The sequence below is a fragment of the Sciurus vulgaris genome, assembly GCF_902686455.1.
Source record: "Sciurus vulgaris genome assembly, chromosome: X".
NCBI classification, from domain to species: domain Eukaryota; kingdom Metazoa; phylum Chordata; class Mammalia; order Rodentia; family Sciuridae; genus Sciurus; species Sciurus vulgaris.
This window is the reverse complement of record NC_136471.1, coordinates 6,653,968-6,775,130: the sequence shown is the minus strand read 5'-3', so window position 1 is coordinate 6,775,130 and position 121,163 is coordinate 6,653,968. Positions and strand designations below refer to the sequence as shown.

Below are 121,163 nucleotides of genomic sequence, written 5' to 3'. Positions count from 1 at the left end.
GACCAATTTTAACTTAGAACCTTTTTTATTTTGTCCTCCCCAGGTTTTGTGAAGTTTTTCATATTTTCAGTTCAGGCTTATTTTTGGGGAGATAGGAAGGTCATTTTCATGTACACATAATAATCCTGTGAAGTACAGGTACTTTGTCTAAGAAACATTGGAAGCAGGTTAAATGTTTTGTAAACTCTGAGATATAAGGTCTGATGTCTAAGCAGAATTGAAAAGCAGACTAGGATTGGTTAGCAAATAATACATTTTTTTTTCCTTTTTTGGATGTGTTGGGTTTTGGTTTTGTTTTCGAGTCTTTCATTTTAAAATGAATGAAATTTACTGAGGAAAAATATGTGAAGGACCTTCACTCTAAGATGTTATATTTTTCTTAAAAAATAACTCCAAGTAGGGGTACCACTGAATCTGTACAGAGCCGTACAAACCGAAGTTCTGCCTCTGATGTATTTTGTGAGTTTGTTTCTTTGAATTTTCATTTTTGTTACTTTTCCTTGCATACAAATAAGCATATAAAAATGGCGACAAACTGCACATGATTTCACAAATATTAAAGTCTTTTAAAAAGTATTGCCAAACATTAATGTTGATTTCTAGTTATTTATTCTGGGAATGTATAGTATTTGCAAACAGAAATTGGTACCTTGCACACATCATCTGTAAGCTGTTTGGTTTAAAATACTGTAGATAATTAACCAAGGTAGAATGACCTTGTAATGTAACTGCTCTTGGGCAATATTCTCTGTACATATTAGCGACAACAGATTGGATTTTATGTTGACATTTGTTTGGTTATAGTGCAATATATTTTGTATGCAAGCAGTTTCAATAAAGTTTGATCTTCCTCTGCTAAATTGATGTTGATGCAATCCTTACAAATGATTGCTTTTAAAATTTTAAGATAGGAAAAGAACTATAGAAAGTGTTCTGTTACAAAATGTAACTGTTGCCATTGGAAATTTCACGTCATAGGAAGTTAGCCGTTATCTACCAACTTTCAAGAACTTAATATTGTTTAATAAAGTGAAAAAATCAACAAAATGGTACAAACACAATGTACCATTACAATATGCACTAAGTCTCTTTTTTACAAAGGCTGAATTCAGCAAGGCGCTAACTTGCTTAAATGTGAACTACTAACTTCTAAAACTGTAATTTGATTCACATGTTTTCAAATGGAGTTGGAGTTGATTCATAATACAATATTTGTGTGCTAAATGTGTATGTTTTTCAGTTCAAAGTCATGATGTTTTTAAAATCTTATTAAAGTTTCAAAAATCTGAAGATTGTTTATCTAGATGTAAATTTTTATTAAAAAGTTGCACTTATGAAAAAGCAAAAATATAGTCTGACAGATGTTTGCTCCTGGTTTTAAATTTCTATAAACCTAACAAAAATATTGATGGGGTGGGTATCTATCATGTAAAGCAAATGTGCGGTTGCAAACCATCTTTTAGGTGCCCTTAAAAGCTAGAAATGAAGATACTTGAATATTCTCCATGTTCTCAGTAACAGAATTTAAATACATCATTTGGATGCTACTAAACCATAAATATATACTCCTATCTGTGCACACATGATATCCTGCCTTTAGAAAATATTGTCAATATAGTTAAAAAAAATCTTTTGATATCAATGTCTTAGTAATAGAATTTAGGTAGAATGTGTCTAGGAGTAGCTATTGTGGTCACTTCAGGAAACTCCAGCAAGGCTCCAGCTTTAAAGAAGTACAAATGAGAGGTGACAGTGTCTTCCATCTGCTGTTGGAACCCAGAATGATGCTGGACAAATTTCCTATATTTATGTTTTGGGTTTTTTTTTTTTTTCTGGAAATAAAAATGCCCCTTTGTTTTCTGCTTTTCAGGTTTACCCCTCTGGTACTTTTCTGCTTCTCTGTTGTTGGTTTTGCTTAGCAGGGCACAGCCCATCGCTGGGGAGTAGGTAGAAACTCTTAAAGTAACTTTTTTGGATTCTCCCTGTTTCATAGTAGCTTTCTGTACTACACAGGAAAAGCCTATTGGCAGCAGCTGGCTTGACACTCAACTTGGCTTATTCAGAAGCATTTCTCTCATCTGGTCATGACCTTAGAGCTCTTGGTGGTTTGGAGTTTAGTGGCTTTTAGAGTCAATATACTGGTTCTGATCTATATTGAAGCAGTTCGTCACATAGCCATAAATGGCATCTTTCCCATATAGAACTCAGATGCTTCTGATAACCAGTTATTCTGAAATATTCATTACCAGATGCTAGTCTTGATTGCTCAGAATGCGTAACTGTTGCCAGGATTTAAATCTTGAGTATCTTTTTCTCAATGTGTTTTTCTGGAGCTATTTTCTCTCAGAACTTTTCACAAAGAAAGCAAGAAAATCCTTTTTTTAATGCTAAGGAGTTTTATGTTACTAGGAACGCATGAAAAGCCTTTGAAAATTGCTCTTGCTAAATGATTAGAGCCGAAGCTTCAAAATTGAGTCCTTAAAAGTCCTCCTGCCAGTTTCTGTATACTATACATTTGATTTCAGGAATAGATTGAGAATTGGAAGGCAGATGAACTGTCAACAAAAGATGGTTACAAGGAATCCTGGGAATTAGGGTTTATGACCATTATTCAGTATCATGCAAAACATGGATGGCTTACATTGAGAGGGTAAAAATGAACTAATTTGTTCAAATATAAAGTTATTTTTATAAATACTAATGCATCTTAGTCATATTTCCATGGAGATCAAATCTGTCACATATTGTATCACAGAACAGAGTACTAGTTCTCAAAGAATCTATCATTAAATCTTGCCAGTGTGGCATAGTTGCATGACAGGAAGGAGGGAAATGAGGAGGTGAATTCTAGATTTGTAGCATAGACTAACTGATCAGGATAAGTCGTTTCATCTCTCCAAATTTTAGTTTTTCCTTGAATTAAGGAAAATTATTGCCGTGGGCACTAACTCCAAAATTGTTTACACCTTAATGAAGTGTATGGCTAAAGCTACAACGGGTAAGTAGTGGCATAGCACCACCTACCTGATTTCATTTGGTTCTCTTATTAAGTATTTATTAAACTTACACTCTATATGCAGACATTACAGAAGCGTCTTAGAGATACAAGGATAACAGTGGAAGAACTTGGTGATTCAATGAGCAATTTCAGTATATGGTAAGTACCAAGATGCACAAGGTGAAATGAGATCACATAGGAGGGACATAACCCAAATTGGTGCCTGGCATGGAGTCAGTATATGTCTTCCCAGATAAAGTAAATCTTACCTGAGAGGTAGGACTTAGACAAAAGGAATGAGCATGGGGGCATTGATCTAGGCATGGAAAAAGACAGTGTATCCAGGAAGATCCAAAAGTTCAGTGTGAGTAAGAGTGGAGAGATAATGTCAAGGAGGGCATAAGGGGCCTTGTTAAAGATGTTAGACTTTAGTGAGACCCTGAAGAGCTTTAAACAATCATTTAATTAAAGAACAAAAGTAGAGAACACAATAGGAGCCCTTACCTTACTGCCCAATAACCAGCTAGCAGAAGGGGGTATACCCAAACCTAACTCTGGATTGGCTGGCTAGAGATTGCAGTGTCCTGGAGTACAAATCCTACTTCACACATGGTCACAGGTACTAGCAGTTAGGGTTCTCAAGAGAACTCGGCTAAAAGTTGGTATCTTAAACTCGGACTGTGAAGCATGTAAGCCCTTACTTGAGTCTCCATGTGCAGTGCTGTTCTTACGCTTGCTCTTTGGAAAACCAGATGCACAGGGAAGAAATATTGAGTATTGCTGCAAGGTGCAGCCAGCAAAGCCCAAGCATTGGCATGGGTGAATAGTATCCATGTGCCTCTTCTTACCCTTTGCTGATGTTACCCTCGTTGAAACCTTTTGATGTGCCTTACCTCAGCACTAAAGATGATGCCTACAACATGAGACAAACTCCGTTTATCCCTGGTCTTTTGTAAACTTCAAAAGGAATCAAAAGAACCATAGCTGGGATGAATAGCATCTCTTGGAACTGCTGACAATAAATTGGTCTGTCCAAAATGACCAGTAAACGTGCTATCACAGTGCTTATTTTTTGACCATGGGTTACAAGGACCCTAGAAAGTTGATCATATAAGGCACTTTAAGACAGTTTGATCTTTTGACATTGTACCCACCCTTGTGAGCCCTAAGGAAAAAAAGTTGGGATGAAAGAGCCCTTGGTCCCAAAGTGCTGTTGGAAAAGTTGATGCAACTTAACCTTTAGATTTGAGACTTGTCGTCCATGAACCTTTGGAGAAAATTGAGGCACAGCTTGTGGGGATTTTGTACACTAATGTATTTGGACTCCCAGCAATGATCATTGGAGTCCCTTGAGGCTTGAATTACTTATGTGATAAAACAGGCCACCCCATGAAATGAGTGCAGCAGAATGGCAAGCATTTGGGGTTTAGTGCAAGATTCTTTCTTGCCAAGTAATTAGCTAGGTTGACCACTAGGAGGGGAGCAAATAGGCAGCACTGTCTTGCATTGGATGTCCCAGGAAATCATATTCACATCTGATAACAGGAGACTGCCTGGGACACAATGCACAGTGGAACAGTGTTACTGAAGTCTGAACTGCTTTGTGACAGACATTTTAATGTGATTGTGTGAAAACCCTGGGTATCTGCAATAACTGCCACCAAGTGACCATAAATTAGAGAATGCTGGAAAAGTCAACGGGACATCCCTAACTTTTCTCCCTCTGCTAGACTGCAAGTTCTGAAACAATGCTTTGGAGCTGATTTATACCTCACCCAAAAGGGGTACAATGAGATATGCGGCCTTGGAAAAGTGGCTCACATCTCAGCAAAAATGAAAAGGTAGGGGAAGAGCACCATTTCAGTCTTCCTTCTGAGACTCCCTCAGGCAGCACATTATGGTTCTGGGTCTTGTAAAAACAGATTATTATGTAAGAAGATAGAAAAAGTAGAGAGATGCTAATAAGCAACCCAAATAACTCGGGAGATTCTAAGAAGAACACGTGGGTTCAGGAGACAAAAATGGCTGATTTTTTAGTGGAGGAATTAAGGAACCCCTGAATGATCAAGAGCTGTTACAAACAAGGAGATCCTGGATGTGAGAGTTTCTTTTGGAGGTGGATGCCATTAACTCTTCCCCACTGCTTTGCCATATAAACTTTACAATTATTTTTCTGTATGTAATGTTATTGTTATTTTGATAGGGATTGCATACTAGTCCAAAATAAGTTGGAGAAAAAAGGGAAAGGAGGATTGCCTCAAAATAGAAGATAGAAGCGTGTGCTAGATGAAGGGGATTGAGGGAGAGGGAAAGGGAATGGGATAAGGGAAGAGTGGGATGACTCTGACCTAACTTTACTATGTACATTTATGAATATGCCACAGTGAATCTCACCATCATGTATATGTACAAGGCAAAGACTAGAAGGGAAAAAAAACTAAGTAGATAACAAAGATCAGTAGAATAGAGGGAAGGGGACAGGAGGGAGGAGAGCAGAGAAAGGGAAAGTACTGGGGATGGAATTACAGCAAATTATGTTCCATGCTTTTATAATTTTGTCAAAGTGAACACTGATGTATAACTGAAAAGAATCAAAAAATGGGCAAAATACGTGAATAGATATATCTCAAAAGAAGGTATACAAATCAACAACAGTGATAAAAAATGCTTATCATCATGAAATATCAGAGAAATGCAAATCAGAACCACAAGGAGATTTCACAACACCCCAGTTAGAATGGCTGTTATCAAAAAGATAGCAAGTTTTGGCAAGTACTATGTGGAGAAAAGGGAGCCCTTAGAAACAGTGGAACTAAATGAGTATGGTCATTATGGAAAACATTATGGGGGTTCCTCAGAAAACTAAAAATAGAATCACCATATGATCCAGCAATCCCACAACCGGGTATATGTTTTAGTCAGCTTTTTTCACTGCTGTGAGTAAAAGACCTGACAAGAACAATTGGAGGAAAAGTTTATTTGGAGGCTCATGATTTCAGAGATCTCAGTGCATAACAGATAGCTGACTGAGTTTCTCAGGGCTCCAGGTAATAAAGAACATGGTGGAAAAGTGTGTTGGAAGAAAGCAGCTCAGGACATAATGACCAAGAATCAAAAGTACTAAGCTCAGTTCACAAAATATATACCCCAAGAGAACTCCCCCAATAACCCACCTCTTCTAATCACACCCTACCTTTCTTTGGTTACCACTCAGTTAATCCCCATTTTGGATTAATTCACTAATTGGGTTAAGGCTCTCATAACCTCGTCATTTCACCTATTAATCTTGCATTGTTTTACACATGAGCTTTTGGGGGACGCCTCATATCTAAACCACAACAATATGTATAGCCAAAGGAAATGAACATTTCCTTGTGGAAAACATTTCCATACTAATATGTTTCTTGTAGCATTATTCACAATAGCCAAGAAATGGAATCAACCAAAGTCTCCTGTGTCTTCGGAGAACGTTCTAGAGGAGGGAGGCTTTTTTTTTTTTTTTTTTTCCAAAATGGCAAAATAGAGAAGGTCGCTTTCCTGGCTGTGCCATGACATGAAACCAAGAAAGCAGGCAGCTTCTCAGCAAGTTGGGTGAAAGAAGCAGGACAGGGTGGACTTGACAGGGATTTAATACTGAACATTCAAAGCAGATCTGGTACTCAGGAAGTTGGATATGATAAAAGAAGGAAGAAAACCCCAATGCAAACACTGCTGGTGCCACCAGAGGCACCAGCCAGAGTGATCTCTCCATAAGAAAAATGGAGGGATAAAGGAATTGAAGGAACCTGCATTTTTAGGAGGCCTGAAGAATATCTGGGTACAGAGAGATCAGAATCAAAGACACTGCCTGACTAAACTGAAAGGTGTGCTGCAAAATATCTTTATGCAGGAATGAGGCCTCATCTCTTGAGGCTGCCTTCAGAGGATATAGGAAGGAAACATTTTGTAGCTGTGGTGCAGGGGCCAGCAGCTGGGGCAGCCAATTACTGGCAAACCTGAATTTGGCCCAAATTACAGGCCTGGCAAACCTACACTGCAGGATATAGAGTGTTCCTAAGTGACCAGGAGAATGAATCATGGAGATGGGTTTACACAGGGGACTACTGGTCATGGAAATCCACTTGGCTCCCCGCCTCCCCTTCCATTCTGGCCCCTTGCAGGACCTACTGGGAGACATGCACCTGGCCAGGAATTCAAAATGGCAGGGGTGGGAAAGGTAGAGTGTGGAGACTATATTCAAGGGAACAGGAAACAGGAGTCCTCAGGCAAAAGAGGGGACTAAGAATTGGCTCCCACCACACACAAACTGGAACCCAGTGGACATCACTGGGGTATAGTCTTCTAGCATGGACCACCAACCGCTGGGCCCTGGAGGTGTACTGATTTAAAATCTTCACAACAATCACCACTCAACAAAGAACCTGGAGCCTACCTAAGGCCCCACCTCCAAGAGCTCTGACTATGGGATTTACTCTTATACTCCAGCAACCCCACCCAGAGTGTGGAGAAGGCATCACACTACAACCCACCCCACATAGTATTCCTTAGAAGGGAAACCAATAATATTTGTTAAAATTTCTTTTTATTGTAAACAAATGGGATACATCTTGTTTCTCTGTACATGAACTAGAGGCATACCATTTGTGTAATCATACATTTACATAGGGTAATAGTTATTGATTCATTCTGTTATTTATTTTTCTTCCTCCCACGCCTCTTATCCTTCTATACAGTAGCTCCTTTCTCCATTCTTGCCCCTATCCCACCCCCCATTATATGTCATCATCCACTTATCAGTGAGATCATTCGTCCTTTGTTTTTTTTGAGATTGGCTTATCTCACTTAGCATGATATTCTCCAATTTCATCCATTTGCCTGCAAATGCCATCATTTTATTATTTTTTATGACTGAGTAATATTCCATTGTATATATATACCACAGTTTCTTTATCCATTCATCAACTGAAGGGCATCTAGGTTGGTTTCACAATCTGGTTATAGTGAATTGAGCAGCTATGAACATTGATGTGGCTGTATCTCTGTAGTATGCTGATTTTAAGTCCTTTGGGTATAGGCGAAGGAGTGGGATAGCTGGGTCAAATGGAGGGTCCATTCCAAGTTTTCTAAGGAATCTCCACACTGCTTTCCAGAGTGGCTGCACTAATTTGCAGCCCCACCAGCAATGTATGAATGTACCTTTCTCCCCACATCCTCGCCAACACCTGTTGTTGCTCATATTCTTGATAATCGCCATTCTAATTGGGGTGAGATGGAATCTTAGGGTGGTTTTGATTTGCATTTCTCTTATTACTAAAGATGGTGAACATTTTTTCATATATCTGTTGATTGCTTGTAGATCTTATTATGTGAAGTTACTGTTCATTTCCTTAGCCCATTTGTTGATTGGTTTATTTGTATTCTTGGTGTAGAGTTTTTTGAGTTCTTTATAGATTCTGGAGATTAGTGCTCTATCTGAAGTATGAGTGGCAAAGATTTTCTCCCACTCTGTAGGTTCTCTCTTCGCATTGCTGATAGTTTCCTTTGCTGAGAGAAAGCTTTTTAGTTTGAATCTATCCCACTTATTGATTCTTGTTTTTATTTCTTCTGCTATGGGAGTCCTGTTAAGGAAGTCTGATCCTAAGCCAGCAAGTTCAAGGTTTGGACCTACTTTTTCTTCTATAAGATGCAGGGTCTCTGGTCTGATTCTGAGGTCCTTGATCCATTTTGAGTTGAGTTTTGTGCAGGGTGAGAGATAGGGGTTTAATTTCATTCTGTTGCATATGGATTTCCAGTTTTCCCAGCACCATTTGTTGAAGAGGCTATCTTTTCTCCACTTCATATTTTTGGCACCTTTGTCTAGTATGAGAAAATTGTATTTATTTGGTTTGTGTCTGTGTCCTCTATTCTGTACCATTGATCTACCTGTCTATTTTGGTACCAATACCATGCTGTTTTTGTTACTACTGCTTTGTAGTATAGTTGAAGGTCTGGTATTGCAATACCCCCTGCTTAACTCTTCCTGCTAAGGATTGCTTTAGCTATTCTGGGTTTCTTATTCTTCCAAATGAATTTCAGGATGGCTTGCTCTATTTCTGTGAGATACATCATTGGGATTTTAGTTGGAATTGCATTGAATCTGTGTAGCACTTTTGGTAGTATGGCCATTTTCACAATGTTAATTCTGCCTATCCAAGAACATGGGAGATCTTTCCATCTTCTAAGGTTTTCTTTAATTTCTTTCTTTAATTTTTTTCTTTAGTGTTCTGTAGTTCTCATTGTAGAGGTCTTTCACCTCTTTTGTGAGATTGATTCCCAAGTATTTTATTTTTTTTCGAGGCTATTGTGAATGGGGTAGTTTTCCTAACTTCTCTTTCTGAAGATTCATCACTTATGTATAAAAATGCATTGGATTTATGAGCATTGATCTTGGAACCTGCTACTTTACTGAATTCACTTATGAGTTCTGAAAGTTTTCTGGTGGAATATCCCGTTTTCTCTAAATATATACCCATGTCATCAGCAAATATGGATAGTTTGAGTTCTTCTATTCCTATTCATATCCCTTTAAATTCCTTGGACTGTCTAATTGCTCTGGCTAGAGTTTCGAGGACAATGTTGAATAGAAGTGGTGAAAGAGGGCATCCCTGCCTTGTTTCAGTTTGTAGGGGGAATGCTTTCAGTTTTTCACCATTTAGAATGATATTAGCCGTGGGCTTAGCATAGATGGCCTTTACAATGTTGAGGTATATTCCCACTATCCCTATTTTTTCTAGTGTTTTGAGCATGAAGCGATGCTGTATTTTATCAAATGCTTTCTCTGCATGTATCAAAATAATCATGTGATTTTTGACTTTAAGTCTGTTGATATGGTGAATTACATTTATTGATTTCTGAATGTTGAACCAACCTTGCATCCCTGGGATAAAACCCACTTGATCGTGGTGCACTCTCTTTTTAATATATTTTTGTATGCAATTTACTAAGATTTTGTTGAGAATTTTTGCATCAATGTTCATTAAGGATATTGGTCTGAAATTTTCTTTCCTCAATGTGTCTCTGTTTGTTTTAGGTATCAGGGTAATATTGGCTTCATAGACTGAGTTTGGGAAGGTTACCTCCTCTTCTATTTCATGGAATACTTGGAGAAATATTGGAATGATCTCTTCTTTAAAGGTTCTGTAGAACTTGGCTGAGAACCCATCTGGTCCTGGAGTATTCTTTGTTGGTAGGCTTTTGATGATCTCTTCTATTTCATTGCTTGAAATTGATCTATTTAAATTGTGTATGTCCTCCTCATTCAGTTTAGGTAATTCATATGTCTCTAGAAACCTGTTGATGTCTTCCTATTTTGTTGGAATATAGATTTTCAAAATAGCTTCTAATTATGTTTTGTATTTCACTCGTGTCTATTGTGATATTTCCTTGTTCATTCCGAATTTTGGTTATTTGGGTTTTCTCTCTCCTTCTCTTTGTTAGTGTGCTAATGGTTTATCAATTTTGTTTATTTTTTCAAAGAACCAACTATTTATTTTGTCAATTTTTTCAATTGTTTCAACTTTGTTGATTTCATCTCTGGTTTTAACTATTTCCTGTCTTCTACTACTTTTGGTGTTGCTCTGTTATTCTTTTTCTAGGACCTTGAGCTGTAGTGTTAAGTCGTTATTTGTTGATTTTTTCTTCTTTAATTGAATTCAGTCCATGAAATAAATTTTTCTCTAAGAACTGCTTTCATAGTGTCCCAGAGATTTTGGTATGATGCTTCTTTGTTCTCATTTACCTCTAAGAATTTTTTAATTTCCTTCCTGATATCTTCTGTTATCCATTCATCATACAATAGCGTATTATTTAATCTCCAGTTGTCGGAGTAGTTTCTGGTTTTTACTCTGTCATTTATTTCTAATTTCAATCCATTATGATGTGATAGAATACAAGGTAGTATCTCTATCTTCTTGTATTTGCTAACAGTAGCTTTGTGGCATATAGTATGTTCTATTTTAGAGAAGGATCCATGTGATGCTGAGAAGAAAGTTTGCCCGCTCTTTGTTGGGTGGTACAGTCTATAAATGTACATTAAGACTAAATTAATGATTGTGTTATTGAGATGTATGGTTTCTTTGTTCAATTTTTGTTTGCAGGATCTGTCCAGTGTTGAGAGAAGTGTGTTAAAATCACCTAGCATTATTGTGTTGTGATCTATTTGATTTCTGGAATTGAGAAGGATTTGTTTGATGTACATGGATGAGCCAATGTTCAGGGCATAGATATTTATGATTGTAATGTCTTGCTGATTTATGCTTCCCTTAAGCAATATGAAATGTCCTCCTTTATCCCTTCTGACTAACTTTGGCTTGAACGAGGATGGATACTCTGGCTTTTTTGCTGAGTCCATGTGCATGGTATGTTTTTCCCCATCATTTCACCTTTAGTCTGTGGGTATCTCTTTTTATGAGATGAGTCTCTTGCAGGCAGCATATTGTTGGATCTTTCTTTTTAATCCAATCTGCCAGTCTATGTCTTTTGATTGATGAGTTCAGGCCATTAACATTCAGGGTTATTATTGAGATATGATTTGTATTTCCAGTCATTTGACTCATTTTTTTTTTTTGACACGACTTGGTTTCTCCTTTATTTGGCTGTTACTTTAGGGTAGTTCCTCCCATTGCTGATTTGCATCATTGTTTTTCATCTCTTCCTCATGGAATATTTTGTTGAGAATGTTCTGTAATGCTGGCTTTCTTTTTGTAAATTCTTTTATCTTTTGTTTATCATGGAAGGATTTTATTTTATCATCAAATCTGAAGGTAAGTTTTGCTGGGTATAAGATTCTTGGTTGGCATCCATTTTCTTTCAGGGCTTGAAAAATGTTGTTCCAGGCCCTTCTAGCTTTTAGGGTCTGGATTGAAAAAACTGCTGATATTCTTATTGGTTTTCCCCTGAATGTAATTTGAGTTTTTTTCTCTTGCCACCTTTAAAATTGTCTTTATTTTGTATGTTAGGTATTTTCATCATAATGTGCCTTGGTGTGGGTCTGTTGTAATTTTGTGTATTTGGAGTCCTATAAGCCTCTTGTACTTGGTTTTCCATTTCATTCTTCAGATTTGGGAAATTTTCTGATATTATTTCATTGAATAGATTGTTCATTCCTGTGGTTTGTTTCTGTAAGCCTTCCTCACTCCCAATAATTTTTAAATTTGGCCTTTTCATGATATCCCATAATTCTTGCAGATTCTGTTCATGATTTCTTACCATCTTCTCTGTTTGGTCAACTTTGTTTTCAAGAATAAATATTTTGTTTCCAATATCTGAGGTTCTGTCTTCCAGGTGTTCTATCCTATTGGTTATGCTTTCTATGGAGTTTTTAATTTGGTTTATTGTTTCCTTCATTTTAAGGATTTCTGTTTTGTTTTTTTTTTCAATATCTCTAACTCTCTATTGAAATGATTTTTGCTTCCTGTGTTTGCTCTTTTAACTGTCGATTGGGGTGATCATTCAATGCCTGCATTTGCTCTTTCATCTCATCATTCAATGCCTGCATTTGCTCTTTTATCTCCTTGTTTGCTTCTCTGATCATTTTAATTATGTACATTCTGAACTCCCTTTCTGACATTTCTCCTGCCATGCTGTCATTGGATCTTATTGCTATACCATCTAGGTTTATTTGGGACATTTTCTTCCCTTGTTTTCTCATATTTCTCAGGTATCTACCCCTCTAGTAGTGAAACTCTGGGATATTGCATATTTCCTCTATTGACTAATATTGTTTTTGTAGATTTCCAATAACTCACCTCTTAGCCTTCAGTAGCCTGAAATCTTGGAGGAACTTGATAATGCGGTGGTCCCCTAGGAGGCTGCCCCTTTAGGGGTGGTGGCCTTCAGGTGGGGTATATTCCCTGTCATTGGGCAAAGGCACCTCCACTTGTTGACTGATGGTCAGCCAAAGGGGGACTAGACTGCAGACGGGCACGTCTGATGTGCGTCTGTGTCTCTGGTTCTACTGCCCTGGTGGGAAAGCCTCATCTAGTGGGGAAGTCTCACCCAGTGGGGAAATTTCACTGGACAGCTCTTCTCTGAGAAGTTCCCTTCAGTCCAGAACTACCACCTGGACTGGGAAGTCCTCCTCTTGATGTTCCCAGGGGTCTTGATCTACCGCCTGGCCTAGGGAGCCTGTCCCTGTGAGGGACTCCCTCTCTGAGCAGCCCTCCTCTGCTACATTCCCTGGGGACTGGAGCTATCGCCTAGGCCTCGGACCCTCACTCTGCGTGGAAGCCTCTTGCTGTGCGGCCCTCCTCTGCAATGGTCCCGGTTGACTGGTTTCTCATCTCCAGCAGGGGAGTTTCACTGGGCCACTCTACTCCACGAAGTTCCCTGCATTCTGAGACTACTGCCCTGTCCGGGGAGCCCAACCAGTGGGAGAGACTCACCCAGTGGCTCTGAGTTGGTCCCGAGTCTCTCAATACCTCCTCTTCTTGACTCCTGGGTCTTGTCAAAGGTCCTCTAGCCTCCTGTAGGTGTCTTAGGAAGGGAGCTGCCCTTCCAGTGATGATGGCCACACCCTCAGGAGTAATTCAAAATGCCAAGATGTAGGCGACCTGACTCACCCGCCAGCTCACTCTGCGACTGGTCCATTTCTGGCATTTTTTAAGCCAGTCATTTTTCATGGATCAGTGTTTTGAAGACAAGGATGTTTGATTATTATATATTCAGTTTTGTATTATTTTATTTTACTTTGTACACATTTTCTCTCATGTTTCCCTTGATTCTTCTTTTCTTCTAATAACAGCCAATCTCTGTTGTTCTTTCACCCTTCCTTTAATATTTTATTTCTTTGTTCCTTCCTCCTCCCCCAAATCATCACATCTTACATCACTTCTGTTCTCTCCCTGTCCATCATTCAAAATTACAAACCCTTTTATAAACTTACTGTTATTACTGTGAGAAGTGACTGATAATTTTATTTTTGTTTATTGTGACAATTAACATTATAGAAGTCATGGCAGGAACTATTTGTTTTAATGATGTATATGGTTTGCATTGGTTGTTATTATTTGTCTGCCCCTAAATGGTAAGGTACTGGAAACCTTCAGGGATACTATAAATCCACAATGTAGAAATTCTACTGCCTCGGATCCATACTGCTGGATGGGTAGACACACACAAACATGAAAAAGCAATGGAACAAATTGACCCAAAGAAAGATAATTCAATAACAGAATCCATGTGGAAGAAATGTCAGAGAAGAAGTTTAGAATCTTCACAGTTAAAATGACTTGTAAGGTAAAGGATGATGTAAGGAGCAAAATCAGAGAGAAAAAATAGGAAGTGAAAGATCAATAAAGAGATAGAGATTCTAAAAAAATATCAAGCAGAAATCCTCAAAAAGATGGAATCAATAATCCAAATTAAAAGTTCAATAGAAAGCATCATCAGCAGAATAGACAACTTGGAAGACAGTTTTAGGCAATGAAGACAAAACATATAATCTTGAAAATAAAGTTGACCATGGAGAAAAGATATTAAGAGACCATGAAGAGAACTTCCAAGAAATATGGGATAACATTAAAAAAAAATATATATATATATATATGAAAATTTATTTGGATAGATGAAGGCTTGGAGATAGAAACCAAAGGAATGCATAATCTTTTTAATGAAATATTATCAGAATATTTCCCATACCTTAAGAATGAATGGAAAATCAAATACAGCATCTCAATTTTAAGATATTACAACAAATTCACACCAAGGCACATTATTATGAAAATGCCTAATATACAGAAAAAGGATAGAATTTTAAAGACTGCCAGAAAAAAATGACACGTCACATTTAGAGCTAAACCAATCCATATCTCAGCTGATTTCTCAACCAGACCTTAAAAGCTAGGAGGTCTTGGAATGATACATACCAAGCTCTCAAAGAAAATGGATACTAGCCAAGAATAATATACTCAGAAAAATTAAGATTCAGAATTGATGATGAAGTAAAAATCTTCCTTGATAAACAAAAGTTAAAGGAATTCACAACTAGAATGTCTGTACTACAAAACATAATAAAATATTTCAAGAAGAAATGGAAATAAAATTGAAAACCAGCAAACGGAAGAACTACACTGGAAGAATATTTAATAAAAGGAGAAACTAATTTAAATACCAGAAATTAATAAAAATCACAGAGAATAAAAATAATTTCTCAATAATAACATTGATTGTAAATGGCCTAAACACATCAGTCAAAAGAAATAGACTGGAAAATTGGATTAAAAAAAGACCCAACAATATGCTGTCTCCAAGAGACTCATCTCAAAGGCAGACATCCACAGACTGAAGGTAAAAGCATGGGGTTAAAAAAAAAATATCACTCACATGGATCTTGGGAACAAGCAAGAGTTTCTAACTTCATATTACATAAAGTGAACCTCAAGGCAAAGTTAATCCAAAGGGACCAAGAAAGTAATTTCATCCTGCTTAAGGGAATTTTATATCAACAAGATATAACAATCATAAATATTTATGCCTCAAATAATGGAGCATCTACATATATCAAACAAACCCATCTCAAAGTCAAGAATCAAATAGAGAAGAATGCAATAATACTGGGTGACTTTAACACACCTCTCTCACCACTGGATAGACCTTCCAAACAAAAACTAAATAAAGAAGCTATAGAAGTAAAAAATGCAATAATAATTTAAACTTAACACATATAGAATATTTAATCCATCAATGACTGAATACACTTCCTTCTCAGCAGCACATATAATCTCTCTAAAATAGACTATATCTTAGGCCACAAAAAACTCTTTGCAAATACAAAATATAAGGAGATAATACCTTGTATTCTATCAGATTATAATGGAATGAAATTAGGAACCAATGATGAAATTAAAAATTGAAGTTACTCTAATACCTAGAGACTAAATAATATGCCATTGAAAGACCAATGGATATAAGAAGAAATCTTTGATGAATTTTAAAAATACTTAGAAATGAATGAGAATAGTGATACAACATAACAAAATCTCTGGGACACTATGAAGGCAGTTCTAAGAGGAAAGTTCACTGCATCCAGCTCATTCAATTAAAGAAGAGATTCACCAAATAAATAACCTAACATTGCATCTTAAAGTCCTAGAAAAAGAAGAACAAATCAATACAAAAGAAGAAGACAGAAATAATTAGAGTTCAAATCAATGAAATTGAAATACACAAAACCAATTTAAAAAATCAAAGGAAGAAAAACTTGGTTCTTTGAAAAATAGAAACACAGAAAGAGGAAGAAAATTTAAAATTAATAGAATTCATGATGAAAAAGTAAATATCATGATGGATGCTACCGAAATATAGATGAAAATCAGAAACTATTTTGAAAATGTATACACCAATAAAATAGAAAATCTTGAAGACATCAACAAATTTCTAAAAACATGACCTACTGAAATTTAATGAGGAGGACACAGAAAATTTCAACAGAATAATTGCAAACAATGAAATTGAAGACACCATCAAAAGCCTACCAACAACGAAAAGCCCAGGATCAGATGGATTCTCAGTGAAGTTCTACTAGACCTTTAAAGAAAAACTAACACCAATTCTCCTCAAATTATTCCATGAAATAGAAAAGGAGGGAACCCTTCCACACCCATTCACAACAGGCTCAAAAAAAAAAAATACATGGAATCAATCTAACAAAAGAGGTGAAAGACCGCTGCAATGAAAAATACAGAATACTAAAGAAGGAAATTGAAGACAATTTTACAATGGAAAGATTTCCCTTGATCTTTTATAGGCCAAATTAATATTGCCAAAGTGGTCATACTACCAAAAGTGCTATACAGAATTAATGCAGTTCCTGTTAAAATTCTACTGATGTTCTTCATAGAAACAGAAAAATCAATCATGAAATTCATTTGGAAAAATAAGAGGCCCTGAATATCCAAAGCAATCCTCAGTGAGAAAAGTGAAACAGGAGGCATCACAATACCAGACCTTAAGTTAAACTACAGAGCCATAGTAAACAAAAACAGCATGGTATTAGGACTAAAACAGACATGAAGACTAATAGAACAGAATAGAAGAAACAGAGACAAACCTGCATGAATACAGTTCTCTCATATTAGACAAAGGCACCATAAACATACCTTGTAGAAAAGATAGCCTCCTCAACAAATGCTGCTGGGAAAACTAGAAATCCATATGTAGCAGAATGAAATTGAAACCCTATCTCTCAAGCTGCAAAAAACAACTCAAAGTGGATCAAGGACCTAGGCATTTGACCAGAGATCCTGTGTCCACTAGAAGAAAATGTAGGCCCAACTCTCCATTATGTCAGCTTAGGAACTGACTTCCTCAATAAGACTCCTCAAGCACAAGAAGTAAAATCAAGAACCAATAAATAGGATATAAAAGCCTCACAGCAAAGAAGACAATCAAGAACATGAAGAGAGAGCCTGCAGAATTGGAGAAAATCTTTGCCACCTGCACCTCAGATAGAGCATTAATCTCCAGGATATATAAAGAACTCAAAAAACTTACACCACAAAAGTAAATAACCCGATCAATAAATGAATAAAGGAACTGAACAGGCACTTCACAGAAGAAGAAACATGAATGGTCAACAAATATATGCAAAAATGTTCATCTTCTCTAACTAGAGAAATGCAAACTAAAACTACACTGAGATTCCAGACAGAAAGCCAATGATCAAAAATACAACTCACAATAAATGTTGGCAAGAATGTGGGGGAAAAGGGACACTCATAATTGCTGGTGGGACTGCAAATTTGTGCAGCTGCTCTGGAAAACAGTATGGAGATTCCTCAGAAAACTTGGAATAGAGCCACCATTTGACCCAGCTATCATACTCCTCAGTTTATACTCAAAGGACTTAAAATCAGCATACTACAGTGTCACAGCCACACATCATTGTTTACAGCAGCTCAGTTCACAATAGCTAAGCTTTGGAAACAACTTGGGTACCCTTCAACAGATGAATGGATAAAAAAATGAGGTATATATTCACAATGGAATATTACTCAGTCATAAAAAGAATGATTTTATAACATTTTCCAGTAAATAGATGGAAATGGAGACTATCATGCTAAGTGAAATAAACCAGTTCCCCCAAAACTCAAAGGCCAAATGTTCTCTCTGATATGTGGAAGCTAACACACAATTAGCAAGGGGAGGGAAAGAATAGAAAGATTATACGAAGGATGAAGGAAAGGGAGGGGAATCAGAAAAGAAAAAACAATGGCATGAATGTGACACAACTATTGTATGTACATATATGAATAAAGCACAGTGAATCTCTCCATGGACAACCACAATACTGAAATCCTAGTTAGAATAAGTTATTCTCCATGTATGTATACTATGTCAAAATATACTGTACTCTCATGAATAGCTCTAAAGAACAAAAGGAAAAAAGATTGAGAGGAAAATAGAGGTCACTTGTTCTTAGGAGTTATAATTAACCCCCTTTTTTAAATGTTGATGATTGTGAAATATCTGATTCTCTGCAGTAATAACCCATTCTCGTGAAAAAATGGAAGTTCTAGAGGAGGAAACTAGGCCATAGCTAGCATGTTAACACTGCTGACACAAGACTCTCAGAGACATTCCTTAATATTTAATAAACTATCGGTAAGGAGTTGTACAAGCACATTCTATTACATTGAAGACATTCAGATAACTTTCACACTGTAATGCATACTAAGCACAAGTGTTCATATGTGGTTGGGCCCTGAATGAGGGTGGAGACCAGAACTGGTCACCAAAATGCGTATTTGAGGGCTGGATGAGCAGCTTCCTAAAGAGAGATTCCAGAACCTAATAATGAAAAACTGCTAGCTTCACAGACACTACCTATGAAAAGGAGGCTTATGACCTGTTTGCTCTCTTTGGATATTATAGATAAGAATCCCAAACCAAAGCATGTTATTTAGCATGTATGCCAAGTCACCACACTGGTAGCCAAATTTGGAGACCCCTGTAGTAAGAAGCTTCATAAGCTATAAAATAAAAGTTATCTGTTCCTCCCTCAACCATTCTAATCCCATGGAGTTGTATGTATCTGTGAGTAATCTCACATCTGATGCATCTGGCAAGAAGATTCTGACAATACTTTTGGAGGAGTCATTTGTCCATAGCTGAATGATGTATGCCTTTTGAATGATGAATATTGGCACGTTTTAAAATCTTGGTGGGGACTGATTATGTCAGTGAAGGAAAAAGTGTGGCTCTCTGGTCTAACGTTCCCAACCTGCAATAGTTTTACTGAACCAAATTCCCTAATACAAGTATATTAGTGAGGGTACATTTGAGGCAATAGAAATCACAACAGTAAAAATTACAACAGTAATTTTTAAATTTTTTTCAAACTGATGATTTTATCATGTATAACATAATGTCTTGAAGTAAATATACAGATTGTTAAATGGTTAAATCTAGCTAATTAACAAATACATTACCTCACATAGTTAGAATTTTTGTGCTGAGAGTATGTAACATCCACTCAACATTTTTCAAGAGCAAAATATAGTCACCTTGCCTGTACAATAGATCTCTTGAAATGCATTTCTCTTATCCGAATATAAATATGTACTCTCTGATCAACCTTTTCCCATTTGCTTCTCTCTCTCCTCTCCCCAACCTCTGGTCATCACTATTCTATATTTCAGTGAGATCAACTTTTTTTAAATGCCACATATGTGAGATCATGGGGTACTTGTCTTTTGGTGTCTGACCTTTTTTGCTTAATGTAATGTCCTGGAGATTCACCAATTTTGTCACAAATAACAGGACTTCATTCCATTTTATGGCTGAATAGTATTCTACTGTGTATATGTGTCACATTTTCTTTATTCATTCATCACTTGATATGCATTTAGGTTTATATGGAAACACACACACACACACACACAACCTAAGCAGTGTTGGTCCAAAAGAACAATTCTAGAAACTTCATGCTATCTGACTTCAAAATATATTACAAAGTTGTAGTAACCACAAAAAAATGGTGCTATCATAAAAACAGACACACAGACAAACAGAAAATAATAGAGTCCATGATTAAATTCATCATTTACAGTCAACTGATTTTTGACAAAGCACTGAGAATACACATTGGGTAAAGGAGAGTCTCTTCAATATATGATTTGGGAAAATCTTAGAAGACTGATATTAGATTCATCCCTCCACATGTACAAAAAATAAGTAAAAATGGATTAACCTCTTAAATGTAAGAACCCAAACTATGAAACTACTAGAAAAAAAGGGGGAAATGCTTCATGACATTGGTATGTATAAGGATTTGGGGGGAAAGGAAAATTATAGGCAACAAGAGCTAAAATGGGATTACATCAAACTATTTTAACTTCTGCACAGTAAAAGAAGCAATCAACAGTATCATGAGACAACTATAAGTATGGGAGAAAATATTTGAAAACCATACATGTGACAAGTGGTTAATATCCAAAGTGTGTAAGAAACTCAAAACAACTCAGTAAGAAAGAAAAACACACATTAATTTTAACAGTTGAATAAAGAGATTGGATGTGAGATATTAAAGGACGGAAACTACAGAACAGGAATATTTAGGTAACACTGAAGTAGGATCTCAGGATGTATCTCCCATCTTGAGGCCTAAAGGAGTGATGAAGCTGGAATAATGAGGACCCAAAAGCTCAAAAAGTGGGGGGCACAGAATTAAAGCCCAGATTTTTAGGAAAGGGGAATATTATGGTTTGTATACATGTAAAAGCTTATGTGGAAATGCAGAAATGCTCAGAGGTCAAATTATTAGATTATGAGAGCTGTAACATAATGAGCAGATTAATCTATTTGGTTAATGAATAAATTAGATTACTGGGTGATAACTGTAGGCAGGTGGGGTATGGCTGGAGAAAGTAGGGCACTATGGGCATGACCTTAGGTATTATAATGTTGTCCTTGTGCTCCTTCACTCCCTCTCTCCTTGCTTCCTGGCTGCCATGATCTGATAGCTCTCCTCTGCCATGCCCTTTAGCTTGATGTTCTGCCCCACCTTGGGCCTAGAGCAATAGATTGGCCAAGTGTGGAGTGAACCTCTGAGCCAAAATACAGTTTTTCTCTTCTAAGTTGTTCTTGTCAGGATTTTTGGTCACAGTGAGGAAAAGCTGATGGTCTCACTCTTTGGTCGGGTCATTAGGCCACCCAGGATGAGACTATTAAAATCATATGCATATGGTGCTCCCTAAGGAAACATAAAACTCATCCATAAGCTAAATTAATAAGACACTGTGATGGTTTGACATATTTGGCTCCATGGAAGAATTATAGGCCAGGCTTTATGGGCAATGACTAAACAGACTCAATTTTGCTCTGAGACTCCATGTTACATAGGAAATTCTTCTCCCATGGGAACACCCTGCCTCTGTACCCATCAACAGTTGCTTAGCATGACATGGTTGGCAATACAAAATGACAAAATGGCAATTCTTGTATAATGAAATATTATTCTCCTTTTGATCCCTATTTTCCTAAACAGTGTACCATGTCAACAGTGATGTCAACAGTGCTTGTCTAGATGTTAGTAAACATTCTTTAAATTGTACCTAAGTAAGGTCATTTTGATCCACTTCCCGCTCTGCTAATGATTTCAGATCTCATGATGTTAGCTTGTAATTTTGAATCATAGCAACAGACATTTATGATTGATGTACTAACTTACGGTGTAAGAATCCCTACAACCCTGTGGTCGGGGCTGTTCTCTCAATAGCCATTTTTTGGAGCATTGTGTGAGACAGTCAGCTGGCTGGTTTAATAAAGACTCTCAAATGTGAACTTCTCAGTAGTGATTGGTCTGTTCTTAAGTTGTGTCCCACAACAACACATGTGTATTTATCTTCTAGAAAGGACTACATCCTGAGAAAACCAAACCAAAGCATCTGGAATGAGAAAGTCAGTTGATCCTGCAAGCTATCCTATCCATGGTGACCTAGTGAATCCATGTTCAGATCCACCAAAGTGACAAAAGCACCATTAGTTGTCATTTGACATACAAAGAAACTACTGGCACCCCCAGAGCCTGCACTCTGGTAATTCTACAAGCATGTAATTCCACAGGAACACAAATCAGGAGTGGTTCATGCTGGCAGATTCATTTATAGGACCTCTTCTACATAGGAGCATATAGTAGGTCTTGACTGCTTTGAACTCTCAGGTCACTATCCACTTCCCCTAATCAAATGGTACACAGGAATATAAAACTTTATCATTTCCAGGTATAGTGGCTCATACCTGTAGTCCCAGAGACTTAGGAAGCTGAGGCAGGAGAATTGCAAGTTCAAAGCCAGCCTCAGCAGCTTAGTGAGGTCCTAAGCAAATTAGCAAGACCCTGTCTCAAAATTAAAAAGGGCTGGGGAGGTGGTTCAGTGATTAAGTGCCCTGGGGTTCAAACCCCACTACCGAAGGAAGAAAAGATCTTTGTCATATGTTGCAATTCCCTTACGCGATAGCATATGAAAACTGAACCTATTTATGGCTAGTGTCAAGCAGCAACTGGTAGTGGGTGTATCAGCATGGAATTCACTGGCCCTCCGAAGCTCCTTTCCGCTCTCATTCAGCAAGTGCAACTAAGTACTAGAATGACCAGCTCAAGGAACAACTATTCTGGCCATTTCAACAGCAGGCACTGTAAGGGTGACTATCACAACTCTCCTTAGCTTTGTATACTGATATCTTCTATGCATTAATTCAGGGCTTCTGAGAATCAGAAGCCAAAACGGGATTATATGTGCAAGAAATTTTGGAGGGGAGAAACACCTGTGAAGAGTAAAGGGGAGGAAACCAGAATCTCAAGAGAGACTTCAGATCATGATGAAGATCTGACATCTTATTTTTCTTCCCCCATCCCTCCCACCCCTCTATACAAAACATCATTACCCTATGTACATGTATGATTACACAAATGGTATGACTTTACTTCATGTACAACCAGAGAAACAAGTTCTACCCCATTTGTTTACAATGAATCAAAAGAAATGTTATTAAAAATTTTTAAAAAAGATCTGACATCTATGAAGGAAAATGAAGAAAGGGTTATGAAGGAAGAGCCTCAAATATAGTTTAGTTACAATTGAGTTTCACTGAGGTTTGTGGAGCATTCCTGAGACAAAGTCACCTGTTAAAGGAGTTCTGTTCATAAAAAATGGATCAAAAATATTAGTATCTACACTGTGCTCAAATATTGACTGGGAATAGCCTGTAGGAAATAGGACCTTGGTGCAAATACCTTGGTGAATGTAGAAGGGTAGCAGCTGGGGCTATCAGTAAGCATGTGCTCTTCAACAGGAAATCAGAGTGGCACACTTTCATGGGCATCATAATATGTAATAATAACTTCCTTCCTTTCTTGAATGCACACTGGCTATGATAAGTAGTTTTCTGCATAGATCATAGAAATGCGGAAGATCACAAATTTGGGAGGCTTTCTTCTTTTTGATCCTGGGATGGCAAGTTTTCCTCCCTACGGCAGACAGCTCTGATGCTAGGTTCGCCACAACCTCTGGAGATGCTTCTGTGGTGCCTGTGCTCATTTAAGAAGTCACCACTGCATGGTAGCTGTATTCCTTTATTTCAAGCAGGTGCTTTTGGTAAAGAATTGTTATACTTTGAGGGGAGTTAACAGACCCCAACTGGGTGATCATGAACAACCCTGAGAAGCAAGCAGAGGATCACAGAGCAAATAACCTCTCTGTTTTCCTGCTCCAGATTGGACAGAAGTGTCAACTATCACAAAGGTAGATATGTAGATAGGTCAACCTCAACTTGGTTTGGCTATGGGGAATGTCTTAGTCCATTCCATTATAACAGAATATTATACAGTCTCAGGAGAAGAGGTTTATTTTGTTCACAGCTCTGGTGAGGGTCCTGTGTCTATTTCACAATGTGCCAGATGGCATCACATAGTGGGGATTTATGTGGAGTGTTGAGCAGTCTGTACAGAAAAGAACAAACACATGGGGTGGCCTTGCTTTATAACAACACACTCTCAAGGTAACTAATCTCAGTCCCAAGAGGCCTAATTCACTTCCACAAGAGAGGCATTAATCCCCTCAAAGGGTGTTACCACTATAACCTAATTATCTCCCTCTAGGCCCCACTTCTTAAAAGTTTCCACCATTTTCCAACACCATTACATTGGGGACCAAATTTCCAACACATGGATATTTGGGGATAAACCACAGAAAATGATCTTATCTGCATCCTGCTATCTTAAAAAAATATTTCAAATGTTGTTCCCATAGGCAGAGGCCTAACATCTGTTGGCTTTGGCCTTGGCCTTCTCTGTTCATGCATCTATTCCTTGAAATGCCCATGTCAAATGGATGCAAAGGACTCAAATCAAGCAGCATTTATTCTTCCCCTAAACATTTCCAGGACTAGTTTTTCTGTGCACTTAAGACAAACTCTCTTGTGTTCCCTCCCTCCCCCTTCATAGGGTTACCCGCCTGCTGAGGGTAACCATAAAACTAACTCTTTGATAATCAGAGAATCAGCGGGCACGCACTGTATTGCCAGACTCTGGCACCATCAGTCAGACCTCATGGAGTGTTAGGGACACAATTTATCTTTATTTTACATGTATTTTTCTACCATCAAGAGGTGTTCCTAAGGCTTACCTGAGGAGATTAACAATGAGGTAGATAGGGGTCTCATTATCAAAGATATTATTGATGCCCTACCTCAGATTGTGTTGGATATCTGTATAACTGTGGTTCATAGTAGTCTGCTCTTCCAAGAACTTCTTCTAGGATGCCTAAAGCAACAGATAGTGCCAAACTTTGTATAAATATGTATATGTATATATATATAATTATATATATATAATGGTATTTTCCCTATAAATGCATATCTTTGAGGAAGTTTATCTTATAAATTATGTATATATAAGATTAACAACAATAACTACTAAAAAGAACAATATATAATAGGCTATAATAAAAGTTTCTCTCTCTCTAAAAATACATTAATTCCTCATTGCACTATAATATTTTCAGACATGTTGGTCATGGGCATCTAGAACCATAGAAAGTGAAACAGTGAATAAATGGGGAGAGCTCCTCTATTTTCTGACAGACAATGTGTACTATGGCCAATCTGCTTCTGGATGAATACCTCAGACAAGCAGAGCTATCCATCAGCAACTGTTGGAGTTAGACATAGAGCTCCAAACCACCCACAACCTAAACTTTGGAATATATTTTCTCTGTGACTTTGCCTGGGCTCCATGACTAGAAATTTCAGTGAGCTCTATAGGTTTTTATGATGAATTTTGTTCTATTATTTAGAACCTTCCTTGTTGTACAACATCATCTTTGGCACAGTCATGAACTCTGGAAACACCATTGAAAAATCCAATCAATTTCTTATCTCAATGATCAGATGCACCTCTCTGCAAGATAAACAAAGAATAGGAAAGCATATGCCTTATCTTACACTTTGAATTGGAAATAGACCTAATTAAATAATACAGTTTTATCCCCTTTCTACATGAGAGTATTGTTTTCTTTCACTTGCCTTCCATAGATAGATTGAAGAGAGGAAGACTAGAGGAAGGGAGGTCAGGCTTTTGGAATCATAAAATACAAAGGTAGTGAGAATGGAGAAGGGTGGGATTCTATGATATTTGGCAGATATGATTAGTAGGACTTAGTAGTTATTACATGCAAGGTAGAGGGAAGAAGCTAGGATTCTGGTTTAAAGATTTTGGGTGTAATTGTTTTGTTTTGGAAGAATGGAGATATATTAACTTATGTTCATTGAACCTATACAATAGCCAGGCAGTATTTGATGGTGTGGAAAAAGGAGAAAAACACTAGTAGACAAAAATTAATATAAATTATAGATCATTACAAAGACAAAATAGATATCATGTGTCTCTTCATATGGTTCACTAAGAAAGGCAGAGCATCACATCTGTGGTTTTCCTTCTTAAAAGTGAATCAGCTGAATCAAATCACGTAGAAACATCAGAGTAGCCAAAATTGATGAACGTTTTACAAAATAAATTGCTTGGACCCTTCATAATTGTCAAGGTCATAAAGTACAAAGAAATACTGAGGAACTATTTTAGACATAAGAATACTAAAAAGACATGGCAATTAAATGCAACATGATTCTGGATCAGATCTTGAAGCAGAAAATGTGGCATTTTGTACAATGGACATTGTTGGAACAGTTGTCTAAATATGAGGACTATAGATTATATAGCATGACAATGCTAATTTCCTGATTTTGACAATTGTACTGTGGTTATTTAAGAGAATGATTTTGTTCTTAGGAACTACACACTGAAGTACAAATGATCGTTTACTTAAGATGATTTCACTTATGATTTTTCCACATTTCCCTGATGCAAAAGTGATATACATTCAGTAGAAACTGTACTTTGAACTTTGCTTTTGTTGTGTTCTAAAAATTTGTAGTACAAACTTCTCCCATTATCCTTTACAGGACTCTGAGCCTCAGCACCCAACCTTTCAGACAATCATTAGGACAAACAACTTGTACTCTACAATGTACTGAATTTCTAAGTTAGGATCTTTCACAGGTTAGGTGTATTAAATACACATTTGACTTTTGATAACTTCAATATACAGTGGCTTTATTGGGTAATAAAGTTAAGGAGCATTTATATTTAGGAACAAATGACTGAGATATAGCTTGAAGAAGGTGCAAGAAGTAGCACAGCAGTTAAGCATGCTTCGACTCAGCGGTTACATTGCCTAGATTCTAATTCCAGCACAGCCACTTACTACCTATGATATGTCAGCAAATTGTTTGGACATTCTATAAATTAAATTTGTTCATCAGAAGAGTGGATGATGCTAATAGTAGTACCCACCTCATAGAGATGGCATGAAGGTAAAATTAGTGAGTGTATGTGAAGCACTTGGTCCTGGGCATGGCATGTATGTATAACTAATGTTGGCTGTATTTAAGCTACTCTGTATGTGTCCTGTGAATACAGGGAAATGGGACACAGCTTCCTTCTTTAAGGAAGCAGTATAGTGGAAAAAACAACAAAGGTGACAGAAAATAATAAAACCATGTGATGAGTGTGCTGCTATGGTTTTGAACCAAGTTCAACTGTAGGCTAGAATAATGAATTCTTCAGGGTAATGTCAAGAGTGGTTTCATGGAGGACTGTGGTATGAATCCAGTCACAAGGGGTTAAGAGAACTTTGCCACAAAATACATTTTTCCCAAATCCATCAGGCCAAAGGCCTCATAGGTACAAAAGCACCAGAGATGTGTGTGGGCATTGAGTACTGTAGTGTACTAAGTACTGTAGTAAGGAAGGAAAGAGAAAAAAGGTCTAGAGGAGGATCCTTAGCAACTACAACACTTAGTTGCTGAGTAGAAGAGGAGGAATCAACAGTAGTAGGCTCTGCAGTAGTGGTTGGCAGAAAGGTCAGATTTACAGCTGTGGGTGTGTGTGTGTGTATGTGTGTATGTGTGTTGACTGCCAGTGGACACAGGTTCAGATTCCCGCTTAAATATCAATTGTAGCCTTGTGCAAGCCATGCAACCTCCCTGGACCTCAGCTTCCAGCCAAAATTGAGATATTAACACTTATCTCCGGGACATTCGGAGGAGTAATGTAAAGTGCTTAGCACAGAGCCCACTGCATGACATGTGCTCAATAAAAGAGCTATTAGTAGTAATGCTGGTAATAGACATTTCTAGAGCTCATCACTTTTCCTGGTTCTCCTTTCTTTCCAGGCACATGTTTCCCTTGAGAGAACAGTCCTGTTCTTTACTTTGGCTAATGAAGTGGAAGCAGAAAAGATAACATTTCTTTTCTGAACTGCAGCATTGAAGAGTTAGTATGATTTGATTCTTCACTCTCTTCCCCTAATGTAATGATTGGAAATCTCAGGACAGCAGTGTAATAAAATGGTGGTAAAGTTCTGTCAGTCCAAATCTCAGAGACAATGATGAACAGAGGATCCCTCCCAACTGGTGTTGACATGTGGCATGAGAAAGCAAGAAACCTTTGCTGTTTTAAGGCAAAGCTTTGGCATTTCACCAAGAGTTTTTAAAATAATCTTTAGCCACCCTCATAATTCTTCATACATGCTGAGGAATTTGGGACTTTTCTAGACAACTTGGCATCTCATGCCAATCTCCAAATAGGACCAAATAGGCATTATTCAACTCTCTCACCTTGTTCATGTGGTGATAAAGTTGGGTGCAAGGTTTGGAAATATATTCATTTAACAGAGGAATCTCAAGTCAATGGAAACAAAAGCCACCAGGCAAATGTATGACTAATTCAGGACATCCTGTATTGAAAAAGCTCCCAAACAGTGAGTAGATATTGGTAAGCATTGAATATATCTTTCTCTTTCTCTAAATTAACCCCAAATTCTATTTTTCATATTCAAGCACAATAAGATTAATGACATTAAAATCAAATCTTATGGGAAAGTAGAAGAGGTGAGGTCAGGGATGATTCCCTGAAGACATGATACTTGAGTCTTGAAGTAAGAGAAAGAATTATCTGGGGGCAAAGAAGTAGGAAGAGTGTGCAAAGGCAGAAGACAGCAGCACATGTCTGGGGAAGTTTCGCAAAACACTAACATCTATGTGACAAAGAGGGCAACAAAAATTGAGGTGCAGAACAGGTGAACTCTCAAAAATCAGGAAAAGGAATGTGGATTGTCAGGGAACTCAGCAACTGCGGAAGGTCATTAAGCAAGAGAGTGACATGATCACATTTACCTCTTTATGAGTACATAATAGTTACAGCATGCTGAATGTGTTGGAGTGGGCAAGATCACAGGTAAAGATGAGTTAAGAGACTACATCAAAGGGCTAGAGATAATGAAGCAGGAGGCAGTGAAATCAGAGTGGTGGATAGATTAGAGACATCATGCATAAGTCAGGGTTCTCCAGAGGAACAAATGTAGTGATTAGTACCCAATAGATACAGATTTATTTTAAGGAATTGTCTTATTTGATTGAATGGGCTGGAAAGTTCAAAATTCATAGGGCAGGCTGGACACTTAGGTAGGAGTTGATGTTGTAGTTTTGAGGTAGACTTTCTCCTCAGTTCTGCCCTCAGCTATTTCAACAAATTATATAAGTGTGACCCAGAGTTTGGAGGAAATATCCTTTACTTAATATCAATTGATTGTGGCTGTTAGCCCTATGTACAAAATATCTTCAAGCAACACCTGGACTACTGTTTGATTGAATAGCTAGGCTCTATGCCTGGTCAAATTGATACATAAAACTAAACATCACAGGTAATTTCAGAGGTAGAATAGAGAGATTTTGTTGATTGAATAATGGGAATTTTAGAATACAGAGGAAATAAGGAAGATTCAGATTTCTCACTTGAGCAGCTGGATAAAATATAGTGTCAATGATTGAGATAGAGAACAGTGCAGAAAGTGCAAGTTTCTGGTGGGTAATCAGTCAACTTTGGATGGGAGAAATTTTAAGGGCTTGCAATTTATATCAGTGGAGATGCTTAAGTGGAAGTCAGAAGAGAGTTTTAAACTGTCAGGAAATCTTAAGGATATAATGGCAAGGAAGCCATTTGGGGAGATAGTGTACAGTAAGGAAGGAAAGAGAAAAAGGTCTAGAGGAGGATCCTTAGCAACTACAACACTTAGTTGCTGAGTAGAAGAGGAGGAATCAACACAGTCAATGAAAAACCACAACCAGACATGTAGAAAAGCTGGAAGGCAGAGATCTCAAAACCTCAAAAACAGTGATACTGCTTCATGAAGGAGGGAGCAGATTTTTGAATCATTATTTATCCAGCAGACTTCAGGAAGCAAGTAGTTCTTTAAGTAGGAAGAATCTTATTAGAATGATGACCCAATTGGTTAGGAGAGAATTTAGGAAACATTTTTTAGCCAAGGAAATTAATGAAGGTCTGATCTAGGGCTGTCAATGTAGGAAGAGAAGAATGGGCCTGGGGAGAATTTTGAGGCAAAATCAATAAGCATTTAGTAGGATATGAGTGTTAAGAATCCAAGATGACCCAGAGGTCTTGAATTGAAGGCATCTGAGAAAGGTTTAGGATATCCATAGGGAAAAAGAAATCAGGAAGATAGAATGGTTTAGAAAGAAAAGATTGAAGATCAGGTTTCAACATAGTTTTAGGTGTGGCAGAATATCTATATCTGTTTTCCAAACATACCATACCTATCTTACCCTTTCATTAGTCCTGATCTCTCTTTAGCCTCCTCCATGAAAATATTCTTTTCCTATGTTGGTTGCCTGGTCATTTTCTACTCCATCTTCAACTCCAAAATTAAATTGGACTTCTCAGTAGCTTTTCTTAATAACCCCAGTCTAAATCAATCCCCTTAACCCATGTTCTTGCAGCAATGTGTTCATACTGTTTTTAAGAGTATTCATCACATTACATTATGATTTTATTTTAGTGTCTATCACCCCCACTGGGCAGAAGTTCACAGATTCCAAGGCCTGTAACTTATTTCATTGGATTCTTCTAGATGCAAGAACACTGAATTTGCTCAGTTGGTTGGTTGTAACTTGTAGCTCAGGAAAAGGGCAAGGCTGTATAAATGAGGAGTAAATTTTCATTGACAATAGGTGATGTCTGGAGAAATGGAAGTAAATACATAGCCCAATGGTGGGATTATTATTATTATTTTTTGATTGACCTAGAGAGCACAATGAATAGGAGGAAATAGGTTAACTCTTAGGGAAAGTATATAATTAGAAAATGGATCAAGGATTAAGAGGGCAAAATAACTGTATTTTGTCCAGTTATTATCTCTTAAAATGTATTAATTGAAGGAATGCCTTAGGCCACTCATGCTTATGAACTTAAAATACCGCTGTACATGAGACAGATGAGATCTGTAATCTCACAAATCTTCTAGGCTAGTAGGCACACAAAGATTCATTCAGCTAAAGAACCAAGCTATGGGTTGAGAATATAGCTCAATGACAGAATACTTGCCTAACATATGCAAGGCCTGGGTTCAATCCTCAGAACAACATCATAAAAACGACTAAAAAATTAAATAACTAGGGAAGTTAAATATTTCAAATGCAATAAAGAGTTTGAGAAGGACAAATACTTTAGTGGCCTTGAGATTTGAAAATTGGAAGGCAATTGAAATGCATGTAGCCAGTTTGATCTACGAGTAATGGCCAGGACTTGTGATGGAAAAGAAGTTGAATTCAGGTGCTAAAGTGTGGAAGAAGGTAATAGAGGTTTTGGAATTAAGTAGACCCTTAGGATGAAAAAAAGGAGCAGAACGAGGAGCAGAAAGTATAATCAGATAACGTAAGCTCCAAAAGAGAGGAGATTACCACTGCACTGACCCTGTGAACACTATGGTCTGGAGTTTCTAGTGCAGTGATTAACCCAAGAGTGTTCATCTGTATGAAGTTAAACTTCAGCTAATTCCAGGGGAAGGGAAGTAGGAGACATGGAAAAGTGTGAGGATTTAGGTTAGTTTCTTCACATTAGGATGAAGATTTTGAAAGGCAGGGTGGAAGGAGCTAATAATGAGTGATAGTCAGAAGTGTAATATGCTGAAGTGATAGTTGCCCTTAACTGAGTGGGTGTGACCTTATTGAAGGTGATAGTGGTTGTGACAGTTTGGATGTGAGGTGTTCCCTAAAAGCTCATGTGTGAGACTGTACAAGGAGGTTCAGAGGAGAAATGATTGGGTTGTGAGAGTCTTAACACAATCAGTGAATTAATCCCCTGATAGGGATTAACTGAGTGGTAACTGAAGACAGGTGGGATGTGGTTGGAGGAGGTGGGAATGGGGCGTGGCTTTGGGGTATATATTTGTAATTGACAAGTAGAGTCTCTCTTTCTGCTTTCCGATCATCCTGTGAGCTGCTTCCCTCCGCCATACTCTTCCTCCATGATGTTGGCCTCCTCTCTGGTCTACAGGAATGGAGCCTGCTGTCTATGGACTGAGACCTCTGAAACTGTGAGCCCCCAAATAAACTTTTCCTCCTCTACAGTTGTTCTGGTGGATCTTCTAGTCACAGCAGCGATACAGTTGACTAAAACAGTGACTTTCCCAACTTCTTCCCTAATTTATTCAGATATGCCTTCCTATCCTGCACAAAGTAGACAGCACACAGAGTTTTGGATGTGATTTACATACAACCAATCAGATGAAATTTCAATATATTTGAGTGGAATGTAATTCCACATAGGAATTAGTATCAGTTTTGCTGATGAGGGTCTGTAGTCAATAGTTCTGGCAGCAGGTTACTAATCTCCACGTTCCAGCTAAAGTACTCTTTTCCTAGGACTAATAGTTCTAGAATTGACTTCCTGATTCCCAGCTTCCTAATCCCTAACTTCTCAACAATAGCAAATGTAGCAGTTTCTTTCACTGGATCCCAAGCATACCCCATATCAGATATGCTGGAGTGGATGTTTTTTAAATTCTTCTTTCCTCTAAATTACAAAATTCTTTTTCAGTAATAATAATTAAATCATAGCAATAAAATAATGGGCCAGAAAAGAAATGCAGGAAATGTAAATTTTCTTTTTTATTGAACTATACATGTAAAATCAAACTAGGAAAATTAATGGCACAATAAATGTTAGAGTGCAAAGGTAAGGGGGGAACAAGAGGTTAATACGGTAATAAATTTTCATGAAAAAGGAACAGACATCTATATGGTGGTCACTTTCAGGCATGAATAATAACATTATATTTTAATTACTATTGAATAAAAGTTAAATAAGAGGAATAGCAGTATACCAAGAAGAACCTATTTTGATTTTAAAGATATTCAAATTCAGTAAAAAAGTTCATGTGTGAAATATTAGTTCGTCTATGAGCTATTGATTGCACTAACTAAACTATGTTATACTTCACTGTTTATACTCTGCTTCACTATTGTAAATATTCGTTTGCATTTTTTTAAAAAATTAGAGCATTATAGTTTTGTGTAGTAGTAGGGTTCATTTTGATGGTCATACTTGCATGGAATTTTATTTACTCCATTTCACTCCCTGCCCCATTGTCCTGCCCTCCTCTCTCCCCTTATTCTCCTTCCTCTAATGTTCCTCTTTTTGATTTTTTTATCCTTTATTTACATTTAATTGGTGCTTTCTGCATATATAGGGGAATTCCCTTAGGTGTATTTACATATGCACATAGAATGATTTTGTTTAATTTATTCTGCATTTCCCCCTTTTTCCTATCCCTCATTCCCTCTGGATCTGCTTCTTCTACTCCACTGATCTTCCTTATATATTTACAATATTCAATCCCCCTCTCCTTTTTTCCCTTAACCCAGACTCAGAAAATCAAGGGTCAAATATTTTCTCTCACTGTTGCAAATTTTGAACACAAATAAAAACTCCAAGTGATATCAAAGGCTATTAGACTAGAAGAAACTCAAATTCTATGTCTCCATCTTTATAGTCATTGTGGTATCACTGTTTAAACACACAAATATGCAGCATCAAAAATGTTTAAAGTCATGAACTGTACCTAAGGTGAGCTGAAATTATTTAAAATAGTGATGAACTTATTCTCAAAACAGAAATGTGTAGTTGGGTTCCTAGGTGTTCAGGATTACCTGTGTAATTGAATGGTCTCCCAATTAATTTCCATGTAAGTTCAGTGTTGATTAAAAGATATGTAATTCAAATGTGCCAGTATTTAGTTATCTATTACTATAAATCGACAGGAGTCACAGCAATTTGTTTAAATAGCCCATAAAATACATTTCATCAGAAAAGAGTATGTTACAACTGACATTGTTAAAATTGTTCACAAATAGTGATAATAGCAAAGCAGACCCACTTATAAATGGTTTTATTATTTTTACTTCTCTAGAGAATGTTTACTCCCTTATTGCCTACATGCAAGGTAGACTGCCTTCAGTGACCTGGCCTTGATTTGTCACTAGTTTGCTCAAAGTCAGTTTTACAGTTTTGTTCTAAAACTTTCCTGGAAGCCCAGTTGTGTCTGCTTCTCTAGTTTTCCCTACAATTTTATAATTATTGAATTCCCTTTATTAATTTTCTTTTATTCCTTTTTTCCAATGGAATGACATCTTTAATATGCTTAAAGTAATCATTAATAAACCAAAAATATATTTTAAGAATGAGAGAGAGTTAAAGATATTTTCAGATATCTAGTTCTCCCCCCAAATGACAAGAGTTTAGCTCTAGGAACCCACACTAAAAGATGCTCTATTGGATATATTTCACACAGAAAAAAGTGATTTTAGATGGAAGGACTGGGATATGATAACGAAGAAATAGCAAAGATAGTGGGATATGTAACATCAATTTAAGTAAATACTAAATAAAACAATATTTTGAAGTATTAAAAATGCTAACATACAAATAAAGTACAATAATTACCTGAGTCAGGGGAAGGAATAAGAAGTTAAAAGTTCTAAGAACCTTATATGAGTATGGAAGGTAAAGGCAATGATTAATTTTTAACTTTGACAAGTTAAAAATGCATGTCAAAACTTCCAAAATAAATATTGAGAGAAGTTAACTGATAAACCAATGGAATGAGAAAGACTCTGAATTATCCCAAAAGAAGGTAAGGGTGGAAAAAATTTAGAACAGTAAAGACATAACACAGATGGATGTAAGTCATCTGTGTTTTAACTGTAGATTTAAGTCAAAGTATATTACTAATAAATAACATGGGGCTGGGGATGTAGTTCAGTTGGTAGAATGCTTGCCTCACAAGCACAAGGCCCTGGGTTCAATCCCCAGTGTCACCAAAAAGTAAATAAATAAATAAATAAATAAATAACATTAAATATAAGAAACCTAAATGTTCCAGTTAAAGAAAAAAAAAAATCACTGGGCATAATCAAAATGAAGAAATGTGAGCTATGGTTCTACATAAAATTCTGCAACCCAAACTGGGGGAAACATATTCTCTTTTAGCATGTAATAATATGAACAAATATTGGACTTATCCTGGGTCCTTAAGAGAAACACCAAAAATTCAAATGATTGAAATAAAAAAGTATATAATCTTTAACCACAGTCCAGTGAAATCATAAATCAATAATGAAATAACCTTGTATTCTTTTACACTTGGAAATTAATAGGCATGCTTCTAAATAAGTCATAGATCAAAGAAGAAATCATGCTGTGAATTAGAATACATTTTGTAGTGAATAATAATTAAATTACTATCTATTCAAACATGTAAGATGTAACTATAGCAACATTAACAATAAAATTATAGCATTTGATTCATATACTGGACAAGAAAGCCTAAGTAAAAATAAGCTAATAATATCCTCAAGATATTGGGGAAAAAAAGGAGTACAAAAAAGAAGGAAGAAATAATGAAGATATAAGAATTGAGCACATTCAATAAAGATAACCATAAAAGGCAAAAACTGCCTCTTTTAAAAGATACCAAAAATTTCCAAATATATGGAAAGATTCTTTGAGAAAAGCTACAAATAACCCATATAAGAATTGAAAGTGGAATATACTAAGAAATGCAGAGATTAAAACATCAATATGATGCCATGCCTGGTGATATATGTCTTTAATCCCAGAAACTCTGGAGGCTGTGGCCAGAGCGTCATAGGTTTGAGGTCAGGTCTTTCAAAACTGATTCCAGAGATTCAGTCCATGGTTGACTTGGGAAGGCATCCATGACTAGCAAATAAAATTTGGCTTGATTGAGTCATTAGAAACGGAAATCTGGCTTTCAGGAACTGGAAGTCATGAGAGATTGTTTTAGATGGCCTGAAGTATGTGGTTTCCATGCAGAGTGGCTCACTGCTGAAATTCGCATGTAGTAGATGTGTCACATGACCCACTAGAGCAAAATGGCTTCCTTTGTTCCCCATTCTGTTTGTCACGTAAGAAGCTCCTATCAGTCCCCCTTTGATCTGTACCACTATAAATAAACCAAGCATGGGCTCCATTTCTTGTTAGAGCCAGATCTCAGCATGGCTAAATCCGTCATGCCCCCTGCTTCAAAGAGATAATTGTCTCCTGTGGTTTTTTCTATTAAATAAGTTTCTTAGCATTTAATTTACAACTGGCCTATCCCTCCAACAGAAACCCTTTCCCTTGCCCATGCTGGATGTGTGGCGAGAGTGGACCATCTCCATTGCTCTGGGCTGGAGGTGAGATAGAACATTATGGCAGAAGGGCATGGAGGAGGAAGCTTCTCAGCTCATGGCAGCCAGGAAATGGAAAACTCTATTGAATTTCTTTTGGCTTAAACTAATTAGTTCTGTGTTCTAACCAACCAACTAACTAGTGTAGTTATCTACAACTAAACCCTGACTGATACAAATATTAAGGGAGAGATATATGTACTTAGAGCAAGAGCTGTTGAAAACATTTATTTATTCTTATGTTTATTTATTCATTCAATAAGTACTTAAGGATTTCTCTCTATAAAGCTTATTCCTATGTAGTATATTTTCTATTGATGGTGTTGAATTTGGGCTATGTGAAGAAATGGTACATGTCATGATATCCTTCATAGTAAGATATGTTGCACAACTATATTGAGAATTTGGCTGTCATAAAAAGAAACACACACTTAAAGTGTTTCAAACTATTAGGAAATTAGTTATCTTACACAACTGGAAGTTACAAGATAAGTCACGTTTTGGGGTGATTATGATAGCCTTAGGGATCCAGCTCTTCCTATCCTTCTTTTCTGCCATTATGCATGTTGCCTTCATCTTTATACTGATAGTAAGATGGCTGGAATTCATCTAGATATAGAAATGCTCAGAGGAAGAAGGGAGAACTGTTCTCTCTTAGGAGTATGTAGATTGCTGTGGTATTTCAGCTCCACTTACAGGTGATCCACAGGAGAGTGGGGGAGGGAAGACTTCCTGGTATGCAGAAGTTTGAACAGTATATCTGGTTATACTTTTGCCTGGAAGTTGTCACATTTGTTTGGAAGAAGAGAAGAACTATGGTTTTGGAAGTTTCAATCCATGGTTACTTGGCCCTGTTGTGGCATAGTATATCATGATGGGAGTGTGTGGCAGAGGAGGCCTGTTTACTTCAAGGCAAGCAAGAAATCAAAAAGAAAGACAGGAAGGGGACAGGGTTCTGATATCTCATTGAGACCATGCTTACATTGAGACCTAACTTACATCCACTGGGCCCCATTTTTAAAGGTTCCACTGTCTTCCAACAGCCCTGTAGGCTGGTAACCAAACATTTAAAACATGGACTTTGGGAGGACAATTTTGAACAATACAATTATTTAAGAAAGGAGTTTTTCTTTCAGGGAACACAACCATTATTATACTGAATTAGAATTTGAGACTGCCAGCTCATGTCAGTAGGCAAATCTGCAAAAAATAGAATTACTTCTCTGGTTAGTGTGATTGATCTTGCTCATCATTTAGTGTTATATCATACATTTACCCACTGAGACATCTTTTACATTATTTTCCCTGTAAAAGTGAACGTCTTTGTACATCTCTCCTTGTATACATGGTGAAGGAATAGATACTTAAAAATGGAATTTGAGTAAGAGTATGTGAATATTTAACTTTACAAGGTTTTGTCACAAAAAAATCAAAGTGATTGTACCCATTTGTACCCCCACCAGCAATGATTGAATTCCGATTTCTGTAAATTCTTGTGAATTTTTATTAGTTTTCCCCAATCTGAAAAGAGTGAAATAATATCTTGTTGATTCAATTTGTATTCCCCTGATTATCTGAAGTTTAGCATCTTTTCATTTTTTGTCAATCATGATTTATTTATTTTTTATTTATTTATTTATTTTGGTCTGATTATTCAATGACACAGGAAAATAAAAGTTATTGAGCAAGCTAGTTACAAGTATTTGGTAGAGGATGACTTCACTTTTGTTAAAAAAATTCAGAAGAATAAACAGGCATACTGAAAACTGGAAAATTATATACCAAATTATCACCAGTATTAATCTGGTATAGTGATTAAATATTTTTTCTTTGCTTTTGTGTATTGGAAACAGAATTATTTCTGAAACAAACAAAAGGTGCTGAAGAGAGACCAAATTATTAAAACCAGAGTTAGAAATGTAAAAAGTCAAGCCCGGTGCTTAGTTGTCAAGGTCTGAAATCCAAAGCAAATCCATCCAGGGTGACAATATTCAAGCCTAGAGGTAGAACACTTTCCTTTTCTTACTGAAATGCTATTTACCCAATTGTTTCCTTTAATTGTGATGATCTCTGTATAATTACATTTAAAGGGATTTTATGAATGTTAACGGTCATAATAACAAAATGATGCTAGCAACTTTGGTTTTGAGTTGCTATAAAAGGCAATTATTTTGCAGTAATATATGTGGTAGTATTTTTAAAAATAGTGTCAACTCTGTTTTCCACACAATCAGTAGTTATATTCTGGGCAGTGATATGTACCACATCAAGTTGCACTTTTTTCTTTTTTTTTCTTGCGGTGCTGGGGATCGAACCCAGGGCCTGTGCTTGCAAGGCAAGCACTCTACCTACTGAGCTATCTCCCTAGCCCATGTTGCACTTTTTTCATGTTTTTGTTTTGTTTTTATGAAAGAGGAATGTCAGTGCAGGATTTTTAATCTACATCTTCATAATCTATAAAAGATGCTATGGTTTTAATGTGTTCCCCAAATTTCACATGTAAAAAACTTCATCCTAGGATTGTAGCTCAGTGGTAGAGTGTTTGCCTAGCATGTGTGAGGCATTGGGTTTGGTTCTTAGCACCACATAAAAATAAATTAAGGGCCATCAACAACTAAAAAAATTTAAAAAATAAATTAACCTATTTGAAAAAAAAAACCCTCCATCCCCATATTTTTTTCTTAATGACATTTGGTTGCATAACCTTTGGAACTACTAGGATAAGAAGAGATCACAGGGGTGGGGCTCCCATGGTAGCATTAGTAGCTTTATAAGGAGAAAAGAGTTCTGAGCCAGCAGCTTGCTCTCTCTCAAACTGTAATGCCCTCCACCATGTTATGATGCAGGAAGAAAGCACTATCCAGATGCTGAACAGATGTTAGTGCCATGCTCTTTGACTTCCAAGCTTCTAAAACTGTGAGCAAAAAACCCCTCTTTTCTTCATAAATTATCTAGTAGGTATTTTGTTTTATCAACAAGAAAATAGACTAAAAAGACACTTCACAGTTGTAAATTAATATTGTGTATACCAGGGAGTGCTCAGTTGTAATCTTAGGAATTTTGACCTCTGAGTTCCTGTTAGTAATTTGGGTGTCTAACAGTGTAATGTGGATTGCTTAGGAGTATTGCATTGTGGTAAAACTTCCATGTCTTGCCCGTTTAGAGCAACTCCAAATAATATAGTCAAGTATGAGTCACAGTATGCCAGAGTTAGGAGGCATCTTCACAATTAGGTTATCCACAGCCCATAACTGCAGAGGGGGAAACTAAGGCTAAGAGAATTGGCTTATAAGGTAGTTAAGAGCTAAGTTCCCATCTTGTATGTTATAAACTTGAACTTCTCAGCCCACATGGTGATTGTGTGGTACCTGTACATATTCTTTTATTTTCTTGGTACCAGAGATTGAACCCAGGGGCACTTTCCCACTAACCCTTATCCCCAGGTTTTTTTTTTTTTTTATGTCGAGATGGATTCTCAATAAGTTGCTTAGAGTCTCACTAAGTTGCTGAGGCTGTCTTTAAACTTGTGATCCTCCTACCTCAGTCTCCCTAGTCACTGCAATTATAGACATGCATCACCACATCAGGATGTAGTCTTATTTTTGACATGTGCTATGAAATGAACAAGGTTGTGGTTTGGAAGAAATTGTCCATGGGTCTGCTGAATTTCTACATGTCTCAAGAGAGATTTTTTTTTCCCTTTGTCTTTATTCCAACAGACTTGTATCCTCTGTCAGTTCTTATGAAACTGCAGTTGGTTATCTCGATACATGAAAATGAAGCTAAATTTCAGACACTTAATAGTACTTTAGAGTTACAGCAGTAGATTCAGAAGCTGTTAATACACATTTTGTTGGACAATTGTCCTCTGCTTAAATTAGTTTTGGAGAAATTGAGGCAGAAGACAAAAAAAGAAAACAACAAACAAAAACCCAAGCAAAGATAAATTAAAAGAAAAGCAGGATTTTTTTACTTTTTGGATCCTATAATAAACTATAATAAAGAGCATTATGAATGGTTCCTGGGCATTAAGAGGGGTGGTGAATGAAGTGTGTTCAGTTTCAATTTTCATTTAACTAGGTAACTTTGCCTCTCCAAACTTCTGAGTTTATTAACATTGAGAATAAATAGAGTAGAAAATGAATATGATACTGTATGACTAAGGATGGAAATATGGGTGAAGGGAATAGTCTTCACAGCTCTTTTAATATGAATGTGATAAGCTAGTAGTTATGGAAGCATCACTTCACAGTTCTTTTGCAGATGTACCCAAAACAAGAGAATTAATAGGATTATGCTGAAGTCTCAGATTCTAGATCCAGACAGAGGTTTAGAAACAATCTCTAGGCTGGGGAGATAGCTCAGTCAGTAGAATGCTTGCCTTGCAAGCACAAGGCCCTGGGTTTGATCCCCAGCACCGCAAAAAAAAAAAAAAAAAAAAAAAATCTCCAACTCTCATTTCCACATAACACACTCAGGCCTAGTGAGAGAAGGTTACTTGGGTCACCCCTTTCATGTGTGACCAGTATAGTCATAAAATCTAAGTGATCTGAATCACTTTGTAGTGTTTTTCATATATTATTTCTGCTCATGTTGTGCTATTGCTTATTTGTAACTCAATTTTAAGGTCTCTGAAGGCAAACTGCCTTTTGTTCCTCCTACAGTGTAACAATCTGTTAAACATCTACCATCTTCACTGAAGTCACTCTTCACATCCAGTGCAGCCCAAGAAAACTTTTTGCCATGATGGAAATGCTCCATACTGGTACTATCTCAGATGGTAGCCACAAGCCAGGTGGCAAGTGAGCACTTGATAATGTGGCTACTGTGATTGAGGAACTGATTTCTTAATCTCATTTAATTTTAAGTAATTAAAATTTGCATTTCATAGTCATATTTCACTAGTATTGGCCACAGAGTACTGTGGTGACTAATTACAGTCATTGTAGCAACTAAGTGCATGACATAGGAATACACGTGAGGAGGAATTAACATCTAAGATAGGAATCTGAGCAAGTTATTTCTTTGTTTTGATCTATGATAAGTAGTCATGCTACTGACAAAGCCTTAGCCCTATACATTTATTTAATAAGCAGTTAACGAGAATCAATAAGGGTGTTAAATGGTGCAGGGTTGCACAAGACACCAGCCTAGGGATTAAAAGGGGGAAAGACATTGGAAGGAGGCTGAGGGTTTTGCAGGGAAGGATCCTGACTCAGGCCTCGCGAGGGCTGTGCTTGCCACGAGAGCTCCACTGCCCAGGGGCTTCTGGGTCACGGACTGGCCCCGGGGGCTTGTGGGTTGTAGAGGCGTGAGGCGTTAGGTGTTGAGGCCGCAGCTTGGTGGGGTGGCAACCTATAGCCATGCCTTCAGAGCTTCGGTCAACACGGCGGAGGACTAGGTCCAAAAGCCGGGCACTGCGAGGGGTACGAGCGAGGCTGGTGTCTTGTGAGGCAGGGTACAACGTGGAGAATCCGGCTACTGGGTTACACCCGAGGAGCGTCAGTTCTGGGCGCGAGGCCATCATGGCGGCCGCGCCTCAGTCTACCTGGCTGGCATCTCTGCGAGGCCTCAGGGCCAAGACCCTTCAATCTCTGGCAAAGATGTGGGTCTATAAGCGTTTTGGATTTCTCATGTTGGTCATCTTGGCTCTGCTGTTGCTGGGCTACTACTTGGCCTATGGTGAGTGCTGGTCCCAGACCAGACCCGGGGCGCGACAGGGCTTTCGATGGGTGGGGGCGTGCCAACTGTGTTCCGCACCAGTCTCCCTGGGCCTCTCCCTGTCCCCACGGTCATGACCCTTCCCACCACAGCGTCCTTCCTGTGTTTTGTCCCTCAGCCTCCTCAGGCACCCTCACAAATTCCTTCCCTTCCTCCCTGGTCGTTGTCACTGTCTGTCCTCCTTCACCTCCAGCCGCCCTCATTTTCCCACCTTTTTAAAATTGAGGTGAAATTCAAATAACATAAAACTGTGTTATAGTGAGCAGTTCGGGGGATTTGGTGTCTTAAAATGTTCAACTATTACCTTTATCTAGTTCTAAAATATTTAAATTACCCCAAATTAAAACCCCTGTCACCAACTTCCAATTCCCCAACCTACGATACTGCACTGTTTTTAGGGCTTAGTAGTATTCTACTGCATGGATATGATATATTTTGTTTATCGATTGTTTATAAAATTTGCTAAATTTGGGTTTCCCTTTTAGGGCACAGTGGTGCTATCAATTTCTGTGTACAAGTTTTGTTGTTTCTGGTACTGGGGATTGAACCCAGAGGTAGAATACTACTGAGCTACATCCCTACCCTTTTAATTTATTTTATATAAATAAAATTATATATATAATATGTATATAACTTGTATATTACATGTGTGTATATATATAAATTTATATATAGTTAAATTTATATACAAATATATACATCCTCACCAAATTTAGTATATATATAAATTTAATATATATAAATATATAAATTTAACATATATATATATAATTTGTATATATATATATTTTTTTTTTTTTCCAAGTACCGGGGTACCGGATATTGAACTCGGACTCACGATCACATGCCCAGACCTATATTGTATTTTATTTAGAGACAGGGTCTCACTGAGTTGCTTAGGGCCTCACTTTAGCTGAGGCTGTATTTGAACTCGCGATCCTCCTGCCTCAATCTCCTGAGTCGCTGGCATGACAGGCGTGTGCCACTGAGCCCAGTATTTATTTTTTATTTTGAGAAAGGTTCTTGCTAAACTGTGCAGTAACCTCAAACTTGTGATCCTCCTGCCTCCACCTCCTGAGTGGCTGGGATTTCAGGTGTATGCCAGCATGCCAGGCCACCAACAAGTTCCTCTATAGGCATATTTTCACTTCTGTAGGTGTGAAATTTTGGAATCATATGGGAACTCCATATTGAACTTTATAGAATGTCAGACTGTTTTACAAAGTGACTAAATAATTTTAACATCTCCAACAAAATATCTGAGGATTCCAATTTCAACATTTGTTATTCCTCCTTTTTGATGATAGCCATTCTTTTAGATATGAAGTGGTATCTTCTTATTGTTTTTATTTGTATTCCCCTAATGTCTAATGAGATTAAGCATCTTTCCAGGGACTTTTGTTATGCAATTTGTACATCTTTGGAGAAACATTTTCAAATCATTTAACTACTTTAAAATGCATTGTTTGTGGTTTAATTGTTGAATTGCAAGCATTCTTTAAGTCTTTTGTATATTGGATCCTTATCAGATACTGTGATTTGCAAATATTCCCTCCCATTCTATAGATTGTCTTTTCACTTTCTAGATAATGTTCTTTGATGTATGGAACTTTTTAATTTTAGGACGTCCATTTTATATATTTTTTTCCTTTGGCTGCTTGGATTTTTTGGTATTGTGTGTGTGTGTGTGTGTGTGTGTGTGTGTGTGTATGTGTGTGTAATATTTAAGACTCCACTGCTGAATCCATGCCAAATCTAAGGCCATGAACGTTACTCCTGTTTTGTTCCAAAAATTTTATTATTTTAGTTATTATATTTGCATTGTTGACCAATCTGTGTTAATTTTTTATATGGTGTGTGTGAGGGGTTTAACTTTGTTCTTTTGTATGTGGATATCCACTGCCCCAGCACTCTTGATTGAAGAGATAATTCATTCCCTATTAAACATTCTTGGCACCCCTGTTGAAAATTAGTTGACCATAAATTTTTGGATTTAGTTCTGGGCTCCTAATTCTATTGTTTAGGTATCTATGTCTATCACTATGCCAGTACTGTATACTCTTTTGATAACTGCAGCTTTATAGCAAGTTTAGAAACTCAGATGTGAGTCCTCTAATTTTGTTCATCCATATTGTTTTGAGTATTTAATACCTCTTGCAACTCTGTGTAAATGTGGGAGTAGGCTTTTCTGTTTCTGCAAAAAGGCTGTTGGAATTTTTATAGGTTTTTCATTGAATCCATAACTCACTTTGGGCAGTATTGCCATCTTAACAACCTTGTCTTCTGGTCCATGAACATGAGATGTTTTTTTCTTTAACTTTATTTGAGTAAGGTTTTGTAGTTTTCACAGTATAATCTTTAACCTGATTAAATTTATTCTTAGATATATTCTTTTGGATGTTATTGCAAATGAAATGATTTTCTTTTCACATTGTTTATTGCTGATATATAAAAGCACAACTGAATTTTAGGTATTGATCTTGTACCCTGCAAATTTGGTAGATTTGTTCAATAGCTCTCATTTGTGCCCTTTTTTGAATTATCTTGTCCTTATGCATTTATAGGCTGGTCTTCCCATTCAGTGTTGAATAACAGAGCATGTCATTTTCTTGTACCAGACTTCAAAGGGAATTATCCTAAAATTCTGCCATTATGTATAATGTTTCTGTAGGTTTTTGGTAGATTACCAAAGAGCAAATATTGATGTGAAGTATATTATGGTAATACTATTCACAGTGAATGATTTTTAATTTTTCTCACATCTTTATCATGTTTCAATATCAACGGTATCTTAGATTCATAAAACATGAGGTTGATACAGCTGTCCCTCTCATGATATCATGTTATTATATGTAGCATGTATATGTTGCAACTGTTTATGAAATACTGGCTATCTAATAAAATTTGCTGGAACTTATGCTTAAATTTGTCTGAATCTGATATGTTCATTTGTCTATTTGCTAGTAGGTATTTTTGTGGCCTTTTTCAATATTCTAGATATACATATTACTTGTAAATGGAGATGACTTTATTTCTTCCTTTCTATTTTGGAAGCCTTTTATTTCCTTTTGTTGAATAATTTCCCTGACTAAAGCAATTAGTATAATGCTGAATAGCAGTGGTGAATGTGGGCCTTCTTAAGTAGAAAGCTTTCAGTGTTTCACCATTGATTATGATGATAGCTATTGATTTTTCATAAATGATCTTTATCCATGTTCAGGAAAATTTCTTCTGTTTCTAGTTTGCTGAGGGATTTTATCATGATAGGGTATTGGATTTTGTCAAATTTTTTTTCTGCATCAGTTGTAATGATTTTTCCTTTCATCCTACTAATGTGGTGTATATTACTTTGATTGTTGTGCTTCTGTTGAACTGTCTTTGTATTCCTGGGATAAACTCCAAGTGGTCACCACTTTTAATTATGCTGTTCCATTCAGTTTTCTAGAATTTTTTGAGGGATTTTGTATCCATATGTATAAATGTTTCTTGTGTGTAGTTTCCTGTGGTATCTTTGTCTGACTTTGGTATCAGGTTAATACTGGCCTCATTGAATGAGTTATGAAGTTTTTTCCCTAATTTTACCTAAGTCTTTCTTTACATTATCTCTGCCACATTTAATAAACTCCCTTACCTCACCACCTAAAGTACTAGTGTCCATCTACTCTCTAAAAGCTTTTTCACCTCTAATCTCACCTTACTAACCTCCCTTACTTCACCAAATTATTTCTTCTTCCCTTCATAAATGCCTTTCTTTGCTCGCTTCCCCTCACAAAGCCTTCCCATCCTCACCTCCTATCACAGAGTCCTAATCTTTCTTATGTTCACTTACAAGTGCCTTCTTTTCTCTTTCTAAAGCCTTCCCACCCCATCTTTTCTTAAAGTATTTCCTTTTCTCACCTTGTGCTTAAAGCTCTTTTGCTCAATGATGTGCTCAAATTTCTTCTCTCCTGAATCTCCCCTCACAAACACATTTTACCTCCATCCCCCTCCCAGAGTAAATAACCACCTTAACCTCCCATAACATGGACCATCCTTCTCTAATGCATTCACTTATTCACCTTCCCTTATACAGACATTTTCTTTCTCACCTCTCCTCATAGAGTTCTTCCTTCCCTTATCTCACCTCACATTTATTATCCTCTTCTTCCTCTGTCAAAATCTTCTTGCCCTGCTCCCCACTAACAAAATTCTAAACTCCCCCACCTCCCCTAGCAAAAACCTTCCCCTGCCTTTACTAACTTCACAGTTATCTTTCTTCCTTCACCCCACTTCAAAGGCCTACTTCCCTCAAGGTCCCTTATAAATTAAAAACTTCCGTCTGCTCACATAGTACTAAACTCCTTTACCTCCTCTCCCAATAAAATTTACTCCTTCAATCATTTTCACAAAGGCATTTTTTCTGTGTTTTTTTCTAGGTCTTCCCTTTCTTATTCTCACAAATACCTTCCTTCCCTCACCACTCAAAAGTTCTTATTGAACTTCCATTAAGTTTCCTTCGTTCCTCAGAAGATCTTCAGTCCCTCACATCCTTGAATAGTCTTCATTATCTTAGCTCACATTGTCCTTCCTTTTCTGTTATCCTCATTAAGACCTTCCTTCTCTCAGTCAAATTCCTTCCTTTACCTCTTTTTTATTTATGTTCCTCCAATCCTTTACTCACTCCCTTTACAGAATCCTTCTTTCAGCCTTCGAAAAGCTCTCCTCTCCACTCAGGTTTTATTTCCCTCTCCATCCAAAGGTACTGTACTTCTTCCCTCAAAACTGCCTTTTCCTTCTCCTACTAAATGGTCTTGCTGCCTCACTTGCCTCACTTAAAGTCTTTCTCTCTCCACCTCCTCCAAATTTCTCCTCTACTCCCCAAAATCAACTTTTTTTCTTTCCCTACACCCTTCTTTCCTTCCATCCCTAAGTCTAAGATGGCTTTCTAAAATAAGCCTGCTCTATTTTATGGCCATGATGGCCTGCTCTTTCTTCCAGTTCCCTCACAATGGTATTCTACCTCCCCATCTGCACAAAGGCTTTATACTTCCCAGTCTTCTTTACTCCCTCCAGCTACTTCTCCAAGTCCAGTGGCTTTCCACTCTTCTCACCTCTAATCTCAATGGCTTCTTTCTCTCTGCCTTCCTTAGATGCCTTACACCCTTCACCCCCACAAAGGTTTCCAATAAGAGGTAGGCAGAGACTAGGTAAGGACATAACAAATAAAAGAACAGAGACTTCTATATTCTATATTCCAACTGTATGGATTTATACATTTTTGTCAGGGATTAAATTCACAGTTAAATTAAGTATATCCTGTGGTTTCCTTTATCAACTATTTGAAAAATGTTAAAAAATAAGATTGATTTTGAAAAATATTTAAGATACTTTAAAATTATTTATTTATCATAATAGTACTGAAATTATTCATATTTATTTTCTTACTATTCATTTACAATACCAAATTATTTCTGAATTACTTTTATTTGAAAGTTAGTAAAACACTGAAAGCCTCATTCTCTGAAAAGGGAAGATAAAAGACAAAAATTTAAATTGTACTTATATTTTGAGTAGAATTCACAAAAAAAGAGAAGTGTCTATTCAGTGGGATTTCTTTATTTTAATGAGGACTTTTTCCATTATAGGCTTATTTCCTCCTAGTACAATCCACAATTCATTCTTTATATTGTCAAATTTCCCATATTCTCAGGAGGTAATACTGGACTGTATGGATTAAATATAATTTTGCAGTGAAAATGATTTCACTGAATTAATGTAACTAAAATGCCCTATGTTATGGGTTGAGCCGTGGCTCCCCTCAAAATGTTAGTTTTAATCCCTAATACCTGAGAATGTGACTTTATTGGGAGATAAGGTCTTTATAAAGGTGATCAAGTTAAAATGAGAGCATCTAATGTGAGCTCAAATCCAATATGACTGGTGTCCTTATTAAGTAAAGAGAACATTTGGGCCCAGACTCAAATGTTGATATCTAGAAAGAGGTAAGAATTTTTGAATAGATACGGGGATAAGGCAGACATCTGTAAGTCAGAGAAAGAGGCCTTTTCTCACAACCTTCAGAAAGAACCATTCATCAAACACCTTGATTTTGGGCTTCTAATTAACCAGAATTGTGAGACAACAAATTTTGGTTTTAAGACACCCAGTTTATGGTATTTTATTTTAATAGCAAAGTAATACATATCAAGAGGTAAAATAAATTTGTCCATGCCCCTGGAGAATTATAGTGAAAGCAAAATATATGGTCCTGGTATTAAAATTCCCTTTGTCTTTCTTAGACCCTTCTGAGTTCTCTTGGATTTAATACCACCAATAGAAATTGAGGTTGAGTAATTGGAGGTGATTCTGGGATACCTCCAGTTATATTGTAAATTGGATTCCCAAGCCATGTTACTTTTTGGGTTATACTTATATGAAAGTCAGATAGGCCAGTGACATGCAGGATGAGGAGCAGATTGAAGACTGGACATTTGATCCCAACTCTCCCACCAATTTTTGAAAATTACTGAGTCAATTCTTATTGCTTATCCTTTTTGGAGTAGATAAAAAATGAGAAATAAAGATGACCTAATAGGTAATATTTATAAATTGCTTTAAGTCCATGGACAAAACACAGTAACTAGATTCTGTTTCATTATAATTCTTCATCTGTTATCCTTGGGGAGTGAATGAGACATTACACATAGAAAGTTTGTCTGTAACAGTGTTCTACTTTACCTTTTGAATATAGCTCTGAGGCTTATTTTTCAAAGGGACAAGTTTTCCTTTTACTCTTCGCTGCCTCCCGCTCCCTAACCTGGAGCAGGAAGATTACCCTGAGCTATCTGTGGTATATAGGAAGGAGATGCCAGCTAATCTGGAGATGACTATCTCCCCAATTAACAAGTGAAACCTATCCCACCATCATGGCATCCTGGAACCCCCTACCAGAGCACACTTGGAATGTAATCCATTAAGAGTTCCTTTAAAACCCCTCTGTCCCTCCTGATGAGGAGAATCACAGCCTTTGGGACAGGAGTCCCCTGTGTTTCTCCTTTGCTAGCAAAGCAATAAACCTTTTTCCTTTTTCTGAACTATGTCCTTGTTACTGAATTGGCATCAGGGATGAGGACCAAGCTTTTGGCAACAAATTTGGCACCCTGGGTGGAACCTGAGAGCAGCCCCACTCGTCTTTCTTGGGTAGGCCTGGCACTCGAAGCAACCGCACTTCATGCTGAGGATGTAAAGTGAACTTTTTAAAAAAATTTTAATTAAAAATAATAAATTCACATAGGGCAATGTTGCTTGATTCATTCTGTTATTTTTCCCCTTCCCCCCCACCCCTGCCACCCCTCTTTTCCCTCTATACAGTCCTTCCTTCCTCCATTCGTACCACCCTCCTTATCCCTAACCCTAAAACTAACCCTAACCCTAACACTAACCCCCCCTACACCGCCTTATATGTCCTCATCCACTTATCAGCGAGATCATTCGTCCTTTAGTTTTTTGAGATTGGCTTATCTCACTTAGCATGATATCCTCCAATTTCATCCATTTGCCTGCAAATGCCATAATTTTATCATTCTTCATGGTGGAGTGATATTCCATTGTATATATATGCCACAGTTTCTTTATCCATTCATCAACTGAAGGGCATCTAGGTTGGATCCACAATCTGGCTATAGTGAATTGAGCAGCTATGAACATTGATGTGGCTGTATCGCGGTAGTATGCTGATTTTAAGTCGTTTGGGTATAGGCCAAGGAGTGGGATAGCTGGGTGAAATGGTGGTTCCATTCCAAGCTTTCTGAGGAATCTCCATATTGCTTTCCAGAGTGGCTGCACTAATTTGCAACCCCACCAGCAATGTATGAGTGTACCTTTTTCCCCACATCCTCGCCAACACCTATTGTTGCTTGTGTTCTTGATAATCGCCATTCTAATTGGGGTGAGATGGAATCTTAGGGTAGTTTTGATTTGCATTTCTCTTATTACTAGAGATGTTGAATATTTTTTCATATATCTGTTGATTGCTTGTACATCTTCTTCTGTGAAGTGTCTGTTCATTTCCTTAGCCCATTTGTTGATTGGATTATTTGTATTCTTGGTGTAGAGTTTTTTGAGTTCTTTATAGATTCTGGAGATTAGTGCTCTATCTGAAGTATGAGTGGCAAAGATATTCTCTTACTCTGTAGGCTCTCTCTTCACATTACTGATAGTTCCCTTTGCTGAGAGAAAGCTTTTTAGTTTGAATCTATCCCAGTGGTTGATTCTTGCTTTTATTTCTTGGGCTATGGGAGTCCTGTTAAGGAAGCCTGATCCTAAGCCAACAAGTTGAAGGTTTGGACCTACTTATTCTTCTATAAGATGCAGGGTCTCTGGTCTGATTCCGAGGTCCTTGATCCATTTTGAGTTGAGTTTCATGCATGGTGAGAGATAGGTTTAATTTCATTCTGTTGCATGTGGATTTCCAGTTTTCCCAGCACCATTTGTTGAAGAGGCTATCTTTTCTCCATTGCATATTTTTGGCACCATTGTCTAGTATGAGAAAATTGTATTTATTTGGGTTTGTGTCCATGTCCTCTATTCTGTACCATTGATATACCTGTCTATTTTGGTACCAATACCATGCCGTTCTTGGTATTATTGCTTTGTAATAGAGTTGAAGATTTGGTATTGTGATACCCCCTGCTTCGCTCTTTCTACTGAGGATTGCTTTAGCTATTCTGGGTTTTTTATTTTCCAGATGAATTTCATAATTGCTCGCTCTATTTCTGTAAGGTACACCATTGGGATTTTAATTGGAATTGCATTGAATCTGTATAGCACTTTTGGTAGTATGGCCATTTTCACAATGTTAATTCTGCCTATTCAAGAACATGGGAGATCTTTCCATCTTCTAAGGTTTTCTTTAATTTCTTTCTTTAGTGTTCTGTAGTTCTCTTTGTAGAGGTCTTTTACCTCTTTTGTGAGATGGATTCCCAAGTATTTTATTTTTTTCCATGCTATTGTGAATGGGGTAGTTTTCCTAATTTCTCTTTCTGAAGATTCATCACTTATGTATAAAAATGCATTGGATTTATGAGCATTGATCTTGGAACCTGCTACTTTACTGAATTCACTTATGAGTTCTAAGAGTTTTCTGGTGGAATTTCCAGGTTCCTCTATATATATAATCATGTCATCAGCGAACAGGGATAGTTTGAGTTCCTCTTTTCCAATTTGTATCCCTTTAATTTCTTTGGTTTGTCTAATTGCTCTGGCTAGAGTCTCAAGAACGATATTGAATAGAAGTGGTGAAAGAGGGCATCCCTGTCTTGTTCCAGTTTTTAGGAGGAATGCTTTCAGTTTTTCACCATTTAGAATGATATAAAATAGGCCATGGGCTTAGCGTAGATGGCCTTTACAATGTTAAGGAATGTTCCCACTACCCCAGTTTTCTCTAGTGTTTTGAGCATGAAGGGATGCTGTATTTTATCAAATGCTTTTTCTGCATCTATTGAAATAATCATGTGATTCTTAACTTTTAGTCTGTTGATATGGTGAGTGACATTTATTGATTTCAGGATGTTGAACCAACCTTGCATCCCTGGGATAAAACCCACTTGATCGTGGTACACTATCTTTTTAATATATTTTTGTATGCGATTTGCTAAAATTTTGTTGAGAATTTTTGTGTCGATGTTCATTAAGGATATTGGTCTGAAATTTTCTTTCCTCGATGTGTCTCTGTCTGGTTTATGTATCAGGGTGATTTTGGCTTCATAGAATGAGTTTGGGAGGGCTCCCTCCTCTTTATTTTATGGAATACTTTGAGAAGTATTGGAAGTAGCTCTTCTTTAAAGGTTTTGTAGAACTCGGCTGAAAACCCTTCTGGTCCCGGACTTTTCTTTGTTGGTAGGCTTTTGATGACCTCTTCTATTTCATTGCTTGAAATTGATTTATTTAAGTTGTGTATTTCCTCCTCGTTCAGTTTAGGTAATTCATATGTCTCTAGAAACTTGTTGTTGTCTTCGAGGTTTTCTGTTTTGTTGGAGTATAGATTTTCAAAATAGCTTCTAATTATGTTTTGTATTTCACTCATGTCTGTTGTGATATTTCCTTGTTCATTCCAAATTTTAATTTGATTTCCGGATGTTGAACCAACCATGCATCCCTGGGATAAAACCCACTTGATCGTGGTGCGCTATAATTTGAGTTTTCTCCCTCTTTCTCTTTGTTAGTGTGGCAAAGGGTTTATCAATTTTGTTTATTTTTCAAAGAACCAACTATTGATTTTGTTAATTTTTCCGATTGTTTCTTTTGTTTCAATTTTGTTGATTTCAACTCTGATTTTAACTATTTCCTGTCTTCTACTACTTTTGGTGTTGGTCTGCTCTTCTTTTTCTAGGGCTTTGAGATGTAGTGTTAAGTCGTTTATTTGTTGATTTCTACTTCTTTTGTTGAATGCGCCCCATGAAATAAATCTTCCTCTAAGTACTGCTTTCATACTGTCCCAGAGATTTTGATATGATGTGTCCTTGTTCTCGTTTACTTCTAAGAATTTTTTTATTTCCCTCCTGATGTCTTCTGTTATCCATTCATCATATAATAGTGTATTAATCTCCAGGTATTGGAGAAGTTTCTGTTTTTTATTCTGTCATTTACTTCTAATTTTAATCCATTATGATCTGATAGAGTACAAGATAGTACCTCTATCTTCTTGTATTTGCTAACAGTAGCTTTGTGGCATAAGACATGGTCTATTTTAGAGAAGGATCCATGTGCTGCTGAGAAGAAGGTGTATTCGTTCTTTGTTGGATGGTATATTCTATATAAGTTGGTTAAGTCTAAATTGTTGATTGTGTTATTGAGATCTATGGTTTCTTTATTCAATTTTTGTTTGGATGATCTATCCAGCAGTGAGAGAGGTGTGTTAAAATCGCGTAGTATTATTGTGTTGTGGTCTATTTGATTTCTGGAATTGAGAAGGATTTGTTTGATGTACATGGATGAGCCAATGTTCGGGGCATAGATGTTTATGATTGTTATGTCTTGCTGATTTATGCTTCCCTTAAGCAGTATGTAATGTCCTTCTTTATCCCTTCTGACTAGTTTTGGCTTGAAGTCCACACTATCTGAAATGAGGATGGATACTCCAGCTTTTTTGCTGTGTCCCTGTGCATGGTATGTTTTTTTTCCATCCTTTCACCTTTAGTCTATGAGTATCTCTTTCTAAGAGATGAGTCTCTTTCAGGCAGCAAATTGTTGGATTTTTCTTTTTAATCCATTCTGCCAGTCTATGTCTTTTGATTGATGAGTTCAGGCCATTAACATTCAGGGTTATTATTGTGATATGATATGTATTCCCAGTCATTTGACTCATTTTTGTTTTTTGACATGATTTGTTTCTCCTTTATTTGGCTATTCCTTTAGGCTAGTTCCTCCCATTGCTGATTTGCATCGTTGTTTTTCATCTCTTCCTCATGGAATATTTTCTGAGAATGTTCTGTAATGCCGGCTTTCTTTTTGTAAATTCCTTTACCTTTTGTTTTTCATGGAAGCATCTTATTTTGTCATCAAATCTGAAAGTAAGTTTTGCTGGGTATAAGATTCTTGGTTGGCATCCATTTTCTTTCAGGGCTTGGTAAATGTTGTTCCAGGCCCTTCTAGCTTTTAGGGTCTGGATTGAAAAAACTGCTGATATTCTTATTGGTTTCCCCCTGAATGTAATCTGATTCTTTTCTCTTGTGGCCTTTAAAATTCTGTCTTTATTTTTTATGGTAGGTATTTTCATAATAATGTGCCTTGGTGTGGGTCTGTTGTAATTTTGTATATTTGGAGTCCTATAAGCCTCTTGTACTTGGTTTTCCATTTCATTCTTCAGATTTGGGAAATTTTCTGATATTATTTCATTGAATAGATTGTTCATTCCTTTGGTTTATTTCTGTAAGCCTTCCTCAATCCCAATAATTCTTAAATTTGGCCTTTTCATGATATCCCATAATTCTTGTAGATTCTGTTCATGATTTCTTACCATCTTTTCTGTTTGGTCCACTTTGTTTTCAAGATTAAATATTTTGTCTTCAATATCTGAGGTTCTGTCTTCCAGGTGTTCTATCCTATTGGTTATGCTTTCTATGGAGTTTTTAACTTGGTTTATTGTTTCCTTCATTTCACAGATTTCTGTTTGGTTTTTTTTCAATATCTCTAACTCTTTATTGAAATGATCTCTTGCTTCCCGTATTTGCTCCTTTAACTGTTGATTGGTGCGATCATTTAATGCCTGCATTTGCTCTTTCATCTCCTTTTTTGCTTCCTTGATTGTTTTAATTATGTACATTCTGAACTCCCTTTCTGACATTTCTTCTGCTGTGCTGTCATTGGGTTTTATTGATATAGTATCTAGGTTTGTTTGGGACATTTTCTTCCCTTGTTTTCTCATATTGGTCAGATGTCAGTGGGACTCTGTGATATTGCAGAATTCTTCTATTGGCTTATAGTGTCCCTGTAGATTTCCAGTGTATCACCTTCCTGCCTTCAGTAGCCTGAAATCTTGGAGTAACTTGATAATGCAGTGCTTCCAAGGAAAGCTGCCCCTAGCCCACTACTGGTTCCAGGCTTGGAGCTGGCTCTGTGTGTAAAGGCTCTCACTGGGGGGCCTGCTCCGAGAAGCTAGCCTGGAAATGCGCTTCCTGATGGAGGGGGCCGGGCTGCATGCTGCTTTGGGAAGTCCCTGGCTGCCGTGTCCTGGTCCCTGAAGCAACCTGCGGGCAGGAACTCGTCACCCTGGTTCAGGGACTTGAAGCTTGGTTCTGTGCAGAAAGGCTCTCACTGGTGGGCCTGCTCCGAGATGCTGGAGAATCTGGCCCTGTGGGAGGAGCCCACCGCCGGAGTGTGCAGGGCCGCCTGGGGAGGACTGTAGCTGCTCTGCCTTACTCTAATAAGCCACCCGAATCTGGGCCTGCCGCCCGGGCAGTGCTTCACCGCTTCACTGGGTCGGGGAGACTCACCCCAAGGCTCTATTTTAGTGCGAGTCTCTCAATGCCTCCCCTTCTTGAATCCTGGGTTCTAGAGTGACTGGAGATGCAGTCACTCTCTAGTCTGCCATCTTGGATCGCCCCGTGGAAAAAGCCTGCGGCTGGGGGGGCCAGGGGGGTAGGTCCACCTGAAGAGGTCTCTGGCTGCCTTGCCCTGGTCTCAGAGGCTGCTTGCGGGCCAGAGGTCACCACTGGCTTGGGGACTTGTGGTTGGCTCTGTGTGGAAAGGCTCTCACTGGGCGGTCTGCTCCGAGAAGCTAGCCTGGAAAGGCGCTTCCCGCCCATGTGAACTTTTTTGAAAGCTAACTACTAGAAAGTTAGGAGATGGTCGAGTGTGCCTGGGGTGGAACCAGTGAGCTATTCCTGTAAGTAAAGGGAGGAGGGACTGAAGGGACTTCCAGTATCTGTTGAAACCCCTTTGCTTCCGGGAGCTCCTGCCCTCCTTCCTTGCCCTGTAAGGTCTTGGTCTACTTTGAGAAAAAGGCATCTGAATGCAGTAAAGTTGCAACACCTTGACCATTCAGTTTGCTCCCCCTGTGTACACCTGGTCTACTTTGAGAAAAAGGCATCTGAATGCAGAAAGGTCGCAACACCTTGGCCATTTGGTTAGCTCCCCCTGTGTGCACACTGAGACCCTTGATTCTACACATCTTGTTCCCCTTGGAATATCTTATCCCTTTTTGTGGGGACATCTGTGGCAATGCTGGTGTAGAAGTCACAGTTAAGCGGGGATTTGGGAACTTTGGGGAATTTCCCCCATCTGGTCTGTCTGTTTTAAAGGTTCCCGTCTGTCGGCAATGGTTTGGGGATCTTTTCTGTCTGTGTCTGTTTTTTTGTTTGCATTTGTTTCTGACTCCTTAAGACATGGGAAATACTGTGTTGATCCTATAGACTGTTTCTTGGGAAAGATCTTGGCAGAATGGGCCACTTATAGGTATAAACCTGTCTAAGAAAAAGATGATGTTTTACTGCAACAATCTGGTCTTTGAATGGTTTTCTGAATTACCGTATGATCTTGCAATTGGGAGTTGGTTTGTCAGAGATAAAATAGTGAAAGATTCTGTATGTTCAGGCATGTATGTAATTATGCAATAAGGAGTCTTAACAGGCAGATACTAAGGTGAAAAAAAGGTGCTGCCTTTATTGTGTGAGTATAGCAGGACAGCAAAGGAGGATTTAAAAAATTTTTTTCCCTCTTTTCAACCTGGTGCTGACAGTCTGAGTACTACTTCTTAGCCTGGTCCCAGGAAGCTGCAAATCATTTTACTGTGGTTCAGGGACACCAGTCCTGAGATAAAGAAAAAAAGAAAAAAAAAAGGAAAACTTGTCCCTTTTAAAAATAAGCCTCAGAGCTATATTCAAAAGGTGAAGTGAACCACTGTTACATGTCTGCAGACCATATACATAATTAAGCACCATCTTACTCTTGCTTTAACCATGCGATTTGTTGTGGTGTGTTGTGATGCATGTGATGTGTTGGAGGATTCTTATGTAAGGCCCCCAAAAAGGAAACCCCAACTCTGTCCCATGGATCGACGGCAATCCCAATCAACCGCAGGAGGCGTCACTTGATGCAAACCGCAAGAGGTGTTTATTCCAGCGCGCTGGGACCCGACTCGTGACTCACGCAGGAGTCCAGGAGTCGAGTCCCTAGCAGAAAATCTTGTAGGTTTATAAAGGCAGAAACCACACATCGGGAGGGGTCACACATGAAAGGGGGAAAAGGGGGAAAAAAAAAGGAAAAATGGGGAACAAAGCTGCCAGGAAATTTCAAAGGAGGTCTGGGTTTGCTGATAACATACAACATGTTTCACAATGTTTTACAACAGGGTGTAGATTCTGGTCAATAGTTTCTGGTAATCCTACTGTTTGAGCACTATCTGGCTATCAGGCTCAATTTACTCTTTTACTCTCTGTTTGGGGCTGTTTCCTGGAACAGCTTTAAGGGCTTTGTTCCCATTACTGGGAGGGAGACCTTAGGGAGTTGGGATAAAACAGACAGCTTAAAAAAATGTCCATTCTTTCACTTAAAGTAGGAGTTATGAGATCTGGATTGTTGTCCTGCCACTGATGTTCTTTGTGACCTTCAATGGGTCCTTTTACCTTTTATGAATTCAATTACTTTGTCTAAAAACAATAATGAATTTTACTAGAGGCATATTACTCCTGCTCAGTCATTTGTGTTATATCTTTATAAGTCTTGATTATCTTAATGCTACCAGTTAGTTATTTTTAAAATTTGAGCTACCTCACTTTGTAATGTTTATTTATTTAAAAAGGGAGCTGTGACATACTTATAAATGGAAAACTGGTTGTATTTGCTGTTAAGAGATGACAGTAGCAAAATAAATACCCTGATCACAAAGTAATACTAATTTAAATGTTTAAATAATAGAAATAAATGATGAAAACCAGATAATATTTACTTATTTTACATCATACTAAGCACTTCATGCAAGACTTCATTTAATCCTTATAACCTTTCAAAATAAATATTATCTCCATTTTGTAAATAAGTAATCTGAGGCAAAGAGAAGATTGCTGACTTGTCCAAATTCACCAGCTAGTATGTGACAGAACCAGAATGCACATTCAGGTCTGATTTTTAAATTTTTTTAAAATTATACATGACAATAGGAGTCATTTTGACAGAATTATAAAGGCGTGGGATTTTTGAGACCAAAGTCCAGAAAAGCAGCTGCATAGGTAGACCCTCAATAAAGTCCCAGCAAAATTCTTTTGAAACACCATTAGCTGCTGTTGTCATTGTGTCTCCTCGCCTTTTGTCATTCAGTTCCTCATCTGGCAGACCTTCTCCAGTGTAGACCTGGCAACATAATTTGTAAAATGAAATAATTTTTAAAATGAAAATACAGGCTCCCTGGTTAGACATTTATTATGTATTTAAGGTTGTCAATAGCCAGTAGCAGAATATTAGATCAAGCATGGATCCCCTGCTAAGAGCAGGGACCATGTACAATTGTACAGACCACCTATCTAGGAAGTTCTCTGAACTGAGTCTGAGTTTTCTTTTCCTTTGAAATGTGGTTTAAATTCACAATCTTTTTTTTTTTTCATAACAGGGAAATTAAAAGACAAAAATGCTTTGTGACAGGGAAACATAATTGGTTCTTTACCATTTCTGGCTGCCATTTAAGGAAGCTGACTCCTAATAATCTTTTATTTGCTGAGTATGCTAATGAGTGTAAGGATGCAAATTAGAGGCCAAGAGGATGAAATTATTCTGCATATGAAAAGTGTTGGGAGAGGAAAAGGAAGCTGGAAGCAGCATGGTTGGAGAAGAAGATGGGAAAAAAGATTTGCGTGCTGGTTGGCTGTTAGGAATTTGGAAGAAAGAAAAAGAAAGGTGACAATTAACCTGGGGAATAAAGAACTAGGATGTTTAAAGGAATTTTATGAAGTTTTACCATTGGGCAAGTGATGTCACCTTTGTCAGGTGTTATTGTAGGTTTGATATGCTACTAATATTTTTCTTCTGCACTTTTACATAAATACATAAATAACAAAGAATTATACATCCATAAGTATTCATCCACCTAAAATTCTCATGTTATTAGTTATACCATACCACATTTTTAAATAATTGTCTTTTATAGCAGAGAAGAAACTCTAGGTGAGCAAGGTTATCTATCTTTGAGATTTGTTCAGGCAACCACCAGTGGTGTTTATTTGAGTAAATATGTTTAATTCCCTCCCCAATTTCAAATGCCTGTTGAAGTGACCAAACTATCTATTATGGTGGAGAACTGGAAAACCTAGAAGAGTGCCATCTGCAGTTTGTATGCCAGGAACTTAAAGGGTCTTCTGAAAGAATGAAAGCTAGACAAAACTGAGAGAAATCACAGCAACCTGTGTTTCACTTCAGACTTAATCCAAGCCTGTCTGGTAGGGACTAGAGGCTAAGGCATTTTGATCTAGGGAATCTAGATCTGTCTTTGAGGGACTCAAGAGAAAAACACCACTTTTGGAATATAATCTAAGGTGGAGACTTGGTGTGTGGTATGCTATCACCAGCCAACACTGCAGATGAAGTGTTGAGTCAAGTAGCAGTAAGGATGGTCAATTGGGTAGGGGGCCACTGAGCAAAGGGCAGTACAGAGCAAAGGTCCTGGTAAAGCCTTTTTTTTTGGGGGGGGGGGTGCTGGGGATCGAACCCAGGGCCTTATGCTTACAAGGCAAGCACTCTACCAACTGAGCTATCTCCCCAGCCCCTGGTAAAGCCTCTTTTAACTATCATTGCCTCCCTGTGTCATATAGGACAGTGGACCTCTAATCAGGCAACATTAATCTCATTTCTTGTCCCCTGTGCTGGAAGTGCTCTTCCATTCCCTTTGTGTAGCCAGCTACTTCAAATCCTAATTTGTTTTAGCTTAAATATCTTCTCACACAGGCCAATCCATATTTAAAGCAGGCTTTCTGCCTTATTCTGTATCAGTATTTACTCTCTTCATAGCACTCATTACAATTTGGAATTTTTAACTCATTGGTTTACTTCTTTTGTATGTCTTCTCCAGTGTATTATAGTAAGCTCCATGAAGGCAGGAATCTTGTCTGACTTGTTCACTGATCTACCACCCAAATATAGAATATAGTAGGCATTCAATAATAATAGAAAAATTTTTCAAAATATTGGCAAGTCACATCATATGCAGTAAAGATAAAATTTTCATGAATGGACATTTATGCACTGTTGGATACATAAGTTAGAAATTCAAGTAGAAATGGACAAAACTACAACTAATGGCAGGAAACTAATATATATATCTTTTAGTCTTTGACAAAAGAAATATAGTTCATTTGGACAATAGAATTTAGCTTGATTTAATATTTATAATAGAATTCATTGTGAGAATACATTTTCACATGTTTGGAAGTTTGTATTAAAATGAGAAAGAAGATTTATCATTCATATAAAAGAAATTTAAAAGTATAAGTCAATATTATTATAATTCTGTCCTTATAATTACTTCTGTAAGTGAATGATTTCCTAGGGCAATGAAAATAATGAAATTGACTCATGGCCAGGAATAAGTTAAAAGTTAAAGAACTATGCCCCCTAAAAAGTAGACACAGAATTCTATTGATGAATTTTGTCAAACCTTAATGGACAAAATAATTACTATACTGTTTAAACCATCTCACTATAGAAAAGATAGGGATATTCCTACATTATTTTATGAAGCAGGTATAACTCCCATGCAAAATCTACAGATACAGCAGATAAAACTACAGACACACTTCACTTAAGAATGTTGATACACAAAGCCTACAAGAGCATTAGGACTTGTGAACTTTATTTCAGGTATGTAACATTATTTTAATATGAGAAAATATATTATTAATATTATACAATTGGTATGCAGGAAGAAACATCGTCATGGCAATAAATACTGAAAGCATTTAATAAAATCCTGCTTCCATTTCAGATTAAAACTGAAGCAACAGAAAATTTGTAGTAAACTATTGATTAGAGAAATACATCCTTAATTTAATAAAGGATATATTTCTTAGGGCTGGGAATGTAGCTCAGTGGTGGGGCACTTGTATAGCATGCACAAAGCTTGGGTTCAATTCCTAGTTCCAGAAACATAATATCTTAAACCAGCATCCAACATTATACTTGATGAAAAAACACATTCCTATTAAAGTCATGAAAGACTTAAGAATGCCTATCATCATAGTGGTTATTCAACGTAGCTTTAGAAGGAAGTTCTATGGAGTGCAATGCAAGAAGTAAAAGAATCATGTAAAACCACAGGAATGGGAAATCATACTCCATATATGTATAATATGTCAAAATATACTCTACAGTCATGCATATCTAAAAAGAAAAAATTAAAATTTAAAAAAAGAAAAGAACTATTAATATTGGAAAGAAAGGAGACAAAACTGTCTATACTTAGTGATAATATGATTGTCTATATGGAATGAAACTGAAGAACAATAAGGACTAATGAAAGTAAACTTAGGGGTATAAGTAGGTAAGAAAATATAAGAAAAAAATAGCTCTCTTACAAATCAGAAATCAGCTAGAAAATGTGGTGAAATGGGTAATATTTATATAACAACAAAATATTTTGTTGATACCTGAGAATAAATATAAGAAAGGTACAGAATATATATAAATGCAACTATAAACTTTTACACAGGGATATAAAAAGAGACTTGAATGAATGGAGAAACAATATAATTATTAGGTGAGAAAATTTAGCAAAGTAATACTTCTTTCCTAATGAGCCTGCATTTATCTATTAAGAAATAATAGATTTTATTACAAACAAAACTTGAAACTTCAGAACTTCCCAAACATCATAAAATATGTAACTGACTTACTTGAAAAAAATATTTGCAACATGTGGTAGATTAAGATTTGAGTTTCATGAATGTATGAAAGATATAAATTTAACTGATGACTAAAGGTACAAATCAAAATAAAAGGCATTTTGTTTTATTTTGGCCATCAAATTAGGAAAGCAACAAAAGACTGGATGCAAGAAAATTGGCCCTTTCTGTACTACTTGAAGAAGTCTACTTTGGGTTAGCTTTGTTGGAGGGTAATTTGCATATGGTCAAGAGCCAGCCCATAAGAATTTATCTTAAGAATTTTTTCATGAATATCTGCAGATAATAGCTCCACTGATACCTCTGCAAACCAGTGGTAATCGTTGCTGTTCAGTGTTCTTCGTAACAGCAATAAATTGCTGAAAACCTAAATGTCTTTCTATAGGGAAATAGTTAACAGTTATAATTGAGCCATATATTGAAATTTGGGGATATTATTAAAGAGAATGATGGGAAATACTTAATGATATGGAAAAACCTTTGCTATCCTTTCAACCTTTGCTATCCTTTCCTACTTTATAGAAGGGAATTGTGTAAACATGACAAAAATGTTCTTTAAAATACTGAGAAAGGAGGTAATGGAAGGTTTTATTGTACCCAACACTTTAATTTTTGTCATTATATAAGGAAGCCAACATATTTGTGAAGAATTTCTGTGATGGGTTCTGATTTAGTTGGAATATATATTTTTCCAGTTTATCAATTTATAGGCCTTTAAAGGTCAATGTTGTTTGTCAGAGGCAAGTGCACTATTATAAGTCATTTCACAGAGCAATAATAGAATTTGTCAGCCTATAGCTTAAGCATTTGTAAATTGAATCCTTTCTTAGTTTCAGAGAACTATATTATGCTTATTAATAATACCTGTGATATTATGAGATTAAAATACAGTATCTGTTACCTGTTAGACCTTCCATAATTAATTTAGGCAAAGGAAATTACTACTAAAGGGTCATTGATAGTAATGAATGCTGTATGTGCTATGATTAATAATTTTAATTCCTCTAAAGGGTTCTCTGATTCCGTGACTGCAAATGAACATATCCTGTGGAAGAACAAGGATACTGATGGCCAATCGCAGGAAGAAACATCCACTTGGGAAGTTCTGTTGAATTTTTTCTTTCCAACAAGTAAGTTTTTATTTGACCTTTTTGTCCTCTCAATGTCCTTGTTTTGAAAACAAGTAAATGGATTCTGCTGTGCCCTTTGCCTTAGGCAAGATAATCTCTCTGAACCTCAGTATCCTCATCTTTAAAATGAAGATATTTACCACAAAGACTTGTGAGGATGGATCAAGACAATATTTGTAAAGCATTACATAAATGTTATTCTTCATAAAATAATGTTTCCTTCATGGATACTTAAAGCTTTCACAATTTACCTGAATAGCATTTCCAGAAATGTAGTCATTGACTCAGTATTGTGAAATTGATGTTGTCTGTGGTATTAAGCAGAGTACTGTGTGGCTCTGATGTTTTGAAGTATACCAGATGTTTTCCCATCTGCTTTAATGATAAAAAGCACAGGTTTCAAGTCATATCCTCTTTTTGTGATTCTGTATATAATGTGTTTATCAAGCACATGATGACCCTTGAGAATTATTAACTACAAATAAACATGTTTCTTTTTGTATAACATGTGGTGCACTTTCAAGCAGAAGCTTCACATAAATTGACCTATGTGAATTGCAAAGAGAAAGCTTTTATTTAAAAAAGGCAGAATTTATTCTAACAAAATTTATTGTATGTATATGAGCACAAAATGATATCCACTGTTTAATACCAGACTCTAACAATGAATTCTGTGACCTTGCATAAATCCTTCCTGTTTCCTTACATTGCTTACATTAAATACAAAATAGTAATTACAATACCTACTATCAATGAGAATAGCTAAATAAATGAGTTATTTAAATAAATTAAAATACTGGAATGGTCATATTGAGTGAAAAAATTGAAAAATCTGGGAAGGTGTTAATGTTGTGTAGGCTGAAAGAATGCTTTACTGAATGCTGAAGCTGGTCATAAATAACAAATGACAATTTACAATTTAGAACTTATGTAAACCTTCATGTATTTGTAATAACTACAATATACAAACACTGAAACCATCTTTAAAAAGTTATCTGCGTGTCCCCCAAAATTTTCAAACCTGATTCAGTAAATTGAGATAAAATCAGTTTTATGGAATAATTTTTCCCAACAAAATCAAATTGTTTCCTTTTATTAGACACATGTGACCTAGACTGATTCAAATCTTTAAAGAGTGATTAGATATTTATAAAATGTACATAGTGTCTTCTTTGAAAAGAATAACTAAAAATAGCTAATGGAGAGGATTTTGAATGTCTCAACCCAAAGAAGTGACAAATGTTTAAGGTGTTGGATATGCCAGTTACCCTGATCTAATGAACACACTATACATGTATCAAATATCACACTGTACTCTATAAAATGTACAATTAATATTCATCAGTTAGAAAAAATATAGGTTCATAAAATGTGAAATATTTTAATCAATTTGTTTCCTTCTCTTTGTAATTGGAGATAAACACTGTTCAAGCATTAAGAAAAGTTTTGTTTTGCCACTGAACAGTTGTTTGCAAAATATTTAACTCTTACAGATTAAAATGATAACCTTGAGACAGACTGGTAAGGAAGCTTTAGAGATCACCTGCTCCTTCTTCCTCTTAGACAAATCTCCATATTTAAAACTGATAAAGTTGCTTTACTCTTCCTTTAAAAGTTTGACAGTGTTTTTTTTGATATGCATTTTTCAGTGTTACTTAGGATGTGAGGAAACCATAAAAATTAAATATGTCTTAATAAGTGGGCAATACACTAGAGAAAAAATTTGCTCTACTCTTTATTCTTTAAAATTACAAGTGTCTCAGTAATTTGAGTCTGAAAATTAATTTTAATATCTAGCATAAAGTCCATTTAATTATAAAATAACAGAAGTTCAGCATTAGAAGGGACTTAGAGATTATGTAGTCCAGTTTCTCCTATGATTTAAACCTTCTTTTTAGCATTCCTGGAAAGTGGTATTTAAACTGTGCTAATAATAGTGAGAAACTAAGAATAAAGGCAGTTCATACAATTCGAGACTAGATCCTGAATATTGTCACCCTTTGCTGGGTGTTTGACACCAGAACTAAACAGGGTATTCCAGATGAAGTCAGACTTGGTGAGAGGAGAGTTACTGTGGGCCTAGCAGAACAGAAGATTGCTTAGAGTATATAACAAAGTAGGATAAACACACACACACACACACACACACACACACACACATACACACACACACATATAAAATGTTTGGGAAATGAATGTCCATGCCAACTGGTAATGAATTAAATTTGTAACCTCGTACAGTTTACTTTGGTCCTTTATTTCCTTAATTTTTAACATCGAGATTATAAAACTTAGTTTGGGAATTTGTTGTGAGTTTAGTAGTAATGTGGTTGAAGCAAGGTGTCTGCCCAAATATGTGCCTAATGAATGGTAGCCATTATTATTTTCACCTTAACTTCAGGAATTGCCAATCTTTAAAGAAGATAAATATAAATGTATTAAGAGGTTAAAATGTACTTAAAACAATTTAATTGTTCTTTGCTGATGTCAAAGTGTTTTAGAGTGATTATAAAACATTCGTTATTTCTTTAAAGCCTGTAGTTGTTGAAAAAATAAAAGATTGAACTCAATTTATTTTTGCCTTAAGGCACATTTAACATACATATTAATTTTTATTTTATTTAGTATGTATATTTAATATATGTATAACTTATTTAATGTCTCTTTAGCTTATATATTAAATGTATATCTTTAATGTATGTTTTCTTTTTTTTTTTTGATATATTTGGTATTGGGGATTGAACCTAGGGATGCTTAAACCACTGAGCAACACCCCACCCCTTTTTGCTTTTTATTTTTTACTTTTCTTTTTGAATAAAAATATGTTGGCTTTTGTAGTAGTAGTTTCCTTTTTAATGTAGGATGTTTTTTAAAAATTAGCTATATGAGCTTGCAACTATTTTAATTTTAGATATATATTAATCTTTTGCAGTTGCATGGAACCTTTGTGTTTATGACCAAAATCACTTCCTTTAAAAAGGAAGAATCTTAAAATATATCATAGTGCCTGTATGATAAGTGTACACAAAACATTGGTCAATACCAGTGGAATCACTTACCTTACTCTTTAGCAATAAACATATGAATTTTACTTATTCTTATTGATGAATTAAGTTAGTTACTATAGCTTAGTAAAATTAAACAGGAGGGTGAGATATCATCTTAATGGGATATTAATTTTAAGGGTATTTGGCTTGTTATTTAGTTAATTCTGTGTTATATTTTTATCACTATCACTCAGCTCATAATTTATATTCTTTATTTTTCTTTTTGGCGTTTGGGATTGAACCCAGGGGCATTCAACAACTGAGCCATATCCCCAGCCCTTTTTCAAATATTTTATTTAGAAAAAGGGTCTCTGAGTTGCTTAGGGCCTCACTAAGTTGTTGAGGCTGGCCTTGAACTCATATATTCTTGCCTCAGCCTCCCTAGCTCCTGGGATTATAGGCATGTGACACCATGCCTGGCTTCCTATATTCCTTTTAAAATTACCTTACCAGTGATCTGTTGACAATTTGTAGTTTTCTTCATTTCATCTACAATTAAAAGTGTGATGTCAGCTGGTAGTGGTGTCACATACCTGTGATCCCAGCAACTCAGGAGGCTGCAGTAGGAGAATCTTAATTCAAGGCCAGCCTCAGCAAGTTAAAGAGGCCCTAAGCAACTTAGTGAGATTCTGCCTCAAAATTAAAAAAAAAAAATTAAAGAGGACTAGGAATGTATCTGTGGTAAAGTGCCCCTGGGTTCCATCCCCAGTAGTAGCAGTAGTAGTCGTTATTATTGTAGTAGTAGTAGTAGTAGTAGTAATATGATGTTAAATAACTTTCTGATAATTTTTCTTATTTTCTTCTGTAACTTATTTTTCAGCATTTGTCAATATTTGTCATTCAATTTTTCAAAATATACCAGTTTATGCATTTTTCTTTTTTTTGCTTTATTTAATTATTGAAATAGGGAAAGTACTTATCAACCATGTTGAATTCTCTTTTTTTTTTGTACTTCTGTTTTTAAAAGCATGCATTGTAAAGGAGAATCAAAAAGTAAAGCCTTGTAAAGAATTGCAGTATCTTAATGAGAGTGAATGTTTGAGATACAAGTGCTGTTTTTCATCATCTGGGACCAAGGAGTTGAGCTGTTATACCCCATTAAGAGATAGTAAGTTCATCCCATTTCATTTACTTTATAAATTTTTTAAATTGAATGAACATGTCACAATGGTGTAAGTTCACATTTGGATCTCCTAGCTTAACACTTAGAGGGACCTTCCAGCCCTAGAGCAATGCTGTCATTAGAAAGCCCTGATAGGAATATTCATGCAGTTTCTGCTTAGCTCTCGAATGGTGACTGTCACCACTCAAAATTGGTCTTATTTTTACTTTGACTTTAATCATTCTCTGCCTTTTGTCTCAAGTGTTCTAGGTTCTACTATGCGTAACCCTAAATGCCTGGGAGACGGTACTGTAGAGGTGGAAAGGGGATGATACCATTCCTGTTCATCTTAAAGGATCATGAATGATACCCCTATAGCAAAAGACAGATTAATAAAAGCAAATCACATTTATTTGATAATTGTTTTATGAGACACAGGAGCCATCAGTTTGAAGATCCAAAGGTGCAGGGTGAATGATCCATTTTTATGGTTCCGTTCCATGATGCATGAACAACCATGTAGAAATAAGATTGGGAAAAAAGAATAACAGACTAGGTGGGAAAATCCAGCAAGTCCTGTCCAGATTCTTCTTGGCCTCTCTGTGCAGCATTTCTTCATTACTGGTATGGCCAGGGCCCTTTCTGAAATTAGACAAGTTAGGTCAGAGAATTTCTTTATGGCTAACTCCAAGGAAGAAAAGTGGGGAAATTAAGATTATTATTTTAGGCATATGGCTTACTTTGGGTAAAAAAATTCTAGTTTCTGTGACCTTTTTTGGGGAAGAGAAAGTCTAGTTCTGTGCCTTTTCTTTGAGAGGGAAGTGGGACAGGATATGGGAGGACAGGAAAAGGTCAGAAAGAAACTCTGCTTCTGAGTCTTTCACTTTGGTTTATCATTTTCTGAGTCCCAACAATATCAATTGGAATGCCTTGACTTTTCTTTTCCTAGCTTTTCTTCCTAAGTAGAATTCTTCCCATTTATTGTGTTTTAAATATGTCAGCATGTAGCAGTAGACTCAAATGTTTCTTGTTAAGGTCTGTTTGTTAGCTTGTCTTCATTCTGTTATTTTTGAGTTACGCTCTTAAGATTTATTTCTAAAGTTTTGAGAGCTGAACTACCTGTTTTTGTTAAACTTATTTGGATAGTGGGGATGTATTATTAGTTGGTCCCATGATGAATGGATTTGATATGATAGAATACTAACAAATACTATGAAAAGGAGGCACACAAAACAATATCTTAGGTTAATATGGTCTCTATTCAATTTATAGCTGTTTGTTGAATATCTAGTGTTAATAATGAAAACTAAAGTCTGAACATGAATATAGCTTTAACATGAATATAGCTTTAACATTGTCACATGGTATTTGTAATTCATTCATTAATTTGGTCTTTATGTTATGTGTGAAGAGACATTTGGTTCTTTTAGTAGGAAAAAATTGAACCGTGACTTAGAATTCCCCAATCACATTAGAAGGCACTTTCCAATGAATATGAGACTTAATTATGCTTATTCACCTGCAAATTCTTGATTCCTTTTTAAATTTAATGTTTTGCAATTTTGAAGTAAACATTTAAGAAGCCATTTCTTTACCAAGTTAACTGTTCTTAGATTAATTTGCTCCTCAAGTGCTCCAGGATGTATATGTAACATATGGCCACAGGAAAAAAGCACACTTAGGGATATAAGAAATATATTCCATGCACTATAATAATCTGTTAACAAAAACAGTAGGCTCATTTTGCTAAGGCATCCATCAGGGGCAGCATATTGAAAATGCTGCCTTGAGTTGCATTTCAAGAACATTCCTTGAAATGCTGCTTCTAGAGTCATAAGGATATTTTTCTGTTTATAAGAATACCTCCTTATTTTACTTTATTAAATAAAAATTTTATAAAGACTTTATGAAAGAGCCTAGATTTGCTTCTCTTGCTTAAATCATAAAAGTAACAGGATATAATTAAACCAACAGAGCCTACACAGATGCTCCGGATGTTTGGGCTTGGCGTGATCAGCATGATCACCCTGGGATGTCTGCCCATTTATTGCTGCTGTCTTTGCCAGAGGAGGTAGGAAAACATAAACTTTTATTTGTGAATTGCTAAGTATATATGAATATTTGTGTATAGGAACATTTATTTAGATGCTTAAGGAATATAGCAATCATGTTTGAGTTCCTTTTGTTTAAAAGAAGTAGGTTGGGAAAACCCTAAGAGTAGACTTAACGTAATATTTAAAAAAAAAAACTTATATTTCACTTTTCCACAAATTCAAGACATTCTCTTGCATAGGGTCCATTCATTCCCTTATCCAGCAAAATAAAGGAAATAATAAATTGGCAAGCTAGAGGTGTGCAGAATGGGGGTGACCATTAATCCCCAAAGCACAGTGATTTCTGGAAGGGTATGTCTCTGTTGAGTCATCTCTCATTGGTCTTTATAGTCATCTACTATTGGACTTTAAAGCCTTGTTCTGTCTTCAAGCCAAATTGTATTAGATTTCCTCTTAGTGTATTATAAGAAATTCCAATGGGCTACTAGCACAGTGTTTCCAAATTTGTTTATTTTAAATAGCTCCCCACCTGCTGGGACAGAGTGGGTTTAGAGTTGCAGAGCAGAGCCAGGGCTAGGTTAAGAATTCTGTAGAACATAGACATTAGTAGGAAAAACTCATTCTCAGGTATGTGCAAGTGTACAGGTCAGTATTGTCACAACCCTGAGAGTAAGTACCTCCTTAAATTCTCAGGAAAGGTACCTACTGAAGATTAAGCATCTTTGATGTTTCTGTTCGAGTTAATGGGAAAATAGTATTTGAGTTACCAAAAAATTTGGTGAAGATTTCACTGCAAGATTTATACTGTACATCTGTTACCTTAGATTCCATAAAGATCTTCAAGTTTTGGTTACATTACCTTAACAGACCATTTTGAATCCACTGTTGGGTCACAGTATTTCAAATACTCCAGCTTACATGTGACAATCAATTCTTTGCTCATATTTTGCTTAACTTCATACTCTGAGTCAGTAATCTATTCCTTGACTTTTCTCATTGTTTTTTTTTCTTTTCCAAGATAATTGATAGCAAGAGTGGAGTTTTTTACCCCTGCTTCCCTTTAAAACTTGGTTTCATATAAAAATCGCCCCTGATGAAAGTGAAATATTTGCTAGAATTTGGTGGATAGGATTATGCCATACAGTTTACAGTGTGTTGGAGAAAATAAGCTTGGTGTAATATTTCATTGCAGCTCTTCTCTTAGACTTTTGCCAGTGAATTTTATGAGATATTCGGTTCTGCTGAATTTTTTTCTTTAAAATGAAATCCAAAGGATTATCCTCTGATATGAATATATTTTACTTTTTCTGTGTAATATAAACTAGTTGAAAAACATGAACAGTGTGAGTAAGTAAATGGATTGAACACCATGTGTTTTGCTTTACGTTTTATACATTTTACTCTTTTGTGTGAGATCAATATGCTCCATCTGTCATCCTAAACTGGCCCCAGAGCCAGTGGGCACTTTTAGCTTAGTGTTTAGCTGAGTTTCCAGGAACAATGGTTAAGGGTGAATGGGGCACTGTCAATTTTTCCTAGTAAGCTGACTTTAGAAGCAAAGGCGAATGAGAATGAGGATCCCATTCCTGATGCCAGGCAAGGAGCTAAATAGATGCCAAAGACTACTAAACCCCCCATTTGGAGGATAAGCTATCACCTTAGAAAGCTCTGGTTAACTCACTTTCTGTTTTCCATTTAAAAAAATAAGGAGATAAACAAACTATTAGAGAAAAAAATAGAGGATTCTATAAAAGGGAAATAGATGCAATGGTAAAATCAATATATAGCAATTTAAAAAGGAAAAGAAGTCAAATACAGTTGTTTGTCTAAATCACCGGAGCTAATAACCAAATCTAGATCTGCAGTAACATGATGCTGATCTCCCCTCTAAGAATCTTTTGTTCTTTCTGCATTGCAAATTATCTTTATGTTCTTTCTTCTGAGTCCTGTCTTAATACAGTAAATACTTGAGCATTCCTTGAGGAAAAAGCTATAGTAGTTCTCTTCTCTTGGCCTTCAGTTGCAAGCCAAAACATAGGAGGTTTTGACATCCCCCTGCTTCAGCAATTGGACAGTGACTTTTATTTACAGATCACCTAAGGAACTAAAAACTTGCAAAGTTGGGAAGGTGAACAGTTAGAATATAAGCAGGTGGAAAAAGCGAAAGCAGTTCAGGTGAAGAGGATAATCACTCCCTGGAGTCAAATGTACTTCATTCTTTTGGTGCTTTGTTCGCTCAGTTGACTATATCCATTCAGTATTTACTTGTGCTAGGTAAGTGGAGGATACAGGAACATCTCATAGGCCTTACTTTTAAGGAACTTAAAACCACCTTAAAACAAATCTCAAACATGACATATTTAAGTAATAACATAATACAGAATAGAATTAGGAATAGTATGAGTGTTAGAAAAAACTTATAAAAGGTTTGAAGCAGTGGGGAGCAGGGTGAGTGGGAGAGGGCAAGGCAGGTTCTGTGGTAGAGATGCCATTTGAGTTTTTTTTTTAATTTGCTCTTTTTAGATATGTATGACAGCAGAGTGTACTTTAACATATTATACACACACAGAGTAGAACTTATTCTAATTAGGATCCCATTCTTGTGGTTGTACATGATGAGTTTTTAAAGGGAGGACATGGACTTTTTCCACAGAATTCATGAGCTACAGATGGAGATGATCTCTAGAGTTTCCTTAACTGCTTGTCATTTCCTTTTCCCTTATTTTTTGATACTCAGAATCAAACAAAGGTGATTTACCACTGAGCTGTGTCCCCAGTCTCCCTCCCCCTTTTGAGACAGGGTCCTAAAGTTGCTGAGGCTGGCTTTAAACTTGTGATTCTCCTACCTTGGCCTCTCTAGTCTCTGGGATTACAGGCATCCACCACTGTTCCCTGCACTGTTTGTCATTTCTAAGAAGAGGTGGCTAAACATTTTCTCTGGAATAATCTATAACTGAATCTCTAATTTACTTTTACTAGACTGGAACCTTAGATGTGATATGAACCGGGTATACAGCAAACTCAAACTAGCTTGAAATGGTTGCACATGAGCAACAAGGAGGGAGGGCATAAGTGTAAAACCAAGAATTTGCTACAGGTAGCCTTATTAAACTTGCATGTAAGATGTATTTTAAGTTCATTGCATTCTCAAGGTTATGGAAGATCTATTTTTATCCTTATTAATAAGGATAAGAAGCATCATTAGGTTTAAGTGTCACTGATATGCTTAAGACTTATTTAGAGGAGAAAGAGGGAAAGATCAAATTGATGGGGACAAAATGAAGCAGGGGGTAGTCCTAGGGGCAGAGAGGAGGAGGGTAACTGAATTGTTTTCATTGGGTAAGGTGAGAAAATTCTTTATTAAATTCAGGTGAAATGCATTTTCAGGTTCTTCCTATGAGATTGCATTTGTAACTTCAAATTATGAAAGTTCAGAACTAAGTCTGAAAATTGAAAATTGTATTTTACCAACTAATAAAAAGCCATTTTTAAAAGATTGTTGCTCATCTGATATACAGGTGATGTAAAAAACGCATTATCCATTATGCTTTCAATGTTGCTACTTTCCAGATTGTTTTATTGAAAATTTTTACGTTTAGACACATCCTGTTGCACGATTCTCTATATTATAATGTGGTCTTCATTATGCACATAGTCTTACTGCCACTTATTTTCTTAGAATGGGAGTTAAAGAATTGGGAATAAATGTGTCAAAATTGCCTAAAATCACCACTCACTTAATTAAAAAAAAAAGACATTTACATTTTTCAAAGCCTATGTTTGTATATTTTATTATACTGTACAACATAATTAGTAATGCTGTTTTGAAAAGCTTATGCAGTAATTAGCCAACAGCTGGAAACTTTGATCTTCCTAGGATTGTACATATATGAATTTAGAGAAAGGAAATAAAATCTATAAATTTTATAAGAATGACTATGCTCTAAGAACTTTGATAAAATTATGTCAAATGAGAACGTGAATGAACTGAAACTCTCTTCTAATGTGAGTCACCATAGAATTAAAATATGTATAAAGTCAGTTCTTCTTGGACTCTGTTCAAGATAATGTAGGTACTAAAATAAAAAGAGAACTTCATTATATGTGGGTTATATGACTGAGGTATTCCTATGGAAGGACTCCGAGGGCAGCATTTTAGAGAATTCTGAAATAGAAGGTACTGTTAAAAAGAACAGTGTCTTGCCAAGTAACTAAAAACTTATTGAAGAATGCAGTGGCCTTTTTGCTGAATTCCTATCCAGTTCGACCTTTTGGTCACACAGTGCTGCTCCCTTCTAGAACTATCCTTCCTCGGAATTCATTATCCCCTTACTATTCTGATTCATTTCAATGTGCTTTTCTTCCCCTCCCAACTGTGGTTGTTTCCCAAATCTTTTCTCTCATTTATCGGAGAATGTTAGAAGTATGTAGTAGAAAGAATACTTTAAATGTTCTGTGTTCTAATTCTGCTTTTGCCCCGTTTCATGGATGAGCTTCAACTCTTTGGTTATTGATTTTCTAATAAAACTGGAGAATTGAGTTACATAATTTCCAAGGTCCTTTCCATACGCTGAGATTCTCTGGGTGAATGTCCCTTAAATCTGAATCCTGAAGTCCTCACCTTTACCTATTTTCAGCTGTTTCTGGGAATTAGATATCTTTTCAGCACCTTAAATGCAACATGTGCAAAAGTGAACTCATCTTCCTTTTCTCCCAGATCATTTCCTCTCGATACCTCAGTGATTTCTTTAGTTTCCTAGGCTAGAACCTTGGAGTCATCTGTTACTATTTTCCTTTGTCCTCAATATATATTATGTTTGCCTAACCTTCCTGTCATTTTGTTTTGTTTTGTTTTGTTTTCCTTTTGAGTGGGTCTGGTATTTGCCTCTTCTCCTATTTTACTGTCACATCTTATTCCAGTCCAGGCCTTGTATACTCTCTCTGTCCTGGGCAAGTGGTTTCAGGAGAGGAACAAAGGGGAACCAAGGCTAGCATCTACAGTGCTGCGGTAATCTACAGTTGATAACTGAGGAGGGTATCATAATATGTCCAATCCAAAGGGTAACTTACAAGGGAGACAGTATCTAGGATGGCTTTGGGAGTTGAATGGCTAGGAGGCAGGTCCTGGAGATGTTTCCTGTCCATAAACTAGAATATGGCTTTGCCCTTAGGTAAAAGGGGAATGAGTAAGGCTGCTTGCCAAGCCAGTTTCGACACATACTTGGACTCCCAATCTATTCTCCTACCAGTCCATCCTGTAATGTCCTCTGAGACTCATATTTCTAAAATAGTACTATTTTATTTCATGATATCATTCAGTAACTTCCAATGCATTCACATTCAAGAATGTCTGCATTCCAGGCCTCATTTTAGGTACTGTGGAGGACAAAGTGATGAATTAGATCATGGTCTGTGATTTCAAAGGAGATATTGTCTAATAAGGGATATATTCTGGTATACAAGTTAGTAAGTCACAATGCACAGGAGAAGTACAGATAAAAACAATTAGCATATGTTTGGCCTTTACCAGATTGTGTAGGGTTTTCATATACATTGTCTTATTTGACCTTCCAAACTGAGAGGTGCAGGGAGGTTTGGCCTGTTGTCCAAGTTTGCATAATGAGAGACTGGGGAGGTAACTCAGTGGTAGAATGTGTGATTAACCTGCAGAAAGCTCTGAGTTCCATCCCCAACACCACAAAACAATTAGATAGTCCAGTGTTGTTAAATGTTTTTGATGGATTACCTACTGATACAGCAAGCAGTCCCAACACAACTTAAGAGTAAGTTCTTTGCTTTTTCTACTATAAAAAATATAGATTAAGACATAGCAACATCTTGTTGCTTCATGTTTACTCAAAGAGCTGTGACTTTCAAAGCCATCTGTATTAGACTAATTGTATCATGCCAATAATATATATTCTGACATTCTTTACATGAATAATATATATTCTAACATTCTATGCATGAACAAAACCTGTTTTATTCCAAGAATATTAAAGATACCACCATGGATGTGGAAAATCTTTATTTTTCTTGGAATAAACCAGAGTTTATATTTGCCTCTATTCTGTTGCCCATGTTGCTCCTATTTCTTAGGATTATTCTTCTTTATCCTCTTCACTTCCTTGAATTATTTCTGTTCTTAAAATTGCAGCTGCTGCAACTCCTCTATGAAGTGTTTTTCAGCTGCTCCAGGTTTTCTGTCTCCTTGGAACCTCTTTTTGCATTTGTGTTCTAATCCACATAATTTAATACACAATTATTCTTTGCTTCCTGTGAGTTGTTTTCTTTCTCTGGCTAACATGACTTCCTTGAGGGCCAGGCCTCATACTCTTGAGTCTAGAGCTGTGGTTCTGAAATTAGAGTCTCTGAATCAGTATCATCAGCATCCCCTGGGAGTTTTTAAAAAATTTATGTTCTTAGAACCCACTTCAGATCTACTGAATAAGAAATTTGGGGGTGGGACCCAGCACTATGGGTTTTAACAAGTGCTTCTAGTTTACATTAAACATTGAGAACTCCTGGCTTCTAGACCATGTAGTAGGCAAATCAATAAATATTGATTGGACTAATATAATTAGTCATTCCTATGGATTTTCTGCTTATCTTTGTGAATTTGCAAATGACAAATTAAATTGTTTACTGTCCATAAAATTGGTACTATGCTTTTAGTCATCTTAAAGGATTAATAAATTAGATTTTAGGAATCATGGAAAATTATCAACCCAGTAGCCAGGCACAGTGGTGTGTGTTTGTGGTCCCAACTACTTGGGAGCCTGAGGCAAGAGGATTGCTTGAGCCCAGGAATTGATGCCTGTCTTGGCAACTTAGTGAGACGCCCCTATGCAAAAAGTAAATAAACAAAAATCCAAATCAACCCACTAGACTGGTATTTCTCAAAATCTAGTATATATGTAGCTTCTATGAAAGTAATCTTGGGACTATTTAATAAAACAGAGTCCTAGGCTGTGTCCTAGACATTCTGATTTAGTCAGTGTGAGGTGTTCTCCTGAAATTTGTGTATTTTAATGCTCCCAAATGAGTCTGATAGGCAGCCTGCTTGGAACTGCATTAGACTTTCTCTCATTAAACCTTTCATTCATCCATTCATTCTATGAATGCTTATGGAGCTCCTACTTCGATCAAGACAGTTTCTAGGCATTGTGTTCTTTTCCGTCTGATCATATTCTTATGTGGCCCACTGTCCATATTCTAAGTCATCTAAGCCTGTAGCCTCAGATTCCCCTAATGTATTCAATGCTGATAAATGTATTCTGAGCTCATCAGCAGCAGCCCATTTTCATGCCCTTATATTGAACATTGCCATTCACCAAAAATTGAACCTCTGAAATCTTAAACTTCAAAACCCTACTTTTTGACAATAGATACTTTGTCTTCTTGCTGCACCTGTTCTTTAACTCACTAGGAACTCCAGTCTCTTTAACAGTTTTTCCCTTATCTGACATCTAGCATCATCTGCTCTCTTGTATCCAGCCTGGATCCTGTTGACTGGTACTTCAAACCCTTCTTTCTGGTGTCCCTGCCCATTTCACTGAAACTGAATCCATACCACTTCTCTGCTGTTAGATCTAGGTTCCTGGGAAGTCCTAGAGGGGAAAATGAGTTCTACAGCTTTGTAGATCTGTATCATTAGAAATTCCCAGTAGGCTCACTATTAGTATTCTCCATCATGCCCTGCTACCTGAGGTTCACAGACAACCTGTCACATTGCCACGTTGAGTGTTTCACACAATGAACCCACTGATTAAAAAACCCTTATGCATCTCCCTACCTCCGTTCTTCCTTATTTGGCTTACACCACTCGGGGTTCAGACACTAGCTTAGATGTCACCTTTTTTATGAAGCTTATCCCAAACCACCCACGCTGGTTTAGGTATTTTTCTGTTTGTCTCCTGCCATTCTCTACTTACCTCTAGTTGCACTTATCTCAATGTGATATAACTATCAGCCCATATATCTGCCTTCCATTCTAAATTTTATACTTTGAGGACAACTCCTGTGTATTATTTACTTTTATACATCTAATATTTAAGATAGTGTTTATATTTCACAAGCAAACAATAGTGAATGAGTGTGCAGTAAGTTAACATACTATTCATGTGTGAGTATGGTGAACATCCTATATGACATTTTATATGAGAATGAGAAAATCACCTGTAGGACACAGGACAGATCTTTTCACCACAACTTTCTCCCTTTGGCATTCTCATTAGATTTTAGGATCTCAGGAATGGGTGCTAGTCACACAACCAGCTCCAAGTCCCTGAGCCAGCGTGCGGCGAGCTCCGGCCTGCCCACAGGTTGCTTCAGAGACCAGGACAGGGCAGCCAGGGACTTCCCCAAGTGGCCTGATTCCCTCTGGTGGGAAGTGCCTTTCTAGGCTAGCTTCTCGGAGCAGACCGCCCAGTGAGAGCCTTTCTACACAGAGCAAGCGACAAGTCCCCAAGCCAGCGGAGACCTCCGACCCGCAAGCAGCCTCTGGGACCAGGGCAGGGCAGCCAGAAACCTCTCCAGGAGGCCCTGCCCCCCTCTGGCCACAGGCTTTTTCCACGGGGTGATCCAAGATGGCGGACTACAGGGTGACTGCATCTCTAGTTGCTCCAGAACCCAGGATTCAAGAAGGGGAGGCACTGAGAGACTCAGACTAAAATAGAACCACGGGGTGAGTCTACCCCACCCGGTGAAGCTCGGCCGGGCGGCAGGCCCGGATTCAGGCAGCTTATTAGAGTAGGGCAGGGCAGCTGGAGTCTTCTCCAGGCAGCCCTGTGCACTCCAGTGGTGGGCTCCTCCCACACGGCCAGCTTCTCGGAGCAGGCCCCCCAGTGAGAGCCTTTCCACACAGAGCCAGCTCCAAGCCCTGGAACCAGTAGCAGGCTAGGGACAGCTTTCTTCGGAAGCACTGCATTATCAAGTTACTCCAAGATTTCAGGCTACTGAAGGCTGGGAGGTGACACACTGGAAATCTACAAGGACACTATAAGGCAATAGAGGAAATCTGCAATATCACAGAGTCCCACTGACATCTGACCAATATGAGAAAACAAGGGAAGAAAATGTCCCAAACAAACCTAGATACTATATCAATAAAACCCAATGACAGCACAGCAGAAGAAATGTCAGAAAGGGAGTTCAGAATGTACATAATTAAAACAATCAGGGAAGCAAATGAGGAGATGAAAGAGCAAATGCAGGCATTAAATGATCGCACCAATCAACAGTTAAAAGAGCAAATAAGGGAAGCAAAAGAACATTTCAATAAAGAGTTAGAGATATTGAAAAAAAACCAAACAGAAATCCTCAAAATGAAGGAAATAATAAACCAAGTTAAAAACTCCATAGAAAGCACAACCAATAAGATAGAACACCTGGAAGACAGAACCTCAGATATTGAAGACAAAATATTTAATCTTGAAAACAAAGTGGACCAAACAGAAAAGATGGTAAGAAATCATGAACAGAATCTACAAGAACTATGGGATATCATGAAAAGGCCAAATTTAAGAATTATTGGGATTGAGGAAGGCTTACAGAAATAAACGAAAGGAATGAACAATCTATTCAATGAAATAATATCAGAAAATTTCCCAAATCTGAAGAATGAAATGGAAAACCAAGTACAAGAGGCTTATAGGACTCCAAATATACAAAATTACAACAGACCCACACCAAGGCACATTATTATGAAAATACCTACCATACAAAATAAAGAGAGAATTTTAAAGGCCACAAGAGAAAAGAATCAGATTACATTCAGGGGGAAACCAATAAGAATATCAGCAGTTTTTTCAATCCAGACCCTAAAAGCTAGAAGGGCCTGGAACAACATTTACCAAGCCCTGAAAGAAAATGGATGCCAACCAAGAATTTTATACCCAGCAAAACTTACTTTCAGATTTGATGACAAAATAAGATCCTTCCATGATAAACAAAAGGTAAAGGAATTTACAAAAAGAAAGCCGGCATTACAGAACTTTCTCAGCAAAATATTCCATGAGGAAGAGATGAAAAACAACGATGCAAATCATCAACGGGAGGAACTAGCCTAAAGGAATAGCCAAATAAAGGAGAAACCAAATCATGTCAAAAAAACAAAAATGAGTCAAATGACTGGGAATACAAATCATATCACAATAAAAACCCTGAATGTTTATGGCCTGAACTCATCAATCAAAAGACATAGACTGGCAGAATGGATTAAAAAGAAAAATCCAACAATATGCTGCCTGAAAGAGACTCATCTCATAGAAAGAGATACCCATAGACTAAAGGTGAAAGGATGGGAAAAAACATACCATGCACAGGGTCACAGCAAAAAAGCTGGAGTATCCATCCTCATTTCAGATAATGTGGACTTCAAGCCAAAACTAGTCAGAAGGGATAAAGAAGGACATTACATACTGCTTAAGGGAAACATAAATCAGCAAGACATAACAATCATAAACGCCCCGAACATTGGCTCATCCATGTTCGTCAAACAAATCCTTCTTAAGTCCAGAAATCAAATAGACCACAACACAATAATACTACGCGATTTTAACACACCTCTCTCACTGCTGGATAGATCATCCAAACAAAAATTGAATAAAGAAACCATAGATCTCAATAACACAATCAGCAATTTAGACTTAACCAACTTATATAGAATATACCATCCAACAAAGAACGAATACACCTTCTTCTCAGCAGCACATGGATCCTTCTCTAAAATAGACCATGTCTTATGCCACAAAGCTACTGTTAGCAAATACAAGAAGATAGAGATACTACCTTGTACTCTATCAGATCATAATGGATTGAAATTAGAAATAAATGACAGAATAAAAAACAAACTTCTCCAATACCTGGAGATTAAATAATACACTATTATATGATGAATGGATAACAAAAGACATCAGGAGGGAAATAAAAAAATTCTTAGAAGTAAACGAGAACAAGGACACATCATATCAAAATCTCTGGGACAGTATGAAAACAGTACTTAGAGGAAGATTTATTTCATGGGGCGCATTCAACAAAAGAAGTAGAAATCAACAAATAAACGACTTAACACTACATCTCAAAGCCCTAGAAAAAGAAGAGCAGACCAACACCAAAAGTAGTAGAAGACAGGAAATAGTTAAAATCAGAGCTGAAATCAATGAAATTGAAACAAAAGAAACAATCGGAAAAATTAACAAAATCAATAGTTGGTTCTTTGAAAAAATAAACAAAATTGATAAACCCTTTGCCACACTAACAAAGAGAAAGAGGGAGAAAACTCAAATTACTAAAATTCGGAATGAACAAGGAAATATCACAACAGACACGAGTGAAATACAAAACATAATTAGAAGCTATTTTGAAAATCTATACTCCAACAAAAGAGAAAACCTCGAAGACAACAAGAAGTTTCTAGAGACATATGAATTACCTAAACTGAACAAGGAGGACATACACAACTTAAATAAATCAATTTCAAGCAATGAAATAGAAGAGGTCATCAAAAGCCTACCAACAAAGAAAAGTCCGGGACCAGATGGGTTCTCAGCCGAGTTCTACAAAACCTTTAAAGAAGAGATCCTTCCAATACTTCTCAAAGTATTCCACAAAATAGAAGAGGAGGGAACCCTCCCAAACTCATTCTATGAAGCCAATATCACCCTGATACCTAAACCAGACAGAGACACATGAAGGAAAGAAAATTTCAGACCAATATCTTTAATGAACATCGATGCAATAATTCTCAACAAAATTTTAGCAAATCGCATACAAAATATATTAAAAAGATAGTGCACCACGATCAAGTGGGTTTTATCCCAGGGATGCATGGTTGGTTCAACATCCTGAAATCAATAAATGTCCTTCACCATATCAACAGACTAAAATTTAAGAATCACATGATTATTTCAATAGATGCAGAAAAAGTATTTGATAAAATACAGCATCCCTTCATGCTCAAAACACTAGAGAAGATTGGGGTAGTGGGAACATTCCTTAACATTGTAAACGCCATCTACACTAAGCCCATGGCCAATATCATTCTAAATGGTGAAAAACTGAAAGCATTCCCCCTAAAAACTGGAACAAGGCAGGGATGCCCTCTTTCACCACTTCTATTCAACATCATTCTTGAGACTCCAGCCAGAGCAATTAGACAAACCAAAGAAATTAAAGGGATACGAATTGGAAAAGAGGAACTCAAACTATCCCTGTTCGCTGATGACATGACTATATATTTAACGGAACCTGGAAATCCACCAGAAAACTCTTAGAACTCATAAGTGAATTCAGTAAAGTAGCAGGTTCCAAGATCAATGCTCATAAATCCAATGCATTTGTATACATAATTGGTGAATCTTCAGAAAGAGAAATTAGGAAAACTACCCCATTCACAATAGCCTCGAAAAAAATAAAATACTTGGGAATCCATCTCACAAAAGAGGTGAAAGACCTCTACAATGTGAACTACAGAACACTAAAGAAAGAAATTAAAGGAAACCTTAGAAGATGGAAAGATCTCCCATGTTCTTGGATAGGAAGAATTAATATTGTCAAAATGGCCATACTACCTAAAGTGCTATACAGATTCAGTGCAATTCCAAATAAAATCCCAATGACGTACCTTACAGAAATAGAGCAAGCAATTATGAAATTCATCTGGAAGAATATGAAACCCAGAATAACTAAAGCAATCCTCAGTAGAAAGAGCGAAGCAGGGGGTATCGCAATACCAGATCTTCAATTCTATTACAAAGCAATAGTAACAAAAATGGCATGGTATTGGTACCAAAATAGACAGGTAGATCAGTGGTACAGAATAGAGGACATGGACACAAACCCAAATAAATACAATTTTCTCATACTAGACAATGGTGCCAAAAATATGCAATGGAGAAAAGATAGCCTCTTCCACAAATGGTGCTGGGAAAACTGGAAATCCATATGCAACAGAATGAAATTAAACCCTATCTCTCACCATGCATGAAACTCAAATCAAAATGGATCAAGGACCTCGGAATCAGACCAGAGACCCTGCATCTTATAGAAGAATAAGTAGGTCCAAACCTTCAACTTGTTGGCTTAGGATCAGACTTCCTTAACAGGACTCCCATAGCCCAAGAAATAAAAGCAAAAATCAACAACTGGGATAGATTCAAACTAAAAAGCTTTCTCTCAGCAAAGGGAAGTATCAGTAATGTGAAGAGAGAGCCTACAGAGTAAGAGAATATCTTTGCCACTCATACTTCAGATAGAGCACTAATCTCCAGAATCTATAAAGAACTCAAAAAACTCTACACCAAGAATATAAATAATCCAATCAACAAATGGGCTAAGGAAATGAACAGACACTTCACAGAAGACGATGTACAAGCAATCAACAGATATATGAAAAAATATTCAACATCTCTAGTAATAAGAGTAATGCAAATCAAAACTACCCTAAGATTCCATCTCACTCCAGTTAGAATGGCGATTATCAGGAACACAATCAACAATAGGTGTTGGTGAGGATGTGGGAAAAAGGTACACTTATACATTGCTGGTGGGGTTGCAAATTAGTGCAGCCACTGTGGAAAGCAGTATGGAGATTCCTCAGAAAGCATGGAATGGAACCACCATTTGACCATGCTATCCTACTCCTTGGCCTATACCCAAACGACTTAAAAGCAGCGTACTACAAAGATACAGCCACATCAATGTTCATTGCTGCTCAGTTCACCATAGCCAGATTGTGGAACCAACCTAGATGCCCTTCAGTTGATGAATGGATAAAGAAACTGTGGCATGTATATACAGTGGAATATTACTCTGCCATGAAGAATGATAAAATGATGGCATTTGCAGGCAAATGCATGAAATTGGAGAATATCATGCTAAGTGAGATAAGCCAATCTCAAAAAACTAAAGGATGAATGATCTCTCTGATAAGCAGATGAGGACATATAATGGGGGGTAGGAGGGGTTAGCATTAGGGTTAGGGTTATGTTTTGGGGTAGAGATAAGGAGCGTGGTACGAATGGAGGAAGGAAGGACTGTATAGAGGGAAAAGAGGGGTGGGAGGGGCGGGGGGGAAGGGGAAAAAATAACAGAGTGAGTCAAACAACATTGCCCTCTGTAAATTTATGATTTTTAATAAAAAAAAAAAGAAATGGGTGCTAGTTTTATGGCCACTTAGCGATAAGGCTGAACCTAAATCCAAGTCCTCTGAAACCAAGACAAGTCAGTACAAAGCTTTTTTTGTTTGTTTGTTTGTTTTTGTTTTTGTTTTTTTTATTTGGGATTGAACCTAGTGGATCTCAACCACTGGGCCACATTCCAAGCACTTTTTATTTTTTTTATTTAGAGAGAGGGTCACACTGAATTGCTAAGACTGGCTTTGAAATGTAATCCTCCTGCCTTAGCCTCTTGAGTCACTGGGATTACAGGCATGCACTGACATGCCCAGCTGCAACAGAGGGTTTTGAAGTAATAAGATTCTTGTTGTATTTTTCTTTGTTAATCAAAGTGAGATATACACGCAAAATTTAAAATAAAATCTATGTATAAAGAAAATCTGCTCATTTTAATTATGGAAAGATACATTAAAGTCAGTGTATTAGACTAAATTTCTTATCTAACATTTCTTATCTAAATCCTTAATTTCTTATCCAAAATTCTGAAATTCAAAAATCTGCAAAACTAAATATTTTTTTACCAATCATTTAGCAGCAAAACCTGATCTGATTTGACCTGAAGTTCTTTCTAGTCATTACTTAATGCTTAAGAGTGAATATATATATATATTTTTTTTGTAGAAATATTACTGTGATTGATTATGAGTTACTGCCCAGACCCTAGGGGAGTGACATGTAATATCTAGTGTATCATGCCATATTACCTTTCTAAAATTCCCAAAATTTCGTATTCTGAAATCCCAAAATTTTGTTTTCTGAAATACATGTGGCCCTAGAGGACTGAGAACTGTGACATTGTTGTAGTTATTATTTTTTGAGACTATAGTCAAGAAAATGGCAACTTAGAGGCCATACATAGGTAAATCATATGAATATATTTTTGACCTTTGCCTACTATTTCATTTATGTTTGGAGACAATTTTATGATTAATTGAGAAAAAGGTGTTTCTTTGCTTCATATCTTTCTTTCTTTCTTTGTTTTTTTTTTTTTTTTTTTTTTTTTTTTGCTTCATATCTTTCTTATCTAGTGCAGCTCAGTGACAACCAGTAATGCAGTTATAGGGGAGAAAAGTGAGTAATACCTTCAAAGTTGTCATTTCAAAGACAGGCTTATCTATATCCAGGCCTCACATGATCAGAACCTGGTTGATGTGTATAGCTAATAGTACTGTCAGGTTCTGGGTATTCTCTTCTGTATAATTTAAGATAGGATTATTATTTATCTCATATTACCGCTTCATAATATTATAGGCAAATCTTTTTTTTTCCCTGTTTATCTCTGCCATTCTGCCATGAACATTTCTGTTTTTTTCTCCTTTTATGTTTAGTTCCTTAAAACGTGAAAACTTTGTAAACATTTGTAAGGTAAGGTTTTAGCCTAAAGATTAATAAGCTCCAAGAGGAGAAAGAGACAGTTTAGCATGGGGTGGAGGAGAAATTATACTTTAGATTTAGGCAGATCTAGATTTGATTCTTCTTTCTTTTCTTTCTTTCTTTCTTTCTTTCTTTCTTTCTTTCTTTCTTTCTTTCTTTCTTTCTTTCTTTCTTTCTTTCTTTCTTTCTTTCTTTCTTTCTCTCTCTCTCTCTCTCTCTCTCTCTCTCTCTCTCTTTCTCCCTTTCTTCCTTCCTCCCTTCCTCCCTTCTTCCCTTCCTCCCTTCTTCCCTTCTTCCCTTCTTCCCTTCTTCCCTTCTTCCCTTCTTCCCTTCTTCCCTTCTTCCCTTCTTCCCTTCTTCCCTTCTTCCCTTCCTCCCTTCCTCCCTTTCTCCCTTCCTCCCTTCCTCCCTTTCTTTCTTGGATTGAACCCAGGGGCATTTAACCACTGAGCCACATCCTCAGCCCTTTTTTTGTATTATTTTAGAGACAGCGTCTCGCCAAGTTACTTCTGGCCTTGCTAAGTTGCTGAGGATGACCTTGAACTTACAATTCTGCCTCCTCCTCCCAAGTTGCTGGGATTAGAGGCATGCACCACGTGCTTAGCTAGATTTGATTCTTAGCTCCGTGATTGAGTAGTTCGGCTACCTTGGGAAAATTACCTTACTTACTGGTACCTTAATTTTCCCATATGAAAAATGGAAATGATAGAAGTACCTGCCATCAAGTGATCATGATGATTAAATGAGATCATGCACATGGTGGCCTTAGCACATAGGAAAACTACCATATCTGTTATTAACCATTGTCAGCTGACACTGCTGTATGATCTTATGTAAAGAGCCTGTAGATGGATCTAAAGTTTAAGTCCTAGTATCTTCATCTACTAGCTATGTGTCATGTTGGGTGAGTTATCTTACCTCTCTAAGATCCAGTTTAATCTTTGCAAAATAGGAAAACTGCTCTCTAGTTTCTAGGATTACCGTGAGATTAAATGAGATCAAACATATAAGTTATCTAGGCAAGGTCTTGGCATATAGTGGCCTGTTAAGTGACCTTCTCTCACTGGCCACACAAACACAAGGGAGTATGGTTAAGGGAATATGGTTCTGAATACCAAATGACAGCAATAGTAAGGGAAAGTGCTTTGAAAAGAACAAATGCTAATACAGTAGGAGCCATTACTATTTAGTTTTGAAGGTCATAGGAAGGAAGAATTCCTCTAGACTAGGGGTGAAAGGGAAAGCTTCTTAGATAAGAAAATAGGTAAGCTGGGTATTTAAGGGTGGGTAACATTGATTTCAGTAGAGGGAAGCAGAATAGCATTCATTTTGTGGAGGATCAAATGATCAGAATTACTGTATATAGAGTAATGATGGTTACCACATAAATATGAACACGCCAAGTATAATACTCCTATCAGATTTATTAAATCTAATGAGTTAAAAATCAGGTGGGAAAGTATAAAGAATTATTCTGGCAAATATCCTTTTTCTTATAACCCTCTATATTGTTGTTCTACCACTGTTGAGAAACATGTTTTTGTTTGAACTTTTCATATTACAGCAAATGGGCCAATCCTTTACGAAGGAAGGTCTACAGAATGTTTAAGGGCTTTAAGAAACAAAGAATCAAACTGAAGACTGATGCTGAAATGTTAGGATCAGCAGAGGAAGATGATGAAGATGATGAGAAAGAACAGGAGACCAAAGGTAATCAGTGCATAGTATGACGTAAAGTTGAAGCACTTAATTCTTAATTTTCTATTTCTACCATCATTTTTGTTTGCTTGACATTTTATTCCACAAATATTTGGCCCCAAGATGGCCAGCTTCTGAAATGACATTATCACTAGTGATATTTATATGGTAAGAAAGTAGATATGAGAAATGCCAAATTATTGGGGTGCTGTATTATTTGGTGTGCATATTCTAGTCCTACAGAAGGAGCAAAGAAATGGAATCTACCTGCTCTGACTCTAAGGCCCATCATATATAACCTTGCTGAACAATAATGGTCACAGTTCCTAAAGAGTGTTGGCCACATTACCACATATCCAGTGGAAGGAGTATGACTACAAGATTCTGATAGACCTGGGATCATATCTTAGAACTTAGCTATTATTCTCAGTTATCTGGTCCCAAAACATGTCAAATGCAGTATTAGAAGAGGTTGAGAGAGGAATCCCAGAATCATATGTGTATTACCTGGGCTTCATCTTTATAGGCTTAGAGATTCCCCAACCTTGGCCAGGGTCTGCTTTTCCCCAGATAAATGTGAATGGTCAAGTAAGAATAAAATGAGTGGTTAGAAAAGAAGGATTGAAGTACTGGACTGTGAGTCAAGAGTTCATTGTTAATAAGTGGTATTTCCATGAGCAATTAACTTAATTTTTCAACTCTTTAATAATGTCAACTGAGATTTTTATGTAACTTAAACAATATAAATATGAGAAAATACTTTGAAAATTGTAGCTTGCTACTCAAATTTAGGATATTAGTTCCTAGCTTAAGTTACAAAATACGGAGCTGTGGATTAACAAGGAGATCCGTTAGTCTAATTTCTGCCATTATTTATTATGTAAACTGGGATAAGTTCCTTAATGATCCTGGGCCCCAGATTACAAATCTATAAAATTAAAAGTTTGGATAAGATGAATAGAAAAATGATAAACAAAAGAAATTTTTATATGAGGTATGATATATGCATATGTGGATATAGACTATTTATTTAGGACAATATATAAACATATAATAATACTTGTATATTATATTAATACTAGCATATTACTTTGTATAAATTTATTGCAATACATGTGTGTACATTAACACAGTGTGCCCCTACATGGCATTGTAACTTCACTAACAAAACTTGATATTCTGTATGCCATTAAATGAGGCACGGAAATTAACTTTATTTTTCAGAAACAGTCTCTGTAATGGCATTTGCTATGCTCTCTTTTGTCTCTATGTCTCACAGTAACATAAGATGTTATACTCAAAATATATATTAATGATAACATTCAATATATAGGGTGTAAGAATTTTGTTAGACATTTTCTTTGAGAATGGAGTGGGTTGTATGTGTACTAGTTATTTGAAGTTGTTTAACACTACTTTACTTTTGTTCCATAGCATTGTTTTCCCGTTGATATGAATGCAAATCTTCCAGAGCAGAGGTGACTCTCCCAGTCACCCCAACCTCATTGAGTATTCAAAAAATTGTTCTTAACTTTGGCCATGTTTAGTTTTAAATATGAAATAAAATTGATAATTGTTTTTGTGCATCAAACAAGATCCAAGTTCTTTTTCTTAAAAATCGTTTCTGTGGAATTTGAAAAGACATATGTGAAGCACTGGTAGCATTTCAGGTCCTTGATATTGATTTTTGTAACTTAGGTTATTTTGTCAACATAAACTTGTTTTAATCCTAAGTAAGGGTAAAGACTTCATATTATTTCCTTCCATCAAAGTGAGGGGAAAACCCTGGTAATTATACTTTACTATATATGATGCACTCTGTATTTTAAGGAATAAAAAAGGAAAATATTTTGGAGTAGGGTTGTTCTTATTATTTTATCATTTATAACATTGTTTTCCCACTGTTAAAATAATACAGATCCATTATTGGACTTGGTAAATAAGGATATGTAGGTGAAAGAAAAAAATCAACTATAATCCTACTACCCAGTGCTAAATACTATTGTTATCTTACTGTTTTTGCTTTTCACAGAAAATAGTTGTGAAATATACCCATTGATCACTCTTTTTTAAAAAATCACTTTCTAAATAATTCATTTACTATTTTTGAAATATATAGGACTCAAGTTTACCTGGGTTTGTTACTTATTCATTTAACAAACAGTCATTGAACCCCTGCTACGTTCCAAGCCCTTTCTCTATGCTGGAGATAGAGATATGCACAAGACAGACTTGGTACTGCCTTCAAGCTGAAGAGAAAGTTAGGTAAAAAAGTAATGACAGGTATCTGTTAGGAGTACCACCAAGTTCTTTGGGAGCACATTAACAGGGGCACCTAGCTACTCTAGTAGTTGCTTGGAAAATGGCAGGAATGGAAAAGGGGAGGACACTCAAGGTCCTGATTTAATTATGATCTGATTAGATTACATTTCTGAGGGAAGACCTCTTAGATTTCACTAACCAGAAGAGAAAATTTCCACTGGTGTGTTGTTCATATCTATAATTCATTACTTGGGAGACTGAGGCAAGAGGATTGCAAGTTTGAGGCTAGCGTGGGCAACTTAGTGAGATCCTGTCAAAAAATAAATTTAAAACACTTATTACAGAAAGTACAGGTAAATTCAGAACTTACAGATAAAATGAGTGCAAAAGAATTCCTATAAAAACACAGGTTCATAAAGAAATTCCATTTGGGAAATGCACACTTACTGGGAAATGCCCCACAATATGAAATGCTTGGTGATATAAGATCCACAACATTTACACTGCAAGATTTACCAAGGTAGAAGAGTTATCACTTTCTGAAGAAGTTGCCAAAATGATCAATAGGAATCATACAGAAGGAGACCTGTTGCTGATACCCTTTTCATTCAGAAGTCCAGATTTTTTCATGGTGTCTCTTGAATATAAAAAAAAAATAATGTATTTATTCATTTAGTCAACAATACTTATCAGATACTATAATACTAGGGTGACAGAAATGAACAAAACATTTAAAAAGAAATTTCCCTTACAGAATTCATATTCATATGAGATAGGCATAAAGGAAACAAAATAAATCAGTAAATACATGTAATATGTTAGATAACATATGCTAAGGAGAAAAAAATAAAGAAAAAGGTCCAGGGCATGTGAGGGAGGTTTGAAGTTTTAGATAAGGTGAGCAGAGAAGCCCTCACTGAGAGTATGATGACTGAGTAAAGACCTCAGGAAATAAGGAAGCAAGCTGTGAACATATCTGAGGGAAAAACATTCCTACGAGAAGATACAAATGCAGAGGCCTTGGGGTGGAGCTTGCTTTAGCATGTTCCAAGAGGAACATTGAAAAGGAATATCAAGGAGATCAATATGACCAAAGCAGAGTGAGCAAGGAGGATAGAAGTATTAGCTAAGGTCAGAGGTATAATGGTGGAAAGTTGGGAGACAGATTGGCTTCTACTTTGAGTTATGAAGTCATTGGGAAACTTTAAAAAGAGGAGTGACATAATGTATTGTTTTAACACGAATGCTGAACACTAATGAGAAAAGACTTGAGGGAGCTTGTCCAGAAGCAGGGAGACCAGCTGGAAAACTAGATGGTGGTTCAGACCAGGGTAATAGCAGTAGAGGTGGTGAAATGTGTTTATTATTGATATAGTCTGAAAAATGACTGATAGGATTTGTTAAAGAATCATATATGGAATATAAGAAAGGAATCAGGGTTTTGTCCTGGGAAACTAGAATATAATTGTGAGCAAATGTACTAATAACACAAAACTAAAAGAATAAGACTACATGAGGCCAGTAAGATAAATTGGTCACTGATTACTCTAAGAAAATTCATGAAAATTCTGTGGGAGTATCAAATGTCTGAAACAAAATGGGTCTGTATTTTGATTTAAAGGTAAACTATCTTCAAGAACTATTTTTCTAAGGAGGAAAATGTTTTATGATAGGTTATGTGTAAATCCATATAGTGAAATTAATCACCAAAGTTTGTAATTAATGGTTAAAAAGTAAAAGAAATGTAAGAATTCAGTTGTTTAGGGAAGAATTCATGAAGGTCCTGAAGTAGTCTTTAAAACTGCCACTTGCCCTACTGATTCTCACCTTCATTGATTTGTTTTTAAATAGTGTTTATTACTTGTGGAACTGTTATATAGTTTATTCATTTTGATTATCATTTATTATTTGACTTCCCCTGACAGATTTTAAACTCTGCAGGGCAGGGATTTTCATGTGTTTCATTCATTAATATAACCCTGTATTAGAGTTCTCCAGAGAAAGAATATTCTCTGTGTGGGTGTATGTGTAAAGAGATTTATTACAAGGATTATAAATGTGATTACTGTCATGCGATTATGGAGGCATACAAGTGCCACAAGATCTTCATGGAGATCCAGGAAAGCTGATGGTTTAGTTTCAGTACAAGACCAAACACCTGAGTACCGGGAGAGCATATGGTGCAGTTCCCATCTGCAGGCTGATAGGCTGGCTTAAGACCCAGAAAGAGCCAGTGTTCCAGTTCAAAGCTATTCAGGCAGAAGGAATTCTTTCTTTCTCAGGGGAGGGATTTTGTTCTAATCAGGCCTTTAACTGATTGGACAATGCCCACATTTATGGTTTAGATATGAGGTGTCCCCCCAAAACTCCTGTGTTAATATGGGAGGTGAAATGATTATGAGAGCCATAACCTAATCAGTGAATCAAACCATTTGCATGGATTATTGGTTGGTAACTATAGGCAGGTGGTGCATGACTCAAGGAAGTAGGTCACTGGGGATGTGCCTTGGTGTTGGGATCTTTAGCCCCCTTGCTCTTCTCGACCAGCAACAAGTGAGGGGAGCACTCCCCAACAAGGCCAGACCAGGAAAGGTAGGGCTGACTGACCTCCCGCACCCAGCCCTCCGGGGGGCAGAGGACAATCAGCTGTGTCAGGGAGACCAGTCACAGCAGGAACTCGTTTATTGAGGAAGTCACACAGCTTTTATGTAGGATGGAGGCTAGGTGGGAACCAATCAGCTTAAAGGTCAGCAAGGCATGGGGGGTTCACACAGGCGAATGTCCCATAGGACTATATGGCAAGCACGAGCTGATCACATTTGCGGAACTATTGTTAACCAATCCCTGACATTGGTCTGATTTATGGTCATTAACTTTTGAAACCGCCTTTGAGGCCTTGATCTTGCTCACTCAGCAGGGAGTAAGGAGTCAGCCTGAGTTAGTTAATGTGTCATTAGTCCCACCAACACCTTGGGGTTTGTATTTTGACCCTGTGCCTACCTTGCTCACTCTGCTTGCTGGCTTCTATGAAGTAAGCAGCTTTCCTCTACCATGCCTATCTGCTATGATGCTCCATCTCACCTTGGGCCCAGAGGAGTGAAATCTGCTGACCATGGACTAAACCTCTGAATGTTTAAACTCAAAGTAAACTCTTCCTCTTCTAAGTTGTTCTGGTTAGTTATTTTGTTCACAGCAATGAAAACCTAACTAAAATACCCACTCACCTGGGGGAGGGCAAACTGTTTTACTCAGTCTGCCAACATAAATGGTAATCTCACTCAAAAATACTCTCACAGACATGCCCAGAATAATGTTTGACCAAATATCTGGGTACCCTATATCCCAGTCAAGGTGACATATAAAATTAACCATCAGAATACCAAATGTCTAGGACATTGTCTGTAACCTAGTAGATACCCAACACACAAAATACCTATTGTATGATTAAATTAGAAACAAAGATGATTTATGAAGTTCTTCTGTTATGATAAACAGGCACATTCAAGGCAAGCTGAAATATTACAAAAAAGTCATATATAAAACTACTAGACTCTCATAAACAAGTTATTGCTTTTAAAGTTATTTCCTAAGCATTTGTTAATGCTGCTGTAAATCATAAGAGCTGCATTCAGGGTAAACAGAATGAAAAATAACAATGAAAAAATTCTTTGGATAGAAATAAATAATAACTACATAAGGAAAAATATAAGATCAAAACTGTAGTGATAACAGCTGTTATCATTGACAAAGCTAAGCAGAGTCTGAAGCAGTACTTTAAAAGAAATAAAAATGTCTACAACTACCATTTAACATATTAAGAAGTTAGGTTGGAGGTTGTGCTAACAATGATTACCATTAAGTGGGCAAAGAATGTGAGCTAAGTGTGGCAGTTGAACAAAGAGTGATGCAGAGTAAATACTGGAGCAGAGATGAAAATTTGAGCAATTGATGATTGTTATTATTAAAGATTCAAAGCCAAAGCTCTTCTTAGAAGAGTGGGAAGGAAACAAGGTTGTTCAGGGTGCTGTCTCCAACACCAGTGCCTAATGCACTGCCAGATCATGCCTGACATGGATGATCAAGTCCTGCCAGAAATAGATGGGTAAATCATAAAAGTGTTACTAATGTGCAAACATTAACATTCAGTCATACCCTCAAACCACTGCTGGATCTGTTCCAAATGAAAAGACAATAGTAAATGAGAAATACCTCTGTTGCTTAGCCTGAACTTTATCTGATGAGGATGACTGTTTTAAAACTAGAGGTGATGGATACTATCCCTAACTCCATGGACATTGAGACTTTGAATCATGAATTACCAAATAGTCATAAACAGGATCTACTTCATCCCTTGGACAGCCAGATTGGCATAGTCTGGATAATTGTAAAGTTCCGTCTAGTCCCACCATGATGATGAAGTAAGTATAATGTAAATATCATGACTAGGTACAGATAGTGCAGGAAAATAGTATTAAAGGTCAGTTTAAGTTACAGACATAACTGTATGTTTGTTAAAAAACCCTACAAGTTGCATGTGTGTTATATGTGTGTGTATATGATATAATCTGACACTACAACAATTTATTAAGTAGGCTTTAATTACAGGAGGGCAAAAATATTTCAATTGTGGAAAGTATATGGATATAATTACATTAATAGACAGGACTGATATGGAAACAATTACAAGATTTTCTGAGAAGGTACCAAAAAAGTAAAAGCAATTGATAAGTATCAGTAACCATTTATGATTTAAAGAAATCTTACTAAACTAAAAATAGTTGGTAATTCTACTAATCCTATAAAAATAAGAACACATAATGGAGAAAATTAGAATCATTCCTTTTAAGGTCAAGAGCAAGGCAGCAGTGCCTGATAACACAGCTACTATATAGCAGAAAACTAGAGGAGCTGGCCAAAGAAGCTATATAAGAAAAATTAATGATCTCCAAAGACTATAAGAGATAACATCTTTTGTTTGCATACAGTATTATTTACATAGAAAATTCAAGATAATTAACACATAAATAATTGGAACTAATAGAAGAATTAAGAGTGCTAGATCCATTTTAAGAACCCATAAGTGTTCTGAGGCACCTAAAGTTTACTGCTTTGGACAAGGATGGTCAATCATAATGGTTGTCCAGAATTGAGAAATTTCCTTGGAAGCAGAACATTCCATGATAAACCCAAGACAGTAACCCTAGTTCTAGATATGATTTTTTTCTTCCCTTACAGTCCCTGGAAATTTATTTTTCTTCCATCTTAGGCTATGTATTAAATCAGGTATTCTATTTTATCCAGCATTCCTAGATGTTTTAGCATAAAGTATGGGCCCATATCAGTTCAGTCTGCTCTTGCCAGACTTCTCCTTATTCAGCCCTTAAGAATAATTAAGTGTTTAATGGCATAGAAAATTGTTATGTGTAGAGTGAAAAAAATAGATTACAGAGCTCTGCATATACTTGTGTACTGATTTTGTTGTGGGAAATGAATCATGTATTCATATCCTTGCAGATTGTGTAACAGATAACCGAACTTGCACAGGTAAAATTGACTTCAAAGTCTTTGGGGGACCATTATTGTGGAAAGACAGGGAGAAGAAATCCTATTATAGGAAGATTAGCTGCAATAGGGAAGGATGGTGTGGTAGGAGAAGTAAAATGATAAAGATGGGAAGAGGCAAAACAGAGGGAAGGTTTCCATTGTAATGAGGTTTAGATTTTAAACACTTACGACCTATAGCTCTTTCCCACATTGGAGAGAGAAAGTGATCCAATGTTATTCCTCAGAGCCCAGAATCCAGATTGCATTGTCTTATTGAGCATGTAACTAGGTCATTGGAACAGCCATTTTAAACACTTGCTTACTAAGGAGATTTTTTTTTTTTAATTCGTGCTTTAACCAAGACAAGAACTGAGTAAGGTAACTAAAATGTATTTGAATGTTAAAAACATCTAGAAAGGTTTTGATATATGTTAGTTTTTCTTATGGCAGTAAAGAAAAGTGATAAATATTAGCCCAGTCTTAAAACAGAGTTCCGAGAAGTTTTCAGTGATCCCTTGCCTGGAAAATGATACAGGACTGTTCTTGAAGGTTTTAGGTATACATGGGTCACAAGAGGAAAATCCCACCTGAGGCAGCACAGTTCTTAAATAGTTAAAAATGTGTTATGTAGAGGGGAGTAAGAAGGGTATAAGTATAGAGTACTAGCACTAGGAATATCTTTGATGTGATGAATCTACATATGTGATCAAATGCTATAGAACTACAAACACTATACCAGTGCCAATTTCTCAGTTTTGATATTGCACTGTACTTATAGAAGATATAATTACTGGGTAAAACAGTGAAGGATGACTAGATCCTTCTGTTTATCTTTGCAGTGTCTTACTAATCCATACTTATTTCAAATTAGTTTTAAGAATAGAAAAAAAACAAAAATAAGATATAGGCCATGAAGCCTGGTAACTCCCAGGAAAAGTCATCATGACCCCTTGAATACTCTGCCTACTCTGACTTAGTTTAGCACCAAAACTGAGAGAATGCCTGTGTGCATTGCCAAATAATGCGTTAGGCAAGGGAAACCTAAATATATCCCAGAGAATCTTGTTCGTTTTCACTTTTATATAGGCCAGTGGGTCTTGCTGCAGTGAGAGAAATGCTCTTCTAAAACATTTTTGTACAACTGATTTATTTAGATTGTTCAGTCAAATGACTAGTTGATTCACTGGAGAGGAAAGATATCACCTAATGAATTGAATAATCATTCAGAATGTCCTTTACCCAATATAGATGGTCATAGGATGCCTGTTCATGATATGATAGTGCAAAGAACAGCTTTTAGGTAATTTGATCTACAATATGACTTAGGATTTTTAAGTAGAGAATCATAACTGGAATAAACATTGAAAATAATTAGTGCATTGGCAAATGGACCTTAATTATTAAAAGTAAGTTGCAATGTTATAACATTTTGAACTAGAAAAGACTAGAAACTATCTAATACAATCACTTTGGATTTATTTATTATGATATTTTTTTGATGCTGGGGATCAAATCCAGTGCCTCACACATGCTAGGCATGCACTATACCACTGAACTATATCCCTAGTGCTCAATCACCTTATATTATATATAGAAGAAATGTGGATATAAGCAAAAATTAAGATTCAGATATATCCAGGCATCCATTTCCATAGTTTCATTATATCAGGCATGGGCTGGAAGGCATTTGGGTTACTTTATGACCTCTGCAGGAAGAATCTTTGTGATGGATGGGTGAGCAAAATGCCTGTTCCTTTTACTGGCTTCAGAGGCTAGGCCTGAGTCCTATGAAGAGATGAGAATTGTCATTTCTCCATCGAAAATAGCATGTGTTAAGTACAGTGAGGACTGCATGGAAGTTGGCATTTCAAGGAGAGCAGTGATGGCGGTGACTTTTCTGGAAGAATAAAAGGACTTTTATTCATTAATTCAATGATTATTTGTTGACTATTCTACACATTTTTCTGAGTGCTTGGGGTACATTACGGGACAAAATAGAGGCCTATCCTCAAGAAGCTTACATTTTAGTGGAGGGTAAGACAGAAGAAACAATTGGTGTGATAAATAGGTAAATTAAATGGTATGCTAGAATGTTGTAAATACTATAGTCAAAATTAAAAATTAAGCAGAAGTAGAGGGATTCAGAGTGGCATTGAGGGGAGACAGAAATTGTAGTAATGAATAGTCAGGGTGGACTTCATGAAGCAGGGAGGCTTTGAAGGATGTAAAACAGCAAAGCTGGTAGCTGAAGGAGGTTCAGATTAGCACAGGGGTTAGCTAGACAAAGGGAATGTGTCTGGGAGGTTTATGGGAAGACAAAGAGGCTTGTGTATGTGACAGAAAGCAAGAAGTGTGTTAAAGGAGATAGTTAGAGAGGTGATGGGGTCAGATGACATATGGAGCCTTGAAAAGTGCGGTAAGGACTTGGCTTTTGACTGTTTGAGATGGGAGCCAGTGAACGGAGTGCATTTGAACAGGAGTGCATTTTCATGGGATCACTTGAGTTGTTGTGTTGGGAATAGACAGCTGAATGGCAAAAGGAGAAGCAGGACACCAGCTATAAACTGCAGCAATGTAGGTATCTCAAACCAGCATGGTAGCTGGTAGGAAGCAGTGTTAAGAGGATGGATTTGGGGAGTATTTTGAAGGAAATGTCCATACGATTTCCTGACAGATTTAATGTGAGGTGTAAGAGAAAGAGAGTAATCCAAGAGGAACTACACGGATGCGGTTTCTATCAATACGGAGCTAGGAATGGCCACTAGGAGTAGGTTTGGGGGGACTATCCAGAATTGGGCATGTAGGATTTGAGATGGTTATTAGACATTCACAAGCAGATGGTAAGTGGTTAGACATAAAACTTCAGTATTTAGGGCTGGAGGTATAAATTTGATAGTTCTCAGAATACAGATGACATTTCAAGCCATGCAGTTGGTTGAATAGGAAAGTTACAGAAGAGAACTAAGGAGTAATCCCAACATTGGTGAGGGGCAAAAGAGAGGAGCAAGTAGAGAGTGAGAGTGTAACATGAAGGAGGAGGGGACACCAAAGTGTATGATGTCCTGCAGGTCCAGGGAAGGATGCAGAATGTTGTGATCCATAGTCAGATGTTGACACTAAGTCAGTTAGATGAGAACTTAGACTTGAAGTTAGCATGATCAATAGTGATATCATTATAGACTTCGATGAGACCAATTATGATGGATGGCAGGAGGGAAAGCCTGATTGTAGTGTGTTTATTAACACAGAATAATTGGAGATTTGAGAGACAGGCACTCTTGAGAAATTTTGTTTCAAATATGAACAAAGAAATCAAGCAGTAGTTGGTGTGTGTTTGTTTTTTTGAGACCAAAATAAGTGTGTGTGTGTGTTTGTTTTTTTGTTTTTTCCAGTGCTGGGTATCGAACCCAGGGCCTTGTGCTTTACCAACCGAGCTATCTCCCCAGCCCCTAATGTGTGTGTTTTAATGTAATGTATTTAATAATTTAAAAAGGAAATCATTTGCACCTTTAAAATTTATTGACAATTTATTGACAGATGCACAAGTAATACAAATTGTGTTGAATTAACTCAAGGTGTGTTAACTGTAAAAAAGAAGCTTTTTAAAGCAGTGGTTTTCAAAGTAAGGTCCCTGAAAGAGCAAAATCAATATCATATGGGGATATATTAGAAATGCAAATTGAAGGGTGCTAGCCTCCAACCACTGAATCAGAAATTCTGTTTAACAAGCCCTTCAGGTGATTGTAATGCACAATAAATTCGTGTGTCACTGATGCAGAGCACCATCATCAGGTGAGTTTACTTCTAAACCAGTAACATAGCACCTCCATTTCTTTAAGAGCAGAAATTTTTCCTCTCCTTGCCTAACCTCCTGTTGTTCTGGTATCTCCATCCTAAGATAAGTCTCCGTCTTTTTTCTTTTTTTTATTGTAAACAAATGGGGTACAACTTGTTTCTCTGTTTGTACATGAAGTAGAGGCATACCATTTGTGTAATCATACATTTACATAGAGTAATGTTGTTTGATTCATTCTGTTATTTTTCCTTCCCCCCACCCCTCCCACCCCTCTTTTCCCTCTATACAGTCCCTCCTTCCTCCATTCTTGCCTCCTTCCACCCACCATTATGTGTCATCATCCACTTATCAGAGAGATCATTCGTTCTTTTGTCTTTTGGGATTGGTTTATCTCACTTGGCATGATGAATGGATGAAGTTGGAGAATATCATGCTGAGTCTCCATCTTTTGATTGTAGAAATCGTAGCATATGTGTGTGCTGATGAGAATGATCCAGTACAGGGCAAAATATGAGAGTGTAAATAATGTTGGAGTCATGTACATGACATGAAAGAGGAGGCATCCAATGCGGGAGAGGAGCACATGACTAAAAGTTTCACCTAAGGTAATAAGTCTGACAGCAGAGAACATGGTCACAAAGGTGGCAGCAATAGAATTCTCTGGAGGTTCTTATCACTTCAGTTTTCTCAGTTAAGTAGGAAGCAAGATCATTAGATGAGAATGAGGGTGGAGGAGGTTGGTAAGCTTGGCAACACATTCTGTGGGCAATATTCTATAAAAACCATCACTCTCAAACAATAGTGGGAGTGTGAAATTATAATGACTCCTACAGAGAGAGATTTAGCAATATTTTTATCCTTTGACACAGCAATCTCACTTCTGGTAATTTAGCCAGAAGATAACTCTCCAAAAATATGAAACAACATGTGTACTGAAGTTATTTATTGTAGCATTGTTTGTAATAGAAAAATATTGTGAATAATCTAAATGACCATTTTTAGGGAACTGTATGATGGCGTACTATGTAGCTGTAGAAAGAATAAGGATGATCTTTACCTGCTGATATGGAGTCAACTCTGGGCTATATTAATAAGTGAAAAATTCAAGATACAAGGGAGTTTATGTAGTATGCTAGTGTGTTAGACACCTTATCACCACTGTAAGAAATGCTTGAGAAAATCAACATAAAGTAGGAAAGATTGATTTTGGCCCACATTTTCAGAGGTTTCAGCAGAAACATCATGGAAGAAGGGTGTGGCAGAACAAAGGTACTCAAATCATGACAGCCAGGAGGGGAGGAGAGGGAAAGGAAGGGATGGGAAGAGAAGGGAAAGGCATATGCCAGAGACTACATGCCTTTCCAGGGCATATTCCCAGTCACCGACTTGCTTCAACTAGGCCCTACCTCCTACAGTTTCTACCACCTCCCAGTAGTCCATTTAGCTGTGAATCCCTCAGTGGATTAATCCATTGATGAGATCAGAGCCCTCATCATCCATTCACTTTCCTAAAGTCCCACCTTTGAACATGGTTGTTCTGGGGATAGAGCCTCCGTCAATACATAGGCCTTTGATAGACATTCCCATTCCAAACCATAACAATAATCTTTGATTTAGGAAAGTGGGAATGAGTATGTATGCTTTTTCTTTTTTCTTTTTTGCAAAAAGACACAGAAAAGATAAATTAAAAACTAAGAAAAAGAGGTTGGATATGGAACACGGATGGGAGTAAGAATTCTTTGAGCATCTCCTCTGATAGACTATTTAAAAGAAGACTTACTGAAATATAATTCAATACATAAGTAAACCTCACCCTTTAAAGTTTACCATTCAGTGTGGAGTTTAGAATTCTCACAAAGTTTTGCAATGATGGCTACCATCTAAATCTAGAATACTTTCTTCACAAAGAAACCACATCACTCTTTATTGGTCACTCTCCCATTTCCAGCCTTCCCTTCTACTCCTCCACCCTTGGCCCTTGGCAACCACTTATTTTGCTTTCTATCTTTAAGAATTAGCTAATTTGGATATGTCATATAAATGGAGTCCAAAAACATATGTGCTTTTTTTGATCTGCTTTCTTTCACTTATAATTAATTCAAAGTTTAGGTAAGTTTTAGCACATATCACTTCATTTCTTTTAATACCTGCATAATATTCCATCATATGAATATGCTATATTTTGTTTATCCATCATTGGATATCTGGGTTGCTTCCAATTTGGGGTTATTATGAATAATGCTGCTATAAACATGTGCATGATTTCATTTTTAAAGTTTTTTTATTTTATTTTTGCAAACTCAGGAGTACTTTTACCTGAGGTACATCTCCAGCACTTTTCATTTTGAGACAATATTTCACTAAGTTGTTGAGGCTGGCCTTTAACTTGTGATCCTCCTGCCTCAGCCTCTCAAGTTGCTGAAATTACAGGCATGCACCATTGTTTCCACTGGCTATTTAGAATGTTTTACATGGAAATACATAATTCTTGGTCATATATATCTAGGAGTGAAATTCCTTAACTTCCATGCTTAACATTTTGAAGAACTGCCAGATTAGCAGTGTATGAGGGTTCTAATTTTTCCAAATTCTCACCAAAACTTTTTATTTTTCTTTTTGATCACAGCTATTTTAGTGTATGTGAAGTGGTATTACATCTTGTTTTGTTTTTTTCTTAAGTTCCTTAATGTTTGTTGATGTTGAGTATACTTTAATGTGCTTTATGGTCAATTCTATACTTTTTGGAGAAAAGCTATTCAGATCCTTTGTCCAATTTTTAATTGGGTTATTTGTCTTTTCCTTGTTAAATTATATGATTTTTTTTATATATTTGCAATTAGAGTCCCTAGATAAATGATTTGCCAATATTTTATCCTGTTCTATGGGTTGTCTTTTCAATATCTTGGTAGTGCCCTTTGAAGTGGAAGAAATTTTCATTTTGTGGAAGTTCAATTTGTTTTCTTGGTTGCTTGTGCTGTTGATGTCATATGGCGTCCATATGGGTATTCATTTGGGCAAGGATCACTTATCGAAGAGGCCATTCTTTCCCCCATTGCACCTCAGTCACTGAGACCATTGCCAAAAAATTAGTTGATCATATAATTATGGTCTGTTCATATAATTTCTATTTTGCTCCATTGTCTTATGTGTCTATCCTTTACCTAATACAATGCTGTCTTTACTATTTAAAATATTATAGCTCTGTAGTGGGTCTTGATATGTGACTATATAAATCTTCCAGCTTTGTTCTTCGTTTTGGTTATTCTTGGATTTTTGCATATCTATACATTTCCCTTATCAGCTTATAAGTTTTTTTTTTATTTTTTTTATTTTTTTATTTATTTTATTTTATTTTATTTTATTTTATTGTAAACAAATGGGATACATGTTGTCTCTCTCTTTGTACATGGCACAAAGGCATACCATTTGTGTAATCATAAATCCACATACAATAATGTTGTTTGATTCATTCTGTTATTTTTTCCCCTTCCCCCCACCCCTCCCATCCCTCTTTACCCTCTATACAGTACTTTCTTCCTCCATACTTGCCCCCCTCCCTAACCCTAACTCTAACCCTAACACTAACCCTTCCCTCCCCCCCATTATGTGTCATCCTCCACTTATTAGCGATATCATTCGTCCCTTGTCTTTTTGAGATTGGCTTATCTCACTTAGCATGATATTCTCCAATTTCATCCATTTGCCTGCAAATGCCATAATTTTGTCATTCTTTATGGCTGAGTAATATTCCATTGTGTATATATACCACAGTTTCTTTATCCACTCGTCAGTTGAAGGGCATCTAGGTTGGTTCCATAGTCTGGCTATTGTGAATTGAGCAGCTATGAACATTGATGTGGCTGTATCTCTGTAGTATGCTGATTTTAGATCCTTTGGGTATAGGCCAAGGAGTGGGATAGCTGGGTCAAATGGAGGGTCCATTCCAAGTTTTCTAAGGAATCTCCACACTGCTTTCCAGAGTGGCTGCACTAATTTGCAGCCCCACCAGCAATGTATGAGTGTACCTTTCTCCCCACATCCTCGCCAACACCTGTTGCTTGTATTTTTGATAATCGCCATTCTAATTGGGGTGAGATGGAATCTTAGGGTGGTTTTGATTTGCATTTTCTTATTACTAGAGATGTTGAACATTTTTTCATATGTTTATTGATGCTTGTACATCTTCTTCTGTGAAGTGTCTGTTCATTTCCTTAGCCCATTTGTCGATTGGATTATTTGTATTCTTGATGTAGAGTTTTTTGAGTTCTTTATAGATTCTGGAGATTAGTGCTCTATCTGAAGTATGATTGGCAAAGATATTCTCCCACTCTGTAGGCTCTTTCTTCACATTACTGATAGTTTCCTTTGCTGAGAGAAAGCTTTTTAGTTTGAATCTATCCCAGTTATTGATTCTTGCTTTTATTTCTTGTGCTATGGGAGTCCTGTTGAGGAAGTCTGGTCCTAGCCCGACATGTTGAAGATCGGGACCTACTTTTTCTTCTATAATCTGCAGAGTCTCTGGTCTGATTCCAAGGTCCTTAATCCATTTTGAGTTGAGTTTTGTGCAGGGTGAGAGATATGGGTTTAGTTTCATTCTGTTGCATATGGATTTCCAATTCTCCCAGCACCATTTGTTGAAGAGGCTATCTTTTCTCCATTGCATATTTTTGGCACCTTTGTCTAGTATTAGAAAGTTGTATTTATTTGGGTTTGTGTCCGTGTCCTCTATTCTGTACCATTGATCTACCTGTCTATTTTGGTACCAGTACCATGCCGTCTTTGTTACTATTGCTTTGTAATAAAGTTGAAGTTCGGGTATTGCGATACCCCCTGCTTCATTTTTCCTGCGAAGGATTGCTTTAGCTATTCTGGGTTTCTTATTCTTCCAGATGAATTTCATGATTGCTTGCTCTATTTCTGTAAGGTACGTCATTGGGATTTTAATTGGGATGCATTGAATCTGTATAGCACTTTTGGAAGTATGGCCATTTTGACAATATTAATTCGGCCTATCCAAGAACATGGGAGATCTTTCCATCTTCTAAGGTTTTCTTCGATTTCTTTCTTTAGTGTTCTGTAGTTCTCATTGTAGAGGTCTTTTACTTCTTTTGTGAGATTGATTCCCAAGTATTTTATTTTTTTCGATGCTATGGTGAATGGGGTGGTTTTCATAATTTCTCTTTCTGAGGATTCCTCACTTATGTATAAAAATGCATTGGATTTATGAGCATTGATCTTGTAACCTGCCACTTTACTGAATTCACTTATGAGTTCTAACAGTTTTCTGGTGGAATTTCCTGGTTCCTCTAAGTATATAATCATATCATCCGCAAATAGGGATAGTTTGAGTTCTTCTTTTCCTATTCGTATTCCTTTAATTTCTTTGGTCTGTCTAATTGCTCTGGCTAGAGTCTCAAGAACGATATTGAATAGGAGTGGTGAAAGAGGGCATCCCTGTCTGTTCCAGTTTTTAGGGGGAATGCTTTCAGTTTTTCACCGTTTAGAATGATATTAGCCATGGGCTTAGCATAGATGGCCTTTACAATGTTAAGGAATGTTCCCACTATCCCTATTTTTTCTAGTGTTTTGAGCATGAAGGGGTGTTGTATTTTATCAAATGCTTTTTCTGCATCTATTGAAATAATCATGTGGTTCTTGACTTTAAGTCTATTGATATGGTGAATTACATTTATTGATTTCCGGATGTTGAACCAACCTTGCATCCCTGGGATAAAACCCACTTGATCATGGTGCACTATCTTTTTAATATATTTTTGTATGCGATTTGCTAAAATTTTATTGAGAATTTTTGCGTCAATGTTCATTAATGATATTGGTCTGAAATTTTCTTTCCTCGATTTATCTCTGTCTGGCTTGGGTATCAAGGTAATATTGGTTTCATAGAATGAGTTTGGGAGGGTACCCTCCTCTTCTATTTCATGGAATACTTTGAGAAGTATTGGAATGAGCTCTTCTTTAAAGATTTTGTAGAACTCAGCTGAGAACCCGTCTGGTCCTGGACTTTTCTTTGTTGGTAGGCTTTTGATGACCTCTTCTACTTCATTACTTGAAATTGATCTATTTAAATTTTGTATGTCCTCCTCGCTCAATTTAGGCAATTCATATGTCTCTAGAAACCTGTTGATGTCTTCGAAATTTTCTATTTGGTTAGAATATAGATTTTCAAAATAGCTTCTAATTATGTTTTGTATTTCAATCGTGTCTGTTGTGATATTTCCTTGTTCATTCCGAATTTTGGTTATTTGGGTTTTCTCTCGTCTTCTCTTTGTTAGAGTGGCTAAGGGTTTATCAATTTTGTTTATTTTTTCAAAGAACCAACTATTTATTTTGTCAATTTTTTGGATAGTTTCTTTTGTTTCAATTTCGTTGATTTCAGCTCTGAGTTTAACTATTTCCTGTCTTCTACTACTTTTGGTGTTGGTCTGTTCTTCTTTTTCTAGGGCTTTGAGCTGAAGTGTTAGGTTGTTTATTTGTTGATTTTTACTTCTTTTATTGAATGCGCTCCATGAAATAAATTTTCCTCTAAGTACTGCTTTCATAGTGTCCCAAAGATTTTGATATGATGTTTCTTTGTTCTCATTTACCTCTAAGAATTTTTTAATTTCCTTCCTAATATCTTCTGTTATCCATTCATCATGTAATAGCATATTGTTTAATCTCCAGGTGTTGGAGTAGCTTCTGTTTTTTTACTCTTTCATTTATTTCTAACTTCAAACCATTATGATCTGATAGAATACAAGGTAGTGTCTCTATCTTCTTGTATTTGCTTACATTAGCTTTGTGGCATAATATATGGTCTATTTTAGAGAAGGATCCATGTGCTGCTGAGAAGAAAGTGTATTCGCTCTTGGTTGGATGGTATATTCTATAAATGTCTGTTAAGTCTAAATTATTGATTGTGTTATTGAGATCTATGGTTTCTTTGTTCAATTTTTGTTTGGAAGATCTGTCCAGTGGTGAGAGAGGCGTGTTAAAATCACCTAGTATTATTGTGTTATGGTCTATTTGGTTTCTGAAATTGAGAAGGATTTGTTTGACATACATGGATGAGCCACTGTTTGGGGCATAGATGTTTATGATTGTTATGTCTTGCTGATTTATGGTTCCCTTAAGCAGTATGTAATGTCCTTCTTTATCCCTTTTGACTAGTTTTGACTTGAAGTCCACCTTATCTGTAATGAGGATGGATACCCCAGCTTTTTTGCTGAGTCCATGTGCATGATATGTTTTCCCCCATCCTTTCACCTTTAGTCTATGTGTATCTCTTTCTACGAGGTGAGTCTCTTGCAGGCAACATATTGTTGGATCTTTCTTTTTGATCCAATCTGCCAGTCTATGTCTTTTGATTGATGAGTTCAGGCCATTAATATTCAGGGTTATTATTGAGATATGATTAGTATTCCCGGTCATTTGGTTCATTTTATTTATTTATTTATTTATTTATTTATTTATTTATTTATTTTGAGACGACTTGGTTCTTCCTTTATTTGACAATTCCTTTAGGATGGTTCCTCCCATTGCTGATTTGTTTCTTTGTTTTTCATCTCTTCCTCATGGAATATTTGCTGAGAATGTTCTGTAATGCTGGCTTTCTTTTTGTAAATTCTTTTAGCTTTTGTTTATCATGGAAGGATTTTATTTCATCATCAAATTTGAAGGTAAGTTTTGCTGGGTATAAGATTCTTGGTTGGCATCCATTTTCTTTCAGGGCTTGAAAAATGTTGTTCCAGGCCCTTCTAGCTTTTAGGGTCTGGATTGAAAAATCTGCTGATATCCGTATTGGTTTCCCCCTGAATGTAATTTGATTCCTCTCTCTTGCGGCCTTTAAAATTCTGTCTTTATTTTGTATGTTGGGCATTTTCATTATAATGTGCCTTGGTGTGGGTCTGTTGTAATTTTGTATATTTGGAGTCCTATAAGCCTCTTGTACTTGATCTTCCATTTCATTCTTCAGATTTGGGAAATTTTCTGATAGTATTTCATTGAATAGATTGTTCATTCCTTTGGTCTGTTTCTCTAAGCCTTCCTCAATTCCAATAATTCTCAAATTTGGTCTCTTCATGATATCCCATAGTTCTTGGAGATTCTGTTCATGATTTCTTACCATCTTCCCTGTTTGTTCAACTTTGTTTTCAAGGTTAAATATTTTATCTTCAATGTCTGATGTTCTGTCTTCCAGGTGTTCTATTCTATTGGTTATGCTTTCTATGGAGTTCTTAATTTGGTTTATTGTTTCCTTCATTTCAAGGATTTCTGTTTGTTTTTTTTTCAATATCTCTAACTCTTTATTGAAGTGATCTTTTGCTTCCTGTATTTGCTCTTTTAACTGTCGATTGGTGCGATCATTCAGTGCCTGCATTTGCTCTTGCATCTCGTCATTTGCTTCCCTGAGCATTTTAATTATGTACATTCTGAACTCCCTTTCTGTCATTTCTTCTGCCATGCTGTCGTTGGGTTTCATTGATGTAACATCTAGATTTGTTTGCAGCATTTTCTTTCCTTGTTTTCTCATATTGTTCAGGTATCAGTTGACCGCTGTGATATTGCAGATTTCCTCTATTGTCTTATAATATCCCTGAAGATTTCTATTATATCCCCTCTTAGTCTTCAGTAGCCTGAAATCTTGGAGGAAGTTGATAATGCAGTGCTCCACAAGGGAGCTGACTCCCTAGGGGTGGTGGCCTTCTGGTGGGGTATATTCCCTGCTAGTGGGGAGAGGTACCTTCACTTGCTGATGAATGGTCATCCAGAAGGGAAGTAGGTTGTGGGCTGATGCAAGACCAGTTTGGGCCTGTGTCTCTGATTTTACGGTCCTTTTGGGAGAACCTCACCCAACAGGGAGGAGTCACCTGGTGGGGAGGTCTCGCTGGTCGGTTTTCCTCCCAGAGGTTCCGTTCAATTCACAACTACCGCCTGGGCTGGGCAGCCTTCTTCTGCAATGATCCCAGGGACCCGGACCTACCTCCTGGGCCTGGAAGCCTCACCCTTCACAAACGAATCTCCTTCAGCTGCCTCTCCTCAGAGAAGCTGCCTGCAGTCCTGGAGCCTTCGCTCCGCCCCTCAGTTTGTCTGTGGGGCCCTTCCACCAAGAAGCCGTCTAGGACCCTGCTCTGCACTTTTCACCTGGCTATGCGGCCCCTCCTCTGAGCAGCCACCTGGAGCCCCTTACAATCGCTCCGAGTCCCAGTGACCCGCCACACGCCTTTTCCTCCGGCAGCCACCTGTTGTTCCGTGCCGTCGCTCTAAGACCAAGTGACCCACCACGCACCCCTTTCTCCACCAGGCAGTTACCCAGAGATCTGGTGCGTCACGAGTCCCAAGAACTCACTGTGCACCTTCTTGTCCCGACTGCCTCCCGTAGTCCTGGTGCAGTCACTTCGAGCCCAAGCACCCCGCCGCGCTCCTCCTCCTTCTCCAGACAACCCCCTATGTTCAGGAGCGGATGCTCTGGGACCAAACCACTCACCACGCTGTTCCACCGGATAGCCGCCCGGAGCCCTGGCGCAGCTGATCCAATTCCAAGCGACGTGCCAAGCCCGTATTTCTCCTTCTCCTCTGGGCAGCCCCCTGTGTTCAGGGGTGGTCACGTTCAGTCCAAACAGCTCACCAAGCACCTTCTCCTTTGGGCAGCGTCCCAGAGCGCGGGTGGGTTGCGCCGAGTCTAAGCGCTGTGGTGAACAGCCACCTCTCCAATGCTCCCAGCTGTCTGCGGTCACTGCTCCGGCGGGGGGAGGGGCGCCTCGCCGGCAGTTCTACTTTGCAACGATCCCTGCTTTCGGGGTTACCGCCCTGTCCGGGGGCTACCGCCCCGTCCGCCTGCCCAGTGGGAAACACTCACCCGGCTTCTTTGAGTTGGTCCCAAGTCTCTCAATATCTCCTTTTCTTGAGTCCTGAGTCCACGCTGCTCCTCCGGATAGCCGCCCGGAGCCCTGGCGCAGCTGCTCCAATTCCAAGCGACGTGCCGAGCCCGTATTTCTCCTTCTCCTCTGGGCAGCCCCCTCTCCAATGCTCCCAGCTGTCTGCGATCACTGCTCCGGCGGGGGGAGGGGCGCCTCGCGGCCGTTCTACTTTGCAAAGATCCCTGCTTTTGGGGCTACCGCCCCGTCCAGGGCTCCTGCCCCGTCCGGGACGTCTGCCCAGTGGGAGATTCTCGCCCGGCTGGTTTGAGTTGGTCCCAAGGCTCTCTATATCTCCTCTTCTTGAGTCCTGAGTCCTGGAGCAACACGAAACGCAGCCACCCTCTAGTCCGCCATCTTGAATCAGCTTATAAGTTTTTGTAACAAACCTGCTCTGATTTTTATTAGAATTTTTGACTCTATAAATCAATTTGGGGAATATTGGCAAATTAACAAAATTGACACTCCAACCTATGAACATGTATATTCATACATTTACATAGGTTTTCTTTCATTTCTCTTAACAGTATTTTGTATATTTTAGTGTAAAGATCATACAAATCTTTCATTATGTTTGTTCCTAGGTATGTGATGACTTCTGGATGATGTATTTTTAAAAATTATTTTGCATTTGTCCTGATTTATGAAAATGAAATCAATTTTTATTTTACCTCTTATCAAGCTTGTTAGGTACATCTATTGTAGATCCTTTTGAAATTATTACGTATACATTCTTATCATTTGCAAATGATAGTTTCTATTTTTTCATTTCTAATCCTTATGCCTTTTATACCTATTTTCTTGCTTGATTACACTAACTAGGTCCTCTCATAGTATTGAACAAAAGTGTTGCTAGCAGACGTCTTTTCTTTTTTTCTAATCTCAGGGTAAATTTTAAAGATTATTAGCAATAATTATGATGTTTTATAGGTTTTTTGGTGCTTACTATTTACTCAGATTCTTCTAAGTTTTCTAAGAGGTTTTGTTCTTTTATCCCAAATATGAGTTGCATATTATCAAATGCCTTTTTTCCATCTGTTGTGGTGATCATATTATTTTCTTTTATACTATTAATACAGTTAATTACATAAATTGATTTTCCCATAAGCCTCACTTGGTTTTGATATATTATCATTGCTAAATATCACTGGATTTGATTTATACACACATATTACTAGTTTGTAATTTTCATTTCTTAAAAAGTACTTCTTAAGTGTTGGTTATGCTGGGTTTATGAAATGGTGGTTTTTTCTTTTAAGTGTTTTTGAAAGCATTTGTATAAGATCAATTTTATTTTCTTTTCAAGTGTTTGAAAGAATTTTTTAATGAAGGCATTCATGCCTGGAATCTTACTTTGTGGCAAAATTTTAAACTACCTATTTCATTTCTTGTATAGATACAGGGCTATTTCTTTTCTTGTTAGTTTTATTGAGTTGTATTTCTCAAGGAAATTATCTGTTTCCTCCAGGGTGTTTCTGTCCCATTCTCTTGCTTCTCTTTTTCTGAATTCCTTGGCTAGAGTCATGTTAGATTTTCTCACTACAACTCCACATTCTTTAGGACTGACTATCCTTTTTCTCTCACATTTATTTGTAGGTATTATCTACTAACTCATGTTCCATTGCATTAATCTCATTTTAAATTTTGTCCAATCAGCTTTTAAATCCATCTGTTGAATTCTTACTTTAGCTATTGTTTTTTTTTATTCCAGAATTCCACTTGACTTTTATTATAGATTCCACTTCTCTGGTGATGTTCTCTCTCTTGCTGTATATTTTCTTGAACCTGTTCATCACAGTTAATTTAAAGTCTCTGCCTGCAATCCCAGCATCACTGTTTCTGTTTCTTGCCTCTCGTTTTCTCTTGGTCTTATTTGTATGATAGTGAATTTTGATTGAATGCCCAATATTTTGTATGAAAGAATGTTCAAGCTCCAAATCATGTTATCTTTCTCCAGAGAGGATTGCCCTTTCCTCTACTATACATGAGAGGATCAGATTGCCTTAATTCAACTAGGGGCATTGCTGACTTAAAAATAGTTTGCAGTCTTGGGTGTCCCAGTTTGTCTCTGGTTCACCCCCATTTCTACAGTGTAGCTCTCTGGGACTTCCAGAAAGAATCAGAGTTGTTTACTACGGTTCCTACTACTTGGCTGATCATAAACTCCAATTTTTCTCAGTAGCACCACGTACCTGTCATAAACTTGTTTTGCTTTACTGATCCTTTCTGCTTCGTTTGTTAGCTTCATTCTCTGTATAACTCAACTACAAATGCCTCTAGATGAAAACTGGTTCCAAGTGTTGGGTTCTTTTTTAAACAGAATGCAGGCTATTAATTATAGAAGGAACAAAAATAATTATAAAAGTGCTATAAGCTCCAAAGTAATAGTTGTCCAATATGATTGAGTAAAATATTGTTGGCAACAGATGTCAAAATATCACCCTACCATTTACTTTTTTTTAAGCATTCTTTTTTTAACTTTTATTTGTTTATTTACTTTTATGTGGTGCTGAGAATCGAACCCAATGCCTCACATGTGCTAGGCAAGCGCTCTACCACAGAGCCACAACCCTAGCCCCTACCATTTACTTTAAAAAAGGGAAAAAGCGTGCTTTTGATAATGCCATTTACCGGTGACAAGTTCTGCTTCCTCTAATGTTGAAGTTTGAACACTAGAGAAGCACGCCAAGGCAAGCAGATTAAGCAGGTTTTATTTAAAAGTAGTAATAATACAGACTTATCCTGGGAGGGAGAAGGGGGCCATGACTGATGTTCTAGAATCCCAAGAAGTGAGCACACCCTACATCTTTTATAGGTTAAGGTCTCTTTTGTTCTCCAGTTCTCTCCCCCCTTATCTCTCTTTCCTGCCTATGTGACTAGGCCTGGTTTTGCAGGTGAGATGCAAAAAGTGAGAAGCGGATGGGGCAGGGGGAGGACCAAAGTGATTCAGCCAGGCAAGGGCCCAGGGGGCATTAATTAGCTCCTTGCCTGTAGTCCCTGAAAAGGTCTGGTAAAAGTGGTAATCAATGGGCTCTGCAAATCCTTGACATTCCATTCTCCCAGGGGCTGTCTCCAACTTCCAGAGGCAGATGGCTTTCATGGCCTCCATTTCCTCCATTTGACCGATCCCCTATTTCCACACTAACTGCCTGTCCCCAATTCTGGCTTCATTTTCACAATGGGGATATCTGGTGTTCAACAGCTTAACCAAGTGTTCAAGCTTGACAGTGTTAGCAGTGGTTCAGTGTTCTTATATGTGTCCATTATAATCCAGTGAAAGCTGCACAATATCATTTGTGATGTTCTTGCTGGAAATGTTAGACCTTAACCTCATCCTGAGGAAAAAGGAAGTTCTAGAATTTGGGACATTTTGCAGTATGACTGACTTCAATTCTTCCCCCCTCCCTCCCGCCCTCCCTCCCTCTCTCTTTCTTTCTTTCCTTCTTTATTTTTGATGAGGGGATTGAACCCAGAAGTGGTTTTCCACTGAGCCACATCTCCAGCCCTTTTCATTGAGACAGGGTCTTGACAGTTTCCTTAGGATCTCACTAAGTTGCTGAGGCTAACTTTTTACTTGCAGTCTTCCTGCCTCAGCCTCCTGAGCCACTGGATTACAGGGGTGTTTCACTGTGTCCAACTCTGACTTGGACTGTAAATGACTTGTCGCAAATAACAGAGGAAATTTGTAGAATCCTTTTGAACTGTAGGAGACACAACAGTCAAATATTCTGAGTGAAACTTAAGTGGATATTGCATTGGAAAAATGGATGTCATAAAGGATATTTTGAGGACAGTAGAAGAAATTTTCGTAGACTTGGTGATGAATGATATTGAATTTATGGTGATTTTCTTGGATGTGTTGCTATTTTGGTTAAATGGGGAGACTTATTCTTGGAAAATGGATATTGATGTATTTCACAGCCAAGTATCATGATGAAAGCAGCCCACTTTTCTGTGGTTTGCAAAAAGGAAAGTGTGGGTGTGGGTATGAAATGAGTGATGGAATATGTAGAGCAAGCTGTTAACAGTTGTGGAACATAGGTGAGGTGTAAGCAGTTGTTTCAGAAGAAAAAAAAAACCAAGTTTAGACTGTTATTGTATTTTTCAACAAAACTCCACAAGATGGCAGTAGAGGAACACTCTATGTATTGGTTTCTTTGGGGCCTTCTATAAGGTGACCTTATTTTTTATTTGAAAAGCAGAATGTGAGATCCAACAAAGGATTGTTTTTGCTTTGTGAATACATCAGTATGAAAAGCAGTATAAATACATGAACACAAAATTCCATTTGATCCTATCGTTCTATGAATTGCTTTTATTGAAATAAATACCAATTTGTTCAATTTGATGCATAAAACTCCTGAAGGAGGTCCACAATGTGTGTCTGAGGATTTTTTCTTGTGAGAATATTCACAGTTTCTATTGCATCTTTAGAGGTCCATTATTATCCAAACAGAAATTTGAAGGATTCAAGAAAGTGGCATTAGGTCAATGCCTTAACCACATCAGAGTTTCTTTTTAATAAGTTCTTAGAAGAGTTTGAGGTCAGTGAAGTATCCTGGCAATGCTTATTTGTTAAATGGATTGAGGTAGGAATGAACGGGTGTGAAGTGATACTTCTGTCATCTCTCCCTTCATCCTCCCTCAAATATACACACAAGGGTAAATGTATTCAACAAGATGTTTGTGGTTACATAAAACAGTTTTATACCCAATGGAATCAGTTCTTTGCCTGTGTATAATGGTTTACTCTCCAAAGAAACACAGCTTCTTGGTCATTGGAGATACCAGCCTTGTAAAACTTTTTCATTGTAAACATTTATTAAAAGAGTTCACTCTAGGGTAACAGGAACCAAGCTTGTCTTATAGAAAGCTCCCAGTCTCCAGTGAGTGTCACCTGTGTCTCCCCCACCCCTGGAAATGTTCTAGTTTTCTAAAAATCACTATGTGAGCAGCTTAGTGATCACAGCCAAGCCACAAAACTCTTCTTCTTTTGATTCACTAGCCAGAGAACTACCTTTGTTTTCTGTGGAATTGCAAACAACTCAGCAGATAGCTGTTGCCTTGTGATGGGAATGGTTATGCCTTTTTACTGTATTTGAAGCAAAAACATATTGTAGACAATTGTATAACTAAATTGTTCTAAACTTATATAATCATAAAATATCACTCATAGATTTAATAATTTTTCCTAAAAATATTACTTTACAAATTTGCAGTATATTGATTGGTGAATCAATGCTTAGATGATAGTATATGCCTATTTTAAATAAATGCAATAATTTGAAAAATACTTGAAAGTTGACTTGATTATAAGTGAAAATCTGCTAAGCACCTTGGTCTGCCTATCTGAATGTTAGACATTTTTTAAAATGTGTCATGTATTAGAATCAAACAAGGGAAAATAAAATGCGCATTTAAAATGTGTTGTAAGTATGTAGTTGCATTCAAGTACCATTTACTGACTTCTTGTTGTACTCACTGAAATTCATTGATATTAAGTTTCCTTATTGTGGTAGTACAAACTACATGCTGTTAACAATGTGACTGGAAGTGAGAGGCTAAAAAAATAGTTTTATCTTTACAAAGGAATTTCTAACTCTCTCCTTGCATTCCCAATAGAAACACCATGTTGTGCCATGTTGTTGGCTAAAAGATCTTATGTTCAACAGAAAACTGATAAAATAATATGTTATGATATTCCTATAATGGAATCATACTTGCCTGTAGTAAATGGCATAGATTCATAAATATTAACATAGAAAATATCTACACTGAAATGTAAGAGAAAAAGCAAGTTATAGAATAGTATGTAAAGTACAATCCTATTTTGAAATAAACATTTGCTATTATTTGTTAAGAAAATAAGATCTGGGGACCACAAAGGAATTTGGTTAAAGTGGTTTATTTATAGTGTGGGAATGGGTTTACTATTATTGTATAAGGGGACTTATATTTTCTACTTTATATGTATTTCTGTTGTCTGGGTTTTTTATGAGAATGTATTCTGAATAAATAATGAAATAAAGACAGTGTATGTTGGCACAATCCTCTGAGACCTTCATATGCTGAATATAATTGTTGCTCAGTATAATCAATTCTGTCATTCATCTTGAACAGACAAAAGCCAAAGAGAGCCAATTAATTAACTTATAAATTATATCTCTTCTACGTTCAGGGATGTTTACAATATTAAAAGACCTGAAATGGAACAATAAAAATAAGTGTATACACTAAAAAAGACAAATTGTTTAGAAGGAATGAGATAATAGTACTGGGAATATAGAATGACTTCTCTACTAAACAGAGCACAGAGTTTAGTTCTGAGCTTTCTGATACCCCCCCAAAAAAGGAAAATATGTTGGCTCTATTTTTTATATTCTACAGAAATAAGAACATCTTAAGAAATTTGTTGTATGGCATTTTGTATAAGTGACATTAAAGAGTACATTGGATAATTTTGAAAATACTATATTTACAAAAGATACAAAAATCTTTGAATATTTTCTCTTTTTACCCTCTAAAAATGCAACCAAAACATCCAATCAATAAATGGACTAAGGAACTGGGCAGACACTTCACACAAATAGATATATAGTTGATCAACAAGTACATGAAAAAGTGTTCATCATCCCTAGTAACTAGAGAAATTCAAATCAAAACCACCCTAAGATTTCATCTCACTCCAATTAGAATGGCCATTATGAAGAACACAAGCAATAATAGGTGTTGGCCTGGATGTGGGGGAAAAAGGTACACTCATACATTGCTGATGGAGTTGCAAATTGGTGCAGCCACTCTGGAAAGCAGTATGGATATTCCTCAGAAAACTTGGAATGGACCCACTATTTGACCCAGTCATCCCACTCCTTGGCATATACCCAAAGGACTTAAAATCAGCATATTACAGAGATACAGCCACATCAATGTTCATAGCTGCTCAATTCACAATAGCCAGATTGTGGAACCAACCTAGATGTCCTTCAATTGATGAATGGATAAAGAAACTGTGGTATATATATATACAATGGAATATTACTCAGCCGTAAAGAAGAATAAAATTATGGTATATGCTGGTAAATGGATGGAGTTGGAGAATATCATGCTAAGTGAAATAAGCCAAGCCCAAAACACAAGGCCAAATGTTTTCTCTGATAAGTGGATGATGATACAAAACAAGGGGGTGGGAGTGGGGGGCAAGAGAAGAATGAAGGCACTTTGTATTGTGTAGAGGGAAATGGTGTGCGAGGGGTGGGAGAGGAAAGATAGTGGACTGAGACAGTATTACCCTATGTACATGTATGATTACACAAATGGTGTGAATCTACATTCTGTACAACCATAGAAATTAAAAGTTGTACCCCATTTGTGTATAATGAATCAAAATGCAGTTTGTAAAAATAAAAATGCCATTCACTGAAAATATCTCCTTTGGGAAACTGAGGAAATATAATTAGGTACATATTTTCCTGATGATCCAAACAAATGATTTGCACATCTGGCTGCACAGCAGAATCAACTGGGGAGATTTTAGAAATTCGGATTACATGGTTTAGCATGAGTCTTCACAGATTCTCATTCTAAAGGTCTGGCATGGAGCTGGAAACCTGTGATTAATGCATGTTCTGATGCAAATCCTGCCTTGGGAAACACTGATTTATAATACACAGACTGTGAGGAGGTAGATTTCATGTCTCACTGCTATTAAAGGATTTGGGGAAAAAGATTTTGAACCACCGAGGGAGATGTTTTCAGTCAGGGTTCAGTGCTTATATCATCCATGGAAGGGTGATAAAGTTGGGTGTTAGAAAGCATGCCACCAGAGCTGTGACCCAACCTGCCACTGCTGCTGTTTGTTGCTTCTGCTACCTCTCACTCCCACAAAGCTCACAGCTGATAGTGACACTCAACTAGCATTGTTAGCAGCAGCAAGAATATGGCCTTTGACTTCATTTCCTCTTCCAAAACTTGCACAAATGCATCTCACTGGCTAAATGGAATTCACATCCAGAATCCTAGCTGCAAGAGAGTCTGGGTAATAGAAGTTTTAGTTTTTACCTCCCTCTGATATAGGAAGGTGCATGGAAGAGGCTACTGAAGATATTGTGGGTCAAATAATACTTTCAAGCACAGTCACAAATCAAAAAGTGGTGAACACCTGAATTTAACTGGTGAAGGTCACTGAGAGTCACCAAATATGGAGACAATGCTGTTACCTTGGGAAACTGAGTGAAATGCTCTCTCCAGACATAGGCTTAAATGGATATTTATTTTTCCCTTTTATAGAAGACATTCCATAAATACCTCTACCCGTAAAATGGTACTTGTTATTGGCACTGGCATCTGAACCAAGTACCTTCATCCAGGAATTGGCTAATCACCCTTTTCCCAATAAGGTATGAAAGATGTTTCGTTTCAGTGAGTATATAACTGAATCTGAATTATGTGTGAAATGCTATTCCATTCAGTTTGTTTGGTGTGTGCACACTTCCTGGAAGGCTTTATTGAGCTAGGGTATAGGCTGCTCATTCCTCTGATTGTCCAGACATAATCATTCAAGGTTAGATCAGCCTATCTGTGGTTGTGTTGATCTGGAATCAGATGGAGCACTTCTCTGAGGGGATAATAGTGATAATAGGTATTAGTTGAGTGATAGTAGGTATTAGCTCGCCACTGCCTAATGTGATAAGGGGTTTAAATATATGTTTTGTCTAATCCTTATGATAAATCTTTCAGGTATATATTACTATCCCAATTTTACAGATGAGGAAACATGCACAAAGAGTTTAACTTTCCAAAGTGACAGAAAGAGTAAATGTTATAACAGAATTTGAATCCATTTGTCCTGTATCAATGTTTCTACTATCTTAGATTACACAGAAGAGAACTTCAGATTCCTTGTGGAACACTGAAGCTTCCTTTCCATTTTACTCTCATCTCTTCAGTCCCTCTAATTTGTCTGTATGTACAACCAGACTTATAAGCTGCCATATTTAAGGTACCAGTGAATTTAAGAGGGGAAGAGAACATTTTTACTATAAGCTAAGATTGTCACCCATAGATACAAACAGACCACAAATTCTGGTTATTGAATAATAAACTGCTCCAGAGCAGACATCAAATAAGAAACCTTAGTCACCTTTCTTCTTGCACGATGTTTAGCAGTATTGTATTGTGAACTGGGATTATAGTACCTTCTGCATGTTTCTATAATGCTTGGAGTTTCAAAAGTGAACTCTGTTAAAACATAGGAACATGAGAGGAAAACCAACATGCATTTGTTCACAGTCCTGTCTGAACAAGTTCTGAGTTAAAGAGGAAGCTTCTCTCAGAAAACCATGAGGATTGAATTATGGGATATTGCTGTCTGTTACTGGAGAGATGGCAACAGAATTGGAGTAATTTCTGCTCATCATTTGTTACCCCCGATGGCATCATTCTAGTTGCATATGTGTGACAGAATACAATTTCCACCAAGAATAAAATACCCAACTGAAAAATAAGCACAGTTACCCTTCTCCCACAGGTCTCTGGTACCGTGTTTCTCAAGCCAAAGCACTATTAATATTTGTGGAAGCACTGTTCTTCATTGTGAAGGGCTGGCCTATGAAGCTTGATCGGGCTCTCTGACTTTAAGGAACTAAATGTCAATAGCTTGATCCCATCCTCTGGAGAACCAGGGTAGGTATGGGTTTCACTTCATCCATTTCATGACTAAATAGGAAATGCTGCTTACATATGCAATATTTCTCCAGGAAAAACTACCTCAACCAGACTGAAGTGCCTGAATCTGGACAATTAATTTACTCAAAAGGTATTGACCAGTGGTTGCATTTTATACAGAATGCCTGGTTCAATTTTAATTTCAGAATAGCAATGAACTTTTTTTGGTCATGAGTATATCCCTTGAATTTGACTGGGTGTTCTGGATGATTATTTTCCCCTAAATCTGTCAAATCAGGCAGTCATGCCCCAAATCAGTTGGCAGATGCATGACTCAGTAAGTGGTAGATTTATGACTTAAAACCAGGTCCGTTTACTTTGATTTCAGACCCTGAGTGCTTTCCCAGCATTGTATGGCCTTCAATGTTTGTTGAGCAACTTTCATGTACAAAAACTATGACTAATAGAATTCAAAAATAAAATTTTAGTTATTGCCTTCAAATGATTTGGATTTTCCATGACAAAAGAAGGAGAATTTGGAGGAACTATTGTTATGGTTTGTATCTAGAATTTTCGCCAAAGGACACATGAGTGTTAAAGGTTTGGCCCCTAGTGCAAACATGTTTAGTGTTGATAATTTTTGAAAATAATTGGATCATGTAAGTTCTAAACCTCATTCATTAAACCATCAAGGGATTCATAGCTGGGGGTCATTACTTTTTCTCTCTCTCTGTCTCCCTGTTTCTCTTTCTCTCCTTTAATTTGTACTGGGGTGCTTTACTACTGACCCACATCCCCAGCTCTTTTTATTTTATTTTATTTTTTTATTTTAATTTTGATACAAGTCTCACTCAGTTACTGAGGATCTTGCTAAATTGCTGAGTCTAGCCTCAAACTTGTGATCCTCCTGTCTCAGCTTCCTGAGTCACTGGGATTATAGATCATGTGCCACCATGCCCAACTGGATGGTATTAACAAGAAGTAGTGAAAACTGTAGCATGTGGGGCCTTCTTGGAGGAGGCAGGTCACTAGGGACATGTCCTGGAAGGGCTTATTTTGTCTCTAGCCCCTTCCTTGCATTACTCCCTTGCTTCCTGGCTGCCATGAGCTTTTGTCCACCATGCCCTTCCATCATGATGTTCTGTGTACCTCAGGCCCAAAGCAACTGAGCCAGTGGACCATGGACTGAAACCTCTAAAACTGTGAACCATAATAAATCTTTTTTTCTTTTAAGTTGTTCATGTCTGATATTTTGATCACAGTAAGGAAAGTTGACTAATTCTGTTAGGACTATCTCCTTAAGGGTGTACTATGTGATGGAAGCTGAATCAGTTTACATCTAGAGGAATGTGAAAATAATTATGCTATGCTTTCTCTTGAAGAGTCTTGCAAAAATATTCAGGTAGTTTTATAGAGTGAGCTATTATAAAGGAAACACTATGAGATGCCCTCCCTGGATGTGACTTCCTATTTTTATTTCTTTGGTTCAGGGGAACGAAGTAGTTGATTAGGAGGCTCTTGTAAAGTCAGAGGCTTATGTTAATTGATGGGTTTCATATACTAATCAGGATGATCCTAAAGATAAGAATACAGCCCATCTGATATTTCTTGAATAAACAAAGTTTTTACCGGAAAATACACTTTTTAATATCAATACCTTTATCCTCCCATTTGTCTTTATTAATGAGATTGTGTATATGAAAGTGCTTTGCAAACTGGGAAAGATATTTAAATACTACTATGTGATCTGTTTTTTAAATATCAAAGAACACATATCAGAACGATTGGAGTAATTTATGAGTTAAACAGATATGTAAGTGGTATTATCTTGCATGTATATTTTTACAACTTGCTTTTTCCACTCAACACTGCTTTTGAAATTCATTTTGTTGCTGCACGTAGATCTACCCTTTGTCTGAACATCTGTTTGATATTCCATTATATGAACAAACCACAGTTTATTTATCTGTTCCACTGCTGATGGGCAATTAGGTTGCATTCCCTTTCCTTTTTGCTATGGCAAACAGTACTGTAACAAGTAATACTATCATGTATATGTTTTCTTATGCAGGTGTATGAAAGTCACCCCAAGATAGATACCTAGAAGTGATCAATTGATAGTAGTTATGCAAATTAAAATCACCAGGAAAATATTATATATTGTGTAGGATACATACATATAGAACAGAATAAGGACATTCATGGGTGGTGTACACACCAACATAAGCAGAGTGAAAGGTAGGGGAGAGATGGGAGAGGTTTCAAGCTTGAACTGTAACATTTTATTTCTCAAAAACAGAAATCGCAGAAGCACTCAGGCAAAATATTAACATCTGTTAAATCTGAGTAGTGAGTACATGGATGGTAGTATTTCCCATATAATATAAATATTTCATAAGTGATTATAAAATTACCAAGTTATGTAATTAAAAAATAAGTCAAAGGAAATCAGGACACCAGCCATAGTGTCTGGCCACTAATTCTTACTCATATAAAAGCTGAAAAGAGTAGAATTTTCCTTGCCTTTAGACTGTTTCAGAATCACTGCCTGAAGTGCTGTCTTTTTTTGTGAACCCCAAACAGGGACATACTTGTTTAGACAAATGCAAAATGAACCAATGTCCCCACTCTTACAGCCCCCTTCCAAATGAATCAACATGTCCTATATAAATTCTTGTTCACTCACATTATGCTCTCTGATGAAAATGGAGATCCAGTTGAAGATCTTATACAATGAGACGTTTCAATGGAGGTATGGCATTTCTTAAGCTAAAAGAGCTCCATTTTTCCATTGATAGTCTCTTCACAATTGTAGTGACAATTCACACGAGGGAGCTATGGGCAAAGGTAACTAAAAGAAGGTGCTGGGGACAAATATTTTGCCATGAAATCAGACACAAAAATTGTTTGAAAACCCTATTTAACTCCCTCTCTTAGGCTACTTGCTGTTTGAGTAAGGACAAATACCCTCTTGCAATTGTACAGCTGATCCGAAAATAAGATGCCAACAGGAATCTCCTGCCAACTCCCCAATCCCAAACCCAAACCAATTCAAAACAACAGGGAACTAGTGCTCAAATGCTAGATTTAGAGAAAAGAAATTTTCCTCTGTAATTAAATACAAGGCTATTTCACTATTTGATGTTATTGGCCAGGAGTTGTAGGACGAATTACTGAATTCTAAATCATAGCTATTTGATTAACAAACATAATAATGGTAAAGGACAAGCATAGAAAGCCAGAGACTCTATAAGCAGGGAACAAAAATCACATTTTTTGCCTAACCAGAAGGTTTTAAAATATCATTCAGCACTTCATAGTTTCCAAGGATGACCTGATCATTAACGAATGAATGGAATCTGGCAAACAGCAAGGAGTTTATTATGGTTTGCTGACCAGAGCCTAATCAATGCAGAAGCCATTTTACTTTAGATAAAACCACACTCATGTGGAAATTTTCTGCTTTGCATTTTACTGCCATGTAAATCCATTTCCCATTGCATTTCATAGATCAGATTAATCTACCAATATTAATAATAACAGAAGCAAAATTAAAAAAAGGAATCTCAGCTAGTCATCCAAACTAATTAACCAGCAAAGAATTTAAAAGGAGCTTTACATTTCTCTGTCCTCAGAACCCACACACAGCAGAGGTCTTTGTCCTGGTTGCAAATCTGACCACGTAGGAGAAATTTGCTAAAAGTGGCTTTTGCGCATGCAGTGGCATCATCGGGTCTGGACACTGCTGTGCTTCTTTGCCAACAACTGCTATTGAACATTTGCCACCTTCCCTGCTGCTGCTGAGGCTCAGGATTAGATGCAGGGAGGCCAGCAGCCCTCACAACTTCATCTGTTGGCGCGGCAGGCAGGAGGGAGCCAAGCAGCATGGCAGAGGGAGAAACCTTTGAAATCATCAAATTGAAGACCCTGCCTTGAATCGGCAAGTGTGAAGAGGGGGGATTAAAATGACTCCAAGTCAAAGGACCAGCGATGGCTCCTCAGAGAAAGACAAAACCCTTTGGGAGCAGGTTGGGTTGAGAATGACTCTTTTCTGATAGGACAACATGGGAGGCAGATGAGGTTTTGTTAACTTGGGTCCCATGAGCATCTGGGGTTGGATGCTTCTTTGTTTCAGGAGCTGTACTGTGCATTGTAGGATGTGTAGCAACACCTCTGGCCCT

The 121,163-nt window shown here is 37.0% G+C and overlaps 1 protein-coding gene across 1 annotated transcript; it reads left to right on the top strand.

The window, feature by feature from the left end:
- Window positions 1-41,499: 41,499 nt before the first annotated feature.
- Window positions 41,500-92,109, top strand: FMR1NB (FMR1 neighbor; the record flags this gene model as incomplete). The annotated part of the gene is made up of 6 exons (XM_079123659.1): window positions 41,500-41,818; window positions 62,229-62,348; window positions 66,363-66,503; window positions 68,472-68,568; window positions 85,667-85,812; window positions 92,030-92,109. The coding sequence occupies 6 exons, from the start codon at window positions 41,500-41,502 to the stop codon at window positions 92,107-92,109; spliced, it is 903 nt and encodes a 300-aa protein (XP_078979785.1).
- Between the last annotated feature and the right edge of the window lie 29,054 nt (window positions 92,110-121,163).